Here is a 109,280-nt window from a genome sequence, read left to right on the forward strand (position 1 = left end):
TTGTCCTGGCTAGAGCTGCATTGTAACGGGTTTGTGGTCCAGGGTTTGGCTCAGGCCCTGCAGACATAGCCCCTGTCTCCAAGCAGGATCCCGTCAAAATCCCCTGTATAATGGAAAAATGCAGTTCTGTTAGGCTCAGCATAATACTGTGTATAATACTGTGAGCTTGAAATGTATATGTTCCCTTACCAAGTTCAAATAATGTGCATAAATGTGACTCTCTGAAAATCCTTGAGTCATGCACTGATCCTGGCCATTTTGCTTCCACATTGGTGACGTGGAGCATAGAGTCACACACCATCTAAGAGATTTTAGTCAGTCAACTGCATACTTTTTGATTTCATTACTTTTTCTTCAAGAAATATATTACTAATCAGGAATATTATAAATTGTAATTGTAATTTACCTGCACATTTAAACTGTGAACCCCCTTTTGGTTCACAAAATCCCCCTCATTGGGGCCTGGTGGGGCCTTGATGGGGACATGTGTGCAGTCTATGGCACCAATCACGTTAGGGAAGCCTGAAGGACACATACTGTTAGTCATACTTATTGGCATGGTCATTATTGCATGTCATTAACAATTATAAATGTACCTGCAATAGCAAAAAAAATCCTGCTTTACAACCTGTGGTCTTAAGTGGCTTGGAAATACCACAAGAACCCCTAAAAACTGCTTGAGCGCCAGGTAAACTTTGCGAATGGCACGACAGACAGCACTTTTCACCAGTTCTCTGCATCTCCTATAGTGTTAAGGAAAGTGCCACTCGCAAAGAATCTCAGGCCAATGCACACAGTCTGTGCTGTTGTTAAAGCCCGGCTCCTCCGTGTTGAACACGTAATGTGTGGTTCCAACAAATGAATGATGTAAATAACACCCTCACGAGAAAAACGGCATCTCTCAACAATGACGCTATCGCGCTGCGCTAAAGGATCCTGTCTATCCCGCAATACGCGATTAATTCCAAAAGCTCTGTGAATTATTCTTGCACATTCAAGTAAGCATGCTCCCGAGCAGGTTCAAGCTTACGGACCTGTTGCTACGACAGCAAGTCCAGGATGAGCGTCCAAGAACCAAACAATCCAAGATCATGCCATATCGTCAACAATCAAATCCAGCTAACTGAGTTAGCGATGTACGAAGAACGGGCCCCTGTTCAATGACTCGCATCCCTTTCAACATGTATCAACAGATCAATTAGACATAGAAGTGCTTTTTATCTTTAATTCAACACGACCACGGTCCCCATATGTAATTCACTTTTATAAAAACAAGAACTTAAACGGTTCAATCTTAGTGACAAACGTCTCATTGGCTTAAGATGGAAAAAACGTAAATCTTTCTTCAGGAGATTTCTTGTGGCTGTAAATCTTGACAGGTCCACACACAAGATGTTTTTGGACGAGTTCTTCTCTTTGTATTCTTCCTCCTCTTTCCACCTTGTCTTCCTCTAAGAGTTCCTAACGGTGGATTGCATATTAGTGTGGCTTTCTTGACAAGAAGAGTGAGGTCAAAAGAAGACGTCTTCATAATCTCAACACTTTTCAGATGTAAGCGTTTCTTACACACACACGAGTTTCACAACATGAGAGAACATGAACTTAATCTAATGTCAGTTTGTATTTCATTCTTACCGGTGCAGATCTCAGGAGGTGCTGGAGTTTAGGCTTCCTGAACGCCAGACATTGCAATTGCAGGATTCATATATTTTGATATTTGTTCATATTCTAAACTGGCAAGCTTGGCAAGAAATTATTCTCTCTTCTCTTTGTTTATTCTTTGAGTCTCTGTGTATGTTGCAATTATAGCTCATTATGATGAAAATATAAAAATTTGATCAATTTAAATATTGATAATATTAATAATAATATATATACTAATAATATAAATATTATAATGTAATTTAAAGTAAGTCTGTTTACTGAAATCGTGTCACTCACCGGCCATGTTTTCAATGTCTCACGGCAGCTATTTACATCATAGCAAGACAACAGGCAGATATTTCTTACAGCTTTTGCCCGTTGCTTCAACACTATAGACCCATGCTTAGACTAAATGAACACTACTTGAAGCTTTTGTTACCATACCTCAAACAAATGTACCCATGCCTTAAACAAAAGCGCTGCAACACACTAACACCAATCAGCCAGCTACAAAAAGCCCTCAGTTAAGCCATTTCAAGAACTTTGCGAGGAGGAGTAGGAGGAGGCAGAATAATTTTTGTGAAACATACCATGATTACTTATATTGAGATGTTTCAGTACAGTGGATGATACAGTATATACAGTAAAGTACTGTTAGAAAAAGAAGCAAACCGATGACCAATTGTGAATATATTTCTCTAGTATGACTAGAAGACCTTCTGAGGGAGGACGCAAAGCCTGTTCACACAACAGCAGGAACTTGCCGGTGTGGACCTAGTGAGGGCAGACAATGCCATCCGTCTCCACCAGCTACGACAGAAAATACTTGCAGACAGGCAAGTGTGAGCATCACCACCATCAGACGCATCTTGGTAAAACACAACATCACCATGAAGTAGCTCTACAGGGTGCCCATTTGAGTGGAACAGTGTGAGGGTCAAAGGACTTAAGGCTGAATATGTATGGGTACGTGTAACTGTCCTTTACATTTACAATACAGTATCGGTGAAATCCGGTAGTAGCTGGTATCTGCAGCGGGCAGAGTGTGAGCTAGTGTCTGCAGAGGCAGAGCGTGGGCTAGTGTCTGCTCAGGCAGAGCGTGGGCAAGTGTCTGCAGAGGCAGAGCGTGGGCTAGTGTCTGCTCAGGCAGAGCGTGGGCTAGTGTCTGCAGAGGCAGAGCGTGGGCTAGTGTCTGCAGAGGCAGATCGTGGGCTAGTGTCTGCTCAGGCAGAGCGTGGGCTAGTGTCTGCAGAGGCAGAGCGTGGGCTAGTGTCTGCAGAGGCAGAGCGTGGGCTAGTGTCTGCAGAGGCAGAGCGTGGGCTAGTGTCTGCAGAGGCAGAGCGTGAGCTAGTGTCTGCAGAGGCAGAGCGTGAGCTAGTGTCTGCAGAGGCAGAGCGTCGGCTAGTGTCTGCAGAGGCAGAGCGTGGGCTAGTGTCTGCAGAGGCAGAGCGTGGGCTAGTGTCTGCAGAGGCAGAGCGTGGGCTAGTGTCTGCTGAGGCAGAGCGTGGGCTAGTGTCTGCAGAGGCAGAGCGTGGGCTAGTGTCTGCTGAGGCAGAGCGTGGGCTAGTGTCTGCTCAGGCAGAGCGTGGGCTAGTGTCTGCAGAGGCAGAGCGTGGGCTAGTGTCTGCAGAGGCAGAGCGTGGGCTAGTGTCTGCAGAGGCAGAGCGTGGGCTAGTGTCTGCAGAGGCAGAGAGTGGGCTAGTGTCTGCAGAGGCAGAGCGTGGGCTAGTGTCTGCAGAGGCAGAGCGTGGGCTAGTGTCTGCAGAGGCAGAGCGTGGGCTAGTGTCCGCTGAGGCAGAGCGTGAGCTAGTGTCTGCAGAGGCAGAGCGTGAGCTAGTGTCTGGAGAGGCAGAGCGTGAGCTAGTGTCTGCAGAGGCAGAGCGTGGGCTAGTGTCTGCAGAGGCAGAGCGTGGGCTAGTGTCTGCAGAGGCAGAGCGTGGGCTAGTGTCTGCAGAGGCAGAGCGTGGGCTAGTGTCTGCAGAGGCAGAGCGTGGGCTAGTGTCTGCAGAGGCAGAGCGTGGGCTAGTGTCTGCAGAGGCAGAGCGTGGGCTAGTGTCTGCAGAGGCAGAGCGTGGGCTAGTGTCTGCAGAGGCAGAGCGTGGGCTAGTGTCTGCTCAGGCAGAGCGTGAGCTAGTGTCTTCTGAGGCAGAGCGTGGGCTAGTGTCTGCTCAGGCAGAGCGTGGGCTAGTGTCTGCTGAGGCAGAGCGTGGGCTAGTGTCTGCAGAGGCAGAGCGTGAGCTAGTGTCTTCTGAGGCAGAGCGTGGGCTAGTGTCTGCTCAGGCAGAGCGTGGGCTAGTGTCTGCTGAGGCAGAGCGTGGGCTAGTGTCTGCAGAGGCAGAGCGTGGGCTAGTGTCTGCTCAGGCAGAGCGTGGGCTAGTGTCTGCTCAGGCAGAGCGTGGGCTAGTGTCTGCAGAGGCAGAGCGTGGGCTAGTGTCTGCTGAGGCAGAGCGTGGGCTAGTGTCTGCTGAGGCAGAGCGTGGGCTAGTGTCTGCAGAGGCAGAGCGTGGGCTATTGTCTGCTGAGGCAGAGCGTGGGCTAGTGTCTGCTGAGGCAGAGCGTGGGCTAGTGTCTGCTGAGGCAGAGCGTGAGCTAGTGTCTGCTGAGGCAGAGCGTGGGCTAGTGTCTGCAGAGGCAGAGCGTGGGCTAGTGTCTGCAGAGGCAGAGCGTGGGCTAGTGTCTGCAGAGGCAGAGCGTGGGCTAGTGTCTGCTGAGGCAGAGCGTGGGCTAGTGTCTGCAGAGGCAGAGCGTGAGCTAGTGTCTGCAGAGGCAGAGCGTGGGCTAGTGTCTGCTCAGGCAGAGCGTGGGCTAGTGTCTGCAGAGGCAGAGCGTGGGCTAGTGTCTGCAGAGGCAGAGCGTGGGCTAGTGTCTGCTGAGGCAGAGCGTGGGCTAGTGACTGCAGAGGCAGAGCGTGGGCTAGTGTCTGCAGAGGCAGAGCTTGGGCTAGTGTCTGCAGAGGCAGAGCGTGGGCTAGTGTCTGCAGAGGCAGAGCGTGGGCTAGTGTCTGCAGAGGCAGAGCGTGGGCTAGTGTCTGCTCAGGCAGAGCGTGGGCTAGTGTCTGCAGAGGCAGAGCTTGGGCTAGTGTCTGCAGAGGCAGAGCGTGGGCTAGTGTCTGCTCAGGCAGAGCGTGAGCTAGTGTCTGCAGAGGCAGAGCGTGGGCTAGTGTCTGCTGAGGCAGAGCGTGGGCTAGTGACTGCAGAGGCAGAGCGTGGGCTAGTGTCTGCAGAGGCAGAGCTTGGGCTAGTGTCTGCAGAGGCAGAGCGTGGGCTAGTGTCTGCAGAGGCAGAGCGTGGGCTAGTGTCTGCTCAGGCAGAGCGTGGGCTAGTGTCTGCAGAGGCAGAGCTTGGGCTAGTGTCTGCAGAGGCAGAGCGTGGGCTAGTGTCTGCTCAGGCAGAGCGTGAGCTAGTGTCTGCAGAGGCAGAGCGTGGGCTAGTGTCTGCTCAGGCAGAGTGTGGGCTAGTGTCTGCTGAGGCAGAGCGTGGGCTAGTGTCTGCAGAGGCAGAGCGTGGGCTAGTGTCTGCAGAGGCAGAGCGTGGGCTAGTGTCCGCTGAGGCAGAGCGTGAGCTAGTGTCTGCAGAGGCAGAGCGTGAGCTAGTGTCTGCAGAGGCAGAGCGTGGGCTAGTGTCTGCTCAGGCAGAGCGTGGGCTAGTGTCTGCTCAGGCAGAGCGTGGGCTAGTGTCTGCTCAGGCAGAGCGTGAGCTAGTGTCTGCAGAGGCAGAGCGTGGGCTAGTGTCTGCAGAGGCAGAGCGTGGGCTAGTGTCCGCTGAGGCAGAGCGTGAGCTAGTGTCTGCAGAGGCAGAGCGTGAGCTAGTGTCTGCAGAGGCAGAGCGTGGGCTAGTGTCTGCTCAGGCAGAGCGTGGGCTAGTGTCTGCTCAGGCAGAGCGTGGGCTAGTGTCTGCTCAGGCAGAGCGTGAGCTAGTGTCTGCAGAGGCAGAGCGTGGGCTAGTGTCTGCTCAGGCAGAGCGTGGGCTAGTGTCTGCTGAGGCAGAGCGTGGGCTAGTGTCTGCAGAGGCAGAGCGTGGGCTAGTGTCTGCAGAGGCAGAGCGTGGGCTAGTGTCTGCTCAGGCAGAGCGTGGGCTAGTGTCTGCTGAGGCAGAGCGTGGGCTAGTGTCTGCTCAGGCAGAGCGTGGGCTAGTGTCTGCTCAGGCAGAGCGTGGGCTAGTGTCTGCAGAGGCAGAGCATGAGCTAGTGTCTGCAGAGGCAGAGCGGGAGCTAGTGTCTGCTCAGGCAGAGCGTGGGCTAGTGTCTGCAGAGGCAGAGTGTGGGCTAGTGTCCGCAGAGGCAGAGCGTGGGCTAGTGTCCGCAGAGGCAGAGCGTGGGCTAGTGTCCGCAGAGGCAGAGCGTGGGCTAGTGTCCGCAGAGGCAGAGCGTGGGCTAGTGTCCGCAGAGGCAGAGCGTGGGCTAGTGTCTGCAGAGGCAGAGCGTGGGCTAGTGTCTGCTCAGGCAGAGCGTGGGCTAGCGTCCGCAGAGGCAGAGCGTGGGCTAGTGTCCGCAGAGGCAGAGTGTGAGCTAGTGTCTGGAGAGGCAGAGCGGGAGCTAGTGTCTGCAGAGGCAGAGCGTGAGCTAGTGTCTGCTCAGGCAGAGTGTGGGCTAGTGTCTGCTCAGGCAGAGCGTGGGCTAGTGTCTTCTGAGGCAGAGCGTGGGCTAGTGTCTGCAGAGGCAGAGCGTGGGCTAGTGTCTGCAGAGGCAGAGCGTGGGCTAGTGTCTGCAGAGGCAGAGCGTGGGCTAGTGTCTGCAGAGGCAGAGCGTGGGCTAGTGTCTGCAGAGGCAGAGCGTGGGCTAGTGTCTGCAGAGGCAGAGCGTGGGCTAGTGTCTGCAGAGGCAGAGCGTGGGCTAGTGTCTGCAGAGGCAGAGCGTGGGCTAGTGTCTGCAGAGGCAGAGCGTGGGCTAGTGTCTGCTCAGGCAGAGCGTGGGCTAGTGTCTGCTCAGGCAGAGCGTGGGCTAGTGTCTGCAGAGGCAGAGCGTAGGCTAGTGTCTGCTGAGGCAGAGCGTGGGCTAGTGTCTGCAGAGGCAGAGCGTGGGCTAGTGTCTGCAGAGGCAGAGCGTGGGCTAGTGTCTGCTGAGGCAGAGCGTGGGCTAGTGTCTGCAGAGGCAGAGCGTGGGCTAGTGTCTGCAGAGGCAGAGCGTGGGCTAGTGTCTGCAGAGGCAGAGCGTGGGCTAGTGTCTGCAGAGGCAGAGCGTGGGCTAGTGTCTGCTCAGGCAGAGCGTGGGCAAGTGTCTGCAGAGGCAGAGCGTGGGCTAGTGTCTGCAGAGGCAGAGCGTGGGCTAGTGTCTGCTGAGGCAGAGCGTGGGCTAGTGTCTCCTGAGGCAGAGCGTGGGCTAGTGTCTGCTCAGGCAGAGCGTGGGCTAGTGTCTGCAGAGGCAGAGTACCAGACATACTTGAGTAAAAGTAAAATTACAGAATTTAAAAGCTACTATAAAAGTACGCAAATAACCTGCTCAATACAGTAACACGAGTAAATGTAATTCGTTAATTTCCACCTCTGCTTTTAGGAACCATAAACACCACAAACATTAAACATTACCGTTCATGTATTATGATGCTAACTGTAACCTCTGTTTTGATGAATACATTTATTTTGTGAGATTTATTGGATGTCATTAAAGGTGGGAAACAAGCTATGTCATGCATTCTGATTTCTCTTCACTGTTAAAGGCTTCTCAAGCTTAACATGGTCAACTTGTCGTAGTATTTCTGTGCTGGACTCACTCCCCCAGGGTTCTTTCAGGTTTCAGAACGTTTTTTCCAACATGGATTCCCGTTTCGTAACAAGGGTTCTTAGTTCCTTATTGGACCATTCGTCCAGAAAAGCATGTGTGGGCAAACAATCAATCAGAAAAGCACGTCCATGCCTCAACCAGCCAGCGAGAGAAAGAGCAGCATGCCCATCAATGCCACTTCACTCGGCTGACGGAAGTTCAGCTGTGTTTGTTTGTTCACTACATTTGGGAGACTGTTATATAAACGCTGGATTTGCAGATGGTTTGAAACTGATAGATTGAGTTGTCTCCGTGCTAAAATTTTTTTGCTATGAACCACATGAGGTAAGTCAAACTAAGGCATGTCTGTGTTTTGTTGGCAATCGGTGGGTTTGTGCATAATGTAAAAAACACGAAGGGATAAAGTGACGATGTGTTGCATGCTTGTGCTGTATTTCCACCCCCTCCAGGGATAAAAACTCAAGATTTTTTGAGGTCGACTATTATGTGATAAAAGTTGCGTCGAATATTCGATCACGTTATTGATGAATAAAATAAGAGCTAGGAAATGTTTTGCAACAAGATTTGATGGTGTTGGGCAGTAAGACACAAAATAGCCTATATAGTATCCAAATACAAACAAACTGTTGTTCATCTATGGCACACGAGCAACAACAACTAAACTTAAATAAGACGCCGGGTCTGTGGTAGTGGGGCTATGCGGTAAAAGATCAGCAGGTGGATCTTTACAGTAGCCTAACGGTACTTCAGAAGTCAAGCGTGTGTGACTTCAAGCTATAAATGCCTCACCAGAGCATTAATGTTGACTAGTTTGTGCAACTCAAGATTAATATGAGATAGGTAGAAACTGCGTGTGTTACCTCATCTTAAACATACTCAGAAACTCAGGTGTGTACGAATCATCCGTTAATGACGTAGATTAAATAGTATTTAATGAACAAAAACATGACCTGTTTGCATACATACGGAATGACATCTGTGCAGAATGAAGAATATCCACACCTGTGGCTGATGACGTTACAACAACGTCAACATGTAAAACTGCATTTTTATTTCAGTGCATTCACGGGCTAAAAGAATGCGGTGTCTTGCTCTTTTATCAGGGCGGCAAACTGATCACATCTCTTTCATCACAACATTGACTTATGTTGACGTGTTTAGAGCTCGTCGTGTTTGGATTCTGTGACGTTCAGTTCATCTTCAGTGATTCTGCCATCTGTGTTGCGGTCTTGATTTTTGAACATCTCCTTTATAACAACGTCACGATCTGTTCCAGGACGAACACGACCTCTGCCTTCAGCCACCTGATGCTCGATGAACACCACAAACTGCAGAAGAACAGAACAAACCCTAAATCACATCACAATCAAACGTATGTTCAATCAGACACACAACACGTGTAGACGTTAGTCTTCATGTTCATACAGCATCAGATGATGTTATGACCTCATTATGAAGCGTTAAAAGAATCTTCCTGACACGATTCCTCATGTTCGGTACCGAGAGCAGCTGCGCACACACACACATCTGCATCATCAGCTTTCTCTGGACACAGTGGTTCTGGTGCACACTTAAGGGCTCAGCATAATACATTTGAAATCGCAAAACGACCGGCTGTGCCCTGATTTCGAACAAAATCTGGTCCAAACAACATCTCGTTTCACTAGTTTGCCGCAGCATACCAAACAGAGCTCTCCGGGAGAGTTTGTGTTTGCCGGTAAACTCCCTCTAGCCACCATCGGTCCATGGCCATTACGTAATAGGTGGGTTTGTTATGTAGCATCACCCGGTCAGTGGGAAATAACATCATTTTATTTAGCTGAGGTGAGGTCAGATAAGGTTTACATAAAAAAAAACGATTACATTTGAGCAGCATGAATGCTTTTGATTGTCTCTTTCATTTAGAGAAATCAAACACACAGCTATGCGCTTGCCATAACGCTCATTCGTCAAGGTAGACATCTTTGTTGTTTGAGTGGCCACGTGTGCAAAGGCTATTTGCATACCTCATGTAAACCCGCCACCAGGAACAGATTGTTCGAAACCCCCATACCGTCTCTCAATATTTTCGAGCTTCGTTTTACCCCAAAACGCAGAACGAAAGCGCAATTCGCCTGGACTATGCCGAGCCCTTTAAGTTGAAATTCTCTTGTTAGTGAGATTTCATGATGGGCCGTTGGTGGATGTGGACGTTTACCTCCTCCAGTGACACCTGTTGATCTTGATTCATGTCAATGGCAGGGAAGAGCGGATCAGGACTGTCCTGAAGCCAGACGAAGAGAAAACCCTCAGGAACACCCTTCTGTACGTCCACCATCTCCAGCTCAAAGAGTAACACAGCACTGCCAGGAACACCAGACGCTGAACACACAAAACACAGATGAGATGAGGCAGAAAAGAAGGATCTGCATTTGCATCATTTTGACCGGTTAAATATAAATATGTATTTTAATAACATACATGATATTATATTTACATATAGTTAAACCAAATTGCCTGTTCCTCACAGAAGTTCTGCATTCGGTAAAAATAAGCTAATAAAATATCTCAAATTCACATTTCTCGTCCTGTACAATAAGCTGCTTCAGTGAGACACAAGACCCTCCGCTTCACGTCCTGATCACACGGAGGGGATTATTCTGCCATAACAACCGGCTGCCTGAACATTATCCCTCACTTAGATGTGGAGTGTTTGTGTAGTTGTGATGATGTCTGACCTCCGGCGGAGCCGTGAGCGAGGTGAGGTGGCACAGTGATCTCTCTCTTCTCTGACACACACATTCCCCTCAGACCTTCATCCAGACCTGAGATCAACTTCCCCTGACCTAACGTCACACCAGGGGCTTCTGGGTAATCGTCTCTATGTGAAAAAACAACATAACATGAGTGCATTCTGTGTTGTGGGATTTACTCTGGAATACGGTCCAAAATTGCCCAGTGCATATGATCACATCTTAGAAATCCATTAAGGATCATTACGTATTGAAAGTGAGTTTGTGAAGTACAGTTCAGACAGCGATCCCACGGCGTGTTCAACAGAGACGTGACTTACGATGTGTAGAGTCGTGTGCCGTCCAGTAGAGAGCAGTTATATCTGTACATGATGACGTCATTCACATCACTGGTCACGTTACAGTCTGACGGTTTATACGTCACTTTAACATCCACTCCATCTTCAGGATTGTGAATATCAATGATGTGAAGGTCAAAGATGAGCACCGCTGATCCAGGAATCAATTCACCTGAAGTACACACCATCAGACTCACTACAGCAGCATGACAAACACTGTTCACAGATCAGTTTACATGTGTTCCGCTAGCAGATGCTTTTATCCAGAGCGCCTTACAAATGAGAACGCATTAAAGGGACAGATCACCCCAAAATGAAAACTGTGTCAGGATTTTCTCGCCCCAGATTGTTCCAAACCTGTAGACATCACTTTGTTCTGTTGAACACAAAAACAGATCTTTTTCAACTTGAGGGCGAGAAAATGATGAAAGAATTGTATCCCTTTAACAATAAGTCTAACGAGTTAATAAAACATATACATGAATATATAATGAAGAGAGTTAGAATGTGGATTTGACTTTCTTAGTGTGAGCATAAGTGACACAGACTGAAGACACTTAAAAAACAATCTTTTTTCAGCTGCTTCCAACTCCAGAATTTATCATCACTATAAAGAGCGTTTAATCATGTTAAACGATGACCGGTATAATGTGCACATACCTGATCCATTCTCTCCATATCCCACATGAGGTGGTACAGTCGCCCGTCTCCTCTCGCCCACACAAACACCCAGCAGAGCTTTATCCATCCCAGCGATCACATGACCCATTCCAACAAACGTGTTGAATGTGTTGTTACGAGAATAACTGCGAGGAGACAAAACACCACATCATACATCTAATGTGAAGAACAAAACGTCAACAGTGCGAGTGAACAGGACAACATCAGTTTGTTCTGACCTGGAATCAAAGAGCGTCCCGTCCTGAAATGATCCATTATAGTGATAGCGGATGAAATCTCCCAGCACTGCTCTTCTTCTGCACGGCCGAGGAATCTCTTCAACTTCAATCATCACATCGTCCTTCACATTAAACACGTCCACCAGTAACACATCAAACATCACCGTGGCATACGGAGGAATCTTTGTACCTGAAGAGACATGTCAAATCCAACATCAACACTCAACTAGCAGTCCGAGAGCTTCCTGAGGACTTCTGACGCTCCTCCGGCTCACTCTTTCTGACTTTGGTTCAGTTGTTGTCTCTGACTGTGTATTTAAAGTCTGGATGGGGGGGGGGGGTGTAAATGATGACAGGCATCACTACCGTATCCGTTCTTGTCATACGCCAGAAAGGGTGGAATAATGATGGACCTCCTCTCCCCGACACACATTCCCAGAATGCCCTGCTCCACTCCCCTGATGAGACTGCCCTGCCCCACATACGTGTCATATGTTGAGTTCAGATCGTGGCTATGAAAAGAGTTTACAGTCATCATACAGTACTCATATTAAAACAGCCCCAGCAAAAATGAAGAACCCATTCCAGATGTTCATGTGATCATCATTTCTAGATGTTTTGTTGTCACGGTCCAGCGTCAAACCTCAAACAGCAACGTGACAGAGAAAGACAGGTCTTTTTCTAAATACATCGTAAATATTGCTAGTAGTTCACAGAATGAAACAAAAATCATTTTTTCTCAACACACACCTAGAAATGCGTAGTCAATTCAGGAAAACTTCGAACGGTCTTTCATTTTTTCTGCGTCTTCTATATACACATGCTTTCTATAACAATGTACCGAACCGGTTTCCATTCCCAGGTAACATACAGTATATTTGTAATAATTCCTCTATTCTATTATGAACATCTTTGAGTCTGATTTACCTGGAGCCAAACACGGTTCCCACTAGCAGAGATCCGTTATAATGATATCGGACGAAATCTGAGTCCGTCACGGCTCGCTTACACTTCTGCGGTCGGTGCAGTACTCTTATTTCAACCGTGTCTGCTTTATTCCATAAGTCCAGCAGATGAACATCAAACACCAGCGTGGAGTCAGGCGGGATCAGTGAACCTATCGAGAAACAACACTAGTACGGACGGGGCATGGGATCTTTGACATCTGTTCTTCTAAAGACAGAAAACAGTGTTACCTGCTCCCAGAACTCCGTAAGCCAGGTGAGACGGTACAGTGATCTTCCTTCGCTCGTTCACACACATTCCCTCAACTCCTTTATCCAAACCGGGAATGACTTTAGAATCCACACCCACATGGGCCACTATCGGATAGCCTTTGTCCAGACTGATGGAAAAACAAGTCCAACATTCTCAAGCTCACAACCATAATAAAGATGAACATCATTTCATGAAACCAAAAATGTACAAACATAAAATCAGATTCATCAAATCCAGAATCTGTTTACAAGACACCAAAGAGGAGGAAAGAATGCCTCTTAGCCTATGTGCTGTCATTTTATAAGCTCTGGTGGATTTTTACATTTTCAGTTGAATTTAATATTATTAAGTGAGAATACTCATGTCATAAAAGTGAAATTTCCCCAGTTAAATCAACAATTGTAGAAGAGAAACGTCTTCTTTATTCAATATTTCATCATTGAAGTGGATTCTGATCCAGTCACGTTCAGTGTATGTGTATAAACAAATGATCTGTTTCTATTGAATAATCCAAACCCATGTAAAGACCTTGACTAGCCCCGAACATTTCAGACAAAACCAACACCATTATAGTTCAAGTTCTGTAGGTTAAGTGTTTATCTGTTTTTTCCCTCATTAAACACTCATCTTCTCTGGGGATCCTTCTCCTTGACGTGGTCAAGTTTGACATGAGCCTTTTCTAAATAAAAGAAGTTGTGTTTTGGCGACTTTGGGAGGAGCATCCAATGATAAACGGATGTAGAAAACCTCTTATTAGTTTTGTCACCGATTGGATTCAAGTTGAAATCATTTCTCACATTACAACTACTCTAGTTTACATTCGTGTACGACACCGGAGGACATAGATCTGATTCATTCTACATTCTTATTAATATATCGGTCGGTTACTCACCTCGAGTCAAACTCGCGTCCGTCAGTGAACGTGCCGTTATAGTGATAGCGAACATAATCACCGACACGGACCTCTCGCGAGCAGTGCGTCGGTACCGAGTATCGATCAATAATCACATCTTCTAACTGCGCAAACACGACACGAAGCGCGAGCAGCAGAAGACAGAGACACGCAGACTCCATTGACCTGAAGAGAAACTGACTCTTAAAAACAATAGTTGGCATACTTGAGTGTTTGTCAGAGCAATGTAAGCCCGCTGATGCGCAGACTTGACGCACACGTATATATAACTGCGTGTCACAGCGCAGACTCACACGATCGACAAGACGCCGCACTTCTGTGTCTTTAAAGAGAGAATGCGAACGGCTCCGGAAAGCCCCGCCCTTCTCGTAAAAAGAGCCAATCGTCGATCGTTAAAGACTGAGAGATCTCGTTGCGCATGCGCAGTAACTACACACACTGTAAAATGTGTGTCCCCGGGCAATTGGAGGTTCGCGTGGGCAGGTTTCATGCTGTATCTGAGATCAAGTTGAATAGTTGCTCGCACGTGTGTATTTCGATTACGATCTTAGCGAGCGACGTTAAACATAACAGTGTTTCCTTATTCAAGCAAACAGGACTCGGTCTCGTGTGAGCGAAACTTCTGGCCGGCGGCGAGTGCGCAGTCTTAAACCGAACCTGCGTGAACACAGGGTCCTAAACTCCACGCTGTTCTGCTCGGGTTATTTTCCTCTCTCTTGAAAATGAAACAACCCGGACGTCGGAATAATCATAAACGTTAAAGAATATCCGAACCAAGACAGAAAAACATCCAAAACAATAAACACTCCCCCTGGCCTGAGCGGAGCAGCTGTCTGCCAAGAACATGACGGGCTTTCGGACCCAGTGACCGCAGCGTCTCTCTGTAAAGTTTGCGCATCACTGCTGTGGGCTTTTCCCCGTAAACTCGTTTGATCTCCGCGGGCCGCAAGTTTCCTACGTGCAGACGGACATGAGCGCTCTCCTGCCGGGACTGAGGAACTGAATCATGGCGGCGCGTCTGTCTGCGCTTCTCCTGATCGCTTGTCATGTCTGGTCAGGAGAAGGTCAGTATGAGAAGTACAGCTTCAGAAGCTTCCCCGAGAACGACCTGATGCCGCTCGAGTCTGCGTACGGACACGCGCTGGAGATGTACTCGTCCCAGAACTGGAAGGAGTGCGTCAGATATCTGGAGCTCAGTCTGCGGCTGCACCGGCTGCTGAAGGACAGCGAGGCTCACTGCAGCCGGACCTGCAGCACCGAAACACGGCCACGGGACGGTAACGTCACCGACACCAGCCTCTGGATCACGGGGCACATCATCGCGAGAGCCGCGTGTCTCAAGAAGTGCAAAACAAACTTCCCCGTGTTCTCCAAATCTTACCCGAAGAGAGAGACGCTGGCTGCGTTCGAGCAGAGGATTCCCTACCGCTACCTGCAGTATGTTCACTATCAGGTCAGACGCGTGGAGAACTCACGCGAGATTAATCAAACATTGACCTCTTATGATTGAGATGCGCTATTCGAGCTGACCCTGCAACAACTGCGCGTGCGCGCATGCCACGTCCACGCGAGCCGAACTCTGCAGCAACTTCATTGTATTTAACAATGACGTCTTTCACTTACAAAATATAAGAGATATTTTCGAAAGATACGAGGCTTGCTGTGTTTTCTTTATTAAACTTATGACGCTGACATTAATCCTTGTTGTATTACGTGACCACATCAGATCCTTGAGGTTCTGCTTCTACACAAACGAAGAGTTCTGTAAGGTCACGTGGTTGAATGTCTTTGTGTTGTTGTGTGTAGATGAATGAGTTGGAGAAAGCTGTTTCAGCAGCACACACGTGTCTCCAGCGAAACCCCGGGGATCCACTTTTATCCCGGACTCTGAACTACTACAAAAGTCAGTTTGATGTGGAGGAGTATCTCATAGACCACGAGGAGAAGCCCTATGAGGTCTTCATCATTCTTCATCCTCCTCCATCTGGCTCTCGCTCCTTCACTTTAACACGCTCTTTCCTTCTTCTCTCTTCTAGGCTTTATTTGTGAAAGCTGTGAAGTTGTATAACTCTGGAGACTTCAGCAGCAGCGCTCGAGACATGGAGCTGGCGGCGGCCGAGTACTTCCAAACATACAGCCTGTGTGTGCAGTCATGTGAAGGCTCGTATGAAGTGCAGGACGTCAAAGATTTTTATCCAACGCTAGCTGGTGAGTGACAAGAAGAATCCATCCATTCATCAATCCTGTTTACTGCATAAAACACATGAAAGAACTGACGAAGTCTCGTACCCCAAAACTATAACATGACGGATGTTTTTCTCTCTTTTGTATCGTCTCTGTCCTAGATTTCTATTTTGAGGCTTTGGAGTGTAAAGTTAAATGCGAGGAGAATTTGAAGCCAAATGTTGGTGGCTACTTTGTGGAGAAATTTGTTGCCACCATGTACCACTATCTGCAGTTCGCTTATTATAAATGTGAGTCACACACACACAGTTTGGTCATTTTGTGTCAACTCAACCAAATATATGAAACATCAAGTGAACATTTACTGAGTAATGGGGTCAACATTTATCCTAAAATTAAAGGAGGTGAAAAATTATTTTATAAAGCAGTCGGCATCATTCTTTTATCTTTACACAGACATTGATCTGACCGTAGAATCTGTTGACTTCATCAATCACTGTTGCAATGAGAAAACAAGAACATCTGATCTGGGTTTCATAATGAAGTGTGATGTGGCTCGATAGCGCCACCTACCATTTCATTTCATCTCCATGTTTGACAGCAGATTCCTGTAACATTTCAACAGCCACATATGTTCTCACACACCACATACAGTGCCGCTGCTAGCCATTTTGGTGCCCTAAGCATAATTCCATTATGATGCCCCCTTCGCCACCCCTCCCCCCCCCCATCCTAATGAAATAGTATTAGATTTAAAAACAAGTAACTTTCCATTAGGCTGCTTTTTGTGCCCTTGGTGCCCTACGCACAGCTTGTGATTTGCGTGGTGGGAGCGGCGGCGCTGACCACATACAACACAAAGATCAAATACATGAAGCTGTCATATCATTTATCAGTGATGCTTGTGTGTGTGTTTTTAGTGAATGATGCGAGAAGCGCAGCGCCGTGTGCAGCGAGTTACATGCTGTTCGATGCAGAAGATCAAGTGATGCGGCAGAACGTGGCATACTACACATTCTACAAAGAACAGTGGGGACTGCAGGAACAGCACTTCAAACCACGACCCGTGAGCGCACACACACACTGCATCACACAGCTGTCATCTTCAGGACATCCATCTCATGTCATGTGTGTTTGTCTGTGTACAGGAAGCGCTGATGTATTACAATCAAACCTCTAAACAGAGAGAACTGCTGGAGTTCGCACAGAATTATCTCCAGACAGACCACGAGGTAAAACGCGCACAGACACCTTCAGCGTCAAACGCAGCAGGATGTTACTGCAAAAACAAATGTTCATTCAAAAATAAAGATTGTATATACAAGCGGGCGCTGGGACAAAATACTTTGACCTTGCAAGCTTTTTCATACATATTGTATATGAAATGAACGAATGAAGTGTTTAGAAACCTGAAGAATGTGTGTTTGTGACAGGACGTGGTCACTCCAGAGGACACGTCGTCATCATCATCATCATCATCATCAGATCCTCCTGATGAAGAGTTTGAGGGTATAGGGGATTATGAGGAGTCTTTTCTGGCTGAATGGTGGCAGGAACCTAAAACTAAAGGAGATACAGGAGAAGCGGCAGAATAAAACAAAATAGAAAGAATGTGGAACATAACTCTACTGTACTCGTGTGCTTTTGTATCTTCATTGAGTTTGTCTTGTTCTAAAGTTGTAATGTCATTTCTTCACAGACAGAAGAATTGATGTGATTTATAAATGTGTACAGACAGATCGACTGTGAACTCTTATCTGATGTTTCCGTCATGAATCCATCATGATCATTGAGAGAAAGAGATCTGCGCCATCAATCCCATGAATGCCTGAATATTTTGCAACAGATTTTTTATATTGTTCTAATAGTTTTCGACACCAACTTTATATCAATTGGTACATTATTTTCATTGTTTATAATTTGATGGAAACACTCTTAGTGCTTCTTTGTATTGTAGAACGTGGTCTTAAATCTTTGTCCAGTTTGTGATGTACATTCTCAGTTATTGTGGCGTTATGTCTATGAATTTGTTGATATTTATTTTACATCATTAAATGGAAAATCAGTGGGAACTATTATGTTCTCTTTACAAATACGTGCAGGTAAATCTCATATTACTGTAAAAGGCTCTCGCGATACTTTAATGTCAGACTTGATCTCAGCAAATACAGAACGTTAGTTTTCTTTTTTGGTTCATTTGTAAGGGTTCAAACCGGTAAACGCCAGTGCAATACAGAAATGAAGATCACATTAACAAATGTCATACTGACCAAAAGAAATGAATACATGTTCCCTTTAATGGCTGAACTTAAGCAAAACAAAAATACAATCCTACATGTGTGTTTGTTTACTGTATGTGTGCGCGCTCGAGCACGTGCATTCTCCGCTCTCCCGCGCACTCCCGTCAATAGCGGTCATCTTGACCTCACTCACTAACACGTTCATTTAACGGGTTGTTTCTTTCACGTTTTTAAATGTACAGATTTAAGTAAACTTATATTTTCGATTGATTTGACACATCTGAAACTTTTATTCTTCTGTCAATAGATATCTGCTTTAAATAGTTGAAGTCATTGGATGTTTTATTTCAATATCTCTATTGTCTCATGCTGAGGTACACAGTGTGGTTTTATTAGAAATGCTATACTTTACTGTTTAATTCGAAAATTACTTTAGTGGTGAAAAATGACTAAAAGAAGAATCTAATGCATTGATTTATATCGTGTGGGATGATGTATTTGACTTATTTTATTTTGATTACATAAGTGCATGGATGTGCTCATTACTGAGAAAACGATTTCAGGCTAACGCTCTGGGAACGTTCCCCTAACGTTAGTTTCCGGTTCCCTGTAAGTTTTTAAGGTTTATTTTTGGTTATCTTCACGGAAATAAACCGTAAGTTTCATGTTTTTTTATAACCTGTTTGTTTCCCAGAACCTTATGGGAACCAGAAACTAATTCACTTTCTATTTCCGTAAAGGACCTTTCTGGAGAACCATTAACGAAGCTTAGCAAATAACGTTACGGGAGCCAAAACGTCTCGGTTACTTTCGTAACCTCGGTTCCCTGAGAAGCGGGAACGAGACATTGCGGAGACCGCATATGAAACTCCTCCTCTTTTTCACTTTTCCTGAAGTCCTATAGGATAACGCCAGTTAAAAAACTGGCCAATTGTCGCAAGACATGCACAGTATGCAAATACTGACGAATCTAGACAGTATAAATACAGTGCATGAGACGACAATACCTCAGAATCTACGATAGAACGCTTGACCAGAGATAAGCAGCGAACACGGCGTTCTCCGCAATGTCTCGTTCCCGCTTCTCAGGGAACCGAGGTTACGAAAGTAACCGAGACGTTCCCTTTCGAGAGCGGTCACTTCGACATTGCGGAGACCGCATATGGAACGGTAGTACAATCCCGCCGTGAGAGCTAGCAAAAACAGCCCGATAACTGGGATAACACGTACACAGTATGCGGAGCAGACAAACCAACCATTCGCGAGGTTGCCCCAAGCGTTAACCGCTGATTGGCTGAAACCGGCCTATGAGCTGCTAGATCACTGAGCATGCCAATGAACTGCTAGATTGGTCTTTTGTCGAATTTGCATATCCAAACCCAACGAATGCAGCGGGCTGCGCTGAACAGGGCAGACACCACAGCAGTAGAACCAGCACGGAAACCCGGGCGATATAATAGCGAATATAAGTACACCAAGCACAGTGTAAACAGCAATGCGGCAACAACTGTGTAGCACAATACATTACAAGGTAGAAGATAAGCTTAATCAGCACTCACCGAGAGGACTTGAGAAGCCAACGAGGACACATCCAATCTGTAGAACCTGGCGAAAGTATTCTGAGAAGACCAGCCAGCTGCACAGCATATGTCCTGAATAGATGTGCCCCTAGACCAGGCCCACGAAGAGGCGATAGCCCTAGTCGAATGAGCTCTGATACCGAAGGGGCAGTTCTGACCCTGGCTTTCGTACGCCAAGGTAATAGCGTCCACTACCCAGTGAGAGAGCCTCTGTTTCGAGACAGCCCGGCCTTTAGTACCCCCACCAAAACAAATAAAGAGCTGCTCCGACTGCCGAAACCCGGCCGTGCGATCTATGTAAGCCCGCAATACCCTTACCGGGCATACCGCTCTCTGAGCGTCAGCATCCTGTGGGTCTGACGACTCGGAAGACAAGGCGGGCAAGGAAATGACCTGAGCTCTAAAAGGGGTAGACATGGACTTCGGCACATAACCCGATTTTGGCCGGAGAGTGACGCTGCAGTCGCCTGGCCCAAAACGAATGAAATCAGCGCCGACTGAGAGCGCTTGCAAATCCCCTATGCGCTTAGCCGAAGCAAGGGCGAGAAGGAGAACGGTTTTTAGAGTGAGCTCTCTTACCGAAGCCGCGTCCAAAGGCTCAAAGGGGGGAGAAGAGAGAGCCTTCAACACCAGTGCTAAGTCCCAAGGTGGCACCGAAGGGGTTCGCGGGGGGAAAAGTCTCCTCGCTCCTCTGAGGAATCTGACCACCAGCATGTGCCTACCAATCGATTGCCCATCAACCGGGGAACGAAACGAGGCGATGGCCGCTACGTAAACCTTCAGCGTTGACGGGAGGCCGCCGCTGTCCAGCCTGTGCTGCAGGAAAGACAAAATATCAGACACGGGGCAAGACGCCGGGTCGATATTGTTGCTGCTGCACCATTTAGCAAACACCCCCCATTTTAGAGCGTATAAACGTCTGGTAGACGGCGCGCGAGACTCCGAAATAGTATCCAGCACACGCTGAGGGAGTGCAGTTAGAATCCCCGAAGCGGCCAGGCATGAAGGTTCCACAACTCCGGGCTGGGGTGCCAAATCGTGCCGTTCACTTGGGACAACAGGTCTCTCCTGAGGGGAATCCGCCACGGCGGTGCCGTCAACAACTCCCTCAGGTCCGGGAACCATGGTTGATTCGGCCAGAACGGAGCGACGAGAATCACCGACGCCGTCTCCTCTCTGACTTTGCACAGCACTAGGGGTAAAATCTTCACCGGAGGAAACGCGTAAAGCCGAACAGCCGGCCAACGCCCCGTCAGCGCGTCGCTCCCCATAGGGGAGTGGATCAGCGAGAAATACAACGGGCAGTGTGCGTTCTCGCTTGTCGCGAATAGATCCACCTCCGCTTTCCCGAAGCGTTCCCAAATTAACAGGACTGTGTCGGGATGAAGCCTCCATTCCCCGTGCTGAAGACCCTCCCTCGAAAGCATGTCCGCTCCGAGGTTCAGATGACCGGGGATATGCGCTGCTCTGATAGAGAGTATATGCCGATCCGCCCACAGTAGGAGATCCGCCGCCTGTTTGAAAAGAGCTCCGGAACGGATCCCTCCCTGGCGATTTATGTACGAAACCACGGACATGTTGTCGGTGCGAATCAGAACATGTTTCTGCTCCAGCCTCGACTGGAAAGTATGAAGAGCTAGAGACACCGCCTTTAGTTCCAAGCGATTTATGTGCCATTTCCTCAGAGACTGTGACCAAAGGCCGGATGCCGGCATGCCCTCGCACACCGCGCCCCATCCCGAGGACGATGCATCCGTCGTAACGACTGTGCGTCTCGTCACCAGCCCCAGGGGAACTCCCCGACTGAACATGCTCGGGTCGCGCCATGGACTCAGGGCGTCGAGGCAGCGGCGTGTAACCGGGACTCGCGCCTGGCCCGAGGACCATGCTCTCCATGGAACCCGAGCCTTCAGCCAGAACTGAAGCGGTCGCATGTGCAGAAGACCTAGGTGGCAGACCGCCGACGCCGATGCCATGAGACCCAAAAGCCTCTGGAACTCCCTCAGGGGAACAGACCGGCCCAGCCTGAGCGAATGTAGAGCTGAAGAGATGGACTCCGTCCTCTCTAGGGAGAGACGAGCGCGCATCTCCACTGAGTCGAAACATACCCCCAGATACGTTATAGACTGACTCGGCGTGAGTTTGCTCTTCTGCATGTTCACGCGCAGCCCCAGGGATGCCAAGTGACCAAGCAGCATCTGCGTGTGACCGATTAGCGCCTTCCGAGAGTGGGCTAAAGTCAGCCAATCGTCCAGATAATTGAGAATGCGCATTCCGCTCGCTCTGAGAGGGGAAAGCGCCGCGTCCACGCACTTCGAGAATGTGCGCGGAGCTAATGCCAGCCCGAATGGGAGGACGGCAAATTGGTACGCTGAATCCTCGAATGCGAATCGCAGGAACCTTCGGTGGCGCTTGTTTATCTGAACATGGAAGTACGCATCCTTCAGATCTACGGAAACAAACCAGTCCCCGGGACGCACTTGTGCCAGGATCTGTTTTAGAGTTGTCATTCTGAACGCTCGCTTGTGAAGCGCTCGGTTGACGGGTCTCAAGTCCAGAATCGGACGCAGACCACCATCTCTCTTGGGCACTACAAAATACCGGCTGTAAAACCCGCTTTCCCGCTCGTTCGGGGGGACACGCTCGATCGCTCCCCTCGCGAGCAGGCTGCGGATTTCCTGCCTTAGCACAGGTGCGTTTTGCGCTGACGTAAGCGACGGGACCACACCGCTGAAGCGGGGAGGTCTGCGCCTGAACTGCAGGGAGTACCCGTGTTCTATCACGTTTAGCAGCCAAAGAGAGATGCCTGGGATGGCTTTCCACGCGTCCAGAAACAGACATAACGGCCGAATCTGATCGGGGGTTACCGTCATCGGACCGTTTAGGGTAGCGCGCTGGCCCAGCGAGGCTAAATGCACTGGCGGGAAAATATCTCGCGCGTGAGACTCCAGCGGTCCCTCGTCCACGGGAGCGTCCGTGGACGAGGGAATGCTGGTTATAGTTGTGACTAGCTGCGGCTTCGCGCTGCACCGTGGCAGGGCAAGGGACGCAGCATTGTGTGTGTGAGGGGGAAAAAGCTCCTTCTGTGAACAGGTATGTGTTTTTATTGCATTCACACAAACAACACTTACAACATTGCAATAATCGCCCGCAACCGCGGGGGAAAACTGTTGCAAACAGCGGCGCTTTGGGTCCGCCGGCACGCTCACAGACTCTCTCCTCCTCTTCCCAGGTCCGTCAGGACGACGGCTTGGCAGCCGATGACGCTCCGCCGTCATGGCGTGGACCTCTCTTCGGCCCGTACCTCTTCTTTGCTGGGCCCGCCCATTGTTTAGGACGGACGTCCGGTTCGCGACCTCGACTAGCCGGTGCGGGAGCCGCGTGCTGTTTGGCGGGTCTCTGCGAGGAGTGAGGCGCGGATGAAGAGCGGGCTCTCGGAGACGGTTGGTAAGAGCGTCGAGGCAGCACGTGACTCATGGCCTTGGCGCGCTTTTGCGCCTCACCAAAACGCTCTACTACCGACTCCACGACGTCACCAAAGAGGCCGGAGGGAGTGATCGGCGCGTTGAGCAGGGACTTACGATCGGCGTCCTTTAGATCCGCCAGCGTAAGCCACAGATGACGGTGGAGGACGACCATAAACCCCATAGATCTGCCGATAGCCTGGGCGGTGCGTTTCGTAGCCATCAGCGCGAAGTCGGTCGCTGCCCTCAGATCCCGTGTAGCGTCCGTCTCCAGGCTGCCGCTATCCAGCGACTGAAGGATCTTTGCCTGGAACACCTGCAGCACCGCCATAGTGTGCAAGGCGGAGGCGGCCTCGCCAGCGGACGCGTATGCCTTACCAGCGAGATGGGCGGTAAACCTGCACGGCTTCGAGGGCAGGCCTGGGTCCGAGCCCAGCGAGGTGACGGAAGGGCACAAATGAGCGGCGAGGGTCTCCTCGACGGGTGGCATGCGCACGTAACCGTGGGCCTCGGCCCCGACCACGTGGGCAAACATGGCCGGCGTGGCAGCGTGGACGCGCGCCGACTGAGGTGCTGACCACGTCTTCACCACGTGCTCGTGGACATCTGGGAAGAACGGCGAACTCCTTTTCGACGTGGCCTGGCGGCGACTCGCCTGAAAGTACCAGGAGTCGAGCTTACTCTTCGCCGGCATCTCAGGTGGATCCCAGGTGATGTCGAGCTCGCTTACAGCTTTTTCGAGAACCCTGACGAACTCCTCGTGGAGGTCCGGGGTGCTCTCCGGATCGGGACGATCACGCTCCGATCCTGCCCAGTCCTTGTCCGAAGCTGATATGGACATGGAGTCATCGTCCTCCTCGACGCCGAAGGAAACGGCGTCCGCGATGGAAGGCGGAGGACGAAGGACCTCGTCGACTGGGGAATGAGGTGACGGCAGAGGACGGGGGCCCGGAGCCGGGTCGTCGCAGCCACCTCGTGGAGTGGGTGGACTCACCAGCGGCTCGTTGGCGGCGGTGAGCCTCGACCCTAAGAGTCCACGAGCAATGTTCCTGCGAGTCCTCAAAACACGCGCCGGCAGGTCCGCACAGTGCGCGCAATCGGACTCGCAGAGTGCATCCTCCGCATGGGCAAGGCCCAGGCAGGCAATGCAGTGCTTGTGAGTATCCTGCGGGCCAATGGGGCCCGCGCAGAGACGACAGAAAGAAGCCATCGGATGCGGTGAAAGAAGTATCCAGTTGCGTCTTCAACGATGGCAGCGTGAAAAAGAAGATTCTGAGGTATTGTCGTCTCATGCACTGTATTTATACTGTCTAGATTCGTCAGTATTTGCATACTGTGCATGTCTTGCGACAATTGGCCAGTTTTTTAACTGGCGTTATCCTATAGGACTTCAGGAAAAGTGAAAAATAGGAGGAGTTTCATATGCGGTCTCCGCAATGTCGAAGTGACCGCTCTCGAAAGGGAACTAATGTTAAGGGAACGTTCAGAGAACATCAAATTGTTAGCTGGGATGTAGCCGCAGTTTAGATTCATTATGCGCGCATACTTAGTAAACTACGGTAGAAACACCGCTTTAAAAGCTTTATTTAAATGCGGATCGTCTGTGTGTCTCCTCAATATTATATATTGTGTTTTACGTTTAGAATATGTCGTTTTTGTAGTAATTTATGTAGTTATTTCGGAATGTTTGCATTGTAATTTCTGTATGCTAAAATAGGCCTATTGTGAAAACAATGTCTCCGTCTAAAACTAGCCTATTAGAGACCTTTGTCCTGCATATAAAACAGTTTATCCAATTCAATTATTTGTCTAATATCTATACTCCTACGACAATTTACCATGATTTTTATTTGTTCAAAACAAGTTTACTGGTTTTAATACACCAAGTTTTACAAACGGATGGTCGGTTCCTGTAGGCGGCATCCCACACTATATGCACACCATATATGGCCTTATTTTACTGTAGCATTTGGGAGAAATTGTCATTTTCCACTTTAAATGCCTATAGAAACATGATTTCTTATAAGTTTCACAAACAGATGGTCTCTTTGTTAGGACTCTGTCCTTCCTGTCTCGAGCTTTCTAGCTCCCTGGGCAGAGTCATAACATTGCCACGTCTTTCGGGTTTCTGTTGTGTTATGTGTAGAGACATGTGGCTTTATGTTGTTACTTAATGCCACGTGTCTTCCTGTTATGTCTCTCAGCCCCACCCTCCTATCTCCTGTAATTATATTAGGGTTTCATTCCCATCGTCTGTTTTGTAATTCACCTCGTTAGGGTTTCATTCCCATCAGCTGTCACCACTCTCCCCGTGTAATCACTCCTCGTTAGTGTCTCCCTTTATATGGTCTCAGTTTCTCTCTGTTCAGTGTTGGTGCATTATCTATTGTCTTTATCTATTGTCTTTATCTTTTGTCTGATGTTGGTGTTTGTATCAACGCTCACGGTAGTATCCCCTGTTTCTCGTCTTGTTGGACTACCCGGTTTCCTGTTTCGGTTTTGTGAAGTTTTTGTTTCTAGTGTTTGTTTTCTAGTGTGTTTTTGTTCTTGTTTTTCCCCATTGCGGGTGTTTGATTTAATAAACATTTATATTTAACCCCTCGTCTGCCTGCATCTGGGTTCTGTCCAAAGCCATTTTGTGACAGAATGCACCAACCCATAAGAACCCAGCAGGCGGCGATTTTCCCTGCAAGCCCTCGCCAGCCTGGTCCCCTCTCCAGCATTCGCCAGGGGAACTTGGACCGGGACGAGTACCTGGACAGGTTCCTGGAAGCCGCAGTGGAGGAGCTCTTCGGGGAGGAAGAGGTGACGGCGGCGTTCAACAGCGGACTGAGGGTCCCCCTATCGCCTGCGGAGATGAGAAGGCTGAGACCGCTTGGCTTCGAGGGTGTGCTCCAGTTCGCCATGAGCCGACCGGAGCCCAGTGTCTCCGTCTGTCCGAGGTTGTCTTCTCCGTTGGGCCCCATCCCCGAGGATCACACCCTGGAGCTTGGGGTGGTGACCACCACCGCACCATCAGCCTCGGACCCTGCAACCTCTTCACCACCTACCAGTCTTCAGGGCAAGCGTGGAAGGAGAGAGTCCTGGGGGTCCTCTTCGGAGGCCTCCAACGCGGAGCCAGCCCCGTCCTTCACCTCCTTCCTCCAGCCGACTACCAGGAGATTGGCTAGGCAGAAGAGGAAGAGGCAACGGAGGGGGGCACGTAACCCAGCCCAGCCGGCGCTCCTGCCGGTTCTCCAGCCGGGTTCACAGCCAGCGATCCAGCAGGCGTCCAGACCTGCCTCTCAGCAGGCGTCAGGACCTGCCTCTCAGCAGGCGTCAGGACCTGCCTCTCAGCAGGCGTCAGGACCTGCCTCTCAGCAGGCGTCAGGACCTGCCTCTCAGCAGGCGTCAGGACCTGCCTCTCAGCAGGCGTCAGGACCTGCCTCTCAGCAGGCGTCAGGACCTGCCTCTCAGCAGGCGTCAGGACCTGCCCTTCCGCAGGCTTCAGGACCTGGCCTTCCGCAGGCATCAGGACCTGCCCTTCCGCAGGCATCAGGACCTGCCCTTCCGCAGGCATCAGGACCTGCCCTTCCGCAGGCATCAGGACCTGCCCTTCCGCAGGCATCAGGACCTGCCCTTCCGCAGGCATCAGGACCTGCCCTTCCGCAGGCATCAGGACCTGCCCTTCCGCAGGCATCAGGACCTGCCCTTCCGCAAGCATCAGGACCTGCCCTTCCGCAGGCATCAGGACCTGCCCTTCCGCAGGCATCAGGACCTGCCCTTCCGCAGGCTTCAGGACCTCCCTTTCCGCAGGCGTCAGGACCTCCCTTTCCGCAGGCGTCAGGACCTCCCTTTCCGCAGGCGTCAGGACCTGCCCATCAGCAGGCGTCAGGACCTGCCCATCAGCAGGCGTCCGGACCTGCCCATCAGCAGGCGTCCGGACCTGCCCATCAGCAGGCGTCCGGACCTGCCCATCAGCAGGCGTCCGGACCTGCCCATCCGCAGGCGGACTTCCAGCCGGTGCCTCAGCCAGTTCTCCGGCCCCCATCACCTCAAACTTTTTTCCCCCTTGGACACACACCTCTCCCTAGCCCCTTCAAGTCCCCGCCGGTCTCGTCCGGTTGCTTCAAGTCCCCGCCGGTCTCGTCCGGTTGCTTCAAGTCCCCGCCGGTCTCGTCCGGTTGCTTCAAGTCCCCGCCGGTCTCGTCCGGTTGCTTCAAGTCCCCGCCGGTCTCGTCCGGTTGCTTCAAGTCCCCGCCGGTCTCGTCCGGTTGCTTCAAGTCCCCGCCGGTCTCGTCCGGTTGCTTCAAGTCCCCGCCGGTCTCGTCCGGTTGCTTCAAGTCCCCGCCGGTCTCGTCCGGTTGCTTCAAGTCCCCGCCGGTCTCGTCCGGTTGCTTCAAGTCCCCGCCGGTCTCGTCCGGTTGCTTCAAGTCCCCGCTGGTCTCGTCCGGTTGCTTCAAGTCCCCGCCGGTCTCGTCCGGTTGCTTCAAGTCCCCGCCGGTCTCGTCCGGTTGCTTCAAGTCCCCGCCGGTCTCGTCCGGTTGTTTCAAGTCTCCTCAACCTGTCCCACCCTTTTCTGGTGTCCCCAAGGTTTGGCCTCCCATTTCCCCACCCCCCCCCTCCCATGTTTGTTGTTTTTGTTGACCCACCCAAACCCCTTCATAGTCTCCCTTATGTTCCCCTTAGTTTGTTCTGTGTTGTGCTTGTGGTGTTTGTCTTTGTGCTTTGGTGTTTTGGCCCGCTGAAGTTTCTCCCTTGAGACGCCATGGGGCGTTTCTGGGGGCGGGGGTAATGTTAGGACTCTGTCCTTCCTGTCTCGAGCTTTCTAGCTCCCTGGGCAGAGTCATAACATTGCCACGTCTTTCGGGTTTCTGTTGTGTTATGTGTGGAGACATGTGGCTTTATGTTGTTACTTAATGCCACGTGTCTTCCTGTTATGTCTCTCAGCCCCACCCTCCTATCTCCTGTAATTTCATTAGGGTTTCATTCCCATCGTCTGTTTTGTAATTCACCTCGTTAGGGTTTCATTCCCATCAGCTGTCACCACTCTCCCCGTGTAATCACTCCTCGTTAGTGTCTCCCTTTATATGGTCTCAGTTTCTCTCTGTTCAGTGTTGGTGCATTATCTATTGTCTTTATCTATTGTCTTTATCTTTTGTCTGATGTTGGTGTTTGTATCAACGCTCACGGTAGTATCCCCTGTTTCTCGTCTTGTTGGACTACCCGGTTTCCTGTTTCGGTTTTGTGAAGTTTTTGTTTCTAGTGTTTGTTTTCTAGTGTGTTTTTGTTCTTGTTTTTCCCCATTGCGGGTGTTTGATTTAATAAACATTTATATTTAACCCCTCGTCTGCCTGCATCTGGGTTCTGTCCAAAGCCATTTTGTGACACTCTTACTGTGGGGGGCATCCCACACTATATGCACACCATATATGGCCTCATTTTACTGTAGCATTTGGGAGAAATTGTAATTTTCCACTTTAAATGCCTATAGAAACATGATTTCTTATAAGTTTCACAAACAGATGGTCTCTTACTGTGGGGGGAATCCCACACTATATGCACACCATATATGGCCTCATTTTACTGTAGCATTTGGGAGAAATTGTAATTTTCCACTTTAAATGCCTATAGAAACATGATTTCTTATAAGTTTCACAAACAGATGGTCTCTTACTGTGGGGGGCATCCCACACTATATGCACACCATATATGGCCTCATTTTACTGTAGCATTTGGGAGAAATTGTAATTTTCCACTTTAAATGCCTATAGAAACATGATTTCTTATAAGTTTCACAAACAGATGGTCTCTTACTGTGGGGGGCTTCCCACACTATATGCACACCATATATGGCCTTATTTTACTGTAGCATTTGGGAGAAATTGTCATTTTCCACTTTAAATGCCTATAGAAACATGATTTCTAATAAGTTTCACAAACAGATGGTCTCTTACTGTGGGGGGCTTCCCACACTATATGCACACCATATATGGCCTCATTTTACCGTAGCATTTGGGAGAAATAGTCATTTTCCACTTTAAATGCCTATAGAAACATGATTTCTTATAAGTTCCACAAACAGATGGTCTCTTACTGTGGGGGGCATCCCACACTATATGCACACCATATATGGCCTCATTTTACTGTAGCATTTGGGAGAAATTGTAATTTTCCACTTTAAATGCCTATAGAAACATGATTTCTTATAAGTTTCACAAACAGATGGTCTCTTACTGTGGGGGGCATCCCACACTATATGCACACCATATATGGCCTCATTTTACTGTAGCATTTGGGAGAAATTGTAATTTTCCACTTTAAATGCCTATAGAAACATGATTTCTTATAAGTTTCACAAACAGATGGTCTCTTACTGTGGGGGGCTTCCCACACTATATGCACACCATATATGGCCTTATTTTACTGTAGCATTTGGGAGAAATTGTCATTTTCCACTTTAAATGCCTATAGAAACATGATTTCTAATAAGTTTCACAAACAGATGGTCTCTTACTGTGGGGGGCTTCCCACACTATATGCACACCATATATGGCCTCATTTTACCGTAGCATTTGGGAGAAATAGTCATTTTCCACTTTAAATGCCTATAGAAACATGATTTCTTATAAGTTTCACAAACAGATGGTCTCTTACTGTGGGGGGCATCCCACACTATATGCACACCATATATGGCCTCATTTTACTGTAGCATTTGGGAGAAATTGTCATTTTCCACTTTAAATGCCTATAGAAACATGATTTCTTATAAGTTTCACAAACAGATGGTCTCTTACTGTGGGGGGCATCCCACACTATATGCACACCATATATGGCCTCATTTTACTGTAGCATTTGGGAGAAATTGTCATTTTCCACTTTAAATGCTTATAGAAACATGATTTCTTATAAGTTTCACAAACAGATGGTCTCTTACTGTGGGGGGCATCCCACACTATATGCACACCATATATGGCCTCATTTTACTATAGCATTTGGAAGAAATTGTCATTTTCCACTTTAAATGCCTATAGAAACATGATTTCTTATAAGTTTCACAAACAGATGGTCTCTTACTGTGGGGGGCATCCCACACTATATGCACACCATATATGGCCTCATTTTACCGTAGCATTTGGGAGAAATAGTCATTTTCCACTTTAAATGCCTATAGAAACATGATTTCTTATAAGTTTTACAAACAGATGGTCGGTTCCTGTGGGGGGCATCCCACACTATATGCACACCATATATGGCCTCATTTTACTGTAGCATTTGGGAGAAATAGTCATTTTCCACTTTAAATGCCTATAGAAACATGATTTCTTATAAGTTTCACAAACAGATGGTCTCTTACTGTGGGGGGCATCCCACACTATATGCACACCATATATGGCCTTATTTTACCGTAGCATTTGGGAGAAATAGTCATTTTCCACTTTAAATGCCTATAGAAACATGATTTCTTATAAGTTTTACAAACAGATGGTCTCTTACTGTGGGGGGCATCCCACACTATATGCACACCATATATGGCCTTATTTTACTGTAGCATTTGGAAGAAATTGTCATTTTCCACTTTAAATGCCTATAGAAACATGATTTCTTATAAGTTTCACATACAGATGGTCTCTTACTGTGGGGGGCATCCCACACTATATGCACACCATATATGGCCTCATTTTACCGTAGCATTTGGGAGAAATAGTCATTTTCCACTTTAAATGCCTATAGAAACATGATTTCTTATAAGTTTCACATACAGATGGTCTCTTACTGTGGGGGGCATCCCACACTATATGCACACCATATATGGCCTTATTTTACTGTAGCATTTGGGAGAAATTGTCATTTTCCACTTTAAATGCCTATAGAAACATGATTTCTTATAAGTTTTACAAACAGACGGTCGGTTCCTGTGGGGGGCATCCCACACTATATGCACACCATATATGGCCTCATTTTACTGTAGCATTTGGGAGAAATAGTCATTTTCCACTTTAAATGCCTATAGAAACATGATTTCTCATAAGTTTCACAAACAGATGGTCTCTTACTGTGGGGGGCATCCCACACTATATGCACACCATATATGGCCTCATTTTACTATAGCATTTGGAAGAAATTGTCATTTTCCACTTTAAATGCCTATAGAAACATGATTTCTAATAAGTTTCACAAACAGATGGTCTCTTACTGTGGGGGGCATCCCACACTATATGCACACCATATATGGCCTTATTTTACTGTAGCATTTGGGAGAAATTGTAATTTTCCACTTTAAATGCCTATAGAAACATGATTTCTAATAAGTTTCACAAACAGATGGTCTCTTACTGTGGGGGGCATCCCACACTATATGCACACCATATATGGCCTTATTTTACTGTAGCATTTGGGAGAAATTGTCATTTTCCACTTTAAATGCCTATAGAAACATGATTTCTTATAAGTTTTACAAACGGACGGTCGGTTCCTGTGGGGGGCATCCCACACTATATGCACACCATATATGGCCTTATTTTACTGTAGCATTTGGAAGAAATTGTCATTTTCCACTTTAAATGCCTATAGAAACATGATTTCTTATAAGTTTCACAAACAGATGGTCTCTTACTGTGGGGGGCATCCCGCACTATATGCACACCATATATGGCCTCATTTTACCGTAGCATTTGGGAGAAATAGTCATTTTCCACTTTAAATGCCTATAGAAACATGATTTCTTATAAGTTTCACAAACAGATGGTCTCTTACTGTGGGGGGCTTCCCACACTATATGCACACCATATATGGCCTTATTTTACTGTAGCATTTGGGAGAAATTGTAATTTTCCACTTTAAATGCCTATAGAAACATGATTTCTTATAAGTTTTACAAACAGACGGTCGGTTCCTGTGGGGGGCATCCCACACTATATGCACACCATATATGGCCTTATTTTACTGTAGCATTTGGGAGAAATTGTCATTTTCCACTTTAAATGCCTATAGAAACAAGATTTCTTATAAGTTTCACAAACAGATGGTCTCTTACTGTGGGGGGCATCCCACACTATATGCACACCATATATGGCCTTATTTTACTGTAGCATTTGGGAGAAATTGTCATTTTCCACTTTAAATGCCTATAGAAACATGATTTCTTATAAGTTTCACAAACAGATGGTCTCTTACTGTGGGGGGCATCCCACGCTATATGCACACCATATATGGCCTTATTTTACTGTAGCATTTGGGAGAAATTGTCATTTTCCACTTTAAATGCCTATAGAAACATGATTTCTTATAAGTTTTACAAACGGACGGTCGGTTCCTGTGGGGGGCATCCCACACTATATGCACACCATATATGGCCTCATTTTACTGTAGCATTTGGGAGAAATTGTCATTTTCCACTTTAAATGCCTATAGAAACATGATTTCTAATAAGTTTCACAAACAGATGGTCTCTTACTGTGGGGGGCATCCCACACTATATGCACACCATATATGGCCTCATTTTACTGTAGCATTTGGGAGAAATTGTCATTTTCCACTTTAAATGCCTATAGAAACATGATTTCTAATAAGTTTCACAAACAGATGGTCTCTTACTGTGGGGGGCTTCCCACACTATATGCACACCATATATGGCCTTATTTTACTGTAGCATTTGGGAGAAATAGTCATTTTCCACTTTAAATGCCTATAGAAACATGATTTCTTATAAGTTTCACAAACAGATGGTCTCTTACTGTGGGGGGCATCCCACACTATATGCACACCATATATGGCCTCATTTTACTGTAGCATTTGGGAGAAATTGTCATTTTCCACTTTAAATGCCTATAGAAACATGATTTCTAATAAGTTTCACAAACAGATGGTCTCTTACTGTGGGGGGCATCCCACACTATATGCACACCATATATGGCCTCATTTTACTGTAGCATTTGGGAGAAATTGTCATTTTCCACTTTAAATGCCTATAGAAACATGATTTCTAATAAGTTTCACAAACAGATGGTCTCTTACTGTGGGGGGCTTCCCACACTATATGCACACCATATATGGCCTTATTTTACTGTAGCATTTGGGAGAAATAGTCATTTTCCACTTTAAATGCCTATAGAAACATGATTTCTTATAAGTTTCACAAACAGATGGTCTCTTACTGTGGGGGGCTTCCCACACTATATGCACACCATATATGGCCTTATTTTACTGTAGCATTTGGGAGAAATTGTAATTTTCCACTTTAAATGCCTATAGAAACATGATTTCTTATAAGTTTTACAAACAGACGGTCGGTTCCTGTGGGGGGCATCCCACACTATATGCACACCATATATGGCCTCATTTTACTGTAGCATTTGGGAGAAATAGTCATTTTCCACTTTAAATGCCTATAGAAACATGATTTCTTATAAGTTTCACAAACAGATGGTCTCTTACTGTGGGGGGCATCCCACACTATATGCACACCATATATGGCCTTATTTTACTGTAGCATTTGGGAGAAATTGTCATTTTCCACTTTAAATGCCTATAGAAACATGATTTCTTATAAGTTTCACAAACAGATGGTCTCTTACTGTGGGGGGCATCCCACACTATATGCACACCATATATGGCCTCATTTTACTGTAGCATTTGGGAGAAATAGTCATTTTCCACTTTAAATGCTTATAGAAACATGATTTCTAATAAGTTTTAAAAAGGGATGGTGGTTCCTGTAGGGGGCATCCCACACTATATGCACACCATATATGGCCTTATTTTACTGTAGCATTTGGGAGAAATTGTCATTTTCCACTTTAAATGCCTATAGAAACATGATTTCTAATAAGTTTCACAAACAGATGGTCTCTTACTGTGGGGGGCATCCCACACTATATGCACACCATATATGGCCTCATTTTACCGTAGCATTTGGGAGAAATTGTCATTTTCCACTTTAAATGCCTATAGAAACATGATTTCTTATAAGTTTCACAAACAGATGGTCTCTTACTGTGGGGGGCTTCCCACACTATATGCACACCATATATGGCCTTATTTTACTGTAGCATTTGGGAGAAATTGTCATTTTCCACTTTAAATGCCTATAGAAACATGATTTCTTATAAGTTTCACAAACAGATGGTCTCTTACTGTGGGGGGCATCCCACACTATATGCACACCATATATGGCCTTATTTTACTGTAGCATTTGGGAGAAATTGTCATTTTCCACTTTAAATGCCTATAGAAACATGATTTCTTATAAGTTTCACAAACAGATGGTCTCTTACTGTGGGGGGCTTCCCACACTATATGCACACCATATATGGCCTCATTTTACTATAGCATTTGGGAGAAATTGTCATTTTCCACTTTAAATGCCTATAGAAACATGATTTCTTATAAGTTTCACAAACAGATGGTCTCTTACTGTGGGGGGCATCCCACACTATATGCACACCATATATGGCCTCATTTTACCGTAGCATTTGGGAGAAATAGTCATTTTCCACTTTAAATGCCTATAGAAACATGATTTCTTATAAGTTTTACAAACAGATGGTCTCTTACTGTGGGGGGCATCCCACACTATATGCACACCATATATGGCCTCATTCCACTGTAGCATTTGGGAGAAATTGTCATTTTCCACTTTTCCATATAATGTAGGCCTATTTTAGCCTACAGAAATTATAATGCAAACATTCCGAAAAAAATGAATGTTTTTGACCGAAAAACCGGTGTTTAGTCCAAATAAATCTCCAGAAAAGCATGAATACAATCTGTTCATAAGAAAGGAAAAAAATGTTTTATTTATAAGCACAGCCCTAAATGTATGATGTGTGAATGAATGAACGTATGTAGTTTTAAAATCCTGTATTTTGTAAATCACTTGTCGCTGCTGGCGAACACGCCTCTGGTGACGTCACTGCCGAGCTTCATAAAAAGCGCGAGTGCGAGCGCGTGCCCGCGAGATTTAGACACGGGCAGCTGTTCACCTGTAGCAGGTAAGAGTGACAAACTGTGTCCGGTCAGCGGTCAGTGGGTTGTGTGTGAATTATGTGTGTGTGAATTATGTGTGTGTGAATTATGTGTGTTTGAATTATGTGTGTGTGAATTATGTGTGTGTGAATTATGTGTGTGTGAATTATGTGTGTGTGAATTATGTGTGTGTAAATTGTGTGTAGGTTTGTGTGATCACTTCTATTCATCATCTGCACTTCTCGCGTGTTATCATTGATATTATTATTACTCCGCGTGTTTTTCGTGTCGCACACGCAATGCTTTGATTGATAATCATAAACACAATGTGATCAGATGATTTGTGAAGTTTAAAGCAGAACTTTCAGTGGATTTGTGTAGAGAGCCACAGTGCGCGCGCCTGAGCGGTCCGGTCACATTCCACAAACAATCACACGCAGTGCACGCGCACGCACCGGTCGGTCCGTGAGCGTTTATTCATGAGCGCGTGATGTGTTGTCCTGTTGTGAATGACCACCGTGCGCGTGATGAGTCCAGTGAAACTGTCCGATGTCGTCGTCATCATCATCATCATCATCATCATATTCTCCTCTCACTGTTTCACACACTTTTACATAGAAACTCACTTTGTGTTAAACCTGTTTGTTCACATTGCTGACGTTCTTGTGACGCGCGCGCGCACACGCACATTCTTCCATGTTTATCATGTTCTCTCATCCTGCTCTTTACGCGTGTGTGTGTCTGAAGAGAATGAATGATGATGATGATGATGATGATGATGATGATGTCTTATGGGAAATGTTGAAAGTTTACTGACAGCGGATTCAAATGGGCTATTCAATGACACTGGCAGGTTTCACAGACACGGCTCAGCTTTAGCCAGGTCAAGGCCTTTGTTGAATTCTGATATTTGTCCCTTTTATAAAAATGCCTTAGAATACATCACTGTGTGCATCTTCAGACGAAACAATGGCACTGATATATGAAGATATTTCTGAGCAAGTTATATTGAGTGAAGACCTTCAAGAATCTGAAAAACCTCTTCTGTGTTATAACTGCGTCCCTGGAGCATCTACCAACCGTGACAACACCGCCTGGCCAAACCAGTTACGTGTCAGAGGACGAGCTGGCTCTTATTCTAATATGACCCCTCAGCGCTTCAGCCATCGTTATATTCACAAGCGACAGCGATGAACAGGTTCTGACGTCATGGACAAAGTTTGTCTAGGACTGAACGATTCAATTGCATTTGCGATTAAAGGTTCTTGTGACGCGCGCGCATAGCAATAAAGAGTGCGTTTAATTATGGGTGTGATGTGACCCTGCTCGGAGCTGAACAGCACCATCATCAGAAGCATCAGAAAATGCATGAAACATGCGTGGAATTCTTTTCCCCAAAGTGCTCGTGACTGCGTCTGTCTCTATTTAAGTGCACTTCCTGCACGTCTGCATTTAAAGGCGCAACCACACGTGCAGCACTAGTGAAAACTTCAGTCGTGTGATGATGCTGCGCAGTGTCTAACCTCAAGACTACTAACATCATCCAGCACTAGAATAAAAGACTTTATGTAAGATAATACATCTATTAATCAGACAGTGTTTATGTCTCTGAATGATCAAATGACTGCGTGTGGTAAAGCCACAGTTTTGTTTTATATTGATGTAATCCACACTTGTGTCTGTGACTCATGTTACACACAGTTTATTGCTCAGTGCTTTTTGTCATTATTATTACATGGCTAGAAATGTAACAGATCATTTAATATATTAGTATGATTGGGGTGGTTCTATAGAAATATGTCAATCCATTCAGGCATCAACTAATATCATCTTAAACCTGGCCTATTGTTCATGGTTACATATTGCGTTGGTTACTGATTTATAGATTTTCTTTATTAAATAATACAGAAGATAAGAGGGGTTTAAAGTATCGCATATTTAATCTCAATGGTAATAATTTCAAAAATCGCTATAAGATGGTTCTGTCTTTGGCTGCACTGACCAACACATCTTTGAGTCACAGACTCTGAGGAGCCGACACAGCAGTGGGTGGATTTATAACATTTAGTGGAAATCCCTCAAACCAGAAATGAGAACCTGCTTTGTGCACTTAAGCATAGCTGTCACTATTGTTTTGATAATGAACGGGTGCGAACACTTCAGCATTACTAGAATGTGCTGTTTTTGTCTAAGGGGGGTTCAGAAAATATCATTTAGCTAAACTATTTCCATGGTAGAACTTAACTAGTGTTTAAGCAAAATATGTCCAGACATTTCACGAAGACCCTAATAAATCAACTGAAGTGCTTATCTGATGAGCCCTTTAAGCCTTGTCTGTGAAACCGGGCCAAAGGGAAGTAAAGCACCGTCTTGAAGTGAGTTTAACCCATTGAGTTTCCTGAATGAGATCTGTCTTCAGTCTGACTTCAAACTCTTTGCTTTCAGTGTCAAGTTAATCTGTAGGTTGAGTTTTAGACCTCTGGCCGCTTGCACTAACAGAGCCATCAGTCGAACTAAACTCATCGAAGACTGTTGAATAAAATAAAGTCATGGTTGTCTTTAACACTGAACCACTTAAAACAAAATGGCCGTCAGCAGGTGCTAAACCCAGCTTTTCTTCGCTGAAATCTTTTCATATAAAAGGAATTCAATGCTGCCAAATCAACTTTAATGAACAATTGATTTTGTGATTACAGTGCAATATTATCATAAAAACAAGGCTTGGACTACAGCAAAACGGTGTCTACACCGGACGCGGTGAATTAATGCGTTAATGCGTTCTATTTTCTCTTAAGGCAATAGAACGCATTAACATTCACCGCGTCCGGTGTAGACACCGTTACTGAACATTATGTATCTGTCAATGTTATGAACCACACAAGATTCAGTGAATGTTCTCTTTGAAAGCTCTTGCTCTTATTGTTCTTTTTTAAAATATTTGCTACTGTAGCACAAAGTCAGGCCAATTTGACCCTATATTGGTTTCCATGACAACATGGATCATAATGAAATGTTATCCAGGGTCCATCAGTCTTAGTTTTGTCTTAAATTAGACCCATGTAAGATTTAATGCGCCTGACTTTAAAAGTAAACTCCGGTCTTGACAGAATGACTTGACTAACTCATAAAACTAGTCTACAACTGTTCTGTGCAACCGGCCCTGGATTACAGGCTAACACCGAGATTGGTTTAAACCAAACATGGACTTTTCTCATGCTTATTACAAACATAACTGAAATCATTACTTGTGTTTGGTGGTATATGTCAGTCCGAGTTATTTTGGCCTGGGTCTAGTCTTAAACCCTGTGTGAGAAACCACCCCATTGAGGTGTGTGTTTGTGTTTCAGATGTCATTTGATGGAAGAGGAATTCAGTCCTGAATCATTTTCACTTGCGGCCGTTTAGTTTTGATCAATGGCAGAGCAGAGACGCATCATTCAACCAGTGATGGGTGTGCCTGAGAGAACCGCCTTCAAAGCCACATACACTCAGAACAACAGCTCCGCCTCTTCACGACACTCACGACAGGTCTGTTACCATAGAAACATTCACCTCAAACTCCATGACGCCCTGCCAGCCCGACACTGACCTCATGGACTCTCTGGACGTGTGAGAGTCTGATAGAGAACACGCAAATGACATGAGTGAACACCAAACATCTGTCCACACGTGATATTACTTGCAGTGTTACATGTTCCTGATGTTCATCTGAGCGGTTTGAGTTAAATAGGTTTATGTTGAGGAAGTGATTTTGTATTTCATCTTGACTGAGTTGAGATGTTTGTGACGCAGAACTCGAGAGACTGGGAGGTGCTCTCTGATCCAGAGTCTGCTCCTGTCGGCGTGGGGAACAGCGGCGTTCCTGGCATTTGTGAGGGATTCCTCCTGAAGAAACGCAAGTCTCCTCTTCAGGGCTGGCATAAGGTGACTTTACCTGACCGACAGACCGACTAGAAAAACACGTTCACTTGTTCTCATGTTTTCCTTCTTGATCTTCAGAGATATTTCGTGTTGGATAAAGGCATTCTGAAGTATTCCAAAACTCAGCAGGACGTAAGTACAAATAAGGTGTTTTTTCCAAACCTTCGTGGTGATGACATCAGTGTAATGAATGTGAGTGATTTCAGATGGCTCGAGGAAAGCTTCACGGCGCTGTGGACGTCAGTCTCGCTGTCATGTCTGTCAATAAGAACTCCAAACGCATCGATCTGGATGCAGGTGACAGTTTGTATCACGTGAAGGTTTGTCGCTCTCTCAATCTCTCTCGCTCGACGTCATACAGTCATCATGGCTTTACATGTGTAATTCTTCCAGGCAAAAAGTGACGACATCTTCTACATCTGGCTGACCAAACTGACGGCTCATCGTGTGTTTAAGAAGAATGAAGCGGTGACTCTTCATCAGGGTGTTCTGAAAGCCCTCTCCAGCACTAACAGCAGCACTTTACCCATCATGGCCCGTCTCGCTCACAGAAACAGAGTCATGGTACACATCCAAATCTCTTCACACGCTTCATGACGGCTCACGTCGTTGATCTTAACCCGTCTGCTTATGTCTCAGAATCCTCACTATGAGAGCACAGCATCACTGTTCCAGTCAGAGGGTCAAGGGTCACCTTCAGCATCTTCATCTGGCATAAACAAGGTTACTGATTGGCTCCAGCAGACGCAGGATGCTGACATGTGTCAACAAGGTCTGAAGCTCATCTCATTTGTGTTGGCTGTTGAATATCATTCATTCTGGGAGTGTATTGAAGTGGTGATGTGTAACCGTGCAGGACTGGCCAGATGTCAGCTGGATTTAGCAGAGTTGACCCGTTTAATCCAGAAGCTTCACTGGGACGCTGGTGGCCTTCCCATCACAAACACGGACCTAGAACACCGCATCAGTATGCAGGTGAGCCTCCTCATTCAACAACCTTCACTGTGTTAACACACGACGATGATGATGATGATGATGATGATGATGTGTGTTGATCTGACAGAATCTCAGTCTGGAGAAACCTAAAAAGAAATCCGGAAAGATCTGGGGCCATTCACGCACACTGTCACGAGTTGAATCTCTTGGAGTTGTAAGTGTTGAAGTCTGTTTGTTGGTTGGTTTAATCTTTACTTTTAGGTCCTGAATTATACAAAAACACGGATTGAACTTTCTTGAATTTAGGTTGTTTATATATTTGGACTAAAAAAACGATTAACTTGCAACATTTACAACTTGGGAGGCAAACATGTTTTTATAAAGTATTGAAATTTAGTTTATGCTTGAAATTGGGTAAGAATAAATTCTCTAAATGTGTTTTTCCCCAGAAATTAAGTTAGTATCTTAAGATCATAAAATACTTCAATAGCAAAACTTTGGAAATCAAGACAATAACACTTAAGAAATGTTCCAGTGTCAGAAATCATGCAAAATATTCATTCTTGCATTCCAGCTAACAAACATGTTAAAGAACGTTTTGCTAATAATCCCATGAAATGATAGGATTATTTCTGAAGCTTTGACTAACCGTCAACATGTCTATAACACGATACAATGACATGTAACTGTGATGGAAAACTTTACATTAGTGCAAGAGAACGTCCAGTTAGCCGTTTAGCCAATGTTCTGACTCCCTGTTAGCTTGGATGCTCGCGTATATTTCTTTGTCTGCTAGATGTCAATCTGATGTTGTATTTTTTCACATTGAAGTGAAACCGAATATTTCGTAAGATCTGCTCATCGTCATGTCTCTGTCTTTTATCGCAGCAGTTTTCCTCGAGTCATTTGAGCACGTCGTCTGGTTTCACCACATCACTTCAGTCCATCCCACATTACGTTTACTCACAGCTATCCACACCTGAGGTGTCACCGGAGGGCAAGAAACTTCAGCTGGACATCTGTGCCATGTGTGAAAGAGGTTCATATCTGTAGAGCGTTATCTGACATGAAAGGTGCTCCACAGACCGATCGCTGTGACATCAGAGTGTCATGAGCTCAGCTGCTGATGTCACCCGTGGTCTGTGCGGGTCAAGCTGTCTGTTGAATGATTTGTGTTTGTGTGTTTAGTGCACGCTTCTCTGAAGTCCATTCATGAATCTCTGGCTGTGGAGCGTGAGAGGGTCAGACAGGCTTGGACCGGACCGGATCTGAGACAGTCCACCTCTCATCAGCTGGCCACACTGTGTACGACACTCACTGAGGTGAACACTGAAGCCGTCACACATTTACTCTCAACAAATTCCTTCGTTTAAAGCAACAATATGGAATAATTGTTAAGAAATCTCCATAAATTCCTTGCGCAGTGTGATATATTTCATTCAGTTGTGTGTACTTGCATTATCCCAAATGTTTCAAAGAATGTGCAAATCCAGAGAAGTTCCTATTTAAACTAATGTCCCGTCCCTTGGCTCCCTTGTGTTTGTCTCATACCAGTGACTTGATATCTGCGTATCCGCACGACCCTCAGTTTCCGCTTGTAGAAACTACACGTAAATTGCCGAAAGGTCCAAATGTACATATTGTGCCTTTAAGTTAATTTATTTGCTTTAAACCCTAAATAAGAAAAATGAGACCTGTTGCAAGTTTCTAAATGAGATTTAGGTCTGCAGTTTTTGCTATCAATGTTATGATAGTTTGTTCATGAGAACTTCAGATTTCATAAGCAGTCATGAATGTATTGTTACACAGGTTGGTTATTTGATGTTAAAGTATTTGTTTGTGTGTTATATTCAGCTGGATCTGCAGTCACGTCTGACTCGAGTTCACTCGGTGTCGCGATCATCAGACTCTTCAGATGAATCCTACTGTACTGTACGTCAGGATCAGGTGTGTGTGTGTCTGCACACACGTGTGTTTGTGGTCCTGTCACTAGCTAACATGTCTGTGTTGTCAGGCCACACCGTCACAGGAGCAGAAGCTTCAGCGGACGCTGTCAGTCGCAGACTCTGTGGCCGAGTATTATGACACAAGTGAAGAGGTTTGTGAGAGTTTGTCTGAAAATGAAGCATCTGATGAATCTGGTCTGAGTGACGTCACCACCAGCAACTCTGAACCGGAGGACGGTCACGGTACATCTGCACGCTTTGCTTTGATTATTCATGATGTCATTTCAGCTCATGCTGATGAGACGTGTTCTGTGTTGGTTTCAGCCGCTGCAAGCATGAAGTACAGAGCGAGCGTGTCGAGTGCTCCAGATCTGCAGTCGAGCGCTCAGAGAGACTCTGGGAGACGTACGGTTCTGCCGGCACACGGCACCGATAACAGTCATATAGGGATCCTCACCATCCTGTATAACAACATCGGCAAAGATCTGTCACGTGTGTCCATGCCTGTGGCTCTGAATGAACCGCTCAGTTTACTGCAGAGAGTCTCTGAAGAGCTGGAATACTCACACCTACTGGACACTGCCAACCAGACCGATGACCCCTACCAGAGGATGGTACGCACACAAACCCTGTAACCGCTCCGTTTACTGCTGAGAGTCTGTCAATTTGTCTTGTTCTGAAGAGGTCGGGGGTCCGCTGTGGTAATGGGGTGTTGGTTGGTTGGGTGTAATTGGAATAGTGTTGGCTGAGACGCGGCTAAAACAAACACGCATTCAAGTGGTCATCAGTTTTAAAGAATGACTTCAGAAGGTGTTGAACTGCTGTGTGTTTGTAGGTTTATGTGGCAGCGTTCTCTATATCGGGTTATGCGTGGGCCAGCTGGAGGAATCGCTATAAACCCTTTAACCCGGTTCTAGGAGAAACATTCGAGAACATCCGCGAGGATCGAGGTTTCCGTTACGTCGCAGAGCAGGTGTGTGTGTGCTTTATATCTGCTGAAGATTCTTCTTGAAGACGTCAGGAGGTGATGTGTTGCACTTGTGTTGTTGTGTAGGTCAGTCATCACCCGCCTCTATCGGCCTGTCACGCTGAATCTGAGAACTTCACCTTCTGGCAGGGTAAAAACTTCACCTCATTCTTCTGTCTGGTGCAGTTCACATGTTTCGACATGAAATATTAACACGAATGTCTCTTCAGATCAGAGATGGAAGTATAAATTCTGGGGGAAATCCGTGGAGATCGTTTCATCAGGAATGGTCAACGTCACGCTACCAAAGTGAGTATTTCTGACAAGATACACCAAAGATTGATGAGGAGAAATCCTACCTGTTAGAACATTCATCCAGCTTTTCCACAAACCTAAGAAATGAGCCATGTTGGAGTGTTGATGTCACTGAATGCTGTGTGTTGTTCAGGTACGGCGATCATTACGAGTGGAATAAAGCGGTGACGTGCATTCAAAATGTCTTCAGTCAGCAGAGATGGCTTGAGCACTACGGTGATGTGGTCATTCATAACCTGAACAGTGACGAGTGCACGTGTAAGATCACCTTCATCAAAGTGAGTCTTTCAGAATCCACAGGGTCTCAAGTGTTCCTGTGACGTTGTGAGATGTGCTGAGTGTGTTTGTCTGGTGTCGTTCAGTCGCGTTACTGGAGTGAAGGGAGCAGTAAGAATGAAGTTCAGGGAACGGTTCTGGACCGCGCCGGTAAAGTCGTTCATCGCTTCGGAGGATCCTGGCACGAAGGAATTTTCTGTGACACGCTTCCCAGCCCACAATGCATCTGGAAGCCCAGTGAGTGACACGAGACATGGATTCATCGGAGCGTGTGTTGAGTTTGTGGCGTGTTTGTAAATGTGAGGTGTTTTTGTCTCAGATTGTCAGCCGGAGGATTACTTTAACTACTATGGCTTCTCTCAGTACGCCAGAGAACTGAATGAACTGACAGATGATCTCAAAGACAAACTTCCTCCCACAGACACACGCTACCGTCCTGACCAAAGGTTTCGCTACGCTCTTCTTACACGTTCTCTTTTTGATTTCTCGAATCTCATCAATCAAAACTAAACGAACAGCTACACCATCATGTGTTTCAGCACGGGTCATGTCTAATAGATGTCAGCTTCTTGTTTGATTTTCTAGGCTTCTTGAAGAAGGTAAAGTGACGGAGGCTGATAAACGTAAAGATGTCGTCGAGGAGAAACAGCGAGAAAGACGGAAGGAGTTGGCCAAGAGAGGGGAAGAGCACGTTCCACGCTTCTTTAGGTGAGTACATGGTCACATCCGTGTCACAAATATAGATTTTTTTCTCCTTGTATGGTGTAAAAGCAACATTGCCGGTGTACAGATTTTAAAAGCAAACTAAATTCAAGTGTCATGATCTGTCCGTTCAGTCACCACTGAATAAAACGACTAAATCTAGTGTTGTCATGGTACCAACATTTCAGTAGTCAGATTTTAAAATATCGATACGGCGATGGGCGCAGATACTGGAGGGATGCAATGACACGCCTCTTCACCCCTCGCTCATAATACAGTGATGTGTTTGAAAAGTAAGACGAGGAAATGTGCGTGTAATAGAAAGTGAAGCGCAAAGACCTGCTTAAATCTTACAGCACCCGTCACATTTATAATATTATATCTAGAAACGCACTAAAAACACTGATGTTGAAATAGATCATGACCTGAGATCTGTGACTCTTATTCACAAACTGTGTGTGATATTTGTCTTATCAGACGGACAGTGGATCACGCTGGGAGAGAGGTGTGGGTCACTAATGAAACTTACTGGAAGATTCGAGATGACACTGGATTTGCCAGCACAGACAATCTGGATTTGTGGTGCTGATGGAGTTTGAGACGTCACAGTATTCTTACCCATTAGTGTATATAGATGTATTTTATGTGAATTTTAGTGTAAGCCAAAGACCTTCACTGGTGTGGATGTTGTTTTTAATCCAAACCGTGATTGTGAGGTTTTACTGATGACATATTTAATTGTATTAAGAAACACAGCGCTCGGCATGTAAAGAGTAGAATTAATGTTTTTTTCATTTGTTTTTAAGATGATTGTGAATTTTTATGAAACTCTGAGGTCAGGTTTGAGGATCTTATGGTTTTATGATCTGCAGACAGTAATGATGTATTCTGGGTACAGTGAATAATACAAAGGTTTTTAAGGTGTTTGTGTAAATATTGTACTCCTGTTTACTGTAGGCTGAGCCTTTTAACGGCCGGGTTGAAAACATTGTTGTTGCTGTATAAAATACATTTGACTGCTACACGAGAGTAATGCTTCAGATCAGTAGCTGAAATAATGAAAATCTTGCTTTGGATGTTTCGGCTTAACCTAACAAGAGTTTTACATTTTCATGAGTGTAATTGGGCTTTGTGCAATTTCTTGTGTAAATGCATTTCTGATCGATGAGAATAAATATTAAATTTGACAAAAGGTGCACTTGTATTGTCTGTTAGCAGGTTCTGCAGCGGTCTCTCCGGTCTTAAAGAAACCTGGCCTTATTCCATCGCTAGGATTCATTTTCCACCAGTATCTAAGCTTCTGGAAAGTGTTGTGGTCGTACGGTTAGTGTCCTGTTTGAGAATGAGCTCTGATTCTTTTCAATGTGCCTCTCGTTCTAGCCATAGTACTGAAGGGTGTTATAATGTCATTGGTGGTTTTAATATGCTGCGGACTCAGGCTCTCTTACCATCTTCAATGCTGGATCTAAGCTCTGTGTTAATATTCGTTTCCCATCACATTCTCATTGCTCATTACATCCCTGGTTTATCTTATGTCGATAATATTTTTGCACATAAAATGCAAACCTGGATGGAACCATTTCCTGTCTCCACACGGTTACATCCAGTTGTCCTTTTACTGGTTAAATGTTTTTGTAACTACGTCATAAGTGCCTTGTCGCTTAAATTTAGTTTGAAAACACAAATATTCTGCCTTTCCGGTGTTTCCATACCTACTTTTGTAAATATCACAAATTCGTTGGCCTACCTTTTGCAGGTTTCTGTTGATCCGTATCGAACGGATTTGATTAAAAATGTCAACCAAACAATGTGGCGACAATGTAAAATGATAAGTGCGTCAGACTGAAACTAGCAAACGCATTTGCGTTGCGCCTGGCATATGATAAGGCCCTGTGGTGTTTAAATTGAAAAGCACAGTTTAATACTGTGTATTGGTTAAATATTTGCCCCAGTGACGTCACTAATAATGATTAAGGCAAAAACATACAAATTATGAAATAGAGATACAAGGTTTCAGAAGAAAAGCAGTGATATGCAATGCACAGATTATATACATACACAATGTTGTAAAATGTACAGTAATTGATATTGTGTACAGAGAAAGTGACTATTGGTGATTATTGAGTTCAAGTGTGAGGTTTGTAGTTTTCATGTCAGTTGTATGTGTTGAATGGTCATATTCTGGTGTGGGACTGCAACTGGTCAGAATGCTTTCAAAGTGCCGCTGTAGACTGATCTGAAGATGTGTGTGGCCTATTACAAAAACTCTTCCATCAGAGACAGAAATTTGCCAGCTTTTTTCAATTTCGAAGACTGGAGGAACACCTGAATCTCCTCTCGTAGTTCACTAAAACGTTTCAAAGCGTTTCCTTTGCTAAGCCATCTAATGTCATTGTGAATGAGCAAATCTTTATATTCAACAGACATGTCGTTCAACAGCTTGCGAAAAAGGCGGTGCTGTAAACTGGAGGTGCAACGGATAAAGTTTATAATTGCCATGACAGAGTCCATGGTCTGTTTTAACTCACCGCTGAGCTTGGCACATAGGAGGCTTTGGTGGATGAGGCAATGTAGCGATCTCAACTGAGGAGCCACGGCTTGCATCCTCGCGGCGAGCCCCTGATCCCTGCCCGCCATGGAGGGCGCACCGTCTGTCACCAACATGTTGACGTGCGCCAAATCAAAGTTGTTTTCCTCAAAGAATGAAGCAATTTCGGTGAATAAAATCTCACCAGTAGTGCGCCCCTTCATGGGAATTAGTCCAAGTAAATCCTCGCGAAAACATTCACCATCAAAAAATCGCACGTAGAGGCACAACTGCGCAATATCACTGTTATCTGTCGACTCATCCACCGCCAAAGACATCACCTCGGCCTTCCTCAGTTTGTCCAAAAGCGTCTCGAAAACGTCCGATGCAAGGCACTCGACTCTCCTCATATTTGACGTGTCAGATATTGAAATTTGCTTAAGTCGATAATGCTTTTTCGAGCTTTCTCGTCTGTTACAACCTCAATGGATGCCAACATACACTCCTTGACTGTCACAGAATCTGTAAACGGCTTTTTCTTTTTGCCCAATATCCATGCCACTCGCAAAGATGCTGCCGTTGCCCTCTCTTGATCCGTACATGCTCGAAACAACATGCGACATCTTTGCTCATAACAAGATGTAAGCCCCGATATCTTCTGGCTCCGGGCAACGGATCCCAGTGGGAAAGTAGTGTCAAAGTTAGAATGCATTGTCTTGAAATGCCTTCTCAAATTAAACTCTTTACACACGGCAAGGCACTCGTTGCAGATTAGGCAGACAGGTTTCACATTGACTGTAATAAACGCATATTTCTCTGTCCATTAATTGTTGAACTGCCTGTTCTCTGAGTCAACTTTCCTTTTTCCTAAAATAGATAGAGACATTTTGTCTTGTTTGCTTGCTGGCTTTGAAAGAGACAAGTTTGAGCGGTCCGTCAAAATATGTTTCCGGCCGAAACAGGTAGGCCTAGGACATGATATTGTAACGTACACAGAACAACGGCAATGCACCCAACAGAACATTATAGGAACCACCTACTGGCGCATATAGGTACAACACCCAAAAATTTTATCCGCTGTACCTCCATTATCGCTTTTTCCGCCAGCTGTTTACAGACGTGTCTGCCGAATCTACGGTTTTGCTCATATGTAACATTACACTTCAAGGGCCACTTCAAAATATCTCTGGGGCCGGATCCGTCCCGCGGGCCGTCAATTAAAGAAGAGCCATGTCCTAAAGGGTATTTGAATTATTAGAGCAAGCAAGACCACATTTATTTGATCAGCCTAATTCAGAAAGACGTTCACCATTCACCTGCAGTCCTATGAATCTCCTCTTTGATGGCTCTCACAGGAAACTTAACACAAATGTATAAAAAGTGCTTGAAAAGTGCACCTCGCTGGCGGGGAACGAGCCTGAGATGGTGCGTGAGCTTGAGAGGTTCCGACTAGAGAAAGTCGGGATCACCTCTACGCATGGCTTGGGCTCTGGAACCACACTCCTCGAGAGAGGATGGACACTTCATCACTCTGGAGTTGCCCATGGGGAGAGGCGGCGGGCTGGTGTGGGTCTGCTTATAGCCCCCCAGCTCTCCCGCCATGTGTTGGAGTTTACTCCGGTGAACAAGAGGGTCGTTTCCCTTCGCCTACGGGTCGGGGTTAGGTCTCTCACTGTTGTTTGTGCCTACGGGCCGAACGGCAGTGCAGAGTACCCGACCTTCTTGGAGTCTCTGGGAGGGGTGCTGGAAAGTACTCCGACTGGGGACTCCGTCGTCCTACTGGGGGACTTCAACGCCCATGTCGGCAACGACAGTGACACCTGGAGGGGCGTGATTGGGAGGAACGGCCCCCCTGATCTTAACCCGAGCGGTGTTCAGTTATTGGACTTCTGTGCTAGTCACAGTTTGTCTATAACGAACACCATGTTCAAGCATAAGGGTGTCCATCAGTGCACGTGGCACCAGGACACCCTAGGCCGCAGGTCGATGATCGACTTTGTGGTCGTTTCATCTGACCTGCGACCATATGTTTTGGACACTCGGGTTAAGAGAGGGGCGGGGCTGTCAACTGATCACCACCTGGTGGTGAGTTGGATCCGATGGGAGGAGAGGAAGCTGGACAGACTCAAACGTACTGTAAGGGTCTGCTGGGAACGCCTGGCCGAGTCTCCTGTCAGAGAGATCTTTAACTCCCACCTCCGGCAGAGCTTCAACCAGATCCCGAGGGAGGCTGGAGACATTGAGTCCGAGTGGACCATGTTCTCCGCCTCCATTGTCGAAGCAGCCACTCGGAGCTGTGGCTGTAAAGTCTCCGGTGCCTGTCGAGGCGGGAATCCCCGAACCCGGTGGTGGACACCGGAAGTAAGGGAAACCGTCAAGCTGAAGAAGGAGTCTTATCGGGCCTGGTTGGCTTGTGGGACTCCTGAGGCAGCTGACAGGTACCTGCAGGCCAAGCGGACTGCTGCCCGGGTGGTTGTGGAGGCAAAAACTCGGGCCTGGGAGGAGTTTGGTGAGGCCATGGAGAAGGACTATCGACTGGCCTCGAAGAGATTCTGGCAAACCGTCCGGCGCCTCAGGAGAGGGAAACAGTGCCCTACCAATGCTGTTTCCAGTGGAGGTGGGAGGCTGTTGACCTCAACTGGGGATGTCGTCGGACGGTGGAAGGAGTACTTTGAGGATCTCCTCAATCCCACCGTCACGTCCTCCATTGAGGAAGCAGAAGCTGAGGGCTCAGAGGTGGACTCGTCCATCACCCAAGCCGAAGTCACTGAGGTAGTCAAGAAACTCCTCAGTGGCAAGGCACCGGGGTGGATGAGATTCGCCCTGAGTACCTCAAGTCTCTGGATGTTGTGGGGCTGTCTAGGCTGACACGCCTCTGCAGCATCGCGTGGTGGTCGGGGACAGTGCCTCTGGGATGGCAGACCGGGGTGGTGGTCCCTCTTTTTAAGAAGGGGGACCGGAGGGTGTGTTCCAACTACAGGGGGATCACACTTCTCAACCTTCCCGGGAAAGTCTATGCCAGGGTACTGGAGAGGAGAATACGGCCGATAGTAGAACCTCGGATTCAGGAGGAACAGTGTGGTTTTCGTCCAGGCCGTGGAACGCTGGACCAGCTCTACACCCTCTACAGGGTGCTGGAGGGTTCATGGGAGTTTGCTCAACCAATCCACATGTGTTTTGTGGATTTGGAGAAGGCATTCGACTGTGTCCCTCGTGGCATCCTGTGGAGGGTGCTTCGGGAGTATGGGGTCTGTGGTCCTTTGCTAAGGGCTGTCAGGTCCCTGTACGGCCGAAGCAGGAGCTTGGTTCGCATTGCCGGCAGTAAGTCGGACTTGTTCCCAGTGCATGTCGGACTCCGGCAGGGCTGCCCTTTGTCACCGGTTCTGTTCGTAATTTTTATGGACAGAATTTCTAGGCGCAGCCAGGGGCCGGAGGGTGTCAGGTTTGGGGACGACACGATCTCGTCTCTGCTATTTGCGGATGATGTTGTCGTGTTGGCCCCTTCAAACCAGGACCTTCAGCATGCACTGGGACGGTTTACAGCAGAGTGTGAAGCGGCTGGCATGAAAATCAGTACCTCCAAATCCGAGGCCATGGTCCTCAGTCGGAAAAGGGTGGCTTGTCCACTTCAGGTTGGTGGAGAGTTCCTTCCTCAAGTGGAGGAGTTTAAGTATCTCGGGGTCTTGTTCACGAGTGAGGGAAGGATGGAACGGGAGATTGACAGACGGATCGGTACAGCTTCTGCAGTAATGCGGTCGATGTACCGGTCCGTCGTGGTGAAGAAAGAGCTGAGCCGCAAGGCGAAGCTCTCAATTTACTGGTCAATCTACGTTCCTACTCTCACCTAAGGTCATGAGCTTTGGGTCATGACCGAAAGGACAAGATCCCGGATACAGGCGGCTGAAATGATCTTCCTCCGCAGGGTGGCTGTGCGATCCCTTAGAGATAGGGTGAGAAGCTCGGTCACCCGGGAGGAGCTCGGAGTAGAGCTGCTGCTCCTCCACATCGAGAGGGGTCAGCTGAGGTGGCTTGGGCATCTGTTACGGATGCCTACTGGACGCCTTCCCCGGAAGGTGCTCCGGGCCCGTCCGACCGGGAGGAGACCCCGGGGAAGACCTAGGACACGCTGGTGGGACTATGTCTCCCGGCTGGCCTGGGAACGCCTTGGTATCCCCCCGGAAGAGCTGGAGGAAGTGTCTAGGGTGAGGGATGTCTGGGCATCTCTGCTTAGACTGCTGCCCCCGCGACCCGGCCCCGGATAAGCGGTAGAAAATGGATGGATGGATGGATGGATGAGTTTGCACTTAACCTGCTTTCTGAAAGGGTCCCAGTATTCTACTCTCAGACAGTCTTGTCATGTCCAGACGGGAGATGAAATTGAGATATTTTATTTTGTCTTGTTGTGCAGCACTGTCGAGCTTGTGCAGAGGCAGAAGTTTTTGCCAGAGGGGAACTGGAATCCCCTGGTTAGGCCTGGTCTCCCTCTGAGGTTTTTTTCTCCTCCAATGGAGTTTTGGGTTCCTCGCCACCGTTTGCATACTGTTCTGCACTGTTTGCCTGGCCGGGGGGCTGCTAGAATTTGATAGTCTTATTTAATTAACACTTCATATAGGAATTTATTGTGTGTCTGATATTTGACCTGTGTTTCTCTCTCCTTATCTTGGGTGTGTGATTCTTGGTGATGGCTGCTGTGCTTGTTGTTGTGTTTGAATCCGTGTGTCTTCTGTGTTTTCTCCTTTTTTGTTTTCACTTGTATAACCTTATATGTTTTGCTTATAATACATATGTTTCTTGTACAGCTGCTTTGTTACAATGAATGGTAAAAAGCGCTTTATAAATAAAGTTGACTTGATGCTCTGTATGAGAGCAGAGCACATGAGATCATCATCAGTGATGTGAACACAACAGACCTCTGTCCTGTCTCCTGAAATCCACCAGCCGCTCTTTGGTTTCATTGATGTTGTATGTGATGCTGTTCTCCTGTCAGCGTCTGCTCTCATTACTGATGGAGTGAACCACCGCCGCTTGTGTCATGAGTTTACCTGAGCGCTGACTCACATCAGTCTTATTCATTTTACACACAACTCTCACAATCATAAAGCACAGGAAGCATTGATCCTGTATCAGCAGTGTCTTAAAGTGGAGATATTTTGAGATTTTTAAGGTCCAACTATTGTTTGTGGAGTGTCCAACATCCAGTTTACATACAAGGTGTAAAATGCTTTCATGTTTTAATAATTCATCTTTTACACAGAGTGACGCAAATCTGACCCGGAACTGAAATTAGAACGACAGATTCAAGCCAATAACTTTGTAAGCAGTCTGCCAATTTATTAAGCCCAAAGTGAATTAAAATGACATTTCACGCTGTGTGTGAATGTTATTAAGAACATTGTAATAGTTTCAATCTTAGTTAGTGTTTATATAATGAATGAATTGGGATTTATTTTTATGAACAGTAGTTTGTCACTCGTATACACCTGCTTCCATATTTCATTCTTCATAGCCTCTAGATCTCCTTTCAATATTATTGGAAGCCCGTTTGAGTTCATTAGATGGATTGACGGACCGTATGTTTATTTGTTAGACCGAGAGAATCCAGTCAGACCAGTTTATGATGAATGAAATCAGTGAATGAAGACTTCAACTGTCACACTGTGATGTTAGAAACATGAGCAATTTATTAACCTTGACATAAAACGTAAAAACAGTAAAGCAGCACAATTCTTTTACAAAATCTGATAAAACCAGACCACACACTAACAACACTGTTATGACATCTATAAATATGACAAAATGTTTTCTACAATACTGACGGTTGTAAACACATCATCATCACATTGTGCTTGCTGCAACCCCACAGTTCTCAAAGAGTATAAAACCCATCCGATCCATTCACATTCCCTTTATGACATTCATTCATAAAACAGAACCTCTCAAGAGGTTAAAAGATAAACTGAGTTAAAGATAAAACATCAAGTCCCTTTCCATGACGTGTGTCGTCTAACACAAACACAAGCCCTGAACCGTTCACATCCATCACTCCTTTAAAACAACTGATGTGAGATGATTCAGGCACCGGCTGTCATGTCTCTCGCTCATGTATGTTTGTTGGACGGTTATGATCAGACTGTAAGTAAATGAGGTGTTGTTGTTGTTGTTTATGTCAGCCACTTGTCTATGCAGGTTTTATATACCGTCTCATTGGAGTGCCAGTAAACATGAGCGACACCAGGCACAGAACACAACATCAGATCTCCCCGAGCGTACAGCGTCTTCAGACCAAACGTGTCCATGAGAAACAGCTGAAAAACACACAACCGCACTTTATACTGGAATATACAAACCATTACATCATCATCATCACAATAATAATGAATTAAGTGTTTTAAAACACAGCTATACATTTTCATTTAGCCAACTACAAGACACGGCTTACCTTCTGCTTTTTCATCTCAACAACCGTCTCATTGTCATCATAGAAACCAAACTGACTAAACAACAGAGAGAATAAAAGAGCGTTCACATCCAGATCACTCAACAAAGTGACATCTATCACCATCACACGCCTGTTCCTTCTCTTTCCATTGACCAAAATGAATGTTTATAAAAACCCAACTAAAACTCATTATTTGTATTATTTCGTGGTGTGGAGATTCAGATCTGAACGAGAGTCATTAATCTCAAGACACGTGAATGTGACGAGAGGAACGAATGAAGAGTTCTTAGAAACCTGGATTGCCACGGTGTAATGACTCCATCATCAGGACCTCCAACCAGAATCAACTTCTTCATGCGCAGGAAGTTCTGTTTCCAGGCTGTGTGAACAGGATGTGACATCATCACACCAAGTCAATTCAATTGAACATGTGTTTGGTTGTCTTACCGGTAGAGTTTGGGTTTGGTCTCTCACTGTTCAATAACGCCAGATAATCACTGCTGTTGATGTACAGTTCCCTGTGATGAGGATCTACACAAAACATGAGCACATGTGAACACGCGCGCACAAACACACACACACACACACACACACGTGTCCGCTCCTCACCCACCGTTCCAGTAGTTACAGATGGAAATCTTCTGACCCACTGAAGTGTAGCACACGTGATACAGATTGGATTTGACAAACTGAGGGAACAGATACTTCAGATAATCTGTGTCTGAAAACAAAAGAGCAAAGTGTTTTCAGTGTGACGTCTGTGGATCGATACGTGTGTTCAGAGCATCAGAAGCTGTACCTCCGTACTGTCCCGCCTGCGGCGAAGAGAGCGAGATGAACGAGTGAACATTATGATCCCAAAGAGTGGAGAGAATCCCTCGACAGATCAATCCACCTGCAGAACACAACACACCTCATGGTGACCTGATGCAAACACTGACACAAGAACCCATCCACTTCTTTGTACTGTTCTCCGCCGTCAGCAGCAAACACATCTGGCAGACATATATCTGATCTATCTGTCTATCATGATTTAGAATGGATGTCTAACAGCTCTTTCACATATGTTCACAGAGAGAGAGAGAGAGAGACAGGGATAGAGAGAGAGAGAGAGAGAGAGAGAGAGAGAGAGAGAGAGAGACAGGGACAGAGAGAGAGAGACAGGGATAGAGAGAGAGAGAGAGAGAGAGAGAGAGAGAGAGAGAGAGAGAGAGAGAGAGAGAGAGAGAGCTGGCGCTAGTGTACATGTCGTCATCACACGACGCAAGCATCACCGCAGCCCTCGACAGGTCATCATGATGGTCGAGCGACAGACATCAGTCGTGTTTGTGTACTACAGACCCTGCGAGTAGCAGATGAGGTGCACGCCGTCAGCAGCGTTTTGCATGATGGGATAGATGGCCCGCGTGAAGCCCTCCACCTGTGTCCAGAGCGGCTCGAGACTGGCACTGCCGTCAAACAGGTCGATGACCGACACATTCGTGCCCGGATGAGACTGACGTCACGAGAAACACAAGAGACATTAACCACAACACATGCACGTGTCATCATCGCTTGAATGTGACGTCATGAGCAGATGTTTTACCGCATTGATGAATCTGATGAGGTTGTTAAAATCCGACGAGCTGTCGAAGATTCCGTGCACGACGATCACCGGTTTATACGCCAAACACAAACACACACACGCGGCGAGCAGAGGAAACACACACACACCTGTCATAGTCACAATAACACACGCATGACGTCACGACTCGATTAAAACGAACAACGCTCCGCGCGCTATCACTTGTTTATCTCAGTCTATGTTGCTTCCGGTTGGTGCGTTACAGCAACCGACGTCACATCCGATTGTCGTTATTGACGTTTGTGTTTAATATTTATCTAGTTCGATATAGTATTTCCTTTTTTATATGTCACGTGTCCCCTGTATTTCTCTGTTAAATAAACCAGCGTCAAAAATAAGTAAATATAATTTAACGGATTTACGACATTTCACACCTTACACCAGCACGTAAAATTCTTCTTTTCTTTTAATGGCGGGTCTCCAGCAACACTTTAACATTAAAACACTACAAATGTTTATTAACATTACCCGTCAGATTGTGCTACCACGCATGCGCACATCATACGTCATCTTCTGCGCTGTAATCATCCGACCTGTTAATGTGATGTTCTGATCATTCTACGTGTTTATTTATATAAAGGAATCATAGTGTTGCCCTGCGGAAGGACATTTGTCATGTTTCCCAGCTCTACATCTGGACTGAATGTTTCTTCCGAGTTGAAGATCTCTTGAACGCAGCAATAGTAGTGTTGTGGCTGGAAGAGTAATAAAGTGCATCAGCTAACGCCTAAACCAAACCTTACTGTAGAAAATATCAATTAACTGTCGTGAAAGTGAAAAACATGTGTGCGCATGCCCAGTCGAGGCAGCTGTAACCCTTCATAACCCGTTAGTAGGCACACTACATGAGCATCCCTATGCCCTACTCCCTGTGAAGTGCACATCTCTCTGATGTTACTGCATGTCTGTCGTGGTGTCCTCTCTCTCTCTCTCTGTGAAATAAACACGCTTACAGTTGTTTTCTGTGGAGCTGAAGAAAAGCGTAACAAAAAGGGAATATTATAGACCACTTCACTCTATTATCACCCAATGACAAACACAGAGTTTTATTCAGGAGATGAAAAAATGTTATAGTCATTTTACACGCAATGCTAGTACTCTAATATGTGTTTCTCAAAGCTGTTAGACCAGACGAACATATTTCTTTTTTCTGAGATGACCACCATCACGATCATCACCATCATCATCAGCATCACACAGACTTTCTGGTTCTAGAGAGGTGGCTGAAACAACATCTGAAGAGCACAGAGCGATCGCTCCAGCATCACAGACAGTTTCTCAGCGTTGGTCTCCTCACAGCAGTTGAAGGCAGTGATGGAGAAGTGAACGTGATCTTGCTGTGGATTATAACACACTGCATATCCATCTGGAACCAGCGGTCCAAAACACATCACACTGTCCGTGTTAGTGGGCACCTGTCAGACGCACCAAACTGATGTTACTCAGCCGTACAGTAAATCTGCATCACAAGTCCAGCACGAACATGACATGTTTAGGACAATGAGAAGATGACGAAGGTTTTGTCTTCTGGTGGTGTTACCTGTCCTGTTCGGAGTTTCCAGTGAGTGGCCAGTCCATATGCCGTGTCCATGAATATTCTGGGCACACTCAGTCCCTCCTCGATGGCTTGAAGTTTGAGAGCCAACAGATGACGGTCAACGGCCTGTCCCATCACTGCCTTATGGACACAATCAAGACAACACATCAACACCTGTGTGTGTGTGTGTGTATGACGTCATCATCTGACAGGTCTCATCATTATGAAACCAAACAAACTTCCACTAATAAGAGTGCTTGTGTACGGCTCAGATCATTATTCACTGTCATCATACATTTTCCTTACAAAACTGATGCATTCAAACAGGGTTTTTTTTGCACATTTTCATTTTGTTTACTAATGTTTGTAGCTCAGGAACACCGAGGTCATGGGTTTGATCCCAGACATCTGAACTAGTGCAGAAACTAGACGTTTGGTCCAAATCGAGACGAGGCTTGAAATGGGCTTTGTTGTGACACCAGCGTGTTCGGTCATGTGACCAGTCTCCGTGTTTAATGTTCGTGCCGTTTCAGAGACGGCAGTAACTGCAGCAATGACTGGCTGGTGTGAAAACGTTCAAGTGTTTGTGTAGCTACTGCACTTCGCCTTTGTCGGGCCGCATCGCACTTTGCACAAAAGCTTCTGCCCAATGCATCAATGTAAATGTTTTATATTCGCACAGTTCCAGTCGTGTTCATGTATAATAGCATTAAGATCTGGAGTCAGTATATCTGTGTCTGTCTGTGAGGATTTGAGGTGTCCCGGGATTCTTGTTTTTGAAACAGTGTGTAAGTTTGTCTGTGTTCACCTGTTCTGTGAGGACGCTGTACGCATCAACAGCTTCTCTCAGGAGATGCACTTTATCCTCTCTCTGAAACACACACACAACACTCAGCAGTGTTCTTCATCTTCTGTGTCTGTGTGATTCATCATTACTCACAGACACGGACTCATTCTCAAAGGCCTTTATGAAGCTCAGCATCTGATTGGTCGGAGAGCGGATGTAATCTGTGCGTCCTCCTCTGAACATGCGCAGAGAGGCGATGTCACACGCCGCACAAACTTCACTGTGAACCCTGTAAACACAACAACAACAACAACAACACACTGTTTACATTCCTGAGATCACACACACAGTCACTGAAGGCCTGCGTCACATCAATAACACAAACTAAGAGAATGAAACGTCTGTTTTTGTATTTGAAATGTTGGATTCACATAAATGTGTATTGAAACACAACAGCCTTGTGAGGGCACGATAACAGCCGGCTGTCTGTGGACATCATCAGGTGTGTGTGTGTGTGTGTGAGAGATCAATGTGTGTGTGTGTGTGTGTGAGAGAGAGATCAGTGTGTGTGTGTGATCAGTGTGTGTGTGTGTGTGTGATCAGTGTGTGTGTGTGTGTGTGTGTGTGTGTGTGTGTGTGTGTGTGTGTGTGTGTGTGTGTGTGTGTGATCAGTGTGTGTGTGTGTGTGTGTGTGTGTGTGATCAGTGTGTGTGTGTGTGTGTGTGTGTGTGTGTGTGTGATCAGTGTGTGTGTGTGTGTGTGTGTGTGTGTGTGTGTGATCAGTGTGTGTGTGTGTGTGTGTGTGATCAGTGTGTGTGATCAGTGTGTGTGTGTGATCAGTGTGTGTGTGATCAGTGTGTGTGTGTGTGAGATCAGTGTGTGTGTGTGTGTGTGTGATCAGTGTGTGTGTGTGTGTGTGTGTGTGAGATCAGTGTGTGTGTGTGTGATCAGTGTGTGTTTGTGTGTGTGTGTGTGATCAGTGTGTGTTTGTGTGTGTGTGTGTGATCAGTGTGTGTGTGTGTGTGTGTGTGTGTGTGTGTGTGTGTGTGTGTGTGTGTGTGATCAGTGTGTGTTTGTGTGTGTGTGTGTGTGTGTGTGTGGTCAGTGTGTGTGTGATCAGTGTGTGTTTGTGTGTGTGTGTTTGTGTGTGTGTGTGTGATCAGTGTGTGTGTGTGTGTGTGATCAGTGTGTGTGTGTGTGTGTGTGTGTGTGTGAGAGATCAATGTGTGTGTGTGTGTGATCAGTGTGTGTGTGTGTGTGTGTGATCAGTGTGTGTGTGTGTGTGTGTGTGTGTGTGTGATCAGTGTGTGTGTGTGTGTGTGTGTGTGTGTGTGAGAGAGAGATAGATCAGTGTGTGTGTGTGATCAGTGTGTGTGTGTGTGTGTGATCAGTGTGTGTGTGTGTGTGTGAGAGAGATCAGTGTGTGTGTGTGTGTGTGTGATCAGTGTGTGTGTGTGATCAGTGTGTGTGTGTGTGTGTGAGATCAGTGTGTGTGTGTGATCAGTGTGTGTGTGTGATCAGTGTGTGTGTGTGTGATCAGTGTGTGTGTGTGTGATCAGTGTGTGTGTGTGTGTGTGTATGTGTGAGATCAGTGTGTGTGTGTGTGATCAGTGTGTGTGTGTGTGTGTGTGTGTGTGTGTGTGTGAGATCAGTGTGTGCGTGTGATCAGTGTGTGTGTGTGATCAGTGTGTGTGTGTGTGTGATCAGTGTGTGTGTGTGTGTGATCAGTGTGTGTGTGTGTGTGTGATCAGTGTGTGTGTGTGATCAGTGTGTGTGTGTGTGTGATCAGTGTGTGTGTGTGTGTGTGATCAGTGTGTGTGTGTGTGTGATCAGTGTGTGTGTGTGTGTGTGTGTGTGATCAGTGTGTGTGTGTGTGTGTGTGTGTGTGTGTGTGTGTGTGTGTGTGATCAGTGTGTGTGTGTGTGTGTGTGATCAGTGTGTGTGTGTGTGTGTGTGTGTGTGTGTGTGATCAGTGTGTGTGTGTGTGTGTGATCAGTGTGTGTGTGTGTGTGTGTGTGTGTGTGTGTGTGTGTGTGATCAGTGTGTGTGATCAGTGTGTGTGTGTGATCAGTGTGTGTGTGATCAGTGTGTGTGTGTGTGAGATCAGTGTGTGTGTGTGTGTGTGTGTGTGTGAGATCAGTGTGTGTGTGTGTGATCAGTGTGTGTTTGTGTGTGTGTGTGTGATCAGTGTGTGTGTGTGTGATCAGTGTGTGTGTGTGTGTGATCAGTGTGTGTTTGTGTGTGTGTGTGATCAGTGTGTGTGTGATCAGTGTGTGTTTGTGTGTGTGTGTTTGTGTTTGTGTGTGTGTGTGTGTGATCAGTGTGTGTGTGTGTGTGTGTGATCAGTGTGTGTGTGTGTGTGTGTGTGTGATCAGTGTGTGTTTGTGTGTGTTTGTGTGATCAGTGTGTGTTTGTGTGTGTGTGATCAGTGTGTGTGTGTGTGTGTGTGTGATCAGTGTGTGTGTGAGTGTGTGTGTGTGTGTGTGTGATCGTGTGTGTGTGTGTGTGATCTGTGTGTGTGTGTGTGTGATCAGTGTGTGTGTGATCAGTGTGTGTGTGATCAGTGTGTGTGTGTGATCAGTGTGTGTGTGTGATCAGTGTGTGTGATCAGTGTGTGTGTGTGTGTGTGTGTGTGTGATCTGTGTGTGTGTGATCAGTGTGTGTGATCAGTGTGTGTGTGTGATCAGTGTGTGTGTGATCAGTGTGTGTGTGTGTGAGATCAGTGTGTGTGTGTGTGTGAGATCATTGTGTGTGTGTGTGTGATCAGTGTGTGTTTGTGTGTGTGTGTGTGATCAGTGTGTGTTTGTGTGTGTGTGTGTGATCAGTGTGTGTGTGTGTGTGATCAGTGTGTGTGTGTGTGTGATCAGTGTGTGTTTGTGTGTGTGTGTGTGATCAGTGTGTGTGTGTGTGTGTGTGATCAGTGTGTGTGTGTGTGTGAGATCAGTGTGTGTGTGTGTGAGATCAGTGTGTGTGTGTGTGTGTGTGATCAGTGTGTGTTTGTGTGTGTGTGATCAGTGTGTGTTTGTGTGTGTGTGTGTGTGTGATCAGTGTGTGTGTGTGTGTGAGATCAGTGTGTGTGTGTGTGTGAGATCAGTGTGTGTGTGTGTGTGTGATCAGTGTGTGTTTGTGTGTGTGTGTGTGATCAGTGTGTGTTTGTGTGTGTGTGTGTGATCAGTGTGTGTGTGTGTGATCAGTGTGTGTGTGTGTGATCTGTGTGTGTGTGTGTGATCAGTGTGTGTGTGATCAGTGTGTGTGTGTGATCAGTGTGTGTGTGTGATCAGTGTGTGTGATCAGTGTGTGTGTGTGTGATCTGTGTGTGTGTGATCAGTGTGTGTGTGTGATCAGTGTGTGTGTGTGTGTGTGTGTGTGATCAGTGTGTGTGTGTGTGTGTGTGTGTGTGAGATCAGTGTGTGTGTGTGTGTGAGATCAGTGTGTGTGTGTGTGTGATCAGTGTGTGTGTGTGATCAGTGTGTGTGTGTGTGAGATCAGTGTGTGTGTGTGTGTGATCAGTGTGTGTTTGTGTGTGTGTGTGTGTGTGTGATCAGTGTGTGTTTGTGTGTGTGTGTGTGTGTGATCAGTGTGTGTTTGTGTGTGTGTGTGATCAGTGTGTGTGTGTGTGATCAGTGTGTGTGTGTGTGTGTTTGTGTGTGAGATCAGTGTGTGTTTGTGTGTGTGTGATCAGTGTGTGTGTGTGTGTGTGTGTGATCAGTGTGTGTTTGTGTGTGTGTGTGATCAGTGTGTGTGTGTGTGTGTGTGTGTGTGTGATCAGTGTGTGTTTGTGTGTGTGTGTGATCAGTGTGTGTGTGTGTGTGATCAGTGTGTGTGTGTGTGTGTGTGTGTGTGATCAGTGTGTGTGTGTGTGTGTGTGTGTGTGATCAGTGTGTGTTTGTGTGTGTGTGTGATCAGTGTGATCAGTGTGTGTGTGTGTGTGTGTGTGTGTGATCAGTGTGTGTGTGTGTGTGAGATCAGTGTGTGTGTGTGTGTGTGAGATCAGTGTGTGTGTGTGTGTGTGTGATCAGTGTGTGTTTGTGTGTGTGTGTGTGATCAGTGTGTGTTTGTGATCAGTGTGTGTGTGTGTGTGATCAGTGTGTGTGTGTGTGTGTGAGATCAGTGTGTGTGTGTGTGTGATCAGTGTGTGTGTGTTTGTGTGTGTGTGATCAGTGTGTGTTTGTGTGTGTGTGTGTGATCAGTGTGTGTGTGTGTGTGATCAGTGTGTGTGTGTGTGTGTGATCAGTGTGTGTGTGTGTGATCTGTGTGTGTGTGTGTGATCAGTGTGTGTGTGATCAGTGTGTGTGTGTGATCAGTGTGTGTGATCAGTGTGTGTGTGTGTGATCTGTGTGTGTGTGATCAGTGTGTGTGATCAGTGTGTGTGTGTGATCAGTGTGTGTGTGATCAGTGTGTGTGTGTGTGAGATCAGTGTGTGTGTGTGTGTGAGATCAGTGTGTGATCAGTGTGTGTTTGTGTGTGTGTGTGTGTGTGATCAGTGTGTGTTTGTGTGTGTGTGTGTGTGTGTGTGTGTGTGATCAGTGTGTGTTTGTGTGTGTGTGTGATCAGTGTGTGTGTGTGTGATCAGTGTGTGTGTGTGTGTTTGTGTGTGAGATCAGTGTGTGTTTGTGTGTGTGTGATCAGTGTGTGTGTGTGTGTGTGTGTGTGTGATCAGTGTGTGTGTGTGTGTGTGTGTGTGTGTGTGATCAGTGTGTGTTTGTGTGTGATCAGTGTGTGTGTGTGTGTGATCAGTGTGTGTGTGTGTGTGTGTGATCAGTGTGTGTGTGTGTGATCAGTGTGTGTTTGTGTGTGATCAGTGTGTGTGTGTGTGTGATCAGTGTGTGTGTGTGTGTGATCAGTGTGTGTGTGTGTGTGTGTGTGTGTGTGATCAGTGTGTGTTTGTGTGTGTGTGTGATCAGTGTGTGTGTGTGTGTGATCAGTGTGTGTGTGTGTGTGATCAGTGTGTGTGTGTGTGTGTGTGATCAGTGTGTGTGTGTGTGTGTGTGTGTGTGTGTGATCAGTGTGTGTGTGTGTGTGTGTGTGATCAGTGTGTGTTTGTGTGTGATCAGTGTGTGTGTGTGTGTGATCAGTGTGTGTGTGTGCGTCACCTGTAGTACGCCAGCTGTATGGCCACCTGAACGAAGGAGTTTGGACTCAGTTTGAGCTGTTTGATGAAGTCTTTTCCAAACCGCTGGAAGTTAAAGCACTTTATGTCCAGATCGTTGATGAGACTGACAGGAGAGATGACAGGAATGATTGATGTTGTTATTGTTGTAATGTAGTGCACAAGACACCAAAGTGAGTTAGTGTCACACAAACTGCAAACCCTTCAGAAACAGAACAAATGTTCAACAGCTGTGTGCTTATATATTTTTATAAAACAGTCAGTTCTGGTCCTTGATTCTGATTGGTTGAGCGGAGATCTAAGCTGTTATAAAATAATTCGATATATAACGGCTGACCGCATTACCTAGAATCACTGCGCCACTCTTGCTACGTACAGCGAAGTAATTGTCAAAATGTCCGATTCTGTTGTGAATTTTGATTTATTTGGTGGGCTAAGCATGGATGAGTGGTGTGAAGAGATTGACATGACAGACAAATTAGACCAATAACAAAGACGACACACTGAAATTAATGAAAGAGAAATTGAAGACATTGAAAAGATTAGAAATGAGATGAATACTCATAAACAGACACTGTGGTCTGTTCGTTGTTTTCAGTCCTGTTGTGATGAAAAAGGTATTGTAGTGAGGTAGGCGGGACAAGAGCTGGGATGCGAGGTCTCGTATCACGGAGGAGATTGTGGAGCATATAAGAGGACGAGCGACCGTCAGTGAGACAGGAACAAGCCTGGATTTTATGGTGTGGTTTGTGTGTGTTTATTTATTTACCTATAACTTTTAATTAATAAAATCAGTTTATGTTCCCATCTCATTCCTTCCCTTTATGGAACTTTGTTACAGGTATGTTTATTGACTTTAAAACAATGTTCATGTATAAAAATAGATACATGTTAATGTTAATAGATAAACACCACAGTCTTTAAGCACATTGTTCATTGCTGCCTGTGTTGCTTAGCAACCGCACTGTTGTAGCCACACCTGTTTCTGAGGAACTACTTTGTTTGGCGGAAGAATATATTTCTATTAAAATAATTACATATTATTTGCTGTGTTTTACTTCATGAAACTTTACTATGCATATGGATTAACCGTTTTATAAAAGCAATAAGCCCTGCAAAGCCGTGGGTTACAGTGCATTTTATAACAGTTGAGGAGGTTTTAACATCGCCCGTTAACTGTTATAAAATGCACTGTAACCCACAGCCTCGCGGGCTTATTGCTTTAATGTCTGACGGTTAATGTGTGAGTGCTGTTTATCAATCACCTTTTTCACTTGTTTCAATCCCTTTTAAAGCCTTTAACGTTATTTACAGAAACACAGACAGTTAATCTACAAAAGATAACAATGGAGGACCAAAGACATTTACGCGGTAAAATAAATCTTCTGTATATGAATATATAGTGTTATATAACCCATTCATTTACAGTATATACAGTCAGTGTTTGATACATGTATGAGACCAGCAGCAGAAGTATAGTGATGATGACCAGAATCATTTCTTATGTTTGTGTAATGACTGTGTGAGATCTTTACTATTTCTAATGATAAAATACCTTTATTGTTGTTAGACATGAATTTACAGTTCAACCAGAAAAAAAACTGAAAAGCATTTGATTGTTAGGGTTCGAGCCCGTAGGGCTAGAAACCTATTGTATTTGTAGGTTTTATTATTATTTTTCCGCCGTATTTGCCGTAAAACTGATCGTGCAGCCCAAACCGTAAGGCCGACAGAGCTGAGACTCGGTCAGATGGTAGTAGTCTTGATGGCTACTCAGACACATGGACCCAGCCAAATCGGCCCATAGGTGGCGCTACAGCGAGGAAAAGCGCGTAATCATTGTAATCATTGGCTCAAAACTTAAAAAACGTATATCTCCGATTTCATTTCCGGTATGCAAATTGTTTCTCTAATTTGCATTTTATGAAAAAAAAAAAAAAGAACTAGTCCCTGGATTTTTGCCCGATCGGAACCAAACCAATGCTGATGAATTCTGTGGAGTGTGACTGTAAATAATTATCGAAAAAAAGTTGAAATTTAGATTCACCGTTGCTAGGGGGCGCCAAAACGTCTGAACCGGAAGTGGCACATTTGACTAAAATGGCCATAACTCGTGAACCATTTGAGATATCTTCACGGGGATTGGACCATATCTGTAGACTCTCAGTTCAGGGTCACAGTAAAAAGGAATTGGCGTTTGGCCACTAGGTGGCGCTATAATATACATGAACTCGAAAAGGGCTATAACTACGCAACCGTTTGCCCGATCGACTTATTATTTGGTATGGTGTGTCTTTGTGTCATGTACCATGACAGTCTAAAAGGACAGTGGCGTATCTAATGAAACATGGCGGTCATCGGCCAATGAAGTTTGAGCACTCATTAGACCGGGTTAACGGAGGCCGATCGAAACGACACTCGCTGGGCTTGTTCGACTCATGGTCCTGAAGGGCTGTGAGAAATATGAACTCATTCGGCCACCGGGGGGCGAAGTAACGTTTTTAGAGTGCATAAACAATTGTATATCACGTGACATTTGACTTATACTCAAACTATTTACATCATATGATAGCTCTTCTCATTCTGAACAACTTTGCCTCTTGACACGCTTCTGTCGATTGAACGGTTCTAGGATTTTCGACCGATCGGATCCAAACCAATGCAGATGACTTCTGTGGAGTGTGAATGTAAATAATTATCAAAAAAAGTTGAAATTTCCTTTCACGGTCGCTTAGGGGCGTAAACATTTTAAATTGGCGGAGCCTATTACATCAAAATGCCCATAACTCGAGCACTATTAGAGATATTATCATAGGGCTTGGAACATATGTGAAGACTGTCACTCCGAGATGACTTACAAAATACCGCGGCGTTTGGACACTAGGTGGCGCTATAACAGTAAAAATGGCAAAATTGACACATCTTTGGTTGCCTTAACAATTGTGTAACACGTGACATTTGACATTTACAAAAACTATCGATATCATATGAAAGTTCTCATAATTCCAAACAAATTTGGCTCTTGAACCATTGATGTCGATCAAACAGTTTGTGAGTTATCTGTGATGTTAAGAACCTACTTTTGCGAACTTGTCCTAGGTTTTTCAAGCGATTTCAAAATTTCCACCACCTTACAATTCTCTGGACTCTCTAGATCAATAACTATCAAAAACAAGTTCAACTTTTTCATTTGCGTGACCATTACAGGGTCCTTTATTATATTCAAGTGAACAGTTTACCTGAACAGTTTACCTGAAAGCTCGCTACTCCTTAACAAATAATCCAATCGACTTGCCATTAAGTACAATCATACATCTTATTACACTAAACACGCATGCTAAATATGATGGTAATCGGACAAGGGATACGTTTCCTGTCTCACAGGAACAAGGTGTTAGACATATAAAGCACTATACATTAAACGTTGCTCCATATTTACACATCTATAAATATAGAACATGTCTGGGTGGTTGTAAGATCCTGTTTTGCTAAACTTAACACACACCTTTATTATGTACACCAGTTTAATTGCATGTAAACCCAAATAGCTACTCAGCAGTCACATGGCAGCAACTCAATGCATTTAGACAGGGTCATTTCTTCAATGTATGTGACCAAATGAGCGTGAAAAGATGATTCCCCTCAAGTGTACTATATGTGCATGTCTGTGAACCGTTGCTGACCGTATCTATAATTTTCAGGCGTTGGGAGTATCTTCCACTTGGGTGTTTTAGGATGAGAGTCCTCGGCCTACTTGATGAAGGCAAAGATGCTTTGGATACCTTAAAAGTGCTCGAACCCGCTAAATGCTGCTTGCAGCTTTAATTTTAATTGAGTTCTTTACATGAATCTCTTTAACAGAAAATGAAGTGTGAATGGTTGAATGTTTGAGGGAAGTTGAATGTGCCGGATCAGATTTGGGTATTAACACGTTGTTTTTGACAGATTCTTAAATGATCTGTGTTTTCTCTTTATAACGACAGGTGCTCTAATATGTTGGTTGAGAATTGTAAATGTAAGAAGTGTCTATGCATTGATATGTGACCCTGGACAACAAAACCAGTCTTATGGGTCAATTTTTCTAAATTTAGACTTTTTCATCAACTGAAAGGTGAATAGTTTATATAAAGTTTATATATTTTGGGTTGAAAATTTACAAAATATCTTTATGGAACATGATCTTTACTTAATGTCCTAATGATTTTTGGCATAAAAGAAAAATCTATAATTCTGACCCACACAATGGTTTTTTGGCTTTTACTAAAAATGTTCCTGTGCTACTTAAGACTGGTTTTGTGATCCAGGGTCACATATGTGTTTTCATACAGAAGACTGATGTCTGGTGTGTATAACTGGACTCACATATCCAGGTTTTGTTTGGCCATCTCGATGTCTCGTTTAATGTCAGAGTCGATGTAGAAGTAGAGTTTCTTTGGCATGGCCAGAGGTACTAAAGGAGCTCGTACCCGCTCCGGCTTCTGACTGAAAGACAAACACACACACACAAGCATGATCATGTGACACAGTGTGATTTAAACATAACTAGTCTGTGTGTGTGTGTGAATACCAGTTGAGTAGAATGTGATCCAGAAGTCTTGATATGGGCGGACCCTCAGCTGTGGCGTGTTCATACAGAAGACCCCATGAGCCGTCCTCACCCACTACAAACTGACCAAAATAAACCCATAACACAAACATCATGATATCTGACACACAACACAAGAATCATCGTATCATAAATCTTCATCCACACTTCTCTTCTCATTAAAGCTGAAGATCATATATACACATCACCTGGAGTGTCTTATCAAACCAGCGGTTTCCACTGTTGGAATATGTCCCGCCCCCGTGTAAGATCTGTGCCGCCATTCGACTAGAATACCTGTCAATCATTCATCGTGTGAAAATACACCATCATCAACAACAACAAAGAACACCCCACCGCCATCACCTAATGAAGCTGTGAACAGAGATCCTTACTTGTCATCAGAAATCCTCATGACCGGAGAATCCAGACACAGAGTGAAGAGAGATTTCTCTATCAGTCTCACAGACTCTTTATTGATTTTATCTGAAAACACACACACACACACACAAGCGTGATCTACACACACTGTACACTACATAGACACTTTAGATGTTTGAACTGTGGACAGTGTTTGTGAGTTCAGACTGAGCACTGATGATGATGATGATGTGTATTATGACATCTGTTTAAACCACCGTAGGATTTGTTAGATCATTAATATTGTGTTGTGTAAATAAACTCTGTGCGGGGCACACACACACACACACACAGAGTTGTGAGAAGTGTAATAAATGTGAGCAGGAATCACACGTGAACACAGTGCAGTGGTGTATGTGAAGTCAAAACACACAGAACACATCCAGACCTTCAAACCTCTCAACAACAGATTGGTCCCAAATGAGATGAAAGAGATGTGAGTTTTGTACCTCGCAGCAGACGGATGTAAGCTTGACCCCAGGTGTGCCGATGCTCGCTGGTCAGAATCCCCACCGGCTCTTTATCGGTTTTCCACGACTGTGAGCGAATCCGCAGCAGCTGAGAATGAATCTGACTCTCTGTCAATGCTGTTCCATCACTGTTATACACATCCAGCTGAAAAAACTACACACACACACACACACACCATCATTCAACTGTCTTAACATCATGAGTAAAGTCTCGGCTGAAAAATTATCTAATATATTATTTAATCTTCATCCGCTTCCAACAGCAGTCCATGATCAGACACGTGATGGATCCACCTGTGCAATCGCTCACATCAGCAGAATTTTCTACACATGACATGATAAGTTATTTTGGGTCATAATGTTTGTGTGAGGTCAGTGAAGGTGATGAATGGTTTTGATGTGAGGATGATGATCACCTGATAGTTCCTGACCACAGTAATGTGAGTGGGGCCGCGGCGCGGACGACCGTAATGAATCACATGATCATGTTTGGGTCCTGGAACACGACACGATGAGAAGAGCTCTGGATACAACTCCATACATAACGGCTGACCCCGCATATACTCCACCGCCATCCCACCGCTGGACATTACAATAACACACGCACACATTACAATAACACACACATTACAATAACACACGCGCACACATTACAATAACACACGCGCACACATTACAATAACACACACGCACAAATTACAATAACACACGCACACACATTACAATAACACACGCACACACATTACAATAACACACGCGCACACATTACAATAACACACGCGCACACACATTACAATAACACACGCGCACACATTACAATAACACACACGCACACATTACAATAACACACGCGCACACATTACAATAACACACGCACACACATTACAATAACACACGCACACACATTACAATAACACACGCACACACATTACAATAACACACGCACACACATTACAATAACACACGCGCACACATTACAATAACACACGCGCACACATTACAATAACACACACGCACACATTACAATAACACACGCGCACACATTACAATAACACACGCACACACATTACAATAACACACGCACACACATTACAATAACACACGCACACACATTACAATAACACACGCACACACATTACAATAACACACGCGCACACATTACAATAACACACGCACACACATTACAATAACACACGCACACACATTACAATAACACACGCGCACACATTACAATAACACACGCGCACACACATTACAATAACACACGCGCACACATTACAATAACACACACGCACACATTACAATAACACACGCGCACACATTACAATAACACACGCACACACATTACAATAACACACGCACACACATTACAATAACACACGCACACACATTACAATAACACACGCACACACATTACAATAACACACGCGCACACATTACAATAACACACGCACACACATTACAATAACACACGCACACACATTACAATAACACACGCGCACACATTACAATAACACACGCGCACACATTACAATAACACACGCGCACACACATTACAATAACACACGCGCACACACATTACAATAACACACGCGCACACATTACAATAACACACGCGCACACATTACAATAACACACGCGCACACATTACAATAACACACGCGCACACATTACAATAACACACGCGCACACATTACAATAACACACGCGCACACATTACAATAACACACGCGCACACATTACAATAACACACGCGCACACATTACAATAACACACACGCACACATTACAATAACACACGCGCACACACATTACAATAACACACGCGCACACATTACAATAACACACGCGCACACATTACAATAACACACGCGCACACACATTACAATAACACACGCACACACATTACAATAACACACACGCACACATTACAATAACACACGCGCACACACATTACAATAACACACGCACACATTACAATAACACACGCGCACACATTACAATAACACACACGCACACATTACAATAACACACGCGCACACACATTACAATAACACACGCACACATTACAATAACACACACACACACATTACAATAACACACGCGCACACATTACAATAACACACACGCACACATTACAATAACACACGCGCACACACATTACAATAACACACGCGCACACACATTACAATAACACACGCGCACACATTACAATAACACACGCGCACACATTACAATAACACACGCGCACACACATTACAATAACACACGCGCACACATTACAATAACACACGCGCACACACATTACAATAACACACGCGCACACATTACAATAACACACGCACACACATTACAATAACACACGCGCACACATTACAATAACACACGCGCACACACATTACAATAACACACGCGCACACATTACAATAACACACGCGCACACATTACAATAACACACGCGCACACACATTACAATAACACACGCGCACACATTACAATAACACACGCGCACACACATTACAATAACACACGCGCACACATTACAATAACACACGCACACATTACAATAACACACACGCACACATTACAATAACACACACGCACACATTACAATAACACACGCGCACACATTACAATAACACACGCGCACACATTACAATAACACACGCGCACACATTACAATAACACACGCGCACACATTACAATAACACACGCGCACACATTACAATAACACACGCGCACACATTACAATAACACACGCGCACACACATTACAATAACACACGCACACATTACAATAACACACGCGCACACATTACAATAACACACGCGCACACATTACAATAACACACGCGCACACATTACAATAACACACGCGCACACATTACAATAACACACGCGCACACATTACAATAACACACGCGCACACATTACAATAACACACGCGCACACATTACAATAACACACGCGCACACATTACAATAACACACGCACACACATTACAATAACACACGCACACACATTACAATAACACACGCGCACACATTACAATAACACACGCGCACACATTACAATAACACACGCACACACATTACAATAACACACGCGCACACATTACAATAACACACGCACACACATTACAATAACACACGCGCACACATTACAATAACACACGCGCACACATTACAATAACACACGCGCACACATTACAATAACACACGCACACACATTACAATAACACACGCGCACACATTACAATAACACACGCACACATTACAATAACACACACGCACACATTACAATAACACACGCACACATTACAATAACACACACGCACACATTACAATAACACACGCACACACATTACAATAACACACGCACACACATTACAATAACACACACGCACACATTACAATAACACACACGCACACATTACAATAACACACGCACACACATTACAATAACACACGCACACACATTACAATAACACACGCACACACATTACAATAACACACGCACACATTACAATAACACACGCACACATTACAATAACACACGCACACATTACAATAACACACGCACACATTACAATAACACACGCACACACATTACAATAACACACGCACACACATTACAATAACACACGCACACACATTACAATAACACACGCGCACACATTACAATAACACACGCGCACACATTACAATAACACACACGCACACATTACAATAACACACGCACACACATTACAATAACACACGCACACACATTACAATAACACACGCACACACATTACAATAACACACGCACACACATTACAATAACACACACGCACACATTACAATAACACACGCACACACATTACAATAACACACGCGCACACATTACAATAACACACGCACACACACACACATTACAATAACACACGCGCACACATTACAATAACACACGCACACACATTACAATAACACACACGGGCACACATTACAATAACACACGCGCACACATTACAATAACACACACGCACACATTACAATAACACACACGCACACATTACAATAACACACGCACACACATTACAATAACACACGCGCACACATTACAATAACACACGCACACACACACACATTACAATAACACACGCGCACACATTACAATAACACACGCGCACACATTACAATAACACACGCGCACACATTACAATAACACACACGCACACATTACAATAACACACACGCACACATTACAATAACACACGCGCACAAATTACAATAACACACGCGCACACATTACAATAACACACGCACACACATTACAATAACACACACGCACACATTACAATAACACACACGCACACATTACAATAACACACGCGCACACATTACAATAACACACGCGCACAAATTACAATAACACACGCACACACATTACAATAACACAACTATTACACACATTACAATAACACACGCACACACATTACAATAACACACGCACACACATTACAATAACACAACTATTACACACATTACAATAACACACGCACACACATTACAATAACACACGCACACACATTACAATAACACACGCGCACAAATTACAATAACACACGCACACACATTACAATAACACACACGCACACATTACAATAACACACGCGCACAAATTACAATAACACACACGCACACATCACAATAACACACGCGCACAAATTACAATAACACACGCACAAATTACAATAACGCACACATTACAATAACACACGCGCACACATTACAATAACACACACGCACACATTACAATAACACACACGCACACATTACAATAACACACACGCACACATTACAATAACACACGCGCACACATTACAATAACACACGCACACACATTACAATAACACACGCGCACACATTACAATAACACACGCGCACACATTACAATAACACACACGCACACATTACAATAACACACACGCACACATTACAATAACACACGCGCACACATTACAATAACACACGCACACACATTGCAATAACACACGCGCACACACACATTACAATAACACACGCGCACACATTACAATAACACACGCGCACACACACATTACAATAACACACGCGCACACATTACAATAACACACGCGCACACATTACAATAACACACACGCACACATTACAATAACACACGCGCACACATTACAATAACACACGCACACACATTACAATAACACACGCGCACACACACATTACAATAACACACGCGCACACACACATTACAATAACACACGCGCACACATTACAATAACACACGCACACACATTACAATAACACACGCGCACACATTACAATAACACACGCGCACACATTACAATAACACAGACGCACACATTACAATAACACACACGCACACATTACAATAACACACGCGCACACATTACAATAACACACGCACACACATTACAATAACACACGCGCACACACACATTACAATAACACACACGCACACATTACAATAACACACGCGCACACATTACAATAACACACGCGCACACATTACAATAACACACGCACACACATTACAATAACACACACGCACACATTACAATAACACACGCGCACACACACATTACAATAACACACGCGCACACATTACAATAACACACGCGCACACATTACAATAACACACATGCAGAGAGAGAGAGTGTGATGATGATGATGATATATTTAGAGTTGGACTGAAGCGGTGAAATGAGTTCCAGATGACTTACTAAATAAAACTAAGCAGGTGTATGAACAGACAGCCGTGTGACTTCACAAACATTCATCAGACAAACCTGTCCACCTTTTCTTTAAAATCCAACACTCCTGCGATGAGCTTTGAGGCAAACCTGCACAACACATAAATAAATGCTCCAATAATCAAATGAACATGTCACATTCACACCGCCAGTGACAGAATATCATTCCCTTATTGAATGTTTTTATATGATAAGTGTGTGTGTGACATACACTAGTTGACCCCTCCAGTCTGTGAAGTCTCGTTTGGGCAGTGAGATGGCCGGGTTTGAGTGAACTGCCAAGGGCTGCCTGCTCTCCAGATACGCCCACTGTACCCACCAGTGTGACATCTACACACATCAATGACCAGAGTCACACAACATCATCATCATCATCAGTGTGCGTGTGTGTGTGTGTGTGTGTGTGTGTGTGTGTGTGTGTGTGTGTCTGACCCAGTTGTGTGTGTGTTTGGCTCGTGTCATCAGCTCTTTCTGCAGTTTTTCCCCCAGACCTCCGGGACTGCCGAACTTCTGCACGATGTTGCGGGTGTGCTCGAGCTCATCGGCGGGTAAGAGCGGCTCGAGCGCCCGCAGGTACCGCTGCAGCGTCTGCTGGAGAGGAGGAACCGGCTGCGGAGGAACCGAGTGGACCCGTCTGATCCCGGCCTGCGGAGGAACAGAACCCCGTCTCATCAACACGATCACTTTAACACTCACCCGTCACCCGAGCTCAGCGCGAGGAATAATAATAATAAACGCTACTCACGCGCAGGATCAACGCTGATGACTTTACCGGAAGTTTCTTTAAAATCATCGCTGTGTTTGGAGCTCACTTGTGCAAGTGTGCACTTCACACACACACACACCGAGTCTTCATCAATCCCACACAACAGCTTCACCTCTGGACCAGAGCACGAACACTAACTGTGTGTCGGGCGTGGACACTACACGTGCGCACTGTTTAGTGTTCATCACGTGCAGCCGTGTTCTCTGGTGTACGTGTGCACTGCAGTGTTCGTTTGGTTGCGATGCGCCGCCATGTTGCACAGGGACATACAGATCAGGTCAACGAACTTCTCCATCCGCAGCACATGTACAAAGACCGTTACCATGACGACACAATCCGTCATAGAATCAAGTGTCCAGTGTGTGAAGTAATCCGGATTGAAAATGAAAGACATTCATTATTACATTGAAACACTGTACCACCATGAAAGATTGATTTCAACTTAAAGCACATAAACATTCAGAAACCTCTTCTTTACACTGAGAACACATACAGAAGAAACAAATACAGAGCTACAGTAAAACAATTGATTACATAAATAATTCAATGACATATAATAGTCTGAAAGGTATATTTCACTACCAAATCAAAAAGTCCCCCTCAAGGCATCCTAAGTGAATATGGTTTTCTTCTGGAGGAATAATTCTGTCCGAGTTATAATATCACTTTGCTTCCAAGCAGTAGAACGAGAGTGAACAAGCTTAAAACATCAAACCTGAGATGATCAAAATATGATTGTGAGCAGTCGTCTGGAACTCATGAGCAACTTTGTTACAGGCAAACCTTTAAATCACATCGGTCACATATGTCTTCGTACAGTCTGCATTACCAACATGAATCTGGCCAAAAAGTTCATTTCTCCTGCAAAACTCACCGGATTCATCCAAACGTTTTTCAGATTTGTCTAAAAGTTTTCTGTAAAAAATAATAACATGGTTTTCAACATGATGAATCATTTTGCCAACATCAGCAATCATCATGACACTCACTCTTCCTCTCATTTGTTTGTACTATTCCTGCTCGTGGTACAGTACAACCATCTCTTCTGTGATTCATACTAACAAACAACAATCATTTTGATGTCACTACAGTACATAGCTATAAAACATGGTAAAGAGAATAAAACATCTGAAATCACAATAAAACTGTGTTTGAAATTATTCTTATTTTACTTTCTAGTTTTCAAAATAATGACTGCAGAACTGCATCACAGTTGTCATGCTTTTGTTTTCAGTAGCCTACATGCTTCAGATCAGTGCTTCTCAAACTTTCAGATCAAGTACCACCTTTAATAAAATGAGTTGTTCCAAGTACAAACCTAATGACCGTCATGGAAAACACATGAATAACTTCACTTCAATGAATAGTAGAGCCGTCAATCTTTCTCTTGACACCTCGTCCTCCAATTCTAAATATTATTAATAATACAAACACCTTATGTCCAGCTGTTTTCAAACTAAATAACATGTTGTTCTATGTCTTTCAAGTTGGTCAGCAGTAGTAGTGGACACAAAACACTCTTCTGTAGTGCACAGTAAACAGGGCTCTAGAAAGGCCTGGGGATGGATGGGGAGCATTATCTACTTTATGGAGACTCACAGAAAGACTACAAACCTGTATCAAAGACAGACAATGTAGAAGAATATTTAACACAGAAGAGCAATATTCTTATACTGAAACGTGAAGATAACAGCTGTATATAACAGAGACTTGGTGTGTTGAATTAGCAATAACAACAGCTTTAAACAGCGCTTCAGCTGCAGAAATACAGAAGAAACTTCAACTGTACAAAGCTCATCGGGCGAGAGGTGCCTGCAGGAATACTATCCTGTGATAAAACATCACAATAGCACACGATTACGACACCACTTCTGGTACTTTGTTTGTCTCGTGACGTGGATTGACACGTGTTGAGAAATCGTTACTGTGAGATTTGATGGAGATAAACCGCAGGTTCCTCGCATCCGTTCTCTCGCCCGCTCCAATATGGCGGCGCTGCGCTAAACGCTCGTGCCCGCCGGACAGCAGGTGTCGCTGTGGCGCGCTGCACTAGCGGAAGACGGAGGACGGAGGGAAATTTCATTGTTGTTGACATTCATCCGCTGTGTGTGTGTGTGTGTGTGAGAGAGATGTCGAGAGAGACTCGATGAGATTAACTGTGGCAGCAGAGAGATGAAAGCGATAAACTCCTGACGAGAGATGAGCGGAACACACAGCGAGGAGACATTACTGATCGAAGCCGTCAATCACACAGATGCCCGGTGAGCACGTCACTGCACATTATATACACACACGCGTGTCACTAAAGCTCGTGTTTGATATTTCATGACGTGTGTTTATCTGATGTTTCCAGGTGTGTGGAGACTCTGTTGAGTCAGGGCGCGAACCCCAACACGATCACACCTGACGGCGTGGCAGCCGTTCATCTAGCGGCCGGTAAAGAGTCTGAGAGAGGACTGAGATGTCTGCGACTCATCCTACAGCACGGAGCTGACGCAAACCTCAGGTGACGTCATCATCATCATCATCATCATCATCATTCAGTGTGTCTGAGGACTCAAAGGTTTACAGCACATAAGTCGAGATCAGGGAGGAGAGGAAAGATTGATCTATCTGTTCCGTAACCATGATCATGAACGACCGCTATCTTATCTGAACTACAGCTAGGAATAAAGCGTCTTATCTTTAGGACAACAACACTGTCTCCTGACTTCTAAATGATATAAAACTAACAGAAAAAACGCTCACAATTGCTCTGTCCAACAATGGCATCACATTTATTCATGATTGTTTAATGGAAGATGTGTTACAAAACACGTATAAGTAATAACAGAGTGCAATATGATATTCACAGTTAGCTAGGCTTTGCCTTTTCTACCAAACTTATTCAAGTTTCTATTTCCGCGTCACTAAAATGAAAAGCTCGCCAGTTTTGTTTTTCCATTTTGTTGACATCATCATCATCAGCAGCTCGCGCAGTGTTGGTTGCTTGGTAACAGACCAGAAAGTGGATCGCCGAGCTTGATGGTGAGATTTCCTCACTAGAGAAGAGATGGGATCTTCCCAAATCAAGTTAAGATTTGCTTCTGTGTTTCCAGTTTTGTGAAACGCTAATTTAATGTATCATATGTTAAGTTAAGACCTAAGGTAAGAAACTTTCTGTAATACGCCCCCAGCCCGTCTTCATCAAGCTTCAGAGAATGACTCGCAAGAAGAACCGACTTAAGAGTCAAATAAATATCAGCTCAAAGCTGCGCTTAAAAGTTAGTTATTAAGCAGCTCAGTGGTAATTTAAGTGAAGCGTAGGACTGATCTCAGTCTGAGAGATGATTTATGACACTTTGATGTGTGCCGACATGGACCAATCACTGAATAGATTTCCTTATTTAAGAACATTCTCTGATACATTCACATTGAATGGAGTTTATATTCAACACACATGAGAAAACATTATGATATATCTGTTATTTCCATTGTCTAAACACTTGTCGGTTTAAAACCTGTACTGAATTAGTTTTTATTTGCTCTAGTCGAGTAGGTTTGCTTTAAAGGCCCAGTGTGTCGTTTTCGGGACGATCTGTTGAAATGCAATATAATATACAAAGCTGTGTGTTCAGAGGTGTATAAAGAGCTCACACAATGAAGCGTTGTGTGGTTTATTTTACCTTCGAATGAGATATTTCTAGATCATACACGGCGGGTCCCTTGCAATGTAATTGGCCATGTTCTGTCCGCCGTCATATGTTTGGAAAGGGAGAGGGGGGGTGGAGTGAGCCGTTGGTTGCAATTCACAACATTGACACTAGATATTATTAACTGGACCTTTAAACACAATGTTATTTTCAGTGTAAATCTTGAAAAAAATGATCTTCACAATAAAAATTCACACAAAATGTTACATTTTAAAATCCATCACCTTCTGTGATGTGCTGTACAAGCTTTTAAAAACGTTTTGTCATGTGTGTTTCTGGATATGCGTAGATGGATTGTAGCATCCAGCAGGCACATCATATATGACAAAAACCCAAACCTGAAGACCAAAGTCTGTGCTAACTGGAAGATGCAGAATGATGTCAAATTAGCCATGAAATCAGATTCTGTCTCTTATCAGTCAAACATCAGAAGTGATCAGCATAAACATAAGGGAAACTTTCAAGCGCTGGTGGTGCTAGAGGCCATAAAAGAGAGACATGCTTAATATCCAAAACAGTTCAACATAGCATTTTCATTGACGTCTTGATTTTTCCAAATGACATCTTTGAGTGTTGTGTCTTTTTTAGGACGAGCGAGGATTTGACTCCGTTACACATCGCTGCCTCTTGGGGTTGTTTTCAGAATCTGCGGTTATTATTGAGAAACGGTGGAGACCCAAACCTCAAAGATCAGGTGAGACATCTAGACGTCATTCCTTTATAAGACGACTGGGGAGATGGATTCAGGAATGGTTTGTTTGTGTTTCAGGATGGCAATAAACCGTCAGATCTGGCAGAACAGGAGGAGAACAGTAAATGTGCCAGTCTGCTTCAAGAGTATGAAACACACACCTCACCGGAGGAACACGACGTGCCCAAGTTCCAATACTGTACGCTTTCATGCTGACGATTTATAGTTTAGTGTTCCGCTCAGCATCAGAAATAAAGCTCTGATACTTTCTCTTTGCAGCCATTCTGTCCAGCAGGTCCGTGAGCGACAGCACGCTCGGTCTGGAAGTTTCCAGCATGTTTGATCATTCTGAACCTCTGAGCAGCACACGTCTGTCTAGGAGGATGAGCAGAGACAGTCAGATGTTCTGTCTGTCAGACGTGTGTGATGCACTGCCCGTTCTTTCCAGTACATCAGTCTCTGTGCTGGACGATAAGAGTGGCGGCTGTCCTGGGAGAAAGAGCGTCACCTTCAGAGAACCACGAGATTGTGTCCCAGCGTCCAGTGCAGAGCTGTCACTCGATCGCTCCTCTGACATAACCTTAAACCTTTCTGACTACTCGGAGTTCCTGGGATCGGAGCGCATGGCTACAGTCTTCCAAAATCAGGGCATCGATGTCACGTATCCCGATGATGTCTTTATTTTCTCTAAAGAAGCCAATGAGCTGCGGGATGAGTTTGAAAAGACTGTTGTGGGGCCGGGTTCACACCACCACCACGACGATGATGATGAAGTGTTTAAGAGCACCGTTCAGCCTCCCGTCAGCAGTGGATCCAGTGAGTACAACAGCTGTGACAGCCACCCCTACACTAGTCCAACCCAAACTTCAAGTGAAAACTATGAACCCCCGGCAGCCAGTGATGACGGCAAGAGAACAGACGCAGAGTCACATTCACACAGACTCCAGGTCACCCAACTGGACTTCATTCCCAGTCCGTTCGTGACAGGGAGGACGCGGTCGCGACAGAGCCGCTGCTCACAGAGAATGAGTCCGAGTTTATCTTCCAGCTCTTCTCTCTTTGATCAGACGCTTCCCAGCGTCACCCGCTCACGCCGCAACACCCTCAGATCACCGTACCCTCCATCCAAACACAGCATCCGTGAAGAAACGTCTGACATGAGCTCTCTCAACCTCTCTGACGGAGACAGTCAAGCTGACACGCATCTGTTACCCGACAGCATGGCCGACACCATCATCATTCCTGAAAGCTGTCAGAAAGAAACGGATGCAATGGGATATTTGACTTTGGATGAAGGGGAGGAAAGCAGGAGAACGGTGTTCAGCAACTGCATCGCATCGCTGGCAGAATACGGCTGTGAATCCCCTGTAACGCGGAAGAACACGTGCGGCTCTTCAGGACAGACGGGCTGTACTCCTCGATACAGCATGAGTCGACTGTCAGGTCACGCTAGACGCCGGACGCTGGCCGACAGCTCTATTATCAGTGGACAGACGTCAGGCAGCGAGCGGGAGGAATATCTGTACACGGACACTGAAGAAGGTCACGAACTCATCGAGACTCACGTCCCCGTCACGTCCAACAGCTCTCTGTGCTCTTCTGAAGACACGCTGCTGTATGACTGGAGATCTCTACAGATCACCAACACTAATCCACATCCAGTCAAACATCACCACCATGAAGATGACGATCATGAAGAGGCGATGAGCGGATTAACTGACCAACAACTCCGAAATAAACTCATTCAACTGGGAGAAGATCCAGGACCCATAAACACTCAAACTCGACCGTTATATCTGCAGAAGTACAAGAGATCTCTTCAGAAGACACGCACATCACAGAGTCCAGCTTCACATCTCACAGGTAACGTGTCTTGTCCGAAAAAAGACGTAATTCTATAATACTGAATATTACACGGGAAACTTGACATTCTGGGGCCAGTTATTCCCTAATAACAACATCTGTGTACTGCGAGTCTTGACATGTTCTGATTGTAAGGGTTCATCCACTGCTAGAGGATTTGAATGCATAAGGTGGAGGTCAAGTAACTTCCCACATGAAGCGGAGGATCAATGATATAAATGAACATACTGTAGATGATAAAAGATCATATAATACATATACAAAAAATAAACGGTATGAAATAAAACGATTAATTTAATATCATTTTCTGATTCTGAGAATACAGTCCTGATACCATCACATGTTTAGTCTGGTGGTGTGGATACACGTGTGGAGTATATACACAGTATATAATGATAATGACGGATATATAATAAGAGCTGTCGGTAGAAATGTGTCGTGTGTGTGTGTGTGTCAGTTACAGGTTACAGTGGAGAACTGGAGAAAGCTCTTGACAGGTTTATTCTTCCTGACTGTCAGGTGGATGAGCAGGCCTTGTGTCAGCAGTTCGATCAGGCCGATCAGAATAAGAGATGGCGTGAAGGTTTTATTAAATCCAGCTTTAACTATCTGCTCCTGGACCCGCGGTGTGTGTTTGTGTGACTTCACATTCTGATGCTTTCCTGTCAACACATGATAAGACACTTAACTTCTCTCTTTTTTTTTTTTATAGGGTGACGATGAATCTACCATATCGAAGTCAATCCATGAGCCCGAAAGAGTGTTTTCAGACCTTCATCAATGCTGTGTTTTATATTGGCAAAGGCAAACGCTCCAGACCATACAGTCATCTCTATGAAGCTCTGGAATATTTTAAAGGAGATAAGACCTCAAAGGTAACGTGTCTCTTATTATGGACATGTGTGTGTTCTTCTTTTGCACTCACGCTTGGCTTTCTTTAGAAGTGTCTGTCGGTCGAAGTCTGGCTACATGAAACATTGTGCTTTTACTTTGCTCGAGCAGTCTTCAGTACGGCTTTACGAAAGGACTTAAATCCTTTGTCTGTGTGTAATGTCTTGAACAGACTTGAAAACACATAATCTTGTTGATGTAATGTTGTTTCTGCAGAAGCTGTGTTCAAAAGTGCAGCACATTCTTCAGGTGTGGAACAGTGGGAATGGAGTCATCTCTCTTCACTGTTTTCAGAACGTCATCGCTGTAGAAGCGTACACGCGTGAGGCCTGTATGGTGGATGCTGTCGGTGAGGAGACACTCTTGATTTCTCTGCCGCACGTCCCGCGTGTCATTGACATTCATGTTTTCATCGGTGTTGTTTAAGGTCTGAAGATGCTGACTAACCGGAAACGAGGAGATTACTACGGTGTGGTGTCAACCTGGCCCGTCCGCAGGAAGAGAGAGTTAGGAGTTCATCTGCTTTACCGCACAATGCAGATCTTCTTAGCTGAAGGAGAACGACAACTCCGACCGGCCGACATCAGATGAACCTCCACAGCACATGACCAGCTGCACACATTCATGCATCATGATTTGATCTGTTTCATGGTTATTCAATCACATCTCATTTGGCAATGTTAATCTGTAGTGCAAATAATACACAAAATGTGAAAAAAATGGAATATCTGTTTTAATATGAAGAGCAGAAGTCTTATCATAAAACATGATGATGTAAATTATTCATGTTTTTACCTTTTATGAACTTGTTTCTTAAATGTTGATTTTGATCTTATGTGGGTGTACTCTTGTAAAAAGTGCAGAGTTGAATCTGCTGTATGAGAATTATTTTCATAATAAACATCTCCAGTCAGTAGAAAACACGCGTTTAGATTTGATCTTTAGTAAGTAAAGGTTCAACCTTGTTAATGGCTGGAAACATGACACGCATTCATCAAAAAAGTTTAGATAGAAATGAACCTGACATTGACTGTGTCTCAGTCAGGGCTGTCTGTAGTCAAGTCCACCTTTCTTGAGCCCAAGACCAGGGGCCTGTTTCAGAAAGGATGTTTAGTGAAAACTCCCTGAAATGTGAGAGACTGTGTTTTCTGAGGTTTGTCAAACCAGAGAAAGCGAGGTCACTTATACTGAGAGTCAGTAACCATAGTAACTGTGAAACTCAGAGAAGACGCGCAGCCATTGCTACCCAAATCTGCTCCGAGCAGGGTTCGCACCAATGATCAGTCTGAAACTGACACAAGAGTCTGACAATCTGGTGCTTTTTTGGTGCCACGAAGAATATTGGAGCTCCATTGATACCCAGAGTTGATAGAATATACCATTTATATAGGATACTGTTATCTAGATATATAGAGGTATATACTGCTTCATCAATGGTTTTGTTTGGAAGGAGAAAAAATGTAGACCACAGCACTTGTCTCAATCAGCTCCAGAGGGAGTGAATCAGTATATCGTGTACACTGGTTAGGACACTTGCTCACTTCACACTTCTCACTTGTGACGTGACTGCGTAGCCTGAGCATGTAGTGATGATTCACAGCTGGTAATTATCAACAACAGGCAAAACCGACATCTCTCTGACTTCATTTTTCAGTCAATAAAACACATCATTATTCTTATGTGTTACATATATGTGCACAAAGTTGGTTGATTATTCAATTTATCTCTTAAGTCCCTTGCCTGTCTAGCGATGTGCGTTTATATCAAATAAACGTTTGTCTTTTCAAAAGTAAAATTGTTTTTCACAAAGTTTATTGACTTGTGTCATGTAATTTTGGTTAAAGGGCTTCAAAAATTATCATGTGATTTCCAGGAAGGGAACTTAGTGTGTTCAAAATGGGATAAATCGCCCTTCAGGAAGATGACGTACATAACGTTACTTCAAATAAAGAGAAAATGAGATTGTTGTTATTGCTCGTTTCCCCAAATGAATTTTAAACGGACACATTAAATACAATTGAGTTTTCCCTCTAGAGATTGCACATTGACAGCTTTATTCTTCAAAGAGAGTAGGGCATAGGGATGATCACTTTGGAATGGAAGGAGGGAGTATCGGTGCTCCCTGATTTGTGCATTGCACTGTGGTTGTTTCAATTGCAACTTTTAATGTGTTTGTTTAAAATTCACTTGGCAAAATGAGCCATGAAAATGAGGGTTACGTATGTAACAACGGTCCTATGGGTTCTGAATGACCGCCAGAGGCAGTGGTTCATACTGGATGACTCATAACAGCAAGGTCACGAGGAGGCTACCTCTCACCTTAGGTAAGCAGAGATTGAAGGGTCCACCAGCAGAGCTTTCTCCATCGTCCCAGGGGTTGCCACCTATACTCTGTAGTATCTAGCTGTCTGACTGTGTGTCAGCTAGGTCGTATAGGAGAAGGGGGCAGTCCTTGCCGCAACTATCACTCGCATGAGCCTGTGCTCTATGACTGCATGTTCGCAGTTCAGGTTATGACTCGCACGAGCCTGTGTCTTATACAGCTATGTGGCCGTGTCCTTCACCGTCGCTGTCTTTATTGCTTAAGGGTGCAAACATCCTCACTATGTACACCGGTTGCCTCGGCCCTGTGTTATTTATTATCTATTTTAACTGGCTGCTTGGCAGCACTTCATATACAGGGTTTGTTTCGCTCTTGCTCGGCCCCTGCACTTGCTGTTTTTATACTTGTTATTCTGCTATGTGTATTGCTACCCTACTCAGTGTAGTGGCATAGCATTCCTGCAAACTATGGTGGTTTGGTAGAGTTCTGAGAGTTTTGATTGGATCTCGTATCAGAATGTGGTCTCCAATCGTCTTAGAGCCTAAGTCCGGTCAGTGGGAGTTGTGCCGTGTGCTTCTGCCAAGGGTTGTTATGTGCTGCACTGTATGTGTTAGCTCCGCTAAAGTTGAGCTGTTTTTCGCTGTTCTCACGGCGTGATTGAACACATTGCCCACTGGGTCACAGGAAATGATACGTTTTTCCCCGGACATAGAACCGTTTCTGATGGCTCCCGCTCGCACGGCATGCACTGGGTTTAATGCTCGTGCTTGTGGCTATGCTGATTGGCTGAGGGGGTATTCCCTCACACTTGCCTTGTGATTATGTTGGGAGAGGGTTCCCTGCGTTGTTTTATACGGTTCCCCTAGCCAATGTCTCATTCCCTCCTCTTTCGGGAAACCGAGGTTACAACAGTAACCGGGGATGTTTTGTTTCTTTCACCGTAACATAAATTTAGCGGCAGCCAAGTGACTTTGTGCCAACCACAGTTTGAAAACCCCTGCCTTATGGGACAGTTTCTGGCAGCGTTTCACTGCCTCCTCAGTGTCTGGATTTGTTCATACACAAGCACGGCACACATAACACTGTCATACTGTACAGCACTTCTCGTTAAACTGTTTACTTTTGGATGGCAGATCCTTTTCCTATCTAGCGCCTAAACTTTGAAACAGTCTTCCCTTCACTGTCTGGGAGTCAGACACACTCTGTCAGTTTAAATCTAGACTAAAGACGCATCTTTTAAAGAAGTTTTTGCCAGAGGGGAACTGGAATCCCCTGGTTAGGTCTGGTTTCCCTCTGAGGTTTTTTTTCTCCTCCAATGGAGTTTTGGGTTCCTCGCCACCGTTTGCATACTGTTTTGCACTGTTTGCCTGGCCGGGGGGGCTGCTAGAATCTGATAGTCTTATTTAATTAACACTTCATATAGGAATTTATTGTGTGTCTGATATTTGACCTGTGTTTTGACTTCCATAACCTTTTATGTTTTACTTACAGTCAATGTTTTCTTGTACAGCGCTGTGGTGTCCGGATATTGTTGAGTGTACTCATTCAATCCCATAATGCATAACGAGTGAACAACCGATGTACACTGAACGGTTAGACCATACCCACAATGCAACTTCAGGCGCTATTTAACTGTCATTAAAACACAAGAGAATCATAGGCGGAGTTTGACATTCGAGCCAGGGGGGGCAAAAAAAAAATCATTGTAGCAGCTGGGACCTGGGCTATCAATTGGGGAACACAGCACTAACACATATGGACACAACAAACATGCTAAATAAACACATATATTTATTTTTAACCCAAAGAAGAAGAAAAAACAGTACAACAATACAATCATTCTATTAGTAAACAGGTAAGCCACTTGACTTTGCATCGCATTTTCGGACACAATTAGGATCAACGCAATAAAATGCGGACCACTTTTGTTAAAATATTATCTTCAACTAAAACGAAAAGATTTTTAAAGTTTTTCTTTCCTTTTTTCAAAACATTGTGGCAATGAGAGCGATTAAAAAACAAGTTATATTTCGCATTTTGTACTTCATGAAACATTTAAAACATTTTGAGACAAGGGGAAAAAATAAAAAAGACGCCATGTGAGAGGCTACAGTATGCATAGATACAAAATTGCCTTTCTCTTATAAGTGTGACAAGACGGAACATTTTCAACTGACAGTCACACAATAATCCCCACTTTTAATTTTTATATCAGTGGGACCGCCGTCCCCATCCCTCAAAAGACAGCATATTGAAAGCAGTGTGTTGAGTTTAAAGCAGTTATTTGGCAGAGAAATCAAATTTACAGACCTAGACATTGTCCAGACTAGTGCAACAGTAATTTTCGTTTTTTGCGTCCAGCATATGCGTCGATAATGGTCTCAGGTGAGAGCTTGGCCGTAATGTCGTTTTCGATGTGAAGGATCGCAAGAGAGGAAAACCTGGCTGCTCCCATCGTCAACCCCAGCCAGTTCCTTATCCTTATTTAAGATATTTATAATATATAATTTTTTTTAAAGAATGCAATTATTTTTTTTGTTGAAACAATGCAATTACCCGTTTCAGCCGCCAGGGGGGGCAATGCTCCCCCTGCCCCCCCCGCAAACTCCGCGCATGAAGAGAATATATTCTTATCTTATAAGAGCCATGCACTGACTAAACACATCAACAGAACAAGAAGATGGAGCGGTTGCGGAATCATTTACAAATACAAAATATTGTACAAAGTCCATGTTGGTTGAGAATGCGTTGCTTACACTAAAAATCTTTATTATTTACACAATACAATATTTGTTGTGTGTCTATTACACATAGAAATGACGTAAAGATTATCGACATTGACGAAACACTTCCTGTGTCCGAATTCATTCGCTCGTCTTCATTCACTACTTAAAGTGGACTAATGAAGGGTCAATGACTAATGTAGGGAAGGGTGTATAGGGGGATATTTCGGACACAGCCTCAGTAAATTCGGCTTTGTTAAATAAACGCGCACGCACGCAAGCACAGATGCGCGCGCACGTTGCGGTGAAATACACTTTTGACAGTAAAGCTCTTATATCAACACGATTGTATTTTGTCTGAATATATGCGCACAGCCTACTATTGAATTCATTAATGTCTGAAAACCGCAACGGGAAATATGTGAACGAGAAGGACTTTATTGAGTTGGCGCTGATGTTAAATACTGTACATCATTAAAGATGTTAAGTGTGGTCATCGCGTCACGCTCCTCCCGTCCAGCAGGTGGCGGTGACCACAGCTCTGCGCGTGATCTGCTCTTCGCTATAAAACACATAAAGAAGAACACGTCACTCTCGCCCACGCGCCGCTCGCGCGCTCTTTCTGTCTCGAGGTCGCGAGGTGGACGGAAGCAGACGCGTGTAAGTGAGATTTGATTATTCGTGAACATAAAGCTCTTAACGCACCTGTATGACGTCATTATGGACTTCGCGTGTCGCGTTCAGTAATGTGTGAATGAAGCGATAAGAGTTAAGCACACGTGCTCCGTTTGTGCACGTGTCGATGAAAGGATCAGTGTCGTGCAGGTCGCCTTTAATGACGTGAATGTTCATATTTCAAGAGCTGTATGAAGTTAATAACTCGATGTGTGTTGAGATCAGAGTGTGGTCGTGTGGATTTAACATCAGTGTTTGTGTGTGACTGGAGAACAGAAGATGACGTGTTTGTCTCTTCAGGTCAGTCGTGTTTTATCACATGAAGCGCGAGACTAGAGTCACATCGTCACACTGTGATTGTCCCGGTGTGCTAGAGTCCTCGCAGAACAAACTCTCTGCTTATTCATTGGCTGCTGCTTTTCATTGCTCGGCCAATCACCAGCTCAGAAACAAATCCTCTTTATTTAAACCCCGGATGATGATTGAGGATGATGATTGAGGATGATGATTGAGGTTGATGATTGAGGTTGATGATTGAGGTTGATGATTGAGGATGATGATGTTAGCTGACTGTGTACTTCTGCTTCCTCAGATCTCCTGCAGGTTTCACCTCATCACTCATGGAGTCTGATGACATCACTTCCTCTGCAGGTACAAACCGAATGTCTCGTTCTATTCTACACGTGTGTTTGTGCTCAGGTGAAGCGAGACTAGAGTCACATCCTCACACTGTGATTGTCCCGGTGTGCTAGAGTCCTCGCAGAGCAAACTCTCTGCTTATTCATTGGCTGCTGCTTTTCATTGCTCGGCCAATCACCAGCTCAGAAACAAATCCTCTTTATTTAAACCCCGGATGATGATTGAGGATGATGATTGAGGATGATGATTGAGGATGATGATTGAGGATGATGATTGAGGTTGATGATTGAGGTTGATGATTGAGGTTGATGATTGAGGTTGATGATTGAGGATGATGATTGAGGTTGATGATTGAGGATGATGATGTTAGCTGACTGTTTACTTCTGCTTCCTAAGATCTCCTGCAGGTTTCACCTCATCACTCATGGAGTCTGATGACATCACTTCCTCTGCAGGTACAAACCGAATGTCTCGTTCTATTCTACACGTGTGTTTGTGCTCAGGTGAAGCGAGACTAGAGTCACATCCTCACACTGTGATTGTCCCGGTGTGCTAGAGTCCTCGCAGAACAAACTCTCTGCTTATTCATTGGCTGCTGCTTTTCATTGCTCGGCCAATCACCAGCTCAGAAACAAATCCTCTTTATTTAAACCCCGGATGATGATTGAGGATGATGATTGAGGATGATGATTGAGGATGATGATTGAGGATGATGATTGAGGATGATGATTGAGGATGATGATTGAGGATGATGATTGAGGATGATGATTGAGGTTGATGATTGAGGTTGATGATGTTAGCTGACTGTGTACTTCTGCTTCCTCAGATCTCCTGCAGGTTTCACCTCATCACTCATGGAGTCTGATGACATCACTTCCTCTGCAGGTACAAACCGAATGTCTCGTTCTATTCTACACGTGTGTTTGTGCTCAGGTGAAGCGAGACTAGAGTCACATCCTCACACTGTGATTGTCCTGGTGTGCTAGAGTCCTCGCAGAACAAACTCTCTGCTTATTCATTGGCTGCTGCTTTTCATTGCTCGGCCAATCACCAGCTCAGAAACAAATCCTCTTTATTTAAACCCCGGATGATGATTGAGGATGATGATTGAGGTTGATGATTGAGGTTGATGATTGAGGATGATGATTGAGGATGATGATTGAGGATGATGATTGAGGTTGATGATTGAGGATGATGATTGAGGATGATGATTGAGGATGATGATTGAGGTTGATGATTGAGGATGATGATTGAGGATGATGATTGAGGATGATGATTGAGGTTGATGATTGAGGTTGATGAATGAGGTTGATGATTGAGGTTGATGATTGAGGTTGATGATTGAGGATGATGATTGAGGTTGATGATTGAGGATGATGATGTTAGCTGACTGTGTACTTCTGCTTCCTCAGATCTCCTGCAGGATTCACCTCATCACTCATGGAGTCTGATGACATCACTTCCTCTGCAGGTACAAACCAAATGTCTCGTTCTATTCTACACGTGTGTTTGTGCTCAGGTGAAGCGAGACTAGAGTCACATCCTCACACTGTGATTGTCCCGGTGTGCTAGAGTCCTCGCAGAGCAAACTCTCTGCTTATTCATTGGCTGCTGCTTTTCATTGCTCGGCCAATCACCAGCTCAGAAACAAATCCTCTTTATTTAAACCCCTGGGCCCGGTTTTTCAAAAGGTTTAATCCGGATAAAATTGATCCGGATTTAGTAATCCTTTTTTTGCGATCCGTGATCACGTAATCCATCTTACTTTTGGAGCCAGTTTTTTATAGCAACATCGGATTGGATCAATCTGATCCGGATAGGAACTTTTCAGGATCACCAAATCTGGATAACCAGTGCTGGATAACCAGTGCTCAAACAGGATAGGAAATCACAATGTAGAACTATAGATATGTAAAGAGCAACAAGTGGAATAGCCAATGTGGGGTGAATATAAGTTTATTTTTATTTGAAATGAAAACACACACATTTAAAAAAAAACTAAAAACAAGAAAAACCCCACCCCATCCTCTTCCTGCAGTCCGCTCATCTGAGACCTACAACACAAACACTATACATTGAGGATATTTATAACAAGCATCAAGTATAGATATATTGAATTAAAAAAAGACTTAATGTCAAATACTCCACAATAATTTCAGATTTCCTCATCTGATGTGGAGAGACCAGCTTGTCTGAGAGTAGCCTTTAGGAGGCGGATCTCAAGTCTGGCCTTGGTTTGCTGCAGTTTGGTCAGAGTCGGTTGTTCGGTTGTTCCTCTGCCAGAACGAGCAAACAGGACGTGCAACAAGGGACAAAATAGTTAGACACTATTTCTGATTTGGATTTGTTTTGGATTTCAAAAATCAGTGATTGCCATTCTTTGCATTTTTTGGGTTATTCTGTAATCCTTGCATACATCACTAATAAATATTCTAAAAACAAAAATATTTTCGATTGTGATGAATATATATATCAATTAGTGACGGAATAAAATGTATTGTTTTTGGTTTGATAAATTATTTTATGAGGCCAAACTCTTTCTACTTTGCTTTAGGCCTATACTGAAAGGCTGAATACGTTTAATCACTGTAGCCTGACGGATGAACAAATACAATTAAAACCTTATGAATTAATAGGATACCTTGTAAGATACTGGATGATCCAATTATAGTATTGTTTGATACATTTTTTAAGTTTTCATTACATTTTGGGCATGAAATCCACGCTGAATCCACCCTTCTGATGGGATCAGTTTAATCCAGATATTTCGGATCAAAGTGATCCAAATCCTACAAAGAAGTTCTGAAAAACCCAAACTAAAGGTTTGATCCGGATCAAAACCAAGATTGGATTACGTGATCTAATCCGATTATGTGATCCGTTTTTTCTTTTGAAAAACACATTTTCAAGATTTGATCCAATCCGTTATCCAAAATCCTAGTGGATTACTTTTGAAAAACTGGGCCCTGATGATTGAGGATGATGATTGAGGATGATGATTGAGGATGATGATTGAGGATGATGATTGAGGATGATGATTGAGGATGATGATTGAGGATGATGATTGAGGATGATGATTGAGGATGATGATTGAGGATGATGATTGAGGTTGATGATTGAGGTTGATGATTGAGGTTGATGATTGAGGTTGATGATTGAGGTTGATGATTGAGGTTGATGATTGAGGTTGATGATTGAGGTTGATGATTGAGGTTGATGATTGAGGTTGATGATGATGATTGAGGAGGAGGTTGATGATTGAGGTTGATGATTGAGGTTGATGATTGAGGTTGATGATTGAGGATGATGATTGAGGTTGATGATTGAGGTTGATGATTGAGGTTGATGATGTTAGCTGACTGTGTACTTCTGCTTCCTCAGATCTCCTGCAGGATTCACCTCATCTCTCATGGAGTCTGATGACATCACTTCCTCTGCAGGTACAAACTGAATGTCTCGTTCTATTCTACACGTGTGTTTGTGCTCAGGTGAAGCGAGACTAGAGTCACATCCTCACACTGTGATTGTCCCGGTGTGCTAGAGTCCTCGCAGAGCAAACTCTCTGCTTATTCATTGGCTGCTGCTTTTCATTGCTCGGCCAATCACCAGCTCAGAAACAAATCCTCTTTATTTAAACCCCGGATGATTGAGGTTGATGATTGAGGTTGATGATTGAGGTTGATGATGTTAGCTGACTGTGTACTTCTGCTTCCTCAGATCTCCTGCAGGATTCACCTCATCACTCATGGAGTCTGATGACATCAGTTCCTCTGCAGGTACAAACCGAATGTCTCGTTCTATTCTACACGTGTGTTTGTGCTCAGGTGAAGCGAGACTAGAGTCACATCGTCACACTGTGATTGTCCCGGTGTGCTAGAGTCCTCGCAGAACAAACTCTCTGCTTATTCATTGGCTGCTGCTTTTCATTGCTCGGCCAATCACCAGCTCAGAAACAAATCCTCTTTATTTAAACCCTGGATGATTGAGGATGATGATTGAGGATGATGATTGAGGATGATGATTGAGGATGATGATTGAGGATGATGATTGAGGATGATGATTGAGGATGATGATTGAGGTTGATGATTGAGGTTGATGATGTTAGCTGACTGTGTACTTCTGCTTCCTCAGATCTCCTGCAGGTTTCACCTCATCACTCATGGAGTCTGATGACATCACTTCCTCTGCAGGTACAAACCGAAATTCTCGTTCTATTCTACACGTGTGTTTGTGCTCAGGTGAAGCGAGACTAGAGTCACATCCTCACACTGTGATTGTCCCGGTGTGCTAGAGTCCTCGCAGAACAAACTCTCTGCTTATTCATTGGCTGCTGCTTTTCATTGCTCTGCCAATCACCAGCTCAGAAACAAATCCTCTTTATTTAAACCCCGGATGATGATTGAGGTTGATGATTGAGGTTGATGATTGAGGTTGATGATTGAGGTTGATGATTGAGGTTGATGATTGAGGTTGATGATTGAGGTTGATGATTGAGGTTGATGATTGAGGTTGATGATTGAGGTTGATGATTGAGGTTGATGATTGAGGTTGATGATGTTAGCTGACTGTGTACTTCTGCTTCCTCAGATCTCCTGCAGGTTTCACCTCATCACTCATGGAGTCTGATGACATCACTTCCTCTGCAGGTACAAACCGAATGTCTCGTTCTATTCTACACGTGTGTTTGTGCTCAGGTGAAGCGAGACTAGAGTCACATCCTCACACTGTGATTGTCCCGGTGTGCTAGAGTCCTCGCAGAACAAACTCTCTGCTTATTCATTGGCTGCTGCTTTTCATTGCTCGGCCAATCACCAGCTCAGAAACAAATCCTCTTTATTTAAACCCCGGATGATGATGATGATGATGTTGTTAACAAACTGTATTTCTGCTTCCTCAGATCTCCTGCCGTTCATTCACATTGGAACTTTGGGCTGAAGAATTGTGTTTTTTGAGCTGTGTAACCAATTTTTATATGAATTCATGTACCTCTGCTTGTTTTTTGTACATAACCTTTAAAAATATGTTTGCAATTTATATTGTTTATTAATTAACACAACAGTGTTTCTGTTTATCTCCATTTTCTTTAGGGTCACACATGTGAATAACATTGAATCCAAAAGCAATCTGAATACATTACTCTTATATTGTGATATTTGGATGAGAAAGTAATTTGTTACTGTACTGGAAAACCTTTAAACCCGACCCTGTGTATATTAGTGGAATAGTGCAGTGATTTATATTTTTCACTATTAAGATGTTAAACATGGTCTAATTTTAGAGGAATTTGAATAAAAGCTACAGCAGGAGCTGTTTAAGACACCAAACCTTGTGTTTCGGATACTTTGCTTTTATTCAGTTTAATATACAATTTAGTTTTTTCCTTTATTGGAACGGCGTAGAAGAGAGCAGACAGGAATCAAACTTGGGTATGTGCACTAACCACAAGCGCTTACTTGATATGAAATCTTAGTTTTTCTCAATTGTTTACACACAATTTCTGGAAGCCTCATACTCTCAGAACTCTACACACAAATCAAAAAACACAAACACAATGGGCAAAACCCCTCAATTCTCCTCCAAAATGAAACTTCACATTCAAAACAATGTTCTTCAAAACAATGTTCTTTCTTCTTAAATGACACACACAAACCATCATATGAATAGACATTTATAAGAACCAGTTGAACACTGATGTGCTCTTTATAAAACACTATGATGAATGTAAAACACTTCTCCGTTCATCATAATGACTTTGCTCTTTATATGATTCAGTGTTACACTTATACAGACAGTACATACATAAGTGTGTTGTTAAATATTTTTATTATATATATATAAAATAGTTTTTATAGTCAGAACACACAAATATATTTTATTTTCCCAACAAAAACAATGTACAGTGTACATCCCAACCAACGCAAAGTTGCACATACAGTGGTCTACATACAAAACAACAGAAGAATTGACTGTATACAGTTACAGTAAAAAGACGATGCTGCATCTTCTCTTGGGTTTGGGTCTGACCACAGCACCTCATCCACATCACAAGCAATGTTTTTCAGTCCAGCCATGAAAAGCATCAGCTGCTATATCTCCACATGCATCTTCCATAGCTTGGAGAAGGGTTTTACACATGTGATGAGTCAGTGTGCATATTTGAATGGCAGTGTGTTCCTTGTGAAAACAAGAGATTTTTCTGCCCGAAAATTGTGCCAAATGCAGAGAATTGTGTGTAGTGTTTTGAAAAAAGTGTGTTTTAGATCTGCAATGTGAGTGTAAAGCAGGAATTGTGCTTGTAGTTTAGCAGAATTGGTTCAGGGGTTGGTGAATGAGTTACATGTTGTGGTCATTGTGTCTCAAGTACCAATATTTGTGTGTAAACAATCGAGAAAAACTAATATATGAAAACACAGTTGGCTTTATTCCAGAATGGTGATCCTTGCAAACGCTAAGGTCACTGAAAAGCCCTCGAACAGCAGTTGTCCTCACGTGAAGCATCAAGAAAACATTTAGAATTTTCTGTCAGTTGTGATAAATGTGATCAACTGTAGCTGAGCCACATACATGCAAATAAAGCGGTATAAGCCTTATCTCTGCTGTAGGTGAGGTTTGTGTAATGTATGACTCTTGTTTATCACACATAACCTGAGGATTTCTCATGAATGCCATATGTTTGCATCTACTGAAAAAGTGTTCAGGACAAAGCTTTCAAATCATCAGAAATAAGGCCGGTAAATACAACCATTGAAAGGTTCGTCTGTCTATCTGGGATGGTTTGTCTATGCCAGTGTTTCTCAAAGTGTGGGGCAGGCACCACTGGAGGGGAATAGAGACATGACAAGTGGGATGCGACAAATGGGTGGAAATTTAGTAATTTTGTTCCTATCTACCTTGTTTTGTTTTGAGTGTATGGTCAATAATAATGACATTTAAATGTAAGCTTTACTTAAAAAAAATCTGATTGCAAATAATTTGCAAGAATGATTTTTTTATGTCAGAGGTTTGTGACATGGAGTGAAAAGAACTGGAGATCCTGCACCCGCTGAGAAAACCAAGACAGACAGTGGACCTAAAGTTTATTACCATTTAGTTTTTGCCTATTGGGGACAGGTGAAGCCTCGGACCCCTTCCTTACCTCCAAAGTGGGGAATGGCATAAAAAGTTTGAAGAACACTGGTCTAAGCACACCATAGTGCAGGTGAATTCTGCTGCGCCGCGTGTCTAACCAGCAGTCAACGAAGCACATCAAGAGCGTGTTCACGTCATTACACACTTCTGTTTATCATACTTTAATAACCTCAACATTAGACATGTTCCATGTATTTCTGTCTCTGAGTTTAAAGTGTTATCTGTTGACAAGGTAAAAGATGATGAAGTGGTTGTTGTTTAATGGTTATGTTTCTTGTTGATGAGGAGACAGAGAGATGACAGCGCCCCCCTGAGTTTCACCGCTTCACTGCAGGCCGTAGGCAGAAGAGTGTAGTCAGTCAACCGCTGGAAAACCTGAAACGCACAAACGGATGTCTGAGTATGCATTCATGAACACAACACCAGCAGTGTGAGTTTCTCATTTGTGTCTGCTGAACACAACGCATGTTTATAGAACTCTTTACTCTACTATACAGAATGAAATGAAATTAAAGTGAATGTACAAAGAAAACCCTGAGGTGTACAAGCCTCCATCTTAAACAAATATAAAGTGTTCAATCAGCTTCCATTGTAATTGTCTGCATGTATGCCATTAGAAATTGGACAAAGCTACGTTGTGCTATCAGTTATGTTTTAAGGCACGTTAAGTCGAATGAATGTTAAATATCTTACATTACGTGGCAAACCACCTAAGTTTACATCTTAAACAGCAGAATTCTCAAAAGTTAAGTAATTTGCATCTCTAAAATCTCACTTTTTATGTTTGACTTCGTATATCTCACTACTTCAGTCACTGTCATCAAACTGAATTCACGCTTGAAGCACACGCTTACAAAACTTCCAACCTTTTGACATTGTCAAGCACTGTGGCTAGGGCACAGATATCCCAACTATCCACCTTTTTCGCAATGTGCGAAATTACCCATTATGCCTTGCGTATGTGCGAAGGTCTGATCCTTCAGACTTCACAGCTTGATCCCATTAGTCAGGCATTACCAAGTTAGCTTGAAAGCTTTTAAACGGACATTATAATACTCTTAAATCATTTACAACAGCATAATCTTAAAGAGCAGCGTCTAGATTATTTCACAGGTCCATCGGGCGTGAGTTTTGACCTAGACCGTAAAAAACTACTTTGTTTCTCACCATAAGAAATTGCACAGCAATATCTACAATATCTTAAACTCAAGCCAGCAGGCACATTGGATATATAGTCTTATGAACATAAATGGCCAAGTGCTTTATATTTATAAAAAACACTTTATGCAGCGTTAACATTGGACCAATTATTTGCCATAACCATCAACAGTTCACATTTCCAAAGCGGAGGTCTCTAACTCCAGTGTTCTTTACAGGGGAGTCATAATCTAACGGGAAGGTTTTGATTCCCACACCAGATATAAATAAACCTGATCACATCACATTGGATCATTTATGAAATAACGCAGTATTGGAAACATGTGGATGCTTCAGTATGACTGGTTCTGGTGTGTTTTGTAGGGATACAGCTGCTGTGTTGTTAAACGTTGCCTTTAATTATAGAGCTACAATGCTGACCTGGCCAAACATTCACTTAAATACATACATTACTGTGGTGAGGACGAGAGCCGTGAGGCAGGGCTGGTGGCGTGAGTGATAGTTGCGATGAGCTGTGTCCTGCATGTCTCACGGAGGAGATCTGGAGTTTTAAAAGGATGAGCGGCAGGACTGTTGTCAAGAGAGGACCGGGCCCGGACATGTGTTAAGTTTGTGGTTATGTTTTATGGCCGGCAGTCTACCGTAAGGTGGCTGCCGGTCTTTACTTCCGAATAAAAACACATACTTGTTCACAAGAAGAGCTCTTTCCCCCTCACCCACACAATCCGTCCCTTGCCCTGCCACGGTGCAGCACGAAGCCGCAGTTAGTCCCAGCTATAACCAGCCTTCCCTCATCCACGGACGCTCCAGCCAGTGCATTTAGCCTCGCTGGGCCAGCGCGCTCCCCTAACCGGTCTGCTGACGGTAACCCCCGAACAGATTCGGCCATTATGTCTGTTTCTGGACGCGTGGAAGGTCATTCCAGGCATCTCTCTTTGGCTACTTAACGTGATAGAACACGGGTACTCCCTGCAGTTCAGGCGCAGACCTCCCCGCTTCAGCGGTGTGGTTCCGTCGCTTACGTCAGCGCAAAACGCACCTGTGTTGAGGCAGGAAATCTGCAGCCTGCTTGCGAAAGGAGCGATCGAGCGTGTCCCCCCGAAAGAGTGGGAAAGCGGGTTTTACAGCCGGTATTTTGTAGTATTTTGTAGAGAGATGGTGGTCTGCGTCCGATTCTGGACTTGAGACCCGTCAACCGAGCGCTTCACAAGCGAGCATTCAGAATGACAACTCTAAAACAGATCCTGGCACAAGTGCGCCCCGGGGACTGGTTTGTATCCGTAGATCTGAAGGATGCGTACTTTCATGTTCAGATAAACAAGCGCCACCGAAGGTTCCTGCGATTCTCATTCGAGGATTCAGCGTACCAATTTGCTGTCCTCCCATTCGGACTGGCATTCGCTCTGCGCACATTCTCGAAGTGCGTGGACGCTGCACTTTCCCCTCTCAGAGCGAGTGGAATGCGCATTCTCAATTATCTGGACGATTGGCTTATTTTAGCTCACTTTCGGAAGGCGCTAATCGGTCACACGCAGATGCTGCTTTGTCACTTGACATCCCTGGGGCTGCGCATGAACATGCAGAAGAGCAAACTCACACCGAGTGATGTATGAGTTTGATGTAGGTATGTTTCGACTCAGTGGAGATGCACGCCCGCCTCTCCCCAGAGCGAACGGAGTCCATCTCTTCAGCTCTACATTTTCTCAGGCCGGGCCGGTCTGTTCCCCTGAGGGAGTTCCAGAGGCTTTTGGGTCTCATGGCATCGGCGTCAGCAGTCTGCCACCTAGGTCTTCTGCACATGCGACCACTACAGTTCTGGCTGAAGGCTCGGGTTCCATGGAGAGCATGGTCCTTGGGTCGGGCGCGAGTCCCGGTTACACTCAGCTGCCTCGGCGCCCTGAGCGCATGGTACGACCCGAGCATGTTCTGTCGGGGAGTTCCCCTGGGGCTGGTGACGAGACACACAGTCGTTACGACGGATGCGTCGTCCTCGGGATGGGGCGCGGTGTGCGAGGGCATGCCGGCATCCTGCCTTTGGTCACAGTCTCTGAGGAAATGGCACATAAATCGCTTGAAGCTAAAGGCGGTGTGTCTAGCTCTTCATACTTTTCAGTCGAGGCTGGAGCAGAAACATGTTCTGATTCGCACCGACAACATGTCCGTGGTTTCGTACATAAATCGCCAGGGAGGGATCCGTTCCGGAGCTCTTTTCAAACATGCGGCGGGTCTCCTGCTGTGGGCAGATCGGCATTTACTCTCTATCAGAGCAGCGCATATCCCCGGTCATCTAAGCCGCGGAGCGGACAAGCTTTCAAGGGAGGGTCTTCCGCACGGGGAATGGAGGCTTCATCCCGACACAGTGCTGTTAATTTGGGAACGCTTCGGGAAGGCGGAAGTGGATCTATTCGCGACAAGCGAGAATGCACACTGCCCGTTGTATTTCTCGCTGATCCACTCCCCCATGCGGAGCGACGCGCCGACGGTGCGTTGGCTGGACGTTCGGCTTTACGCGTTTCCTCCGTCGAAGATTTTACCCCTAGTGCTGTGCAAAATCAGAGGAGACGGCTTCTGTGATTCTTGTCGCTCCGTTTTGGCCGAATCAACCATGGTTTCCGGACCTGAGGGAGTTGTTGACGGCACCGCCGTGGCAGATTCCCCTCAGGAGAGACCTGTTGTCCCAAGTGAACCCCTTCGATGCCGCCTTGGGACTTAGCGCTGGTGTTGAAGGCTCTCTCTTCTCCCCCTTTCGAGCCTTTGGACGCGGCTTCTGTAAGAGAGCTCACTCTAAAAACCGTTCTCCTTCTCGCCCTTGCTTCGGCTAAGCGTATAGGGGATTTACAAGCGCTCTCAGTTGGCGCTGATTTCATTCGTTTTGGACCTGGCGACTGCAGCGTCACTCTCCGGCCGAAATCGGCTTATGTGCCAAAGTCCATGTCTACCCCTTTTAGAGCGCAGGTCATTTCTTTGCCCGCTTTGTCTTCCGAGTCGTCAGAATGGTCTGCCCGGTAAGGGTCTTGCGGGCTTACATTGATCGCACGGCCGGGTTTCGGCAGTCTGAGCAGCTCTTTATTTGTTTTGGTGGGGGTACTAAAGGCCGGGCGGTCTCAAAACAGAGGCTCTCTCACTGGGTGGTGGACGCCCTTGGCGTACGAGAGTCAGGGTCGGAACTGCCCCTTCGGTATCAGAGCTCATTCGACTAGGGCTATCGCCTCTTCGTAGGCCTGGTCTAAGGGCACATCTATTCAGGACATATGCTGTGCAGCTGGCTGGTCTTCTCAGAACACCTTCGCCAGGTTCTACAGATTGGATGTGTCCCCGTTGGCTTCTCAAGTCCTCTCGGTGAGTGCTGATTAAGCTTTATCTTCTACCTTGTGATTTCTTGTGCTACACAGTTGTTACCGCATTGCTGTTTACACTGTGCTTGGTGTACTTATGTTCGCTATTATATCGCCCGGGATTCCGTGCTGGTTCTACTGCTGTGGTGTGTGCCCTGTTCAACGCAGCTTGCTGCGTTCGTTGGGTTTGGATATGCAAATTTGCCAAGAGGCCAATCTAGTAGTTCATTGGCGTGCTCAGTGATCTAGCAGTTCATAGGCCGGTTTCAGCCAATCAACGGTTAACGCTTGGGGCGACCTCGCGAATGGTTGATTTGTATGCTTAACATACTTTGTGTGTTATCCCAGTTATCGGGCTGTTTTTGCTAGCTCTCACGGCGGGATTGTACTACAGTTCCATATGCGGTTCTCCGCAATGTCGAAGTGACCGCTCTCGAAAGGGAACGTCTCCGGTTACTTTCGTAACCTCGGTTCCCTGAGAAGCGGGAACGAGACATTGCGTAGAACGCCGTGTTCGCCGCTTATCACCGGCAGGGCGTTTCTCTCGTAGATTCTGAGGAATTGTCGTCATATACACTGTATTTATACTGTCTAGATTCATCAGTATTTGCATACTGTTCATGTCTTGCGACAATTGGCCAGTTTTTTTACTGGCGTTATCCTATAGGACTTCAGGAAAAGTGAAAAAGAGGAGGAGTTTCATATGTGGTTCTCCGCAATGTCTCGTTCCCGCTTCTCAGGGAACCGAGGTTACGAAAGTAACCGGAGATGTTTTGTGATGACACGGCACAACCGATCAGAATCAAGGACCAGAACAACCGTTTTTATAAGACAGATTTCATAATGGTTTTAATGGAAGTGATCTTAAGTGATGTAGCTGCTGCTTTCATCATCTGATGGTTTAAATGGTCACTTAAGATGTTTAGACATGCTGTGAAACTATTTTGTATTTATATGTTGCAACTCTGTAATGCAGTCTAATCATTTGATTTGATTTATAGTTCGTATTTTATTCACTGAAGCAAATGTAGCAGAGTCAGTGTGGTGTCATTGTTACATTAATCATCAAACTAGTCATATCATTAAGAAATAGGATAAATTCACTGGATCAAATCAAAACAGTTGTTTGTTGGAGCTGTTTGTCTGACCTGCAAGAGGCCTTTAGCAGGTTTAATCCCTGCGAGTCTGACGCATCACATGACTGTGGTCTATGACTCGATGAGCATTATGTGCTTCCTGTGTTCTGATATTAAGACATCAGCGAATGGATGCTGATCACTCTTGTGTGCAAGTGTAAGAATGAGTGTGATGCGTTCACTCACAGGGATGCTGTTGGGACACTCGTCTGCTGTGGGATGAAGGAGATAATTCACTTTAGCTGGACTTCTGATGTACACGCAGTTAGCAGCCGCATCCTCAGATACTGACAAGATGTCATAGTGATGATCGGTGAGCTGCTCCATCATCTGTTACGCATGAAACACTACAAACGTCATGTCCACTATGATAGAGATGAAACACTATGTGTGTGTGTGATGCTCACTCGCAGGGTTTTTTTGGCTCCATCACTGTCACTGATGATGATGGTATCAGGACCACCCATAGAGCAGATGTTCTTCAGACGAGAACCTCCAAACACCGGGACAGTGGACACGGCAAAATCCTGAACAAAACACAACATCAGCATCAAAGCCATCATCTAAGCAAACCATTTATTAAATCAAAACTCCTCTGCTGTGGAAATATTGAGATGTTTCAGGGGGAGTCTTGTTAAACATCATCATCAGGGCTCCAGACTGCAACTAAAACGCTTGCATTTACAACAAAAAATATTAATCTGCAAGTGATATCGCCACTGGCGACCATGTTAATGTACTCCTTTTTAAATAGTTTCCAACGGAAGCAACGCACTTGTGTAAAAAATCCAGTGTACCAAAAGCCAATGTGAGAGAAAGAGAGTTGTGCATGTAAACCTCACTTCTCGACCCCAACTGGTGGTCTTCAACTACTTTTCCTTGAGGGCCAGAATATTATAGTATAAATGGTATGCAGGCCAGATTTTTTAACACATGTTAATTTCTTCTGTAATTTCTGTTATTTATCGCATTTTGTTCCTTTTGTACTTTTTGTTGCTGTTCCTTTTAGATCATATATTAAAACATGCAGTCAGATATTGCATGTGCCTTTTATGATATTTAATTAACAGGGATATTGTCTTTTCTCAAATCAATGAAAGTCAAAAACGCTAATATTTTCAGCACAAGAGTAATCCCTGCCCCTTGTGACGTTAAACTGGTGTCTTATAACATTAAGTCATTTAGCAGACGCTTTTATCCAAAGCGACTTACAGATGAGGAAACATTGGAAGCAGTTATCACAACATAGGCAACAAAATGCATAAGTGCATCAAAACTAGTCCATTAAAGCCTAGCACAGTATACAAAGCTCAGAATAGTGAGGTTAGTATATATATATATATTTTTTTTTTTTTAATGAGAAGACAGAAAAGAATAAGAGGTTAAAATCAATCAGCTACATGTTAAAAAGAATATAAAATAATATAAAAGGAATATTTAAGAATATAAAAAGAATCAGTTGCAAAAACTGAACGCTATCATCACATCTTCAGGTGAAATCCAAATGCACACACTTAAAAGGGCACATCCTTCTGGAGGGGGATGAACAGCTGTTTTCGTAAATTTAGCTGTTTAAATCATACATAAGTAATGAATGCTGCAATAAAAACAACATTTTCCTTTATCTGAGACAACCGTTCACGTGGTGTATCCTTCCTGCAGTAACTGACCGTGACTGTGGATTGCCGACTGGAAAGTTGCAAATAAGATAAGTTGTCGGACAGACTGATCAAATCGCTTTAATGACTTTTGTATTGAATGTAGCAGCGTTTTGGAGTTCAAAGACGTGGCGTCTCAGGACGCGCATTTCTTAAAGCACACCGCTCCTAAAAGTCTCTCCACTTATTTGAAATGTGAAGGTTGGCCAGGTAAAGATGATTTACAATATTACAATTTAATGTTACCCTAAAACTACCTTGTTAATCATTGAAATGAAGTCACAGCCCTGCCCTTTCATCATAAGAGCGCCTGACTCCCATGGCTCATAGCAGGAGCGGTGCGACCAGTTACACCAGCAGCTGGCCTTTTTCTGGCATCCTCAGCGCCAGCGCTCTGCTCTCTGTTTTTACCACGCTCAGTGCCCGATGAGGCAGCACGGAATTAACAGATCTTCACAAAAAAACTCAGCGCTTGTTATTGACAAATATACAAACACAACACGAGCGCATTACTATGATGTGATGTTTGCTGTGACAGATTTTAGTGAGCTCAACAATGTGATATTTGAGACGTTTAAACCTAAACTAACCAAGGAGAAGTTCAGACACCACAGGATCATTTCAAAGCGAGAATAAACAACATGTTGTTAAGTTTTATTTGAAGTTATCTCTACATCGTGAAATACACTTTTTCTGTTGGTTCAAATCAATTCAGAGTACTAATCTGGTCTGGTGTATTCAGAGTTTAAACAGTCGTCAAAGTTTCAATTCCTCTTTTTAAATAAGCAGAACCAAATCGGCTATCAACAGCATTACAATAAACAGTAGACGTATATAGACACAAATATTTGAACAAATTTACCCAGAATTTTATATTTGTGGACAGATGTAACACATATTTGATACTATTTCACAGAATTCTGCAGATTTTCCCCAATCTTAACATGAAGTCTGCAGATTTCATATGGCCTTGCATTCGGGAAAAAACATACAACAGGATGCAAGTTCTTGTTATGTGGCTCTAAAAAAATTATTTGGGGCCTGTTTTTTTTGCTCTATAGGAGCTAATGTCTTCTTAATACATTTTTTTGTCTGGAGCCCTGAAAAATAAAGTTGACTTGATAACAGTTCCTGATGATGCAGGGAAAGCTTTGAGGAAGAATTATTATCTCGTCGCTTCAACTAACAGAGCGCCCAGCGGTTCTGTCCAGTGCTCGTACAGCTGTGTTGGCTTACAACAGCAGAAAGACAGCTACGTCTTCTCTACAGCGACGCACTGATCGTGGATGTACTCGTCCAAACGCATGCCTTTTGTTTCTTAAAGTTTTGTTATCGGTGTGTCTGTGCTATTTCTTATTTGTTCTTGTGTGTTCACTGCTGAGGGGGCCACTGTGCCTTGATGAAACTGTGTCTGCTTACATGTAGCTATTAGTTTAATTATCAATTACAAGCAATCATAAAACACAGCATATTTCAACAAAGTTTGGTGTTAAACGCCAAAATGTAACTGTTATGGTCGGGCCGGGTTAATCAATCTCAGGTACAGGCCGGGATCAGGCTTTCGTTAAAAGGCAGTGCAGTCCTCTAATGTGTATGTATGTTCAGGTGTGATGCGTTGGACTCACCCTGAAGGTGTCGGCCAGAACTTCAGCTCCACGGTGATTTGTGTGTTTAGAAATGCCCACAAAGAATTCTTTTCCTGTGAAGAGCACATCACTTCCCTCTAGCGTTGCCCCGCCGGACCCTCCCTCCTCATCACCCATCTCCACAACTGTCAGACCCAACTCACTCATGACCCGCCGCACCGCCTCAGCCTGAAACACACACACATACAGGTGAGTGTAAATGACCTCAAGGTCTCCTGCACGCGTGTGAACGAGTCTCTTACCTCGCTGTGTCTCTGCTGTTTAAAGGGTCGAGTGATGAGCGCCGTGTCGCCCTGAATCACAGCTGTGTCCTCCATCCTCCAGCTCTCGGGCAGCTCTGAATCTGCAGGGATCTCGATGAGCTGGAGTCCCACCTTCTGTCTCAGCGTTCCCGTAAGAACCCCCATCTGACGCTGAGCCTTCGCAAGATTCGTTTCAACAGAGTCTCCACACTCGGACAACTTACCAAAGGATTCTGGGATAGCTCTGACCACAGCATGAGTGAAGCAGCCGTACGGATGAATGTTGGCCATAATGAGTGTGTACAGCTGTTTTACTGTGTGTGTCTGAATCAGAAACTAGTAAAACAAGAGCGCTTGAGTCACAGGGGAAGGGACGGCAAATTACTTTCAGCAAATCTTTTCAGGCCTTCCAGAATCCACAATTTTTTTTCCTTTAATAGTGCCTTAAAGAGAGAGAGAGAGAGATAGAGGGGATTTAGATACGACATAACTTCATTTCGCAGACGTGGCTATCAATGAGAGAACATTAACATTTGATCAATGAGCAAACAATACGTCTATGATGTTTTCATGTGGGAGGACTAGAGCTCTCTAGAGCTGAAGCTAGAGAAAGAAAAATAAGTTTTGCTCTAATTCTAGAAAAAGTAGTGTGCACTCAGTTGTGCTTAGGGATGCTCCGATCCACCTTTTTTGCTTCCGATACCGATTCCGATACCTGAGATTCAGTATCGGCCGATACCGAGTACCGATCCGATACTAAGGTAAAAATTTTAAAGTGCACAATTACTTAATAAACTATGTGCATTGCTGTGCAAGACATCAGGCTCGACTTAACATAAATTTCCTGACCCCGTAAAACAAAATAACAAACTAATGATTCACAAATTTAGTAAATAGTTTATTAAACCAGCACCGGTGCAAAACAAATGAAAAATAAAACAAAAGTGTTCACTATCTTTGGACAAAAGACATTCAAAATTAAAGTGCAAATTAAGCAGCTGAATATAACAACAGCTTCACTAGCTTGATAAACGGGTATAAATAAATGGAAACAAAATCTCTTAATAATTTTTAAGAAAGTGCAAAAATAATTAAAAAATCAATTCGCAAAAAAAAAAGCTGCTGAAATTGAGCAAAAAAGTAATAGCTTTACTGCTTTAGATATTCAAAGTAACATGAATCAGATCTTTTTAATGCTTTAGTCACTAAAGCAAAGTCCACTTAACTAAACTAAAGTTTAGTGAAAATAAAATTTAACATCCAACACAGAAACAGATGAATAAAACGCTAGCTTCCCTAGCTTAGTAAAACTGCACATGTGTGTTGCATTTAACGTGGCATTTTGTGGCACAAAATTCTTATCCAACCAGTGTGCGGTTAAACTTAAAAGCGACACAGGGGACACGTCGCAGCTCCAGATATCTGTTGTAAAACTCACCGCATTGACATCTTTAATTTTTTCGGATATGTGTTTGCTTTTTGACTTTTCGGTACAGTTCAAGGTAGAGATAAATATTTACGCTTCGGCGTGTCGTACTGCGGCTCCAGGTGGTTTATAAGGAGTCTGAAGCCATTATTCGCAACGACGGACAGCGGTTGCCCATCCATAACAATGAAAGCGGTGGAACTTATTGGCGTAGCTGTTGTAAAATAACTCCAAATGACAGATATTTTGGCTCGCTCCATGCTGTTCGCTGCTATATGTTCACTTGTTCACGTGCACTACGTACAGAGCACGTTGCTAGCGTATGATGTCGCACGTTGCTAGCGTATGATGTCGCACGTTGCTAGCGTATGATGTCACACGTTGCGCAAAGCAGAGCCGCCCACGAGAGAGTTTAAGCGCCGGTGTCTCCATGAACTTTTACATCGTCTAGCACAAATTTTATGTCAGATCGGGTATCGGTGACAAATTGCACCGATACCCGATCTAGAATTTTATTACGTATCGACGCCGATACCCGATACGAATATCGGATCGGAGCATCCCTAGTTGTGCTCTTTCTTACAAAATAACGACATACATGAAAAATTTCAGTCAGGCTTTAGATCGCATCATAGCACTGAAACTGCGCTCGTTAAAATTACAAACGACCTGCTTATAGCATCAAATAAAGGTAACATCTCACTCCTGGTCCTGCTTGACCTTAGTGCTGCGTTCGATACTGTAGACCATAACATACTTCTAGATCGCTTACACAATTATACCGGTATTGAGGGACAGGCACTACAGTGGTTTAGATCGTACTTGTCAGACAGACATCAATTTGTCTATTTAAATGTGGAGTCATCAAATCTAACGCCAGTAAATTATGGATTACCTCAGGGATCTGTTCTAGGACCCTTGCTGTTCTCCATATACATGCTTCCCCTCGGAAACATTATTAAAAAACATAGAATTAGCTTCTGTTGCTATGCGGATGATCCTCAGCTATATATCTCATCAAGACCAGATGATTCCTCCCAGCTATCCAAATTATCAGAGTGCATTGAAGATATAAAACCTTGGATGACCTGTAATTTCCTTCTTTTAAATTCTAATAAAACAGAAATATTACTTATCGGACCAAAGACACGCAAAACAAATATTTCTGATTATAAACTGCAAGTTGAAGGATGTACAGTTACCCCAACAAATACAGTAAAAGATCTAGACGTTATATTAGACAGCAACCTGTCATTTGGAAATCACATCTCAAATGTCACAAAAACAGCCTTTTTCCACCTAAGAAATGTTGCCAAATGATGAAATATTCTGTGTGTTGCTGACGCGGAGAAGCTTATTCATGCATTTATGACCTCAAGACTTGACTACTGTAATGCACTACTTAGTGTTTGTCCTTCATCATCAATAAACAAACTACAGTTAGTTCAGAAAATACCATCACATAACCCCAATGTTATCAACCCTTCACTGGCTACGCATTAAGTATCGTATTGACTTTAAAGTTCTTTTAATCACTTATAAAGCCTTAAAGGGTTTAGCCCCTACCTACCTAACAGAGCTTCTATCACACTACAACCCATCACGCTCTCTAAGATCTCAAAACTCTTTTGATAACACCTAGAATAACTAAATCCACCAAAGGGGGCCGAGCTTTCTCATACGTAGCACCTAAACTCTGGAATAACCTTCCTGATATTATTCCAGGATCAGACAGCTGACAATAAAAACACTTGATCTGTTACACAATAATAATGATAATTACTCATGACATGAGGGGAAATCATAATTTCTTCCTTTATCTGTTTAGTGTCAAGTCTGAGGTGGATATCGACACTGCAGTTTACTGCTGAAGGCATAGTTCACTCCAGAATAAAAACGCTGTCATGAATTACTCACCCTGAAGTGGTTTGACAACCGAGTGTTCTCATCGCTCAATAAATGAATGTTGTGTCTGTGCTGATCTGGGGCCTGTCCTGTGGGTGAAGCTCGACTCTCAGGCGCACACCATTACTTTTGACTGTTTGTACCGTGAATCACGATTACCATGAAAGCTACGATTAAACCGTGTTAAAACGATTAACATCAGCACATCATACAACTATTCACGTTCAACATGGATTGAGTTCTGTATGTTTCATGAAGAATATCAAAATGTTTACCAGGCAGAGTAACGGTGCTACTGCTCTCATCTACATCAGATCTGCTGCTCGTGGAAACAGAGATTAAAGCGCAAACTAATCCTAAACCAACCTGGCGACCCAAACCGGATCAGACCCCTGAGGCCCAGTATTACACTCACTGATGCGTTTGCATCATTCTTTTCATTGTCACGCCGATACTTTTATCCAAATATCTTACAGTGCATTTATTAATCATTAGAGATTAACATCATAAGCCCTTGTGCAGAGGTGCAGGACCAGCAGCTGACACAGATGAATGGAGGTCTCAGGACCCTCATCACGGAGCATGTGACATGAGAAACATACATACAACACACGTGTTCTACTGATTCACATACACCATAATAACCCCATGAGCGCGCGCGCGCACGCACACACACACAATAATAACCCCACGAGCGAGCGCGCGCTGTCCCTTTAAGACTAAACATTAGACTTCTGCACAAATAAACCTCTGAACTGAAGAGTAAATACTCAATCAAGGACACATGTGTCCAAAAATACAACTCCACGATATTTTCTAGAATCACAGAGCCAAACAATTCAAATGCAAAGACAAAGTAACTTCAACACTCATATAAACACACCAAGAGTGTTTTTGTGATGGTCACGTGTTTGTTTCTGGGACCCCAGAAAACTCAAATAAGCCCAAACTCTTCATCCACACAAACAACATGTCTGAGTTCCTGACAGCTGAAAGACTTTCGACCACTAAAAACAGATCAAGTCTCTCTCACGCGCATGATGAGGATAAAGATGTTCGTGTTTCTCAGTGAACACATCTGATGTTTTGTGAAGTGTGTGTGTGTGCGGCTGAAGTTGACTGTAGATCTCTTACCTCAGTTTGACTCTCTCACTTCTGTCTCGACTGTTTCTTCTCTCATTATCCGCCGTGGACCGAACTCTTCCCCTCCCCCCGCGTGCGTCCTGCGCGTGACTGTCTGTGGACAAACTCGTCACGCTGACCAGCGCGCGCGCACACACACACACACACACACACCGTGAGTTTAATTCAATCTGCTGTTTCCCTCAATACTATTCTAAAATATCACAACTAATGTCTCACACACACACTTGAGTCGCGTCTCGCGTGTTTCCACTCACTCGCCCGTCCTGTTCTCACCGCCTCACCTCCATCTCTCTCGCTCTTCACGCAGTTTAGCGATGCGCAAATTAATCGGCTAACGACATCAAAGTATCGCGAGAGCGACTGTAAAGAATTCGGCCTGCGCATCTCTCTCGCGATACTTTGATGACATAAACCGATTGGTCTGCGCTTCGCCCCATTAAGTCTAACAGGATCTCTCTCTCTCTCCTCTCTCTCTCTCTCTCTCTCTCTCTCTCTCTCTCTCTCTCTCTCTCTCTCTCTCTCTCTCTCTCTCTCTCTCTCTCTCTCTCTCGCTCTCTCTCTCTCTCTCTCTCTCTCTCTCTCTCTCTCTCTCTCTCTCCTCTCTCTCTCTCTCTCTCTCTCTCTCTCTCTCTCTCCTCTCTCTCTCTCTCTCTCTCTCTCTCTCTCTCTCTCTCTCTGTGTGTCTCTCTCTCTCTCTCTCTCTCTCTCCAAGATTCAAGATTCAAAAAAGCTTTATTGGCATGATAAAAAGTGTTTTACATTGCCAAAGCAGGAAGATTAAATATAAACATTCTGTATAAAATAAAATAAGAGTATCCTATATAAGAAACAATATGTACACATCAATACAGACATAAAAGTGCGAAGTATTGACAAAAAGTTCTTAGTGAAAGTGACAGGATCCTGTCATAAGTGTCAGTTTGTGTGTGTTGTGTCAGTGTTGTGTGTGTTGTGTCAGTGTTGTGTGTGTTGTGTTGTGTCAGTGTTGTGTGTGTTGTGTGTGTGTT

The 109,280-nt window shown here is 44.6% G+C and overlaps 9 protein-coding genes across 19 annotated transcripts in view; 5 read left to right on the plus strand and 4 right to left on the minus strand.

Moving 5' to 3' along the window:
• The window catches only part of LOC306910786 (E3 ubiquitin/ISG15 ligase TRIM25-like), a 5,247-nt gene extending 2,769 nt beyond the window's left edge, over positions 1-2,478 (plus strand). The window contains exon 3 of the mRNA XM_079485617.1: positions 2,347-2,478. Coding sequence (XP_079341743.1) covers positions 2,347-2,355 — 9 coding nt within the window. The 3' untranslated portion in view covers positions 2,356-2,478. The remainder of the gene's footprint in view (positions 1-2,346) is intronic.
• Positions 2,479-7,920: 5,442 nt separating this feature from the next.
• Positions 7,921-15,036, minus strand: fkbp10a (FKBP prolyl isomerase 10a). 4 transcript variants are annotated; one of them, XM_079485611.1, is made up of 11 exons: positions 14,844-15,036; positions 13,442-13,627; positions 12,528-12,676; positions 12,259-12,448; positions 11,698-11,843; positions 11,332-11,521; positions 11,093-11,238; positions 10,415-10,604; positions 10,080-10,222; positions 9,560-9,723; positions 8,194-8,690 (listed from the first exon to the last, which is right to left on the minus strand). In XM_079485611.1, the coding sequence occupies exons 2-11, from the start codon at positions 13,621-13,623 to the stop codon at positions 8,520-8,522; spliced, it is 1,671 nt and encodes a 556-aa protein (XP_079341737.1). In that variant the 5' UTR covers positions 13,624-13,627; positions 14,844-15,036; the 3' UTR covers positions 8,194-8,519. The 4 variants fall into 4 exon arrangements, with proteins under 4 accessions (XP_079341740.1, XP_079341737.1, XP_079341738.1 ...); XM_079485613.1 differs by lacking the exon at positions 14,844-15,036 and adding an exon at positions 13,756-14,156 and having other exon boundaries at positions 8,251-8,690; XM_079485614.1 differs by lacking the exon at positions 13,442-13,627 and having other exon boundaries at positions 7,921-8,690.
• p3h4 (prolyl 3-hydroxylase family member 4 (inactive)) lies at positions 13,874-18,110 on the plus strand. The gene is made up of 7 exons (XM_079485615.1): positions 13,874-14,915; positions 15,269-15,418; positions 15,499-15,670; positions 15,808-15,936; positions 16,567-16,712; positions 16,795-16,878; positions 17,080-18,110. The coding sequence occupies exons 1-7, from the start codon at positions 14,469-14,471 to the stop codon at positions 17,239-17,241; spliced, it is 1,290 nt and encodes a 429-aa protein (XP_079341741.1). The 5' UTR covers positions 13,874-14,468; the 3' UTR covers positions 17,242-18,110.
• A 16,752-nt stretch (positions 18,111-34,862) lies between these two features.
• On the plus strand, positions 34,863-45,136 carry LOC306910045 (oxysterol-binding protein-related protein 6-like). Of its 3 annotated transcripts, none has more exons than XM_079484258.1 (22): positions 34,863-34,902; positions 38,224-38,404; positions 38,669-38,800; positions 38,876-38,929; positions 39,004-39,117; positions 39,191-39,361; positions 39,437-39,569; positions 39,654-39,772; positions 39,861-39,947; positions 40,622-40,772; positions 40,922-41,055; positions 41,588-41,680; positions 41,748-41,922; positions 42,004-42,293; positions 42,515-42,652; positions 42,734-42,797; positions 42,877-42,955; positions 43,095-43,239; positions 43,324-43,474; positions 43,557-43,683; positions 43,823-43,945; positions 44,417-45,136. In XM_079484258.1, exons 2-22 carry the CDS (start codon positions 38,291-38,293, stop codon positions 44,526-44,528), a joined length of 2,706 nt encoding a protein of 901 aa, XP_079340384.1. In that variant the 5' UTR covers positions 34,863-34,902; positions 38,224-38,290; the 3' UTR covers positions 44,529-45,136. The 3 variants fall into 3 exon arrangements, with proteins under 3 accessions (XP_079340384.1, XP_079340385.1, XP_079340386.1); XM_079484259.1 differs by having other exon boundaries at positions 41,588-41,665; XM_079484260.1 differs by lacking the exon at positions 38,224-38,404 and having other exon boundaries at positions 34,867-34,902.
• A 6,936-nt stretch (positions 45,137-52,072) lies between these two features.
• On the minus strand, positions 52,073-54,758 carry ppt2b (palmitoyl-protein thioesterase 2b). The gene is made up of 8 exons (XM_079484225.1): positions 54,491-54,758; positions 54,247-54,400; positions 53,705-53,800; positions 53,519-53,626; positions 53,353-53,436; positions 53,200-53,284; positions 52,906-52,960; positions 52,073-52,771 (listed from the first exon to the last, which is right to left on the minus strand). Exons 1-8 carry the CDS (start codon positions 54,623-54,625, stop codon positions 52,628-52,630), a joined length of 861 nt encoding a protein of 286 aa, XP_079340351.1. The 5' UTR covers positions 54,626-54,758; the 3' UTR covers positions 52,073-52,627.
• A 714-nt stretch (positions 54,759-55,472) lies between these two features.
• cratb (carnitine O-acetyltransferase b) lies at positions 55,473-74,241 on the minus strand. The gene is made up of 15 exons (XM_079484744.1): positions 73,976-74,241; positions 73,663-73,875; positions 73,442-73,560; positions 73,267-73,320; positions 67,855-68,020; positions 67,418-67,592; positions 66,944-67,034; positions 66,758-66,845; positions 66,531-66,631; positions 66,326-66,445; positions 61,947-62,069; positions 57,007-57,142; positions 56,875-56,937; positions 56,070-56,207; positions 55,473-55,944 (listed from the first exon to the last, which is right to left on the minus strand). The coding sequence occupies exons 1-15, from the start codon at positions 74,021-74,023 to the stop codon at positions 55,741-55,743; spliced, it is 1,839 nt and encodes a 612-aa protein (XP_079340870.1). The 5' UTR covers positions 74,024-74,241; the 3' UTR covers positions 55,473-55,740.
• Positions 74,242-76,026: 1,785 nt separating this feature from the next.
• On the plus strand, positions 76,027-82,250 carry LOC306910531 (uncharacterized protein). Of its 2 annotated transcripts, none has more exons than XM_079485119.1 (9): positions 76,027-76,257; positions 76,350-76,502; positions 78,277-78,382; positions 78,458-78,578; positions 78,659-80,242; positions 80,706-80,868; positions 80,955-81,117; positions 81,350-81,482; positions 81,561-82,250. In XM_079485119.1, the coding sequence occupies exons 1-9, from the start codon at positions 76,196-76,198 to the stop codon at positions 81,722-81,724; spliced, it is 2,649 nt and encodes an 882-aa protein (XP_079341245.1). In that variant the 5' UTR covers positions 76,027-76,195; the 3' UTR covers positions 81,725-82,250. The 2 variants fall into 2 exon arrangements, with proteins under 2 accessions (XP_079341245.1, XP_079341244.1); XM_079485118.1 differs by having other exon boundaries at positions 76,038-76,257; positions 80,700-80,868; positions 81,561-82,088.
• Positions 82,251-86,821: 4,571 nt separating this feature from the next.
• On the plus strand, positions 86,822-92,817 carry LOC306910536 (uncharacterized protein). Its single transcript, XM_079485128.1, has 9 exons — positions 86,822-86,839; positions 87,890-87,948; positions 88,906-88,964; positions 89,653-89,812; positions 90,875-90,933; positions 91,211-91,269; positions 91,625-91,683; positions 92,081-92,139; positions 92,391-92,817. Exons 2-6 carry the CDS (start codon positions 87,918-87,920, stop codon positions 91,247-91,249), a joined length of 348 nt encoding a protein of 115 aa, XP_079341254.1. The 5' UTR covers positions 86,822-86,839; positions 87,890-87,917; the 3' UTR covers positions 91,250-91,269; positions 91,625-91,683; positions 92,081-92,139; positions 92,391-92,817.
• Positions 92,818-93,895: 1,078 nt separating this feature from the next.
• On the minus strand, positions 93,896-108,615 carry ddah2 (DDAH family member 2, ADMA-independent). Of its 5 annotated transcripts, none has more exons than XM_079485125.1 (7): positions 108,524-108,615; positions 108,262-108,384; positions 103,797-104,239; positions 103,534-103,722; positions 100,658-100,777; positions 100,437-100,580; positions 93,896-94,996 (listed from the first exon to the last, which is right to left on the minus strand). In XM_079485125.1, the coding sequence occupies exons 3-7, from the start codon at positions 104,085-104,087 to the stop codon at positions 94,880-94,882; spliced, it is 861 nt and encodes a 286-aa protein (XP_079341251.1). In that variant the 5' UTR covers positions 104,088-104,239; positions 108,262-108,384; positions 108,524-108,615; the 3' UTR covers positions 93,896-94,879. The 5 variants fall into 5 exon arrangements, with proteins under 5 accessions (XP_079341251.1, XP_079341249.1, XP_079341248.1 ...); XM_079485123.1 differs by having other exon boundaries at positions 108,494-108,612; XM_079485122.1 differs by having other exon boundaries at positions 108,498-108,609.
• Positions 108,616-109,280: the final 665 nt, after the last annotated feature.

This window comes from Barbatula barbatula (assembly GCF_947034865.1).
Source record: "Barbatula barbatula genome assembly, chromosome: 21".
Classification (NCBI taxonomy): Eukaryota; Metazoa; Chordata; class Actinopteri; order Cypriniformes; family Nemacheilidae; genus Barbatula; species Barbatula barbatula.

Bases quoted from the DNA above. Each gene is read 5' to 3' on its own strand.
- cratb (XM_079484744.1), bottom strand. From the start codon at position 74,023: ATGATTTTAAAGAAACTTCCGGTAAAGTCATCAGCGTTGATCCTGCGC. The intron at 73,321-73,441 runs GTATGTCACACA...TGTGTTGTGCAG, and splicing joins GACTGGAGGGGTCAACTAGT to GTTTGCCTCAAAGCTCATCG. The intron at 62,070-66,325 runs GTGAGTCCAGTT...CTCTCCTGTCAG, and splicing joins GCCAAACAAAACCTGGATAT to TCTCATCAACGATCTGGACA.
- ppt2b (XM_079484225.1), bottom strand. From the start codon at position 54,625: ATGACAGGTGTGTGTGTGTTTCCTCTGCTCGCCGCGTGTGTGTGTTTG. The intron at 54,401-54,490 runs GTAAAACATCTG...TCGTGACGTCAG, and splicing joins TCATCAGATTCATCAATGCG to TCTCATCCGGGCACGAATGT. The intron at 53,285-53,352 runs GTAAGACAACCA...CTGTTCACACAG, and splicing joins ACCAAACCCAAACTCTACCG to CCTGGAAACAGAACTTCCTG.
- LOC306910045 (XM_079484258.1), top strand. From the start codon at position 38,291: ATGGCAGAGCAGAGACGCATCATTCAACCAGTGATGGGTGTGCCTGAG. The intron at 38,405-38,668 runs GTCTGTTACCAT...TTTGTGACGCAG, and splicing joins CTTCACGACACTCACGACAG to AACTCGAGAGACTGGGAGGT. The intron at 42,956-43,094 runs GTGAGTATTTCT...TGTGTTGTTCAG, and splicing joins GTCAACGTCACGCTACCAAA to GTACGGCGATCATTACGAGT.
- LOC306910531 (XM_079485118.1), top strand. From the start codon at position 76,196: ATGAGCGGAACACACAGCGAGGAGACATTACTGATCGAAGCCGTCAAT. The intron at 80,243-80,699 runs GTAACGTGTCTT...TGTGTGTGTCAG, and splicing joins TCCAGCTTCACATCTCACAG to TTACAGGTTACAGTGGAGAA. The intron at 81,118-81,349 runs GTAACGTGTCTC...TTGTTTCTGCAG, and splicing joins AAGGAGATAAGACCTCAAAG to AAGCTGTGTTCAAAAGTGCA.
- ddah2 (XM_079485125.1), bottom strand. From the start codon at position 104,087: ATGGCCAACATTCATCCGTACGGCTGCTTCACTCATGCTGTGGTCAGA. The intron at 103,723-103,796 runs GTAAGAGACTCG...TGTGTGTTTCAG, and splicing joins AACAGCAGAGACACAGCGAG to GCTGAGGCGGTGCGGCGGGT. The intron at 94,997-100,436 runs GTGAGTGAACGC...TGTGCGTTTCAG, and splicing joins AGTGTCCCAACAGCATCCCT to GTTTTCCAGCGGTTGACTGA.
- fkbp10a (XM_079485613.1), bottom strand. From the start codon at position 13,952: ATGAAACCTGCCCACGCGAACCTCCAATTGCCCGGGGACACACATTTT. The intron at 12,677-13,441 runs GTGAGTAACCGA...TTTTTCCATCAG, and splicing joins GGACGCGAGTTTGACTCGAG to TCTGGACAAAGGCTATCCGA. The intron at 9,724-10,079 runs GTCAGACATCAT...TTGTGTGTTCAG, and splicing joins CGCTCACGGCTCCGCCGGAG to CGTCTGGTGTTCCTGGCAGT.
- p3h4 (XM_079485615.1), top strand. From the start codon at position 14,469: ATGGCGGCGCGTCTGTCTGCGCTTCTCCTGATCGCTTGTCATGTCTGG. The intron at 15,671-15,807 runs GTGAGTGACAAG...TCTCTGTCCTAG, and splicing joins TTTTTATCCAACGCTAGCTG to ATTTCTATTTTGAGGCTTTG. The intron at 16,879-17,079 runs GTAAAACGCGCA...TGTTTGTGACAG, and splicing joins ATCTCCAGACAGACCACGAG to GACGTGGTCACTCCAGAGGA.
- LOC306910536 (XM_079485128.1), top strand. From the start codon at position 87,918: ATGGAGTCTGATGACATCACTTCCTCTGCAG. The intron at 88,965-89,652 runs GTACAAACCAAA...CAATAATTTCAG, and splicing joins TGACATCACTTCCTCTGCAG to ATTTCCTCATCTGATGTGGA. The intron at 89,813-90,874 runs GTTAGACACTAT...CTGCTTCCTCAG, and splicing joins GTGCAACAAGGGACAAAATA to ATCTCCTGCAGGATTCACCT.